Here is a 143,669-nt window from a genome sequence, read left to right as displayed (position 1 = left end):
TCTCTCTCTCTCTCTCCCTCTCCCTCCCTCTCTGTTTCTCCCCCTCCCTCTCTCTCTCCCTCTCTCTCTCTCTCTCTCTCTCCCTCTCCCTCTCCCTCTCCCTCTCTCTCTCTCTCTCTCTCTCTCTCTCTCTCCCTCTCTCTCTCTTTCCCCCTCTTTCTTTCTATCTCCCTGTCTCTCGCTCTCTGTTTCTCCCCTTTGCTTTATCTTTCTATCTAACTCTCGCTTTCTCACTCTCCTCTCTCTTTCTTTCTCTCCCTCTCCCTCTCTCTATTTCTCCCTAGTCTCCCCCTCACTCGTTCTTTCTATACCCTCGCTCTCTCTTTCTCCCCCTCACCGTTTCTTTCTATCTCCCTCTCTCTTTCTCCTAGTACCTCGCTCTCTGTTTCTCCCCCTCACTGTTTCTTTCTATCTCCCTCTCTCTTTCTCCGCTCTCTTACTCTCCGTTCTCTTTCATTCTCTCCCTCTCTCTCTATATATATCTATTTATCTCCCTCAGTTTATATTTCTTTTTCTCTCTATCCCTCTCTCGTTCTCTACCTCTTTCTTTTTCATCCTCTCCCTCTCTCTCTCTTCTTCTCTCGTTCTCTACCTCTTTCTCTTTCATCCTCTCCCTCTCTTTCTCACTCTCTCTTTCTATCCCTTCTCTTTCTTTCTGTTCATCCCTCCCTTTATTGGTTTTTCTCTTCTCTCTCTCTACCTCTCTCTCCGCGCTCTCTCTCTATCCCCCTCCATCCTTCTCTTCCTCTTTCTCTCTCTCTTTATCTTACTCCCTCCCGCTCTATCTTTCTCTCCCTCTTCTTCCTCCTCTCTTTATCTCTTCTCCCTCCCTCTCGTTCTCTATATATATCTCTCTCACTAACACACAGTCTTTTTCTTTCTTTCTCTACCCTTTCTGTATCTTTTTATCTCTCCCTCTCTCTCTCACTAACACACTCTCTTTCTTTCTTTCTTTCTCTACCCCTTCTGTCTCTTTTTAATCTCTCCCTCTCACTTACGCACTCTCTCTCTTTCTTTGTCTTTCTCTCTCCGTTGTTAGAATGCCCATATGATATAACGGTCGCATCCTTTCGCAGTGATCATCATTACGATCAGGGGCAGGAAACTGGAAAGCAACAGATGGCAATAACATTTATTGCTCAGATACTTTGATCAATGATGCCAAAACGCACTAGATTGGCTGTTTTTGCCACCATGTTCAGGCCTTCTTCCGTAACAAGTTATCTTCAACTCGATTTGATTACGCCTGTCTATCACATAAAATGACGTAAATGAATTCTTCTCTTTAAAACTCTCTCTCCCTCTCTCTTAATTTCTCGATCAAACTATTTATCTCCACCTTTATACCTACCTATATAAATCAATGAATCTATCCTACAGTGTCTCCATCTTTCAATCATTGCACTATCTATCTATCTGTCTGTCTGTCTATCTATCTATCTATCTGTCTACCTGTCTATCTGTCTGTCTATCTATCTATCTATCTATCTATCTATCTATCTATCTATCTATATATCTCTATATCTGCATATCATTGTATCATCTGTATAAATATTTATGCATCCAGCTATGTGTCTCCATATTTATCTTTGTAACTTTTGATCTGCTCTGCACATATGTATTTTTATCCTTTATTTATTCTTTCTAGTCTCAATTAGTTTTTTCTTACAGGATTGAGCTCAACTCCGTTCCTCACGTTTTTTATACATAGGTGCAGATCACGGAAAACAAGGGTATATTTATTGAGTAAATTATAAGAAAGATCCAGAAATAGACGCCCAACGTTGTGCAGAGGGAGAAAGACCTTTATTCTTTAGGGTCTTTGATCACAAGTGTATGATATAGACTAGTCCAATGTTCTTCATTGCTTGACTAATAATCCTTAGGACCTCATATATGGTACAATATTATCATTGATAGAAAATGGAATGTGAATGCCTTCTCTTTATGGAACATTTAATCTCTCATTATTCTTGAATTTGGGACACACTATTGAAACAAATCCATCTTCACTGGATTAGACTGAATAAGTCCTTTTCCTTAAAAGCTAAATATGAATCAAAATACAATGAAGTAAAAGTTATCCTTGATCCTGAAAGATACACATGTTCATATTTCGATGAAAGAACTGGAACATTTTCCATTTCAGAATAGAATAACAAAATATTAGTTTCAACATGACATATGCTTTTATTAGAATAGCATAATTTATCCCAATAAAGTTGTGAATAACATTAATGAAATATAGGTTTACTGAAGTTTACTTGTTATTCCTGTTTAACTCATGCACATATTGATAGGTAATGTTTAAAGGGTTGCCACCATTTTTACCCAAATTTAAAGATTCTTGACAATTGGATTTCTTCCTTAATATTTCATGGGAATAGCCCAAGAAATTTAATAATCAATGGGTCCATATCCCAAAAACAACGACAAATTCCTCAAAACATAATTTTGAGTTATTATAATGAATTTTTCTATTAACTTATTAGATTTATTCTGAAACATATAATTCAGCTATTAAAATATGAAGTTTTAAGTTATTATAGATTTGACATGAAATTTTCTCCAGCCCAAAGTCAAAGCAGAAAAATTTTAAACAGTCTAAGGTCTAACATATTCAACAGTTCCAAAGGCATGAGAATAATGAGTCAATCAGAAGGTTTGATGTCATAACGTATAAAATACAAGTGAAGATGAATTAGCTATTTTTGGATATAATTAGATGATGTAAATTATTAAGCTCTGAGTAATTAAAAAAGAATTACATATATTTAATGCCAAGGTATATAGTGAATCCAGGAGGGAAAGAATATGATGATTATGATAGATTTAACTTTCACATTTAAATCATAGAAATATTCCTGGTAATATTAAAGTGAGTGAAATTTAAATTAAAGAGCATACATGTGATTAAAAATGAGCTCAAATCCCTTTTTCCATTCAGTTATACAGTTATCCAACTGGTCATATAATTAAACAACTTTATCTAACGTACATATAAATATGAAATGATTCAACCCAATGGATAGGTTGAATCACCTGCACATGAGGTGCAAGCTACAGCATGAGCTGTTCATGGTACAAAGGTATTATCAACTCTTTCATGGAATCTTTCTATCATTAGATACGTCGCTCACATAATCCAAAAATGAATCAGGCTATGACCAACTATCAAACCCTAATGGCCATCCTAGTTAGACCAACGCATTCGAAAATCATTGTAAAATATTAATTCAATATTTCATGTACCTTGGCCAAGGTCTTGATCATGTTTTATCTCTTGAGTCGGTTTCTTCTTCTATCGAGGGTAGATGATCCCCCCTTAACCACTCAATTACCTTTGTGGACTTATTATTGCATTTGAGCATGTTTGAATCACATGATTAGAGACTCGTATTTCATATCCCATCCATAAGATCCCTTGATGCCTCAAGTATTATGAACACTTACGCAATTGTGACATAAATCACTTTGGTTGACATTTAGACATAAAACTATCAAGTAATTTATACATAACAATTTAGTTAATTCTTTCCCCAAACAACACCCACTATCTATTATTGACATCTCCACATTAGTGATACATGTTGGGTTCTAGAGGCCTTGACATGGATGAATAAATTAAAATATTCCACGGCGGAAGACTTGAACAGAATCCAACGACATCGATAAAATCATTGAATGAAGTACCTTTGCACGGATCGCATCCGTGGTTTCTTGGATCTCGAAGCGAGATGACTCAAGCTGCCCAAGTGTGCAGCCTCTAGACATATCCACGCGATCCTCGACACGTCGAATCTCCTCCTCGTTGACGAGCCCCATTCAATCTCTATCATCATTGTTACATCGTCTTGATCGCATCAAGGTTGGAGAGGGGTGTGGGGAGAAGGGAGAAATGCCCTTGAACAATTATGGTGATAAGCTAAACATAGGGGTAAATTTTATGCAAGTTTAAACCCTTGTCATTGTCAATTTTAGCTTATACAATAAAACTTATAAAAACTCTACTTAAGATGTGTAGTGATAAGTACGAGCGTCGTCCAAGGGAAGCTAGTAAGGAATACAATCGATGTTCTTATTGAATAATTTGAACCTAATTGGGGTTAATTTAATCTTCAAAAGAGATTAAATCACCCTAATTAGATGAGAAATTTGGAAAGGGGGGTAGAAGAGATGAGAAGAGTAGATGAAATAAAGGGGCTCTAAGTTGAATTAATTGATCCAATTGAAAGGATTAAAGAATTCAATTAGAGAGATTAAGGAGAAAACTTAAAAGTGTTTTCGTTGGTTCTTTAGGTTTGACAATTCTGTAATAACTACTCTATTGGATAATGAAATGGAAATTTTAATATCCTAGAATGTTAACCCTTTTTTATAAGTTTTTGATAGTTTTCTTTTATACACACTTGGAATAGCTAGGAAATCTCTCAATTTCTCTTCTAAATCCTAGTCAGGGCTTGTACATTCCACTGAAGCCAAGCGATTAGAAGTTCAGACAGGGATCAAGAAGAAAGATTAAGAAATTCAACTGACAACATCCAAAATATACCAAGAGTTCAAATACAAAGAAGGAAAAAGAACCAAATAGGTTGATCCAAGCTGGAGCTCCTCTATATCTTGCAGCTGTGATAGAGCACCATCAAGAATGACCCCCTCCTCTCGAAATTCGGCTTTTATACTTAGGTTAAATGGTAAAAATTACCATTTTAACCCTAATTAGTAATTAATTTTTATTTATCAATGTAGGCTTGGTCTCAATGATACAACCATATAGATAGAAATAGGGGATCAAGATGAGCAAATCTATAAAAAAATCATCTCAATCGGACTTCTGGATCAAAAGTTATGAATACATGAATTTAAACCAATATTAGCCATTGGATTTAAATCCATTTATTTATAATAATTTTTTTAACCCGCACTCTGAGGTGTCATCCTCTGATTGGCAGGTGACCTTTCAACTTCTCTTGGCGGGCGCGTTCTCGTTGCACCACGTACCCCCTTGGCGAAAATAAAAACAAAGAAAAATTTCAATCGTCGCGATTTGTATGCTTTTTGATACGCACGTACATGTGCGTTCCTTCTTCACTCTTTCCATTCTGAATTTGCCACGTCACAGCCCGTGCACGCGCGTTGTATGTGCCGTGCGGGCGATGAACTTACCTCCCGGCGCTGGTCCTCATCAAGCGCTGTCAGATTCTCATCCGATGGCCACGATGAGGCCACATCCGTCGGTTGAAAACTTCCCTGCGCTTTTGTAAAAAGATCCTTCTTAAAAACTGGAATTGCCGTATGACGCCGCCACAAGTAATTGTGTATATGCCATTTGCGCACTCTCTCTCCGCTGGTTTTTTTTCCTAAAAACATTGAAACAAATATTAAATCATTTTCAATAAAACCCTAGAAAAATTTAAATGACATATTTACGCCTGCAACCACGACCGAGAGCTGTTTTTGAGGGCATCATTGCAACGAAAATTTTTGAAAAGCCCTTCAAAGTTCAAAAATAATCTTAATACTCATTTTTTTCCTTATAAATATATCTTTTTTCTTGATAAAAATGTATTTCTTCCTCAAATAAATCTCAGAAAAATCTAATAAAATCCTAAATAAATTCTAAAAAATTCCATAAAATTCAGTATTTCATCCCCATAATAATTAAGCTTGAAATTAAATTTTAAACATGCCATTCATTTAAAAATAATTATTCCATAAATTCATAAAATTAACAGAAAATTAGGGAAAAATCAGAAATCACTTGGAAACATTAAATTTATGAAATAAAGACCAAAATTAGGGTGTTATCATATGGCATGGCTGGACTTTGTTCAGGGCCTTCCTTTATTTATACTGTGGATATTTTTTAATAAAAACCCCCAAAACTTAAGTATATCTTCCGACGTCCAAATGACCATTTGTGTGTGACCCTCTAGGCCCATGTATCAGTCGAATTAACGATTACAGTGGCCCAATAAACTTTATTGGCCTTCCAAATTAATTAACTATATCATCATATAGATTGATTAATGTCAGATCGATTTAACCTAATTGATAGGTTGAGTCTCCAACACGCAGGGTGCCAAGCTACACCTCGTGTTCTAGAAGATGTAAAGTAGTCTGTATCGACTCACTCATGGAACCTGTTTGTCATCGGTTACCGTGTACATATAATCCCTCATTCACTTGACGCTCCTTGGATGACGGAGGGTATGGTCAACTGTCAAACCCTAATCGGTCATCCGAGTTAGTACTGATGCATTTGAAAATCATCGGAGAACTCTTCTCCGATATTTCACTGCCTTGGCCAAGGACTTCATCGCATCATCTTCCTTGAGCTGTCATCTCTTATACCGAGGGTGGACGATTCCATCTTGACCACTCAATTATCTTCGTGAACTTCTTGATGTACCCAAACTGAGACCGTTTAGAATCCCATGATTAGAGACTCGTTGGCCATAGTCAAAGTACAATCGTCCATCCACAAGATGTCCTTGGTATCTCAGGTCTAAGGACCACTTACACAACATTGATGTGTGTCGACCTGATTGACAGTTTGGTATGATACCATTCAGGGATTTGTTCAGATCAATTCAGTGAACTCTTTCCCCTAAAGAGCACCCACTATCTATTATGTATCTCCACACTAATGGCTACGGGACCGGCCATACTCATCATATGTGTGAGGCTAGATAGTGCTATTCTATCCGAATACTTTGATATCCTCCTCGCGCATCCTTCGAACAAGAATGTTTAGAACACATGCTTAAAGACTAGTGATCTCCGTATTACAATCTCATCATAATTCACAAAGTTTGATCATGTATTCATGGACTTCATTATTAGTATCACACATGCACTGTAATGAATATGTTCTATTAATGAACATGGAGCGAGTTGCTGACTGTGTGATTGCCTTGTCAGCCACATATATTTTCAACAATACATTTATCAACCATAATCATCATATGAACATGAGTACATAGTTTTCCTCTACCGTGATATTTTTATGTCCTTTTCAAATATGCTATTAAGAGGAATATTTTGAATGCATATTTAAAAATAATGATCATTGCATTCTTATCTAATCATAACTTGCAAAAAAAATGTCTGTATTCTTAAACTCGACTATGAGAATTTCAGATGCATTCCAATTAGTATATTTTATATTCATTTATATTGAAAGGAATGTGGAATATTCAATTGGTTTGTATTCCATATACAAGGTTTGATTAGAAAACCTCTCTTATAGTTTTCTTTCCGTTTTATGCATCTCAAACTCCTCTATTTTGTGGCATAAATAGCTTACAAATATCATATTTATAACCCACAGTATTTTAATGATGATGCTGATCCTTGAGTCTTTGTTCTTATTTAATGATCCATTTCCCCTTGAAGATTGCACCTAGTTTAACAAAGGCACTCGAAAGAAAGATGATGAGATCATAGTGGTTTACTAGTAGACATTTTACTTGATGTAACACGACACGACGGGATTATCGGCTCGTGTTACACCGCAGGGAATGGCACAATGAGATGCAATGTATGATGATGCAATCGTTCAAAATCAACTAAAGAGCATGCGAGTTGCTTCCGACTAGGGCCGAGGGACCCGAAAGACAAACACGATGGGTCTAGGGACCGGACAGGCTCTCAATGACCTGATAGATCCACTCAAATACCGATGAAGTGGAAAGGCAATCACTGCCCAAACGTGTCCACAGATTTCATCGATGACATGCCCAATCCCACATCAAGAATGAGATTTCCCTACTCTCGCGATGGTGGCTAACTCGATGACACTAAGTACGCAGGGGAGCATTGAGGACAGCACTGAAGATGATAATTTAGCTAAAAGCAAAAAGGGAGAGGTGAGAAAGAGTGACCTGCAGGCAGGTTTCCGGTCAGCGACAGGGAAAAGGCGAGGTCTGGACATAGATAGATCCGTCGGTAGAATTTATCAATGAGCGGTCGATCTTCGGGGCTGGTGCAGTCAGCGAGGAATATGGATTGACCAACCGCTGGTGGCCACTACTGAGACTCGGAAGGGCACGACTACCCTCGAGAGCAGAGTCCACGTCTACAACAACCGACCTGAAGTCGATGACACCGGGAAGCAGAAGTCGAGCAGTAACGCGGGCTGAAGCCGTGGAAGATCAACAGCCGCAGGGTTGCGGCCAAGGCGCCAGAGTTGCGATAGAAAACTTGACGTGGGGTGGCCGAGATGACCGTATCTATAGTGATGGAGGAGGCAGTTGACCGTGGTAGGCCGAGGTCATGATCTGAATGGCGTCAGTGAGTAGCCATGGCACTGGCTTAGGGTTGGGGAGCGGAAATGCTAGGCACTGGTGAGGAGGCACTACAGGACCAGACGGGTTTAGCGTCGACAACGGGGACGATGGTTGTTCTTTCGACAACAGTGTTTGCTTCACGGCGGTGAACTGGCGGTGGTGGCAGTGGTCGATTGGTATTTGTCGTCCTTGTAACTACGTAAGGAAAGCAGTAAAAATAGTCCCACCAAGAGGGGGGGGGGATGGAACTCCAACGAGAAAAAAAATACTCAATTTTTCCTCAAGCAAAGTTCAAGTTGCCTTAGGGGTCTACCATCCCTTATATAGGTAAGGGTGGTTGCCCTAATGGGCTAAGATAGGGGAATTTTCTAAACAGAGACATTCCCCTAATGGTCCAGATAGAATAAACATAAACATAAAAGGACGAAGAGCCCAAAAACATGAGGTCCCATAAAATTTCATAAAGATATAATGCGAGAAACGAACTGTCGGGACCGGTCATCAAGCCCTCTACTTGAAGCTTGGGTCCTTCGTGTCAGTGCGGGCTCCATGACGCGGTTGTTGGCGAGCTCGGGCTTGGTCCTCTCGATGATCCTCCATCATTACTGAAATAAAAAAAACTAAAAAATAACAAATTAAACTAAAGACCAAGAAAAATGAAAAGTCCAACTCATTAGAAATATAAAACCCTATGCAATACCAGTCCTGAAGAATATAATGTGCATCAAAATATCCTTTCATGGGGGTGAGGATCTAAGTCCAGTTATAGCTTCATTCTTTGTTTCATTAGTTTAAATTGTCAACCTATCTTTGAATCTGAAATACAAATAAAAAATTAAACAATAATGAATGGATCATCCTACCTACTGAGTTTTCTGATGAACTCAAACTATGTATAATTATTATCACTTACGTGATAAACATTACAAACATTTATAAACCCTGACTCATAAAATTATTGGATGTTCTGGAGATGAGCAAGGTTATCTCCAAATGGAAATAAATAGAGATTTAATTTCTTCTTAAATTGTGTCTGGGGATGAGAGGGATATCTATAATTTATGAATATGATGGGATGAAGAGTTGATGGACATTATGTGGCCTTCAAGGCAATCAAACTTCCATGATTTATTTAAGTTTAAGAAAATAAATATTTATTCATTATTATTCTCATACAACGTTATAATGAAGTCCCTGAATGCATGAAATTACATAGTGAATTATGATGATATCATAATACAATGATCAGCAGTCATCAACCATGTATTCAAAATATTCCTAATCATTGGACACTCAATAGGGATATCAATTTATCTAGATAAAAAAACACTGTCTAGCCCTACTGATATGATAAGAATGGCTGATCTTGTGGCAATTAGTGTGGAGACACTAAAGACAGATGGTGGGTGTTCCTTAAAGAAAGACTTCACTGAAGGGATATGGTTGTGTCTATGAGGATGGTTCATTGTCATGCTTGTGTAATCATTTTTTGACCTGAGGCACCAAGCACATCTTGTGCATGGAAGAGCATGTTTTTACAAAGCTGTTTAGGTCCTTAACCATGGGATTCAAACATGTCTCAGCTCAGAGACGACAAGAAATACACAAAGCTAATTGACTAATCTAAAAAGATCTTCCACCCTTGGGATAAGAGGAGAATGACTTGAGAAAGAAGATGCAGAATATCCATGGCTAAGATTGTAGGTATTATAGAGAATTTCTTCTCCAATGATCCTTGATGCATCAATAATAGAAGAATCATGTATTAGGGTTTGATGAGTAACGACTATCTAATTCGTTCACGAGTCTCACACAGATTAAATATTATACATATATTGTACCCAATAATGGTAAAAATTCCATGAGATTTTTTTGTACATGACGTTGTATCTTCAAGAGCGTGAGGCGTAGCTTGGCATCCCAGAGGCTGGAAACTTAACCTATCAATTGGGTTAAATTGGTCCTTGATTATTTAATCTTTATATTGATAAGTTAATTACTAAGGTTGGTCAATAAATATTATCGGGCCTTTAAATTTATTAATTGGATTGATTTATGGGCCTAGAGAGTCACATGAATAAGATTAAAAGACGCTGGAAGATACACTTCATTAATAAGGACTTTTATGAAAAGTTCCATACAAGTATAATTAAGGAGGGCACACATTTTAGATACCCATGACAGCCAGATATGGGCTACCCTATTTTCTTCCCAATTTTCACTCTCCAATAATTCTATTAGAGAAATCTTCAATATGATTTATAGAAGAAGATGATATCCAGTAGTCCCTTGATTACATGGATGCATCTAGAGGCAGTGCACGTGAACAGATTGAAAGTAATCTTCCAAAGTACACAATATTTCCCATGTTTTGAAGATCCATTATGAATTTATTTTTCAGCATCTGCTGCATGTAAATTAGTTTTCCGAGCATCCATTCATTGTCCAGAACACAACTGGACTATGATAATTAAAGATAGTTAAAATAAATAAGTGGGTGCATCTAATGAGAATGTCAAGTAAAATGTAGATGAATGGTATGCATGAGACTGATGATATGGATGCAGATGAATCGACGTGAATGGATGTATGTGAATAAATAAATGATCTAAGAAGCAGAAAATTAAGTTGGCACAAGAATATTAACAACTCCTTACATTATCATCAGATTGAGGTAATTTGTGAAAGTGGGATAGCCCCGCCATTTATCTTTCAGTTTATAACTTTCATTGGAAAAGGCATCATGAATAATTAGTGTATCTCAAAATCATATTATTTCACTATTCTTACTAAACTGTGAGCAATAACATGGTTAGAGTGGTCTTTATAAATCAGATATAGAGGTATAGAAGAGAGAAAGAGAGACACATATATCCTCACAATTTTGGCCCCAAACTCTTTCTATATTGTTAGATGTAAGGATTTCAAGTTGACTCATTCTCAGCTAATGGAATTTACTTTGCTCATTTATCCATGTGTCATAGTATCTGTATGGAAAATAAATTAAAAACCTTAAAGTATATTTTCTTTCATAAATCTTAGAATTACATTTTTCTCAATTTAAAAATTAATATATATTTAAATATAATTTCATAACATTCAAAATTATATATATCTGACTTAGAAATTATTTCTTCATCAAATTAATGTCAAAATTTTTTTAAATCTACAAAACAATTTTCAGTACCAATATAATGTTGTAAAAATCTGCAGAGTGTCAAAATAAAAAATCAGAATATCATTATAACAATAGTTTTAAACATTTTTAAAATGATAAAACATTAATGTTATCATTTAGTACAAATAACCATTGAAATTTATAACAGTACCCAAATAATTAGTGTGCTGTCACTTTCCCTGAAATAGTTTGTTATTTATTTTTGAATCCCCACTTTCTGATTTTTCACAAAACCTCCTGTTCAAATTATTTTCCCTCAAAACTTTTCTTTTGGGCTTTTTCAAAATCAGAGATAGCATGCTAATTATAAGGAAAATTTCATGAAAATTATATCTTTTAATGCATCAAATAATTATACTTGTGTGTTATGAAGCTTAAAAGATTATAATTTATATACTGATATTTAAGATTTTATTTTTATTATTCAGAATATACTTTTTATGATTTGTTGACATTATTCTAAGGGAGACATTTTCTAAGTTGGAATGTTTATCTTCATATTTTTATTACTTCAACCTTAATTACAGAAATTTATTTAAAGTTTCACAGTGTTATTCCACTCCATCAGATATTGCCATTTGGCTTGATTGAATGATGATCAATCACAGTTTTCAAAACTATCATAGATTTATTTTCTAAGATCATAGGGGTGATATGGACGAATAGAAAAAAAAAACTAAGATTTTTACTGTCTTGGATTAAAAATCCCAATCATTAGCTGATCTAGATCATCACCTTTTCTGGTGTGGACTAAAATTGCAATAAATGTAATCATGGAGAATGAGAAAACATATTTTATGCTTTATTCAAAGGTTGAAAAGTAAAAAAATATGGCACACTTACATATGATGCACGATGTCGAACTTTTAATTATTTCCAACATTGTGTGCCTGTTTTTAACACTAAAAGTGACACATGTCCTGTAATATTGGGAAAATTTTCATGATGCATAGACATATCACTTATTGATGTGCCACTCTTTCACACACCCATTCATTGTATTTATTTATCCAATTTCATCTTATTTTGCACAATAAATTTTCATGATTGGATTTGTTTCCAATCATTGAAAGTAATATGTTTGGATTTTTAAGGTGTCAAAATTTTCAACATTCAATGGATAGGCAGCATCAAAGCAGAAACTAGAGAGAAAATATTTTATTAAATGTAAGAGCAAGTTTTCTGAAAATTTAAAGCTTGCAATGTCATGATCCAAAAGACTGATTGAGCTCAAAATTTGAGGGCAGCTTTGCATTTCTCCCTTCTTTTAATCCATGCTCTCGTCTCTATAAATGTCTTTTGATTTATGGTCATTTTGAATTAGTGTAATTTTTAGAGATCCATCAAGCAGGTTTTTGGTGTCTCGGGTGATTGAGGAGAACCAATAGAGAAGTTGAAAAGCTTACCTGTAGCCATAAGTCACCTTATTCCTGGTGGAGCCTAAGGACCTGTGGTGAAACATCTTTCCTTGCACTGTTCCATACTTGTCATCATTATTAGCTTATATCCATATCATCATCAGATCTTATCTTTTCTCCATATAACACTCCATTTTCATCATCACCTTGTGAACCCTTAGGATCATTTCATTTTGGCATCCCATTGTCTCAAATACCCTCCCACATTTATATCTACTTGCATCTCTCTACCCACGTTATCCCACCATCATCTTTTCACTTCTTAGGTCATCTTCCTATTCCATTTAGTCACTCAAACCACCATCTACTATTTTCTGAAATTTATATTAAATACATATTACTGGTTATATTCATTAATCTCCATTTCAATTGTCCCCCTATCTTGTATAATTTAAGTATCTTGTCTCATCTCATTAATCACCACTTAAAGAGTTAAAATTGACTCATCTCATTGCCTATAGACATGGTTGTTCTATTCTGTTCATTTAAAATGAACTAAAAATTTGCACAAAAGAACCGCACAAGGCCTTGTTCTTTGTTCTGCTCTTTTTTTTAAAAACGAACAAAATTTGCACATTCCCACAAAACTAGAACAAAATTTACACAAAGCGAACAAAAGAACTGCACATGGGTCTGTGCGATGTTCTGTCTGTTCAGAAAACCAACAGAACGAACAATTCGCACAAAAAGAACAGAACGACCACGTCTAATTGCCTGCAATGACAATACTGACTCATCATTATCTAGATACATTTCATAAACTAAATTTATTTCTTAATTTTATTAATTAAACTCAAAAGAAAAAAACAAAATATTAAAGGTTTGTCCCTCGATTCTTGCGACTCCTATGACTCGAGCATGTATTTTATACCTATATCATACAATGACCTGTTCAACTTTCTAATTACCAAATAAGATGAATTTTCAATATCTACAATAAGATGATATCCTTTCTGATAATCAGCTTATGAATGGATCCTTTACGATCAGTAATGTCGGCTCATAAAGCATTAAGAAATCTTTTGATCTAGTTTTATAATCATCTTTTTTGTTACTATGATATGGGGTTTTCATCTTATAGTGAACATCATAATTTTTAAGTAGAGACCTGAAATCTGAACTATTGGAATATGATTTACCATCCCTAATTATAGCTCAGTTCACATTATAACCTAAATGAAACAGGAATAATTAAATAAAAAACAAAAAAGGATAATCAGATAAAAGAACCATCCACTAAACAACTGTCTATGACTAGAATATACTTTTTCATCAAGCAGATTCAGCAAAACAGGGTAAAAGACAGTTAATTAGAAAACCAGAATAAAGATAATCCAAGGAAAAATTGAATCTAGATAACACCTGTCTATGGCTTGAATCTATTTTCTTAACAAGAGGATTGATCAAAACAGGGTTAAAGATAATTAAAAAACAAAAAATAATAATAAAAAGATACTCGGCAAAAAAACCTATCCACTAGAGCACCTGTGTATGAAATGAATCTATTTTCTCAACAAGCAGATTCAGCAAAACAGGGTGGAAAAAATATTAAAAATATATACAAAAAGGTAATGGGAGAAAAAACCCAATCACCACAGAACCTATGTATGGCTAACATCTGTTCTATCAACAAGCGGATTCGGCAAAACAGAGGAAAACCGCTGCTTGAGGTTCTTCCCCTGAGGTGACTTCAAGCTTTGGCATATCGACCCTTTTTTTAAGGCCACTCCTGGTTCTACTCAATTAAGGGCTGCAAGAATGTCTCCAGGCTCTCATCATAATTTCAGCACCCCAATGAGAAGCGAGAAGGGGAGATACCTTCCACTTTGTCAATGGAGCAAACCCTAGAAGCTTGGGGATTAATTCATTTATCAAACGGTGGAGTGATAACCTCAGCAAGTGCTTTTGCTGAATCCACTTGTTGAGAAAATAGATTCAATTCATACACAGGTAGACGTGGTCATTCTGTTCTTTTTGTGCGAATTTGAGTGAATTGTTCATTCTGTTCGGTTTTCTTAACAGAACAAAAACGAATTCGAATGGAACATCACACAGTCCCGTGTGCGGTTCTTTTGCACCAAAGATAAGAAATTTCAAAATCTATAGATTAATTTTGTTGCATATAATCTTTCTTCCTAAAATTTTCCATAAATTAGCACTTCAAGTTGTGTCTAAAATTAAACTAGGTTGATAAACTCTGCATTGAAGAACCTTGGAAGTAGTAATTTTTAAAGAAAAATGTCCACCACAAAGATGAATGGAAAATTTCAAAGATATTCCATTTTTATTTTTGGGTACAGATATCCCTAAAATAAAATGTTCTCCTAAGTGAAAAATTCAGGATCTTCCCAAAATTAAGATTAGACCTCTCTCATAAATTTCATTCAATCACGACTGTTACAACCATCTAGGGTTCATCCTACAACCAACTAATTCACTACATGTGCAATACGAGGATTCTCCCCCAGTGCTTAGTCTGACGACGTTATCAAACATCACATTTCTTGATAATTCTTAAACCAAAAAAATCTTATATTCATAAATAAAATTATTTCAACAATAATATCCATATAATTAGCCTATGCTTAGCTTATATATTTACTAATACTTAATATCAGTATGATTAGCTAAAATAGCTATTTTAATGCCAATCAAATATGATCTAGAATATAGAAAAGTAAATAATGTATCAATAACATGAACTTCGATGTTTATTTGCATTATAATCTGTATATGTGTGTTATCAAGCTTATAATGATCAAATATAATATTTAAATTATATTACCAGTTTTATTCTCCCCTCTATATATAAATGGAGCCATTGAAAACTTTAAAATCACATTTGAGCTTACTTCATGCATTTCTATGCTTAGTGAATGAGAGCGAGTGAGATCATTCAAGGCTTTCTTAATGTTCTTTGTTGATTACAGAGAAGAAACAAAGAAGAGAATGATATTCCTTGCATATTCAAGTCACTGTGGTCTTACTGGAACACAAGACCTAAGTTCTGGTGCCTTGCCTTACATCTTTCTCTTCTTTATATACCTTGAAATTTACTAACTCATGACCTGGCCTTTCTGGATTTGACCCTTACCATCAACGAAGGAAAACTTACAAATACTCTTGCATAAACCAGAGCCTTAAAATGACCTATTTAACATAAATTATGGTTTATCAACACCACAAGCACAAAAATTACCCAAAAAAAGAAATCTATTTTTAATAAATCCTACTTCAGAACATTCATATCTCTCTTTTCTAAAAACATCTTGCCTAATAGGATATGCTTTTTGTAATATTCTCTATTTGGCTTGGTATTTGCCTCAATAAAATTTTGACAAATACATATTGATACATGAATTAAGCTGATGTCATAAATTTAGCTATAAAAAGGATACTTGGATCTTTTGAGAATATAAAGTAATTTATCTTTATTTTATAAATATTAAGATTAATAAATCAAATGAAAATCATGAGCTCATCCTAAAATGTATATTTCAAGGTATAAGGTAGTAGTTAAAAATTTACCATAGTTTCAAAATATTGAACACGATTAAAAATATAGGCAAATCATTGGGAAAATCGTATTTAGAAGAGAATACTATGCAATGTTCAGAGTCAATATTTCCAAAATAATCAATTACACACACATCTTAAGATGTTTTTCTCTATGTCAAAACTTTAGTTATTCTAGCTCTTCCCTATCTGTGTTTGCCCTAGTTCTAACCAACAAGGATCTACCGACAATGATATAAGCATTCCTAAGATCCTTGGTCATCTTTCTGTAGGGTTAGATGAAATCAAATGTAAAATGGAAATAATATATTTCACCATGACATCTAACAACTATAGGAATCATACTCCCTATTTCACCCTTTATGAAATGACATCCAAGGCCCCTAAATTTTTCATGGTGAATTTTAAAAATTGAACTATTTTTAGGTAGTTTAATACAATTCTCTAAACATCAAAGAGTACAGAAAAATTTCAAAAATATTCATACGTAATTTTATGATGTATTTAACTATGAAAGCTATATTTTCATCTTGATAAAATGTTGCAAAAGTTTCCCAATATTTAAATTTTAACTCTGATGACATCGAATATGTAGTGATAAATATGTGGTTTTATGATTTATATTACTAATTATATCAGGAGTATGCAAACAAAATATCTCTCATTCATGTTGAAAATGAATTTAGCTCTTAGTTTTGTAATTGGTCCTCACTGATGGGGTTTAACAATTTATGAACTAACCCACTAGATTCATTTTTTCTCATGATTTCCTTGGAGCTTCATTTATAATCGGACTTAGGAAATTGTAATATTGATGGTGGAGTGGAGAAGAGAGGGACCTAAAGCACACTGTGGGACAGGCCCAAACCGGATTGCAAAAGGAGCTTAAACCCAGTCAAAGAAGAGGCTTATTTTTAAGGCAAAATTCAAGTGGGTGGTCACTGTTTCTTTCCTATAAAAGCGAGAACAAAATTGACTGGCCAAATTACTAAATCAAGGCCACATATTCCACGTTTATCACATTGAGAATCTAGGATCCTTATTTAGAGCCCTTTTCTCCCAGGTTTTTATGATCCCAAAATTTATGTCCCAAACTATATTTTGGTAGCCTTGAGTGCAGTAGTGTTTCTTAGATCACTTCGTTTGATTTCCAGGTTGAGTGAAGAAGGGGGTCAGATCATTATGTTTGGATGAAACTCAAGAATAATGCATCCTTGTCCTGAAAGGGTGTGACACCACAGGTTGGTGCATTCTCGAATGTTCTTGCCTTCCACACTCAATTTTTCTAGCTTGCTTATTACATGATGTGCTAGCCAAGAACAGGGATTTCTAATGCCACAAATGGTGCTAAACATTCAGTCCTACAGCTCTATTTATTGCAATTTTATTGAACCAAAAAACCGGAGATCTGCCACACCTTTTTTGGTGCTGCAATATCAAGTCCAGGGTCCTCCTATGGGAAACACTGGCGCCCTCTGTCAAAAATATAATGTAAGCTATTTTAAGTAGTTACTCTTTGATTTATTAACATTTAAATATTGAAATAAAGTCTATCTTTGGAGTTATCATCAATATAATTTAGGTTTTCTTTCATTGGATTTGCTTAAAAAACAAGAACACTATCGCTTCTCTTAGAGTTAGTTTTTATTTTTATCTAAAAAACTAAAAATATATAATGAACTGGAAAAATACTCTAATTCATTCTTGGTTCTCTTTGGTTTGACCATTACTCAAATTTATACTTAGTAAGGAAACATTATAAAATTTTTGTTTAATCTAGGAATTAACGAGAACATATACTCTTTTTCTGGCTTATCAAACTCATGTGTACGGCTACATGATTTTTTCTCACTTAGAACATGACTATCTAGAAAAAAGGAATATCTAGGGGGGGACAACCTGATTCTTGGAAGTTATATCTTATGATGTGATACTTTCTCATCTTCTTCATATCGTTCTAGATTTCTAGGGACATTACCACCATCCGACCTTGCATTTGTTCCATTGACATGTATTGCTTGTCCTAGATGTTCTACATCAACTCATCATAAGAAGGGTTATTATTTTACCGCAAATTAATTTTGATGTGGTGTGAGTGGTAACTACTATGCTTGTGTGGATATAAATTTCTCTCAATGTTAATTCTAGAAAATCCATCATCACTATAAGAATAATCATTTAAACTAGGGGTTCTACTCATGGTGTACCTGTATATTGCCATAACCTGTTCATGCGTAAGATAATATACCTTTGCATGGTCAGGAAGGACAGAATAACCTGTTGCTTCTACGAGTTTGATGAGCGACAATATAATGAATTATTTGTGCATAAAATTAAATTGGAACTATTTACTCTAGTTTTTCAATGTGTGGATCTGATCAAATTGCATTAAATCTATAGTTCTTATTCAACTCAGAGAAATAAAAGAAATATGACAAGATGTTTAAAAACCCAAAAGCATCAATTTATACCAAGATCTCCATGAGCCACATCTGTCGTCATCCTATTTTAATCTCTCAAGACTTTATAAAGAAATGAATAATATTACAGTCTGGTTGATTACCTCAAATTATACAAATAAAATTATAGTTTTATACTTATTTTTAAACACATATTTTTATATTTGCAGTAGAATTATTCACCATTTAAGGATAAAATGAGAAAATTATGATTTATTTTATTAAGCTTTGCTTTTTTATATTTTTTTTTTGAGACTAACCCTGTTTGACTCTTTAGAGTCAATTGGATTTCTCACATCTTCTTGGAGTTGTATTTGATAAATAAGTCTTAGGTAAAGACAATGGTGAATTTGAGATACAAAAGGATTCAACCCTGCTTGACTCTTGCATTACCTGCTCCTTGTGGATTCAACCCTTGCTTATCATATTCTAGAGATTTTTTTTTAATATTGTTGCATAAATCATAGCATTAAAATGACTTATTTAACCCAAATTCTGGTTTATCATTGGCACTGCATGATATGTACATTTCTTTACTAGCAATTTTCAATTTTTCCAAGCTTCATCAAAGAATAATAAGTAGCTTTAAAAATTCTGTACTTGGGCTTCTATAAGATTTTTTTTCCACCATAAAACTTTAAAGTAAAATTGTCATCCTTATAATTTCATGAATTAAAGCTATGAAATCAATATACGAACCAGTTTTGTGATTTAACCTGAAGCCTGAATGGAAGTATCCTCCTTTAAATAATTAAATAATATTATGGTAAAACGTGTGTCATAAATAAAAATCCAATTTTTCTAAATATTTAAAGCATTCTTCTTGAGATAGAGCATGAATATTAGGGAACATCTGAATCTTATAAGGTTCTATATTGAAAAATTATACATTTCCAATAGGGGCATCGACTATTACGAGATATTCAAATCCAAGTGGAGTAAAAGAAACATGAAATCTCCTTCTATTTTGTATTCCTCCTGTTTAACTTATAATATGCTTTCTAGCTTGATCATTCTAATTATCTAATATTTTAAGTTTATTCTATTTCTTCGTCAGTACCATATGCGTCCTATTTCTATGATCTTCCAATATTGATGATGAAATATTGTCACTAGAAAAATCAATAAATCTAAATATTGAAACTCTGATAAAAATTATGCCTTCCCCTGTAACATCCCATGATTTTCTCTCATTTCTCTCGCAGAAGAGATTAATGTAAGAAAGTAAAATCATCACATAAAAAAACCTAATTAGAGACCTTCCCTGGCAATGATACCATATTATAAAATCAATTTTAAGGGTGATTAATAATTCATAATCCAAACAGATCTTCATAAATTCATTAAAATATGAAAATGACTATAAAAATATGAGCATTTAGTATGAGGAAGAGTCTTCTCCACAGGGAACATATATTAATAAACTAATAGATTTTAGCAGTAATGAATAGATTTGATGATGTTTTTTATAGCAGAATAGAAGAAAAGATGTGAGAAGTGGGAAATTGTCAGATGAGAAGGTAATACTTAATATTTATAGAGATTAAAAATAATTACATGAAATGAAGAATCATGGGGGGTCATGATTATGGTGATACATTTTAAGTAAACAATGGAGAATGAAGTATACGAACGATGAAGAATGGAGTGTAGGAATTTATATGTTTATGTATGTACATATGTATGTTTGGATATCCTTAAAAAGTAACTTATCCACCTCTTTGTTGTCTTCTGCCTTATTTGAACTCAAGCATACCAAGAAAATTTACAGAATCTGAAAATCTATGATAGTTTTTACAGCAAAAAGGGCTATTTTTATTTATCTAATGCCATATATGGGTAGAGGAGAGAGGGAATAAGTATCCCTCAATTTTAACCCAAAACTCACCGAGTATCGCACATATCTTGTTTTGAGGTTGGATTATTTTGATAAGTTGGATGATTTGTTGATTTGTCTCCAATCCCATGATCCATTCATTGATTTGTCTAAGAATTTGAGCAAGGATTTCCGAACATACACTGGATTCTATACAAGGGATCTGATATGTGTCCAACAGTCCGACATGTTCCACATCTTATTTATTGTGATTTTAATCCTCAAATTTTATGATGTGACAAAGGATTATCTTCATAAAAAATTCATCGTGTGAGACTTGGGGGCACCTGACTGCTTCCTTAGGATGATATCACATACGTGCGGGGAAACGTAGTTTTAAATCGAAGGAAGTATGCTGTTGACATCTACAAGAGAGAGGAATTCTTGGAGTAAAATCAGAATCTTTTTTCGTGGAGGCTCAACACAACTTTTGGGATGACATGTTGCCTATACTACATTATGCTAACTAATAATATTTTCTAGCCAAACTGATCAATTTAACAATTACTCAGCTAGACATTATCTATATAGTTACATTTATCAGACAATTTATGTTGGAATCTAGTCAGGTCCATTGTTAGAGGGCCCAAAAAATATTCACATATATATAGCAAGCTCATGGTGATAAACACATCTTTACTCATTTTAGTGATCTTCATATAGAAGCACATTCAGGCTACATGTATGCAAGGGCAAAGGAGATAAGAAGTAAAAAACTGGCTACAAAGCTTATGTTGTTGAGAATCTGGTCACCCAGCACTTTAAAAATCAAAAGGTCAATTATTGATTCATTGCTAAAGCTAAATATAGAGCCATGTCTGAGACTGCATGTGAGATGGTTTGGTTGTGTTCCATACTAGAGAAGTTGGACTTTGGCTCACCGGTACCATTGACAACGAACTACAAAAAGTAGGTGACAATCTTTATTGGAGGCATTCCTACATTTCACGCATGTAAAAAATACATTGAGATAGTTTGTAATTTGGTATATGAAAAGACCTTAAAAGGTATCATATCAGGTATCATATCTGCCCCGCATGTCACAAGCTAGCATGTTCAATTTATAAGTATCAGCTTGAGAGAGAGTGTTAGACTCTCTCTCTCTCTCACTCTCTCTCTCTCTCTCTCTCTCTCTCTCTCTCTCTCTCTCTCTCTCTCTCTCTCTCTCTCTCTCTCTCTCTCTCTCTCTCTCTCTCTCTCTCTCTTCACCTCTCCATCGCTCTGTCTCTCTGTCTGTCTCTTCATCTCTCTGTCACTCTGTCTCTCTCTCTCTCTGTCTCTTCATCTCTCTGTCGCTCTCTCTCTCTCTCTTATAAAAGATCATGTGATTCCTCATTTGTGTACAATTAAGTATTTTATCTTTGGTTATTAGTCACCTGATTTCATCACCCTAATCTTTGATGGGAGTTCTCAAAATATTGTAAGGCACCAGTTAATAAAAGGCTCAAGTACCAAGTTCTATCAACTAGTGTCTTATAACATGCAAATTAATATACTTAATTACTGAATTATACATTCTATTTATGTGTTTTAATGGTCATATTTGCATGTTATCATGATAAAATACATTTAAATCAGTTAACATGTCGTTTTTCTATTATTTCATATTTTTTATCATTTTTTACATGGAATTTGACATTGTTTCAGTGAAGAAATATTTTTACATGATTTTATTTGCTTGGTTAGGTCAGTAAATCATCTCCTGATTTTTCTGAATTTTCCCCATATTTTTATGAATTTTTCTGAATTTTTCTGACCATTATTTAGGCAGGAAATGATTTTTATTTAATTAAATAATATATTGATTATTTATTTTGCATTTTAAATGCATTTAAAATGAATATCAACGTCATTTGCCCGAAATTCGGGTGAATGAAGGGATATATTAATTAAATAAGAAAGGAGAAAAGAGAGGAGAGAGATAGGAAAAGTCAAATAGAGTGATTAAAAGAGAGAGAGAGAAAAGCGGAAGAGAGAGGAGAGAGAGTAGAGCGGCTAGAGAGGAGAGAGAAGAAAAGATATTTAATAGGAGGAGACAGATTTGAAAAGTTAAAAAGCAGCGAAAAAGTGCGGCCGACGCGGACAACGAGGGTGCACGTGTCCCGAAACACGGAAAGCGAGAAAATCAAGCCCAGCCAATAGGAAATTCCGATTTTTTAGAGGAAATAAAAGAGATCCAACGGCCCACATTTGATCTCACTAAAACTGCGATATCTTGAGATCTACAACTCCGATTGGGCTGAAATTTTGAGGGCAGGTTCGTCTTTTCCTCCTCTACAATCTGGACGGTTGGATCTTTAAATAGAGGTCAGAAAAAAGGCGAAATTCACTTTTGGAGGCTCTCCCAAGCAATTGGCCAGGAAGGACACAGGAGGCATTCTGGAAGTCGTCAGATCTGGATCTCTTTATCAAATTTGTAAGTTTCTGAATTGTATTTGATCATCTTCTAGAACGATTCGAAAACGCCTTGGCATGGGCGAAATGTACATGCCCTAGATTCATGTTTTGAATGCATCAGCACTTCTTTTTGATTTGGATTCGAGATCTGACTTTTGATAATTAATTCTTAATCATTTTAGGACATTTCTGCTTCATTACATTTTTAATTTAGGGTCGAAATTGGGGCTTTCCCCAATTTCTTCACTTTCTCTCTCTAGGTTAATTTGATTTGTTTCTCTCTCTAGATTTCGGTTTTTATTGTTTAGGAAATTAATTTAATATATAAAAAACCCAAAAATAAAATTTGAACCGAAAATTCGTCCATTTTGAACTCCAATTCAAAAATCACTTTCTTGATTATTAATTTCCCAATTTTAATTCTGAAAATTATTATAAATTTTATTAAATTGGGAAATTAATAATTTATATTTTTATGAGCTTAAAATAATAATGATATTCTTATCTGGAATTATCTGACCGAAATCAAAATTAAGTTTTACTTAATTTTGATTATTTTAAGAATATTATTTAATATTAATTGAATTAAATATTGCAAAATTCAAAATTACTTGACTGGATTCATAAAAATTGTTTGAAAATTCTGAATTGTTGCCTCCTTGCGGATCGACCCCTTGCTTGCTCTATATTCTTATTTAGTAATTAAGGGAATTATAAATTTATTGCATAAGTCTAAAAAGCGCAACGACCACGTAATTTTACGCGATTTTTCGGCTTATCAGTGTCCAGATCCACTCTCCCATAAAAATACATTTTCGCCCATTCTCCCCATCAAATTTGAGCATTCTTGGAAATTCCCATTTCATTGAATCTCCCTATTTAAATATTCGTAATATTACATATTCTCCTTGATTTCCAATTTTAATCTGGGCATTCCTAAAATTATTTTCATGTACTATGAAAATGTCTCATGTGGCATGCCATATTGAACATCTATATTTCTTCTCTCCATTACACTTAATAATTATTTGCCTAATTTTCCATTTTTTTAATCCCAAGTCTTTTATATTCTCACTCCATTTCCCCCTCATAATCTTTTCTGGATTTCTACAATTGTTTTCATGTACCATTTATGTAACAACTATCGTAAAATGCTCCTAAGTCCTAAATATCTCCATTACATATGAACATTCTTGCACATTAATTTGATTAAATATCCATACGTCAAATAGTCCTGAATCTTATATATTCCCACCTAATTTCCAATTTTAATCTTTAGTGAACGTTTCTGCAAATATCTTCGTTTACCATTTAAGAAAAGGTTCTATTACATGCTATATTAATTCTGAAATTTTACATTTACCCAATTTCTCTCCATTACATATGAGAATTCTTCCAATTTCCATTTACTTAAATCTCCATCTATGTTAATTTTTTAAAAAATCTTAAATAATCCTTTTAGGGGCAGTTCTACAGCTGTTTCTACACAATGTTTTCCTATTTTACCTCCATTATATTTGAGCATTCTTCCCATTTAGAATTACTAAATATTGTATATAGTCATACCTCTGTTCATAATGCTAATTTCTTGAGGTGTGTTTCTACAGATATTTATATGTACTATTATGCAAAGCCTGAAATAAAATTTTATTATTTTTTGGATGATTCACCACCATTTTATATAAATATTATATTTTTCCATTTTCCTTGCATTCTATTTGTGAAATCTCCTGCTGCCAAGTATTTATAAACCTTTTATCCTCTCACCTCTTTTCATCATAATAACTTTTTGAGGGGTCTTGACGGAAATATTTTCATGCGCCATATAACAAAATGCTCTCATACCATTTTAGGTCCATTTGTAAATCTTATACTTAACCATTTTTCCCCCATCATATATCAGCACTCTCTCCTTGACAAATATTTTCAAATCGAGTATACCTCTTTTCATTACGTTAGTCCTTTTAGGTGTTTTCTACAAATAATTTCATGAACCAAAAAAAAGAAAGGATATCGTACCATATTATATGAATTCATGAATCATCTATTTACTTCTTCTACCCATCTTATATTTGAGCAATATCCCCATATCAAATATTTTCAATCTTTTATACCCTTTTCATTATACTAATTCTTTGAAGGGTATCTCTACAAAAAATTGATGCACCATGAGAATTCATGAATCTTCCATTTTCCCCTTCCCCCCTCCTCCCATAATATTTTATTTGTGTCCCCATATTATATATTTTCAAATCTTTTGTGCATGTTTCCATAATTATACTGCTTTGAGGGGTCTTTCTAGAAATGTCTTCATGCACCAGTAAGAAAAGGCTATTATACCATACATTACGATTTCATATATTTGGGAAATGTCCCCATGTCAAATATTTGTAAACCTTGTGTACCTTTTGCCATCATACTAATTCTTTGAGGGGATATTTCTACAAATATTTTCGTGCACTATCTAAAAAAGGCTATCAAACCATTTAATATGGATTCATGAATCTTCCATTACATTTAAGCAATGTCCCCATGCCAAATATTTTAAAATCTTTCACACCTCCTTTTATCATAAATTCATTTTGAGAAGGTCTTTCTACAAATATATGCATGCACTATGTAAAAAAGGCTATCATACCATTTAATATGAATTCATGAATCTTCCATTACATTTGAGCAATGTCCCCATGCCAAATATTTTAAAACCTTGCACACCTCTTTTCATCATAAAATCCTTTTGGAGGGTCTTTCTACAAATATGTTCATGCACTATGTAAAAAAAGGGCATTATACTATTTGTTTTGAATTCATGGTTGTTCTATTATATTTGGGCACTGTCCCCATGCCAATTTTTTATAATCTTGCATTCCTCATTTTATCATAAAATCTTTTTGACAGGGTCTTTCTATAAATATGTTCATGAACTATATATAAATAACCCTCAGTGGCAATCTTATATGAAATCTTGTAGGGCAGTGGGTTTACTTCTCAGAACAGGGCGAGAAAGAAGAGAAGGAAAGAAGAAGGAAAATGGAGGGTGGCGACGATGGAGTTATGGACAAGGCGGCGGACTCGAAGGATCTCCAGCAGCAGAGCAAAGCTCTCGATAAACTCACAGACAGAGTGGAGGATCGCCAATTGAACTCCACAAGAGTTCAGGAGGTCTTCTTCCGCCTTTTAATTCCTTGCGCAGAAGCTTATTGTAATCAAAATCTCATTTTTTTTGTTTTTTTCCTATTTTTTTCTTTAATCTTTGGTGTGATTATCGGAAAGAGAGATTGGGTTTTATTTTCTTGTGGAAACTTTAACTGGGCGAATTAAGGGGGCTGCTAATTATTTTTTTTTGTTTTTAGATTAGTAATGTGCGTAGAATTGTAGTTTTTCATCTCCGCCTCCCAATTCATTGCGTTGCCGCTTCCGGCCATAAAATTTATTTTATGTACTTTAATCTTTGTATTATTTTAACACTTGTTGTAATTATCAGAAAGCGAGATTTAGTTGGTTTGAAAGTTTCCTGGATTCTTTCTTTTCCGCTTTCATTCAACCATGAATGTTTTATTTCGCTCCTGGCGCTTCTGGCAGTCAAAGTTCTCTTATTTTTTGTTTATTTCCCTCGTGTTATATTTAATCATGCAACTATTTGTAAGCGAGATTTAGTTGGTCTGAGGATTTCCCATAACCATCGCTTTTTCCCTGAATCATGATCATTTTTATTTCTTTTTTGAAAAATTTCATGATGAGTGTTTTGATATGAATGATAGTTTTTCATTCCTTCACCTTGTTTATGCAGGCAATGGCTGCTCTCGTATCATCATCTGAAGCTGATATGAATGCGATAAGATTGAGGTTTAACTCCTCTCTGAATCATTTTCTTACGAACTTCCTGTAGCTAAACCCAATGCAGTACTCTTAAAATTCGGGTGGTTGATTAGTTCCAAATTATATCTATCGATTCGATTAAAAAATAGAACCTATTTATGGTTTCTTCAGCATCTTCCTGACATTATGCTACCACCATGAAAAAGTGCCAATTTCTCGACGCACTAAAACTTGATTTTTCACTGCTGTTTTTTATTTTTATCATTGAGAGCTTGCTATATGGCTTTTTTTTCGAGGGTTATTCTTGAAAGGAAAAAGTCTTATGGTCACAAAATGATTCATTAACAGTTACAAAAATATTTAGTGCATTGACTCTCAATTGGTTTTTCTTCCACTAACTCGGAAAGATTACATACATCGCATGCAAAAATACATGTTCAAGGGAAAAAAAGAGTTATAATAACTTCATAATGTCTCCGTGAATCATGATGTATTGTTAGATGGTCCAAAAAATTTTCTGTAATTTTTAGGATTCATGATGTATTGTTCACCATCTTGATTCACCTTAAAAGATGGTGAATAGATTCTTATGTCGTCGACCTTGTTAAAAATTCGGAAACTTTCAGACTCTCAATTGATTTTTCTCCCAATTTTTGTCCGAGAAGATACCATGTATAAATTCGCCTAGATGGTTTCTTAAAAAATAAATTAACTCACTTAGGAGGAAAATTCATTGAAGCATCGTCTCTTTTGACAGGTTTCATGTAATTCAATCGTTATTTTATTCAAGCATCTTATTAAAATGTTGGAGCCGATTCTGATTAATTTACTGACAAAGGTTCACACTTGATTAAAAATCTATGCCAAATTTTAAAGGAACCGCTCATTTTTAAAATTTTCTAATACTTATCCTCAAATCTGGCCAATTTTTTGATGAATGATTGAAGAAGTTAGCCCATTGTGATCGGTATCAAGAAACTTGCATAATTGAGATCATCTGATTATTTCTAATTTTGGTCTTGAAGGGTGTCAGACAATCTCAAATAATTAATGCCGAAAAAATCATCATTTTCTTAGTAAAAAATCTTTGTTGCTGACTTTCTTGCTCACTGCCAAATATGCTTCCAGGGAAAAAGAGCTGGCGGCAGTCAAAGTCAATCCTGCTGACGTTGACATCATTGCCAGCGAACTCGAGGTTTGTCACACGTGGAAAAAAAATGAAATAAAGCGCCAAATAATGTTATTTTTGTTTTAAAAAAATTTACTCCTGGTTTGAATATTTATCCAGCTGGACAAGAAGGTGGCCGAGACTACCCTGCGCGAGCACAAGGGCGATGCCATCGCTGCCATCCGCCATCTGCTCCGAACAGAGACATGAACAGAGGCAGGCTCCCTTTCTCTCTCTAGCTTTCGAGGGTTCCTCATATTTCTCTCTCCTCATCAACTAGAGTTTCCAAACTGGGTTTTTTCTCTCCCCTTGGTTTCTGCCCACCAATTTGGATATTGAAGTAATGAAGAAGAAACTCTGAAGAAAACTAGAATCTCACTCTGTGGAGAAGTTTAATGAAGAACATGCTACATTTGGATGAAGAAACTTATCTTTATTCCAAAGTTGGTTATATTTCTCTATTTCTCTCTCTGTCTGCTAGTACTCTTTTAAGTTATGAAATCAAATTTATGGACATAACCTGATAATCTATATCTCTTTCTTTTGGACATGGGTTTCCTTGTTTCTCTCTCCTCCTTCAGCTACTTGGCTTCTAGAAAAACTGCCATTTCTTTTTTTTTGCTACGTTGATTTGGATATTGTCCATGTTTAGGTCTAGAGAGAGATACTACAACTATAGTTGAAATCTTTAACTATGATGACAAAGAAAGCATAGAATGGTGTAATTTTGAATTATCTTTTTTTATGCTAGGAAGAAATTAGCTCATTACCCGGTCCATAGGAGCAAAAGGCAAAGAGCAGTGTGATATTTTCAAAATATACGTTTTTGTAGGGTAAAATGAATACTAATGAAAATCACAAACTAATGAATTTGATAGCACAAAGGGAAACTCGTAACAATAATATGTTTTATTTTGGGAACTTACAACTATGAAACATTTGAAATTTCAAAATACCACTTCTAACAATAGTTGAAAAAGATTTTGGGGATTAAATAGCTGAAAATAGCATATTTTTTAATAACATAATTTTCAGTTTCCAAGGAGAGTTTTAGACAAATTGGTAAGCGTGTCAGCTTCATCATGGAGGTTGGTGTGTCTTAAGAATACAGATGGAGAAATTCAGACGTGAAGTTGCTTTATCTTGTGGTTTAAGGGGAAATATTTACATTAAGGTTTCCAAGACTTAATTGGGCTATATTTTTTATAGATAATGATAAATACTATATACTGAAAAAGGCGTACAGCTGAATTCATACTAGGGAACCTCACTGGTTTTAAAAGTTTTATTACCCATGTTTGTTTATGCATGTGTTTGTGTATATACCCACAAACAAATTACATTTTATGAGGGTAAGAAAGATACTTAGTTTTGAGTTCACTCATTAACCTTACAGTTCAAACCTAGCATATTGATGTTAAGAAAGATCAAGATTCTTGGTTTCTAACTTCATGTCTTCCACTAGTGTTGGCCTTATTTGAGCAAAGGATAGTGACCCACGTTATTTCCAACATATTCCCTAGGTTGTTCACTTGGCCACAAAGAAAAACTTAAAAAACTCATACGAAGTACTAGTATAGATTAATATCATGTTATAAAATCTTCAATATGCGAAAATACTAACTCAAATAGAGCTCTAAGGAATGAAAACACTATTATATAATGAGTCAGATGAAAAAGATTTTTCTTTTTAGAAATTATTATTAATGTCAAATCAGTTTTTTTCAACTTACACGTCAAATTATACTCATTCATTTTTCTTCCACGACATGCAGACTCAAAAATCAAACAGTTAATAGAAAAATTGCACATTTCTGATCATCGATTACTAAGGCCATGAAGGAACAAAAAGAACCCTGGTGTTAAAAGTATGGCTATCTATTTTCCTGCATTGAATAGGTATTAACAAGTATTACGACATCTCATAACATGCAAACTGTCGTAGAAATATCATGCATAATCATAAATATCTACCTCTAAATGTCTGTATTTGCATGTTATCATGCTTTAAACTGATTAAAATTGCCTGTAGTATAAATTTATTGATTTTTCAAGATTTTATGAAATTTATACAGATTTATTTGACTTTATATTCATGAAGAAATTAATTTTAGAAGGCAAAGACAACTTATTTATAATTACTAATGATGTTTCCTAACTTTTATGGACTTTTTTCTACATTTTCTCACATTTTTCAATACCAGATCCGCAGAGAGATTCCTCCCTTCACGCGGAAGGCAAGATGAGCTGGCGACAGCTAGAGGAGAGAGAAAATGAAGAATTCTGATGGCCATGATTCAAGAAAATTAAAACCTTGATATCTTTAGATCTGGCCGTGAGATCAACCTAAAATTTTAATGGTAATTTTTGTGTTTTCCTGCTCTTTCAATTTACTGGAGGGATTTATAAAATAATGTCAGGAAAGGGGGAATTTTACTTCAAAATTTCCCCAACCCTAGTTGGCCAGGAAGGACACAACAAGCTTTTGGAGTCAATTTTTTCTGTAGGTCTTGAGTTAATCTGGAGAGTTTGTTCTTCCCCTCTTATCCCTCTTCTTTTTGTTGCCAAAACACCAATCATGGGAAAAATATTCTTGCTCTAGAAGGAGTTATTGAGGGAAGAGCATCACGTTAGTTCAAGAGTAAAATTTTCATCAAACAAGACTTAAAAAACATCACACACTAAATGTTGCCACAAACACAACAACACACTAATCACTCGCACACAACTAAATGGACCAAAGCACATATAACCCTATAAGCATTTCATAATATATGATTTTATAGGGTAAACATGTGAATGAGTATGACTACACAAAACAAGTGACGATCATAATCTAATGAATTTGACGACGAAAAGGTAGTAATATGTATCATTTTGATGATTTCTAACAGTGCAACATTTTTCAAAATTCATTTAAGGATCTTTGAAAAATAATTGAAAAAGATATTGGGGAAGTAATAACTGAGATGTTAAACCAACATTAATTCAAAGCAGTATTTTATATTTTTGGGTATCTAAGAAGAATCAAACAAAGGATTGTGTTTTTCAAGTTTGTAAATGTATTAAAGGCCTAGGTATCAGTTTCATCATTGATTCAGGAAATCCTGTGAAATCATGTTTCTTAGGAATAGAGATGGAGTGATGGAGCTTGCTGGCCCTGATGGCGGATGTCATCGGAAACGTCGTCCAATCGGGTATCAAGACGATGCTCTGATACCAAAATGATGTCGGGCATCGTCGGGGACGTCATGCGGTCGCGTATCGAGTGATGCTCAGATACCTAGATGTTGTCGGACATCGTCAGCGACGTCGTCCGATGGATAAATTCCCTAAGGAGGATATGTAACTACATGATGACGTGTGACCTAGGCGGATGTACGTGCAGGCCCCGACTCGTGGGGATTCGCCAAATTCCAAGCTCCAGGGTGGGTGACCAGTGAGGGTGACGATGACCTTCTGACCCTCATCGGAGTGATGACAACGACTACGACGCCAAACAGAATATTTTTGTCGGCGCTCGCACGTAATTGACAGGCTCAACCCATACGTAGGAAGACACTTGATTCTTAGTTTTCTCGAAGTAACCTCTCACCTAAACTAACCCGAGCGCGGTGGAGTGCAGTCAAAAGAGATATTGGAAGACATAAATTAACTGACGATCAAGGGAAATGATGTACCTCATCGATGGTGGCATTCATAGTCGAAGTCATCATCGATGCACGTGTCTGTGCAGGCAGGTTAGCAGAGGTGTGTTGTAGACAGGCGTGACTTTGCTCGACAAGCAGCGGATGCGCGGCGCTGGAGCGTAAGGTCGGATGTCAAAGGCAAGGACAACAAGAGTGTCGGACAAGAGAGGGATTGGGATGGAGAAATGCGGTGATGAGGTAAAATGAGCGACTGATCGAAGCTCAATGGACGCAGCAATATCGACGGATCGACGTGACCGGAGCATTTTGGACAACATCGATGTAGCAAGATAGATCGTTGCACTAGATTTGGTATGGGCAGCAACCGCAAAGAAAACAGCGGCAACAGCGGAGCAGGCGGCTCAAGTCTAGGTGTAAGTTGAGGCACACACACACGAGAGGTGCGGCTGCGACAGAGGGATTCTGCTGGCAGAGAGAGTGCAACTCAGTTGAGGGCAGCAGATCTGAACTCGTTCTGCGAGCACCAGAGGGTTGGCGCCGTCTGTTGAACCCGCAGGTCGGTGCAAGCGGGATCAAAATGCTGGCGCGAGCCGCGTTGACCAGGCGGAAGATATTGCAGTGTGATTATCATCCACGGTCGTGCGATAATGAATGCGAGCAGTACATGCGAATCACGGTCAACGCACGGCCTGCATAGGTCAGCAACAATGGGCGTCGTGGGGGTGCCGTCTTTGGTGTGGGCTTCGGCTGGACTTCGAGTGCACGCATTCACCGTGGCTGTCGTCACGTTGACCAACCGTGTTGGTTGCACTGTGTTGGGACCGCGGAGTTGCACCCAATTGGGCAAGGGGCGGGGCTCAATCGATGGGAGCGAGCAATGAGATGTCAACTTCCGTGGGTTGATATGCACACAAGACCACCCAGAGCGACGAGATGAAGAACCCGCGGTGCAGGAATGCGACTCTAGTAACTTGAATAGTGCGGTGTGTCATTGCGCGCGGGGGAGAACAGTGGGGAGTCGACTGCACCAAATGGGCAGGCGACGGTGATTTTTTTTTCTTTCTCTCTTGCTCCTTCTCCTTCTACTTCTCTCCTTCTCCCCTTCTCCTTTCTCTCTTCTTCGTGGTGAGACCTGGACGGTGGTAACTACCAAAACAAAAACTCTAGATCTAGATCTGTTCGGTGCTCATTATGGCCTTATATATGGCCATGATGGGCCCTTACAAAGGGTCCAACAAGGGGTCCAACAAGGGGACCTCTTTTACAACACAAAATAAATATAACTATGCAAATTAAACGACACAAAGATAAAACAAACGGTAAGAAATTTGACGATATGGACGTGATACGACAAACATGGTGAACGCGATGTGACAAATACAAATACATAAAAATAAACAAAATAAAACGGTCAAAGCAATGAACATGATAAGCACGGGCCGCTGAAAGACATAATGTTTGAGTCACGCGGACGTGCTTTACCCAGGATATTTGATCCCGGGAGTCTTTATTGTCGCCTTGGCGTGTCGGTCGGGCTGGACGCGGATCAGTGGGGCAGTTGATGATGACAAGGGTAGCGCCGAACATGTTTCTTGAAGGTCAGGCTGGCACGCTTCATCAAGCCTGTCTTCAGAGCCATCATCATCATCATCGACGGCCCCGTCGACTCATGTCCAGCCTGACTGGCACACCAAGGCAAAGGTGAAAACACCTGGGTTCAAGTACCTCGAGTAAATCATGTCCGCATATTCAACCGTTTTGATTTTCATCGATACATGTTTGTTACATTTGTTGTTTTACTGTTTTTGTGTATTCATGTTAGTACGCGTCCTGTGTCGTGTCTTCCTGTTGTCATGTTTCATGATGTCATGTTTTGTCGTCTCGTATTTTACTTTACATGTATTTTTTTTGTTTTTTTTGTAAGGGATACCGTACTCTTAGTAAGGGCTATCGTGCCTTTCCAAGAGCTATCCTACCCTTTGTAAGGGCCCTTCATGCCCCTATATGGGCATGATGTGTTCCCTATCAATTGGACCTGATTTTTGTTTTTGAAAATAATCATGCCAGTCTAGGTCTTTTGGTAAGAAAGGAGGGGGAAGAAGGGAGGAGGAGAAAGAAGGGAGTACCGTCGGTTGCCGCCAATCACCCCGTCTATAGCTCTGCCGAGCGCCGTTAATCGCCCCAATGGCACCGCCAATCGCCTCGTCGAGCATCGCTGGTTGCACCGCCAGCTGCCGCTAGTAACACCGCCCGTGGTTGAGTGTCGCCAGTTGCACTGCCGAGTGCGCGCGGACCCGCGTCGCCTGTTTGAGCCGACGCTGACGTGCTCGCGACCACCACCCGCCATTTCGAGTTATCCCATGGCGCGTCCCCTCGCGCGCCGACTGCACGATACAGCTCGATCGCCACCCAATGTCACTCATAGTGCACAGTGCGTCGTGTCGCATCGCGCGTCGATCGCGAGCTGCCGTGAGACTACCGCCCAACGTCGCCCGCAGTGTACTGCCGAGTCGCCGTGCGACCACACTATCATGCCGCAGCAGTCAACCACCGCTTGAAAATTGCGTCGCCCGACGCCAGTGCCGATCCGCCCCGTGCCCGTGATGCCCGCGCACTATCTGAGTGCGGCCACGCAACTGTCGCTCAGCGCCACCCATCGTGCTCTGCCAAGCCTCCGCACGATCTCAGAATCGTATTGCGATCGCTGAGCTGCCATCTTCGACATCACCACCCATCGTGCTGCATGCCACCCCTCGACCTCGCGCTCCGCCATCTTGTGGCCCACCGCTGCATGCAACGTTTGCAGTACCAGCAGTGACTCCTGCACCCCTTACTCCACCAGAGACACTGTCGAGTTGCTTGTGCCTTGTAGCACTACCCATCTCTAACAGCCCGCCTGCGCCGTACCATGCCACCTTCCTCCCCCGTGTCGTCCGCATGGACCTGATCCCTCATTCTTGCCTCTCCAGCGTCACATCTCCTGCGTCGCGACCCGCAGCCATTCGAGTGACGCGTTGCCGTCTCTGGCACGCCTCCGCCACACCTGCCCGCACTGGCCGTTGACGAGTACATTGACGATAGGCAACACTACCGACGAGGTATGTCGTTCCCCTTGCTTGTCAGTTACATTATCTTCTACAATATATTTTTCTGCTGCACTCCACTGCACTTTGGTTACAATAGGTGAGAGGAATTATATTCTGAAATTTTACGTCTTGAGTGAATTCTTAGGTATGGGTCAAGCCTGTCCATTACACATGAGCATTTATGGAATTATTACACTTGCACCGTAGTCGCCGTCATCGCTCTGACGAGGGTCACAAGGTCAATGTCACCGTCATCGGTCGTCCGCCCCGGAGCTTGGATCTCAGCGAAACCCCATAAGTCGGGGCCTTCACGTACTTCCATCTAGGACTCTGCATCACACAGTTTCATAACCGTACCCATCAGACGATGTCACCGACGACGTCCGACATCATGGAAAAAATCAGATATTTAAGGTTCCTTTGTCTAATGTGACCAGAGGGGATCCGTTTTGGCTTAAGTTCCTTAGACTTTATTGGCTAATTTTTTGCTAGATAAAGATTAAAGTCTATGATGAAAAGAGCTTACGTTGAAGTAATATTAGGCATAACCAAGTTTTAAAACCTTTATTCTCTCTTTCTCATTAAATCTTTGTTTCCATACCCACTAATTAATTTGCTTTTATTGATGGTAGGATGGATACAATATTTAGTTTATCCATTGACCTTACAATTGATAACGTTTGAATATCAAGATGCAAGGTTTCTAAGTTCATTACTTTCACTATGTTTGGGCTTCTTTCAACAACAGATTGATGGAGCACGCCAGCCCATCCATCAAAGACGTCTTCAGTACCACCATCATCATCATCGACGGCCCGCCGGTTCGCACTCCATCTGACCGGCACGCCATGGCGACGGTGAAGACACCCGGCTTTAACAACTTGGGTGAAAGCATGACCGTTTTGAACTTTTCACCGTCTCGTGCTCGTTTTATTCATCATTTCATTGTATTCGTGTTTTTGTTTTCGTCATGTCGGTATTTTTCGTGTCGCATGTTGTGTCCTCCCGTGTCGTCGACGGACACGTCAAAACATTTCTTTTAGTTTGTTAAACGCGGATCCTATGTATAAGACCCGCCGCCCCCACCCCCAGTAAGGGCACAACTACCCTTAGTAATGGCCATCGTGCCACTATAAAAGGGGGCACGATGGCGCCCTAGAATTTCAAACCAGGATTTGTATTGTTTTTCAGTTCTTGGTCTCACGCAAAGGAGAGAAAGGAGAAGGGAAGGGGGAGGGAAGAGGACAAGAAGAAGAGGGGTGTTGACATCTCCATTCGCTTCTAGGGGCCAGTCGCTGCTACTGGTCACCGTCGCTCGTCAGACGTTTGGTCAAACGGATCCCTCACATTGCACAAGCGCCGCAGTCCATGTTCCCGGGCCGCGCCATGCACCGTGTCGCGTGATGCATGTGCGCGCCATCGCAATGCCAATAGCGTCCACGCGATGCATTGACCGGGTCATGTACACCGCGGCGTCTTCATAGTCCCCCACACGGCGAAGACCCCGTGACTACCCTGAAGGCTATCCATGATTTAAGCAAGGGCCGAAGGCTCCCTGACGGTGCTGGCCGTCATGATCCTGCCCGTGACTACCAGAGCTCCCTTACGCGACCGCACCAATCGTCCAGAGAGCATGTATCTCTCGGCGTGCTCCGCATACGCTACACCGGCATCCGTTGAGTCTCCCATACTTCCCTTGAGGGGTCCATCAAGCCACTCTGCCACGAGTCTTGGTCGCCCAATGGGTCCGCTGGCGGCGCACCAGTGACGTCCAGAACTGTCGTCATCCATGCGTACAACGTGTGCATCACATTGCTCGACATCCGCAAACCCCGACTCGACGTGCAGCCACACATGCCGCTGCTTGAAGCTGACACTGCCGTATTGAACCCATGCTTGTGCCCCTTCGGCGCTTGTATCACCCGCCGCTCAACCGTCTATGCCATTGTGCTGTTTGTTCAATTCGCTCGTGCAACTTCCCTCCTCACCTTTGCCTTCCTCCGACTCCGCGCTCCAGCACCACATCTCCGGCACATCTCTTCCGCACTTACCCGCATCGGCTGCTGCACCGACGAAGACATTTGATGACGAGCTACACTACCGACGAGATGCGTTGTTCCCCTTGCCAATTATATTCGGCTGCACTCCACTGCACTTGAGTTAGTCTAGGTGAGAGACTTTATCTTGAAACTACAACACGAATGGATTCTTAGGTATGGGTCAAGCCCGTCCGTTATGTGCGAGCATCCACAAAAGTATTCCGTTCGACACCATAGTCGCCGTCGTCACTCTGACGAGGGCCAGAAGGTCACCTTCACCGTCACCATCACCGGTCGTCCGCCTCAGAGCTCGAAGCTCGGCAAACCCCACGAGTCGAGGCCTACGAGTATGTTTGCATGGGATTCATCGCATCACATAGTTTCATTTCCCGCTACGAAATTATCCTTCAGACAACGTCAGTGATGACATCCGACAACATCTAGGTATCCGAGCATCGTCTTGATCCCATTGGACGAAATCATTTACGATGTCCGACATCAAATTGGTATCAGATCATCTTCTTGGTGCTGTCGGACAACGTCCCCGACTACGTCCAGCATCAAATTGGTATAAGGGCATCGTCTAGGTACCGTCGGACGATGTCCTTGATGACACTCGGCATCAAATTGGTATCAGAGCATCGTCTCGATACCGTCGGAAGACGTCCCCGATGGCATCCGGTATCACAGATGATGCCCCACATTATTCCCTTCATATTCCCTAGGCTGATTACCTGTTGACGAAGGCTTGACCAGTCTCAAATACTTGGGCAACAAAGAGAAACTTGAGTATTCATAAAAATTACTATTCGATATAATATTATGTCATACGTTTCTTCAATATCGGAAAATATTTACTCACAGAGATTTCTTATGACTCCAACCCTATAACAAATAAATCTAATGAAAAATCATTATCCTTCTGACAGATTAAAAACATATCATTATTTGGGTGTTTTAGTGAGGCATCAAAATTTGATTACAGTTTTCTCATGCACGACAAAGAATCATATTGTAAGATAAGTACAAGCTGATACCTGATTTGATACATATTAACTTAATATAATCATATCTATAAGCATATGACGTTGAATAATTAGGCAGAATGAGGATATTCCCTAATTCTGTCTTGGAAATTCAAATTTATCTGGAGCCATAATATCCTTCAAATATTTGGGCTACCAAGGCCTTATCCCACTAAATAAAGGCAATATAGGACAAAGAAAAACCAAAGTGGTGCCCCTAAAATAGACGTCTTCCCTTGCAAAGGCTTACATGGATTTGGTTGATTTCTACTCTTCCTTCATCAGCATTTTCAAACATTACAATTACAAACTATTTTCCACTTTTAACCCTTATGAAGACTTTTTATGTAAATAATGACACTGATCAATATATTTCCTTCACTGTAGTTTTCTCCCAATTACAACTTGTTATTAAATATCCTCCTACTGTATGAAGACCATTTATTAATTTATACATATTTCAATGTCCTTAATTTTATTTTATCAAATATAAGAGTTCAGCATGCCTCACTGTATAGTTTAATTTTATCCAAAAAAATTGAAGAATAATTTAGATATATATAACATTTAGCCCATATCTCTTTGTCACAATCCAAAACAGTTTTTTTCTGTTCAACCAAACTTTATAAAATATGAACAACCTAATTATCTAAGTTTCAGAATCTTCATGACAATATCAATATCCTAAACCAATTCAAATGATTCATCCCATAATTCTATCTCAATATACTCTTCAAAAAACAAATATTGGAAAGTAGAATATTCTGTGAGTATCTCAATTATAACTATTTTAAAGTTAAAATTTCAGTTTAATTCCTAAATATTCTGAATTTATTTATTTATTTAAATTATCTAAATGTTTATTCAATCTTCAAAAAGAACATGGATAATGACATTGACCCTTTTTCTGCCTTAAATATCATTTGCTTTTCTATTTTTTTGTTTTTACCTAAAAAGCTGAAGCTCCATATGGTACTCCAGTGAACAAGGACTAGCTAAATTTTAATCACTTATGTTTTGATCCAATGGCAAGGACATCAACCAATGATCTCGACTGTTGGCAGTCCATCCTGGCATTGAGAATACTCTTGATTGTGTAATATAATTTCTCTTTTACATATTCAGCTTTTTACAGACATTATCCTACCACCATGAAAAGGGCCTCTTTCTTGATGCAGTAAAACTTGATTTTTTACTGATCTTTTTTTATTTTGTTCATTGAGAGCAAATTATTTAGCCTTTTATGGTTATGCATGTAAAGGAAAAGGTCCTTCATCACAAAATGATTCATAAACATTAATAAAAATGTTGAATGTATTGACTCTCAATTGTTCTTTATTCCAATGTTTTGGCAAAAAAGATATATCACATAATGTACTAATACCGCGTCGCATGTTAAAGTTCTGCAAAATAAAAATTGATCCCAGAAATATTTTTTTTAGAAAATTATGGATAAGGGTCAATGCAATAAATAACAGATTCATTAAACCTTGATAAAATTTCTTCTAAACCAAATTAAATTGCATAAATAATCGCAAGTTCTCCTTGAATGTGACTCCAAAAATGAAACTGATTTCCTTTGTGCTCGTCATGACAAAGAATCATTTCACTCAGTATTTTCTATCAAGAAAATATTTCAATAACTTCCACAATTTGTACCTTTCATACATATGAGCATTGACTTTGTCATTTCATGGGTCAAAACAGCTCTAGCCGATCTAAAATTGTGTCCAATGCTGGAGGACATTCTAAAAGTTGATATATAGGAAGCTTTAGATTCAAAATATATTGATTTGGTTGATCATAATGACAATACTCGTCTTCCTTGATAGGTAGAATGTGCTGAACTATGGATTCTCTGATCGGAATTTAGAGGCAGATCAACCATGGCCCTTGGGATCAAAGGAGGATAGAAGTCTGTTTTTCCTGATCCAGTAATTAGATTCTCTCTTAGTTGACAGTTACATTTTTATAAACCTTGCCAAAATTTCCAGGTCCTAATGGCCATGATAGTCCAAATACAATTTTCTTTGATACTTGGATTCAGGAAAATGTTAAACCTATCTCAGAAATGCAAAATTGAGACATTTACCGGTCCAAGCTTTACACCAATCCGAATTTCAGTCAGTTCTTTTACACCATCCAATCTATATAGACAGAAATTTCCTCTATTCCTTTCCCATCTCTCACTTTTTCCTTGTGATTTTCAAAACACTGTTCTTTGAGATGAACATCTGAAACCCAATTCTCATGTTTTCTTTTATTTCACCATCCAAGTGTTTCCATTGTGTCATCTCTTTTACTATACCCAATGGCTATCTTTACTGTACTTGATATCCAGCAAAGTGAAATACAAAAGACATATTTAGAAGTATTTGATTTTAAATGGCTTTCAAATCGCATAAACTTTTGCAATACTTTGCAGTAAGTCAAAACATCCCTGCCAATAATTCAGTTTATCAAAAAAAAACATCTTACTTTCACACCAACCCCAAGATGATTAATATTCATTGATACACTATCTTCCTCATGTGTTTTATATTTACAGCTTGTCAACAGTTCCAAAAATAGAAAATATGGAGTTCTGAAATAAATATCAGTCACATTTCTGCGCAAGAACAATCTCCCAAGTTGGATCAGACTCCTCTCCAGTTAAGATATTTGTATTTGCAAGAGCCACAAGGAATTTCTCGTTCTCAAGGGTGCAGAGATACATGCCTTGTTCGACCTGAAAGACATTCGTTAGGTTAAAATTCATGGATATCCTTCACAAACCGTCAAATGAAAAGGTCTGATTACTGAGAACAGGATAAAGATTAATGTGAATAAGAGAATAAAAACTAATAAAATAATTTGGCAAAACAAAAATAAAGATCTTCCTAACATGAAGATGCCATAAAAAAACATGGACGTCGTTTTAGGGTAAAAATACTAGAGCAACAACTTCACATGTTATTACAGATACAGTCTTATTCAACATTTATTTCAGTAATTAGTATATTAGTGTTCAGTCCTACTTAACAACAATACATGGCCATTTCAACCTGAAAGACAATCCTTTCGTCGAAAGTCTGATTTTAGACAAGGATAAAATAATTCTAGGGATATAAAACAGTAAACAGTAAGCAATTTAGCACAAGAAAAATTAAGAGTTCTTCCAAACATTAACGTATCCTGAGAAAAATTGGAAAGCTATTTTAAGCTAAAAATAAGTGAGCAACAGCATCTCTAATACTTATTACGGTTACGGTAGAAAAAAATACTTCTTTCATTCTTTTAAATACCATATAATTTTTTGGTTCCTGTTAATATGGAAATGGTTCATCAACCAAGGATGCGTGAAAACCTCTGGCAGTTCAAAAAAGTCATCCGGATAAATTTGCAGCAAATCTGAGGCTGCTTGACCAGAACACCATGCCGAAACAGTTGAACTATCATCTTTGAGAGGAACTTGCAAATGGAAACCACGAACTAGCTCACTATCACAACTAGTACAACATAGGCTACATCTGAGCCCTCCATCAGGAACAGCTTTTGCCAAATGCCCACAAGTAGCATGAAAAAATCTCGAAAAAAGCCTGTTATGATCCATTTCAGCTATTGAAACACAACAAACCTGTAAAAAAGAACCATTAAGACGAGACATTTTAAAATGAAAAAATTGGATTTATATCCTTGTTTTAAGGAAAACTGAACTTGCACGCCATTGCCCTCGCTGGATAGGTTTGAAAGAAGAGTCTGCTTGTGGAGACAAGATGAATTAAGAATCGCCGGCAGACAGCTCAAGTTGATCAGAGATGCATCGGATTCTTTCTCATGCCATGAAACTTCAATCCTGTAGAAGGTACGATGACGAGATCGAAAGAAGATAATGGGAATGAATACTCATGGAAAAACTTATATAAGATCAAGGAATTACTTTGGGCATACTGGCATCTTACAAATTATCGTTGTCCATTGTCACACAGCATAAAATCCCAGAAATGAAAATAGTGTGACCCGCATTCAGTTTTCCAAGAGACCTCAAGAAAAGAAAACAAATTAATTTGTTAGTGTTTTCATTCCCACTTTTCCCAAGAGAATATTTTTAACTGGAACAAAAAACCATGTAAAAAAAAGTGACAAACGCAACCTTAAAAGGAAACGATCATCAATTTTTTGAACACTCGAGAAAAATTTGAGGAATTAAAAAAAAATTATGGGCATGACACATAAGTGAAATTAGACTGAATGACCTTTAAAATGTTCAGGTTTTCTGAGAAAACCTCAAAATGAAAATATGAGACCACACTCCGATTTGAATAACATGTGCGGTCTGATTTTGAAGGTCAATTGGATATCGGATTACAAAAAAATTACACTTGGTTTCTGATACGTTCTTTACAAGAACGTATCATTGGCATTCAAAAGGAAGAAACCCAACAGAGTGCACGTGCAATTGTTTGCACGTGTGAATTAGTTTAAAAAGAGGAACAGCCATCCGCGGCCGGAGGGGAACCCGTCCATCAGGGCAGTCCATTTCTATCTTTCTTTTCATATCTCTCTCTCTCAAGACAGATTCATCAGAACAGTCTTGGACAATTCTTGATTTGTTGGCAATTGAGCTCAATCGTGTTATTCCTGGTTAATTCCTTTTTTGTGATACAAGCTGGATGTATCAGTTTCTTCACACATGGAGGGACCGGCCCAGGGATGGTTCATTTACATGGAAGAAATTTTTTGTTTCAACTGCAAGCTAGTTTTTTGACGGCACTTTGATTGCCGATATAGTGTCTCCACTAAATTCTTATGTCAATAACGGATGAATCTGTGACAAACTGGTTCAGTCTCTGATTATGGTTCACACTTTGAAGATTTGGCTGCTTTCTTATGTCACCTGCCCACAGATTTTCATGAGAGCTTTTATTTAGGCAGGCTAAAGCTGGAAATCCTTGCGGAATCGATCAAGTACAAGCTTTACAGAATCCAAGAGACCATCGACTTGCCTATAGAAGCAGAATCAAAATTTCAGAGTACGGATAATCGAAGGCAGGTAAATGATAAGACTCCAATGTACGAAGAAACAAGAGTCGTAAACTAAGGAGCATCCGAGATTTGACTAGTGGACGTTCACAACTTTAATGTATGAAACAATGTGTAATACTGAGATCTCTTCTTCAGGATTGCAAAAGTCAAAGAGATAGGACAGGTATAGAGAAGAACTGAAGAAAGATAAGAGGACTGGCCAGATCGGACGCAGTTCCTCCTCCTAGCTGGAGGACCTCCCACAACAACAACTCTGCAATATTCTTCTATGTCTAGACCAGTCATCTACTGCTTTATTTAAAGAAACCATACAGAGGCATTAGTTAGGTGTCGCACATAGTGGCTTCCACAGCACGTGTGGAGTCAAAAGTCAGCCAATTTCTCTTCATCCTATCATAGGTCCGAGTAGGGACCCTATCAGTTAAAACCATCATAAAATTACATGAAATGCCAATCCAATTAATTCTGATTTTTGGTAGCTTGTTCAGTAGTCATTTTGGAAAAGAGCTACATTACCATCAAGGAACTCAATAAAAGTTCATCTCATCATACAACCCAGCAACGGATTGTGAAACTGAAGCTACAAACAGTGTTTTTTGAACGTATAACAAACAGGGTGTTCGAATGGTGTATCCGGTGTTTCAAGTTGAAATTCCCAAGAAATGGAAAGATTGGTTACATTGGACTGAATATCATTTAAACACTTCCCGTCCATTGGCACCTTACCATTCAAAGCCGTTTATGAATGTTGTCGTCCATGAGCACAGGTTTCTCCAGCAGATTGATGGAAACCCTAGATGAGAATGTAGCTCCTGTTTGAACAATAGAAAACCCTACACGTTTCACTATTCAAGCCTGGTTTAAATACCAGGTTATAAGATACACGTATTGGGCCGATAGCTAGTCCCATTAGTCTAAAAACGGAAATAACAAATATAGAAAAACATGAGAAAAGGAAATAACAAAGAAGAGTAATAGTAAACAGGGGCAGTCCGGCTGACACCCACCCTCAAACTGGTAGGTAGATATTCTGCATGCCCAGCTTGGAGTATAGCCGCCAGAATATTCCTCCTGCAACTCCTTTCATAAGTAGATCTGCCACTTGATGAGCTGACTGGATGTATTTCATTTGAATCACTTTGGCATCAATCTTTTCCTGAATAAAATGTTGATCTATCTCTACATGCTTGGTTCTGTCATGTTGAATTGGGTTGTGGGCAATATCAATAGATGACTTACTGTCACACCACAAAACTGTGGGGCCTTCTTGTGATATGTTGAGATCATGTAGAATACCTCTGATCCATAGTACCTCACAAATTCCCTTTGCAACACCTCTGAATTCCGCTTCAGCGCTGGATCATGCAACCACTTTTTGTTTTTTGCTTCATCATGTAATCAAAGCAGTTAGTCATACCAATCCTTGACAAAATACAAAGCAGATGTCAAGGATTGGTATGACTAACAGCTTTGTATTTTGTGGTATATACCCACCTGCATCCCACAGCTTTCCATGAGGCAAAGTAGTAATATCCCAAGTGTATTTCTTGAGCAGCGCATTCATCTTCATATCCATAACTTCCTTCCAATGTGGATTCTTCAAGGCCTCTGTTTAGGACCCATTTTCCCGTGTACGTATGAGTGGAAACTTCAGGACGAAATCAACAAAAACAGTGCATTGCCAATCCATAAGGTTCAGCACACTGGGAAGAAATAGAGAGATTCAGCAAGGGGGGAGAGTGACAAGGAGGGGCGCCGAGCCTCAGGGAGAGTCCTTCCGTGCAGCAAGCCCTTCAGTTGTTCCTTCGTCTGGAGGAGGGAAGAGAGACAGGGAGGGGAGAAGAATGGGTTAGGCTTCAAAGGATCCGTCAAGAGAAGAAGGGAAGAGAAAATCGTACCATTCTTTGCCTGCCCTTCTTCTCCTTTGCTCCCCCCTTTTACCGCCGTGCTCATTGTTTCCCGTGACCTCTGCCCTACTGGGCTCGGTTATAGGTCGTGGGCCTAATGGTAGCCCACGGCGCTTCCTCTGGTAGACTCATAGTGGAGTCCTAACAGCCTCTTCCACTGTCTTTGGTGTAGGAATTGCATCAATTCAAGCAAGAAAGGCTTGATATTCTTGGGAAAGATGTGAGTACTGTACAAAGTGTGACATCGGATATAATGGGAATTGTGTACACTTTCTCTTTCCCTTTCTTAATGCAATCGACCAACCCTGATCAGATTCTGGAAGAACTTGACCAGTTTGCGCATTCTGCTCTTCTTCCATGTCTGTGTGTAACAAGGATCTGTCACTATCATTCTCTGTACTTCCTATCAAAGTATTGCCCGCATTTGGCTGCACATATATTGGACTTTCTTCCTCGATTGTCTGCACTTGAACCTCGAGTAGTTCGACGGTAACTTCTCCTTTATCATTAGTATCTGTAGCTGGTGACCACGCCATAGTTAGTAATTCAAGTCTCCTTTCAACTTGTGCTCTGGATCCAGTGATATCACTAGATTTGTCATAGTATTTTTCTAGCTCATTAAATGTAACATCAAACAATATAAACTTTTTCTTTGATGGTGGATGGTAACACTTATACCCTTTCTGTGTCGACGTATGCCCAATGAAGACACACTTAAGGGCCTTTGGACTCAACTTGTTGACAGGATTATGAAGGTGGACGAATACTGTGCACCCGAAGATTCTTGGCTTCAAACCTGTTCTCATCTTGACAGAAGGAAAATTGAGCCATGAGATCTACTGGAATTATATAGCCCAAAACTTCAGATGGTAGAGGATTGGTCAGATATACAGTTGTTTATACAGCTTCTCCCCAAAGAAATTTAGGCACACCTTAATGAATAAGTAAAGCTCTGGTTTTCTCAACGATATGTCCAATCTTCCTCTCCGCTACTCCATTCTACTGTGGAGTATATATGCAGGACAACTCATGAACAATTCCCTGCATCTTGAAAAATATCTACAGCGTTGCATTAAAGTAGTCTTTGGCATTATCAGATAGAAATTTCTTCATCAATACACCATACTGGGTCTTCACCAGAGTGACAAAGTGCTTAATAATTTCTGTTACCTCAGACTTGTTTCTGAGAAGATATACCCATGCGAGGCGCGTACAGTCATCGATAAGTACAAGCAAATATCGAGCATCATTCAGTGACGATATACTACACGGTCCCCATACGTCACTATGCACAGGATCAAACGGATTGATACTCCTCTCGCTCCTGTTTTTAAATGAAGATCTTTTTATGCTTAGTTAACTGACACGCATCACATATAAGTTTGGATAAGTCCACATTACGTGAAAAAGTGGAAACATTCTCCCCAAAAGTTCAAAAGATGGATGTCTGATACGAACCTGCTGGTTCGTATCGGTGAGAAGACAAGGAGGGAGAAGGTGCCGGGATGGTCGTCGGTGTGCCGGGATGGACTACGGCAGGTGGGGCAGGCGGAGTGGACGTCGCCAGAGGGAGCCAGACACATTCTTGTGATACTTCTTGGCTGCCTTCCTCAAGGGGGAGCTGCACAATTTAAAGGGATTACAAAAGTTCCAAATGACCTAAATGCCCCTATTGGGCTAAATGATGAAAAAGGCCTAGATATGTCGGGGTTTCGTATCAATGTCCCAAGCGAGAATGATATAGTTTAATTTGTTCTACTTCGGAAAGATTGTCTTCTTCAGAAGTCCTCCCTCCATTTGCCATCAGCACAGTACCGGCACCATTGTTCACGTTCAGCAATCCACCCTTCTCTTCAATTGGTCCAGTCTTTAGGTTCAGCTTCTTGTCATATACAAAACAACCACAAGAGTCAAAAGTTAGAGTGAGAGGAGCGTCTTTGACCCATTTTTGAAGATAAATTAATTCTGCCTTAAGCAGAGGTACATGCAAGACATTCTTCAGTAACCACAGATTTTTAATTTTGACAGTCTAAATACCAGCAACAGGCAGCTTTTCTCCTCCTGCATCAATACACGACGGTGGCCAAGACATGTAGAATAATCCACAAATTTAGAACAGAAAGGAGTCATGTGATTCGTTGCCTCGGGATCAATTATCCAATCTGAGGGTTGACATGAATCATGGGTAACAAGAAAGGAACACTCACCAGGTGCAGGCCATAGAAGTGCTTGGGGGACACACCATGTTCTTCAACTTTTGCAGCTCCTCCTTGAGTGCATAGAAATCAGTGAGAGTAAGAAGAGAAGCATCATCACCATCTGCAGATGGCTGTTCTCCTGCTGCTATATCATGTGCCTTTGAAACGTGTACTTGGGTCTGTTGAGGTGGACGACCATGCAGATCCCAACAAGCTTCTCTCTTGTGTCCTCACCTTTTGCAGTATGAACATACCACTGGTTCCCGGGTCTGCCAGGTAGACTTCCCTTTTTGCTGATTCTGATTATTCCCTTGACATGGATAAGACTTGGAAAATTGATTCTGATTATTCCTGAAAGTAGCCACAAGTCCAGTACCGATATCCCCCATTGAGACCGTAGACGACTTTATACGGCACTCTTCTTTGAGAACATGCTGTACAGCATGTCCCAAGCTTGGAACTATTTCTCTATTAAGTTGTTGGTGTCGCATAGAGTCATGTTCTGGATTTAATCCCATCAAAAACTTGTACAAACGATCTTTCATTGTATAATGCCGACAAGGACAATCTGCCTCAGCAATAGGCCTGTAAAGCTCCATCTCATCCCAGAGAGCTTGAAGCTCACATACATATTCCTAACTGTTCTGTTGCCTTGTTGAAGGAATGCTTTTGTAACTAGTTCATAGATATGCCAATCATTGTTTGTCTGTAGACAACTCTAATGAATTTTATCCCAGATCTGTTTTGCAGTTGGAATTAGAAGATATTTTGAAATAAGATCCCCATGCATGATGCTGAGAAGCCATGTTTTAACAGTGGCATCTTCTGCTTTCCACAATGCATAGCGAGAACTGGAAGGCGTCACTTCTTCGATCAAATGATGAGCTAGTCTTCTCCCTTCAAGCACCATTTCAACGAACTTGCTCCAATGCAGCAGATTTAATCCTGTATACTTCATGGACACTGGGTTCCATGGTTGAGATTTCTTCACTATCAAGAGGGTAAATTTTGTGGAAAGAAGAAAATCTATGTATATTATTTTTCACAACAACAATACTACACGATGTTCCCCCCTTTTTGGAGACTGCCAATCGACCTTTGGAGGTATATGACTGTTGGACTCAACGGTCATATTCCTCTCTGCTCGGGCCCATTTATAAGACATGGGCCCGGTAATACATGGGTTATTTGGGCCTTATGATCTAACACCCCCCCTCAAGTTGGGTATAGATGTTGATCATGCCCAACTTGGACAATAAGACTTGGAAATGCGGGCCAGGGATCCCCTTGGTGAAGATATCCGCAACCTGCTCCAGAGAAGGAATGTAATGGGGTATAATGAAGCTGGTGTAGCTGGTGGTCGACAATCCAACTTCCCGGTTTCCTTTAACAAATCAAGGATATACTTGTGCTGAGAAAGTACAATCCCTGCCCGAGAATAGGCCACTTCAATTCCCAGGAAATACGTCATTAAACCTAGTGCCTTTATGTCAAAGGAAAGTGAAAGGTGTTTCTCCAGATTCTGAATTTCAGTGTGGTCATCTCCAGTGATGATGATGTCATCCACATACACAATTAAAATTGCAATCTTCCCATCCTTGCCATGCTTTATAAACAATGTGTGATCTCCCTCACTTTGGAAGAACCCCACTGCTAACATTACTGTTGAAAACCTTCCAAACCACGCTCTTGGCGATTGTTTCAGGCCATATAAGGACTTCTTGAGGTGACATACGTCCCCTGAATTTTGACTCAAACAATATCCAGGGGGAGTTGCCATATACACTTCTTCTTTCAATTCTCCATGTAAGAAGGCATTTTTCACATCATATTGATAGAGCTTCCAATTAGATAGTGCGGCGAGCGCTATTAAAACCCGAACTGTGTTTAGCTTTGCAACTGGAGCAAATGTTTCGTTGTAGTCGATGCCGTAGGACTGTGTATATCCTCGTGCCACCAAGCGAGCTTTGTGCCTGGCCACTGACCCATCTGAGTGATATTTTACAGTGAATACCCATCGACTTCCCACTAGTTTCTTTCCGGGTAGGAGTGGGCCCATCTCCCAAGTACCGTTTCTCTTTAGTGCTGCCATTTCTTCTTCCATAGCTGTCTTCCATTCTGCGGATGACATTGCTTCTGTCACATTCTTCGGAATAGATACTGTCATTAGGGCTTGAACCACCTGATTATACTCTGGAGAGAGCCGGGAGTAAGATAGATAATTGTTAACTGGATAGCGTTTAGTCTTCGTGCAGTTACGAATTCCCTTGCTTATGGCAATGGACCAACCATCGTTTCCTGAGTCTTCTCCTCCTGCCGGCATGATTGTTGTACTTGAATTGTCGCATGGTCTATGACGCTCCTCCTCCTCCTCAGGAGGACTTGGAGGAGTACTTATAACCATGTCCTTATCATAGGTTTCTGATGCCGAGGAGAGGCTTTGCTGCATACTATCCTGTTCTTGCTCTGAAGATTCTAAATACTCTTCTGATCGTTCTACAGGAGCATGAAATATTCGGATTTCGTCGAACTTCACATCTGCAGTAATGAAGATCTTCCTGGAGCTTGGATGATAGCACTTATAACCTTTCTGTGTTGAAGAATATCCCAGAAACACACATCTTAGGGCTCGAGGGTCTAACTTTCCTGCATGATGAACTTGAACATATACAACACAGCCAAACACCTTGGCTGGGAGGTTAGTTCTTAAAGATAAACGTGGAAATTCAGCAGATAAAAGATCAATAGGAGCATGATAATTTAATGTTTTTGAGGCTGTCCTATTTATAAGATGAGTAGCTGTTGGCGACTGCTTCAGCCCAATAGTTCTTGGGACAATTCCCTTGAAATAAAAGAGCCCTGGCTGAAGACATTATATGGCCAATTTTTCTTTCAGCAAGTCCGTTTTGCTGAGGGGTATTCACACATGAGGATTGGTGAACTATCCCCTCTTCTTCCATGTAATCAGTTACTTTTCCACAAAAGAATTCTGTTGCATTATCTGATCTAAATATTCGTACTTTCTTTCCAAATTGTGTATTAATCATCTCACAAAATTTGATGATAACAGATGGAACTTCAGTCTTAGATTTCAGTAGATACACCCATGTATACCTAGAGAAATCATCTACAAATAAGATAAACCATTTGTGATGGGATAGTCCCAATGTGGAGCAAGGTCCCCACACATCACTATGGATACAATCAAATGCCGATTGAGTTCTGTGATCTGAAACTGGAAAAGAAGATCGTTTGTGTTTCAAATTGACAACTTTCACAATGCAAATTATCAAAAATAATCCCTTTAAACAAATTGGGATGGGAATGTTTCAAAATGTGGAATGAGGGTGTCCTAGTCTCCTATGCAGAAGATTGATCCGTTCTTCACTCTGGGCAGTATAAGTGGCTTTCTGCTTTTCTTCCTCCTCCAATCCATCTAGCAGGAGAAGACCTCCCCTCCTCTTAACAGATGAAATCTTCCGTCCGGTTTCCTTAAGACATAGGAAACAAGAATCTGAGTCTAAGATAAATCGCCATCCAGTATCATTTACTAACTGAATTAAGGACAATAAATTTGCTTTCAATTCAGGTACATGCAAAACATCTTTTAGTAATTTCCCTTTGATTTCAATTGATCCTCTTCCTGCCACTTCTAATATTCCACCATTAGCAGTAAAAACTCTGAGATGATTAGTTTCTAGTTCATAATTTTTAAATAGCATTTTGTGGGGTGACATATGGTCTGTCGCCCCAGAATCCAATATCCAAGAGACAGTAGTAGGTGTATTATTAGTAACTGTAGTGAAACTAAATTTCTTACCTGACTGTAAGTGAAGTAGAGCCAAACTTCTGAAGAATCTTGTTCACTTCTGACTGAATAAGTTTCTGAATTTCACCTCCGTCTTCCCCTTTCTTTGCAGCAGATAATTCCTCTCCTTCACTTGCTACATAGGCTTTCTTATGCTGCCCTGGATTCCACGTCCCTTTCCTGATCTGCTCTTCCTTCCAGGCTAACTTTCTGCAGTCCCTTTTTAGGTGGCCTGGTTTCCTGCAATAGCCACAAGTAAGTTCTGAGGAATTACCTTCCTGCGGAGTGGACTTCTGGTGCTGAGTAGAAGATGTGGCTGCATTATTTATATTGTGCCTTGGTTCCCCTTTCTTGGCCAAGTGGGCCACTGAGACAGGAGTAGACACCTCTCCATCCTTAGAGTTAAGCTTCTTCCGCCGCTCTGCCCCTTGCAATTCAGAGATAGCCTCTGCTAAGGTGGGGAACCTCTCTCTGCGTAGCAACTGACTTCTAAGATTCTCATATTCCGAATTCAATCCCATCAAAAAGGTGAGGGTTCTGAACTTGGTTTCTCTGAGATAAGATGGTGAGTTTTTGTCGCCGGTAGGCCAGAGAAGGTCCAGCTCCCTCCATATGGCCTTTAATTTTGCAGAGTAGGAAGAAATTGATAGATTTCCCTGTTTCAATGCTTTCTCTTGTTCTCGAAGGTCATAGACAAGGTAATCGCTGTGGGTTTCCGCACATGATTTCTGAATTTCTTGCCATAAGTCTCGTACACAATCAATAAGTAGATAGTCGTCTGCCTGATCTGGTTCCATATTTTTTATCATCCAATTGGTGATAAAAGCTTCTTCAGATTCCCAAATTACTTTTTCAAGTTTGGGAGTGTCTTCCGAAGGAGCATCTTCTGTTAGGTGATTCCCCAGATAGATAGCCTTAAGGGATCTCTGGACCAATGTTATCCACTTCTGCCCATTGATTCCATTATATTTGATATCCAGGTCTGGTAGAAATAACCTTGGCTGAGCAGGTGTTTCAGCCGTTTTGACAATAGCTGAGGGGGTGATCTCGGAATCCCTCTCAGCCATCCTGGACTTTCCCATCTGAAGATAAGTAGACGGGGCACCAAGAGACAGAATACTCCTTAACCAGGAGCTGATAATTTGACGGAGCAAGTCTTCACTGGAGAAGAGCTTCCCCGGAGAGTGAACACTGTTAGACAGTGAGGCCCACTTAGGGCCCATTAAGCCCAGTCAAGATTGCATTGCTTCATGTTGTAAGGGTTGGGCCCATGTGTTATAAATGGGCCCAACCCACTTTCCTTATTTCTCAGTCTATGCCCTAATATGACCGTTGAATCCAACGGTCATATTCTCTTCCTCCGAGCCCTATAAACCCAGAACTGTACATGCTGATTTTTAAGATTTTGATGTTTCTTTGAGTAAAGAGGGATACTTTTGTTCTCATCTTTCTCCACGATAGTCTTTCGATCTATCATGGTATCAGAGCGCGATTGAAGGGTCCGTTCCTTTTTTTTCCCGTTCGAAGTTGAAGATTTCCGGAATCCTTTCCGGAAGGGCAGTTCGCCGATCGACGGCAGTGCAGTTCGTTTTTGTTTCCGTTCGAAGTTGAAGATCTCCGGAATCCGTTCCGGAAGTGCAGTTCGTCGATCATCTCCAAGAAGTTCGCCGGAAATCTTACCGGAAACCGGCAAGTTCCTCTCCGGTCTCCGGAATCTGGTTCTGTGGAAGATTGGGTGTCACTTTCTTCTTCGCGGGGCATCCTTCAAGATTGACTTCAGTTCGATTCTGCTGTCGGCGGGGCTGATCGAAGACCTGTTCGGCGGTTGAGTCTCAAGCACTTCAGAAGGTATTGACTCGCTCAAGGAGTCCCAAGTACTTCAGAAGTACACCGGGTCACTTGTGCCTGGTCTTTACGCATCTACATAGATTGTTTTTTTTGTTGTGGCTTTTGAGGTGTTGAGTCCACATGGGGGGCAAATCTAGATCCAAACAGGTGGAACAGGATCTAAAAAAGGAAGCTGAGCTATCATCCATACTTCAACCCATTGATACTTCGCTCCAAATCAGGCCAGTTTTACCTGATTTGGATATGAAGTACAACGGGATTAACGGACAGAAGTGGATAACTGTGGCTCAGCGAACACTTGTAGCAGCACGATTGGGCAGACATCTGACAGATGATCCTCCCCATGAGGATGAGTTTAAAATGTCTCTATGGATCCCTGAAGAAGCACTAATCGTAAATTGGATGATTAAGAATATGGAAGAAGAGCAGAGAGATGATTACATTCTCATAAGTTGCGTTCGAGATCTATGGGAAGAGATACAGAAGTCATGTGCCGAAACCCATAGTGATTATCGAGTGATGGATTTGCGACCAGGAGCGCACACTGAAGCAGGGCAGTTTAACAATTTCGTCATTTGCAGCTAAGCTCAAGGCCATTTGGCGAGAGCTTGACCTCCTTTGGCCGACAGGAGACAAGACGTCTCCCTCGTACCTACGGGAAGTAAAATTTCGTACTCTGACCTTCTTGATTGGTGTGAATCCTGAATATGAAGGCCTGCGAAGCCAATTGGTACATCGGGAACGATTCCCGACTCTCTCCGAAGCAATTTCAGAACTACAAGGTGCAGAACGTCGGAGGAAGCTGAATGCAAAAGGAGAAGAGCCCACTGCCCCAGTCACAGTCGCACATTTGGTGAAGAAAGGAGAACCTCGGAGCACCCAGAGCCCGGCTGTCACCGCTTCATCACAAAACACCAAGTCTTCCACGGTTCCCAAGGAAGGTAACCCCTCAGAGCCTATGATTTGTGGGTACTGCAGGAAGGAAGGACATATCAAAAGGGATTGTAGAAAGTTAGCCTGGAAGGAGGAGCAAATTCGGAAGGGAACCTGGAATCCGGGGCAGCAGAAGAAAGCCTACATGACTACCGAAGGAGGAGAAGCCACTCCTGCCCCGAAGGAGAATGAGGGCAGTGAACTTCAAAAGTTGATTCACATGCAGTCCGAAATGAACAAACTGATCCAGAAATTCAGCTCTACGGCCCTGGCCAAATCAGGTGAACACTATGCTTTCACAACTTTCTCTAATAATACCTCAATATCAGATCCATGGATCCTAGACTCTGGGGCGACAGACCATATGTCTCCCAAGAGAACCATTTTTAAAACTTATGAATCAAATCTGTACAATCACAAAGTCTTCACTGCTAATGGAGGGATCCTAAAAGTAGCAGGGAAGGGATCAATCAAGTAAAAGGTCAAATTCCAGAAAATGTATTGCATGTCCCTGATCCGAAAGCCAATCTGTTATCTTTGACAAAGCTAGTTAATGATACAGGTTGGCGCTTTATTCTTGACACAGATCTATGTTTTTTGTGTGAAAAGGACACCGGGAGGAGGATTTTATCTGTTAGAAGGGAAGGAGGACTTCTTCTACTAGACAGAAGTGGAGGAAGGGGCCCAGATCATCACTTTCCACACACAGAGTGCAGACAGGGCTGTCCTCCTCCACGAAGACTAGGACATCCATCCTTTCATCTCTTGAAACAAACTCACCCTACGTTGTTTAAGGATTAATGTTGAAACTTTGATTTGTGAATCATGCCAATTTGCTAAGCATAAACGAACTACCTACGCTAGAAATGACCATAGGACTTCCGCTGCGTTCGATTGCATACACAGTGATGTATGGGGGCCATGCTCTACCATGGGACTCCAACATCATAAGTGGTTCATCATCTTTATTGATGATTTCACTAGATATACTTGGGTATATCTATTGAAGTCTAAATCTGAAGTACCGTCAGTAATTTTAGCCTTTTGCGAAATGATTCAGAATCAGTTCAGTAAAGGGATTAAGATTTTAAGGACAGACAATGCAAAAGAATATTTCAGTGGAGAAGTAAATAATTTTCTAGAAAGAAAGGGAATTATACATCAATCCTCCTGTGTACACACCCCTCAGCAAAATGGTCTTGCTGAGAGGAAACTCGGACATATTATGGCTGCTGCCCGAGCTCTGTTATTTCAAGGGAATTGTCCCAAGTTTTATTGGAGTGAAGCAGTAACTACTGCTACACATCTGATAAATCGTACAGCATCTAGGACTCTGAATTATAGTGCACCTATAGATCTCTTGTCTAGGGAATTTCCTAATATCAACTTGAAAACTAACCTGACAGCCAAGGTCTTTGGCTGCCTAGTATATGTTCATGTTTTTAATGCAGGAAAAGTGGAGCCTCGAGCCATCAAATGCATCTTTATTGGGTATTCCTCTACACAGAAGGGGTACCGCTGCTACCATCCCAGCTCAAGGAAGGTGTTCGTCACCGCCGACGCAGTCTTTGATGAAACCAAGACCTTTTACGGTGAAGCCGACAGAATTGAAGGGAATCTGGAAACCATAGCGGAAGCAGGCCAGCTCAGCCAGGAGCCAGGAAACCAGAATATTGGTCTCCTCCCCAGCCTCCACGAACCGCAAGGAAGCGTCCACAATGGACCCGACCTTCAAGAAGATGAAGATCCGTTGGCAACTGCTGAAGAGGAAGACCAACCAAATAGTACAAGTCCTCAGGAAGAAGAAGATGTTTCGGGAACAGCACAGCCGGTGGATAATGATCCACAGAATGCCGTAGCACCAACCAACAATGGTTGGTCCATTGCAGCCAGCAAAGGAACGAGAGAATGCACCAGCAAGAAGCGATATCCAGTAAGCCATTACGTCTCCTATTCTCGGCTCTCCGTCGAATACAGTAAGATTATCTCTGCCTTAATGGCAGTCACTACTCCGAAGAATGTCAAGGAAGCATTGGCATCCCCAGACTGGAAGACAGCCATGGATGAGGAAATGCAGGCCTTAAAAAGAAATAATACCTGGGAAATGGTACATCTACCATCAGGGAAGAAGTTAGTAGGCAGCAGATGGGTTTTCACACCAAAGTACCATTCCGATGGTACGATTGCCAGGCTGAAGGCCAGATTGGTGGCACGAGGGTACACTCAATCCTACGGGATTGACTACACCGAAACATTTGCCCCAGTTGCAAAGTTAAACACCATCAGAGTCTTGATTGCCCTAGCAGCAATACTCGATTGGAAGCTCTACCAGTATGACGTGAAGAATGCTTTTCTACACGGAGAACTGGAGGAGGAAGTCTACATGGCGCCGCCCCCTGGATACTTGGATGACAAGGATGTTAGTCGGGTTTGTCGTCTGAGAAAGTCGATATATGGACTCAAGCAGTCCCCTCGAGCTTGGTTCAGTAAGTTTTCTAACACTATGACTGCAGTAGGGTATAGTCAGAGTGAGGGGGATCATACATTGTTCATTAAGCACAACCCGGATGGAAAAGTCAGCATTCTTCTCGTCTATGTCGATGATATTATCATCACTGGAAATGACACCATGGAAATTCAGAAACTTGAAGTCTATCTGGCCAAGTCCTTTGACATCAAAGCACTCGGACCCCTCACTTATTTCTTGGGCATTGAAGTGGCCTACTCAAAGTCAGGTATAATACTGTCTCAACACAAATACATCCTTGATTTGCTAAGGGACACCGGAAAATCAGATTGTCGTCCAGTTGCCACTCCCGTTGACGTGAATATAAAGCTTCGAGCAGAACAACATGCGCAGGACGCACCCGTGGACAAGCACTCATTTCAACGTCTCATAGGGAGACTTCTCTACTTGAATCATACTCGTCCCGACATTGCCTTTGCAGTCAATTCCTTAAGTCAGTTCATGACTGACCCTCGGGAATCTCATCAGAGGGCAGCTGATCGCGTGTTAGCATATCTTAAGGGTTCTATTGGTCAAGGTCTACTCTTCAAGAAAGGAGGCACTCCCACCGTTGTACTGTATACCGATTCAGACTATGCAGGTTCATTTGAGGACAGTCGGTCAACCTCCGGATATTGCAGTTTTCTTGGGGGAAACCTTGTAACATGGCGCAGTAAGAAGCAAAAGGAAGTCTCGCTATCAAGTGCAGAAGCCGAACTTCGGGCACTAAAAAAGGGCGTATGTGAAGGTATGTGGCTTAAGGGCATTCTCCAAGACTTGCATTTGTTCCCTGGAGAGGGGATGATCTTATACTCAGATAGTAAATCGGCCATTGCGATGGCTAAAAATCCGGTCCAACATGAACGTACTAAGCATGCTCGGGTAGCCAGACACTATATCAAACAAAGCATCGATGAGGGGTACATTGTTCCCCACTATCTTCCGACAACAGAGCAGGTTGCCGATCTCTTCACCAAAGGCATTTCAGGACCACAGTTTCAAGCACTTGTGTCCAAGTTGGGAATGTTTAACATCTACTCCCAACTTGCGGGGGGATGTTAGACAGTGAGGCCCACTTAGGGCCCATTAAGCCCAGTCAAGATTGCATTGCTTCATGTTGTAAGGGTTGGGCCCATGTGTTATAAATGGGCCCAACCCACTTTCCTTATTTCTCAGTCTATGCCCTAATATGACCGTTGAATCCAACGGTCATATTCTCTTCCTCCGAGCCCTATAAACCCAGAACTGTACATGCTGATTTTTAAGATTTTGATGTTTCTTTGAGTAAAGAGGGATACTTTTGTTCTCATCTTTCTCCACGATAGTCTTTCGATCTATCAAACACACCTTTTGATCAGATACTGTCGCCGTGTGCAGATTCAAAGAGGAAAGAACCCAAACAAAGGCCAACTCCTCTCTTCTTCTGCACCAGTCGTAGCTTGCCCCAAGCGTAGAGTTTTTTCTGAGACGCGTGGATCGCGAATCAATAAAAAAACTCCGGAAGTAAATTGTGACAGCTCGCGAAATCAAGATATCGCGAAATCCCAATGTCTGGAATCACCGATATCGTCAAAAATCGCCAATTTCTGGTCGAATGTCGAGAAACGTCGCCAAAGCAGAAATCGTCGCCGAATACTGCAAGATGACGTCCCCGAATCTGCAAGCAGATGCCGCTGAGATCGTCGCCGAAGGGCGCCGAAATCGTCGCCGAAAAATGCCGAAATCGTCGCCGAAGCAAGAGTCGTCGCAGAAATCGTCGCTGGAAGACTCCGCCGAATTTGTAAACAGATGCCGCCAAGATCGTCGCCGAAGGGCGCCGAAATCGTCGCCGAATCAGGAGTCGTTGCAGGACGATGCCACCAACAAATGCTAGAGGAGCTCGTCGCCGAATCGAGAAGAAAAATAGAAACTATTTCGAAGAAGAAACTTGTCGTCTTTGGTGTACCTTTGATAGCTGCTCTGATACCATGAGATTTCTTCACTATCAAGAGGGTAAATTTTGTGGAAAGAAGAAAATCTATGTATATTATTTTTCACAACAACAATACTACACGATGTTCCCCCCTTTTTGGAGACTGCCAATCGACCGTTGGAGGTATATGACCGTTGGACTCAACGGTCATATTCCTCTCTGCTCGGGCCCATTTATAAGACATGGGCCCGGTAATACATGGGTTATTTGGGCCTTATGATCTAACAATGGTTAATCACAGTGGATAAGTCAGATCCCTGTTGATTAGACAGCATATCGTGCAACTCAGACTTCTCTATAGTAATGAGTTCTAGCCTCGCTGACCTAGTGGTAATATGAGACAAAATAGATTGACGACAGTCACACGTGTATCACGTTCACAGCATGTGACCTCCATGACTAGGCCTCCACGACCTTCACAACGTTTGACAACAACCATCCTGGTGTTGTCATCCCACAATAGAAGCGACAGAAGAAAGATTGCTAACCTCGTTTCCAACCGTCAGTACAACGTGGATGGCAAGAAGAGGCTTAGACGCCACAGGACGATCTTCACCAGGACACACACACCTCAGTACGACGATTTCAACTCTGATACCATGTCGTCCATGAGCACAGGTGTCTCCAGCAGATTGATGGAAACCCTAGACAAGAACGTAGCTTCTGTTTGAACAAAAGAAAGCCCTACACTTTTTACTATTCAAGCCTGGTTTAAATTCCAGGTTATAAGATACATGTATTGGGCCCATAGGTAGGAACATTAGTCTAAAAAAAGAAATAACAAATATAAAAAAACATGGGAAAAGGAAATAACAAAGAAGAGTAATAGTAAACAGGGGCAGTCGGCTGGCACCCCCGATCCACCTTCCTTGCTGATATATGGATCACCAAAATCTCATTCTGAGTCCATTGACAAATTCTTAGTTGGAAGGGAAAACATGCTCACAATGTTAGGAACCCGCTAAGCAAAGCACCAGTCCAGAATAAAAGCCCAAACAGACAAGTATCCATGAGATGAAAATTTTCAGGAGGGAAATATGGTTTACTTTTTTTGTAAGAAACGGCTTTAAAATAAAAAAACATACAGAATAAGATCTCAGGCCTGATGTTCTATTGAAAAATTAGAGCACGAATTTCTTGTCCCCTATAGAATTCATAAAAAATTAACAAAGAGGCGTATCGTCTAGAGATTCCTCGTCATATTTCCATCCATCCAGTTTTTCATGCTTCATTACCCAAAAAAGCTTTGGCCAATAACAATTCAGCTAAGCCCATTCCTTCATTTTTGACAGCTGATTGGAAATGGCTGGTGTATCAAGAAGATGTTCTCCAAACAAGGCTAACATCGCAGGGACCTGAAGGACAAGTCAAGTGGACAATCTTACAACTGATGAAGCCACATGGGAACGAGCTGATAGATTACAAATAAGTTTCCCCCCTTCCGACTTGAGAACGAGCAGAATCTGCAAGAGGGGAGTATTGACACATTCTTTATGAGAATGCATCGGGGGAGACTCAAGAGAACGAAGGAACACCTGGAGTCATGTACGAGGAGGGCCGTACGTGCGACCCCTCTTTAAATGGCCACCTACACAGGTAGACATGACCAGACTTTTTTTTTCAGGATTTGGAAGCAGAGAAAATTCAGGAGACAAAGAAGTCAATATGATCCTTGATGTAGGCTCATATCGGGGAAGGGGCCAAGACAACAAGTGTAGATTTTCCTGGGGTTGGGGAGTAGAACAAGAATGATGAGAGGAGAGGTCACCCAATGGCAGGGATCAACCAGAGACAAGCCGCCTGAAGATGTGATAGCGAGGAGAAGATCACAACGGTGAGGATTGTAGAGGGGACAGACAGTACTGAGATGCTGAGGGAGAAAAGATAAGGAACTTGAACTTAGTAATAACTTCCTAGCTGCCCTCCTAGAGGGAGGGCCACCACATTTAAATGGAACACATAGAAGAGAAAAAACGAGGCTGCCCATAGATGGGGATGGGGATCCTGTCAGGAACCAGAGCAGCGGGAGCCACTGCGGCCAGACGAGGAGTCTCTGAAGGAAAGGCAGGAGAGATGAAGCTATTAAAAAAGATAATCTTTTAGGAAAGGATAAAAAAATAATTTGAATGCTTTAGGACAATTTGAAAGGAAAATGAAAACTCATGGGCATGACACATAAGTGGACTGAAAATGAAAACCTTTGGTAAAGTTTGAATCTTTCAGACAATGAATGAAATAATGAAAAAACTTGACGATATGTAAATTAATGAAGAAGTATTATGATAGGACTTTGATTTAGGTACCTGTCTAGGAACGGATAGAAGAGAGATCAATTGGAGACAAGTTGGTTAAAAATCTGGAGTTTGCTGGAGGCAGGGATCACTGGATAGTCAAGGTCTCGTGAACCACGAGAGAAAGTGATACCATGGAGAGGTTGAACCAAAAGGCAACTTCAGCACTTCAATTTTGTCTGCTCTCCCACCAGGAGAGCTACAATAACTAATAGGAAATTTCCCTAAGATAACCAAAATGTCCTGAATACATTAAAGGCCAGAAGATACCCCTGTGATATAGGATCATATCATATAGGAAGGAGGGTGTGACCAACACAAGGCATCTCGAATAGCAATCAACTAAAAATGTATAGAAATCCACATTATCTGAACCACATATCTGTCAAGAAGAGAAGTTGAAAGTACCAGCACGTAGAAAAATGTAGCTTTATTACAACAACTCCAGTAGGATCCTCAAGCATTAAGGAATAGGTGAAATCTGGTGACCCAGTGTCTCGGCGAAGGTCCCTCACAAGCCCATAAAGGCATACCCGGGTCATCTTCCCACGAAGGTCGACAACATACACCTGCACAGACAGCAGAGAAACAAGGGCCTAAATGTCTAGCATGCAAGGAGAACTAATTCTTTGAAAAGAACACTGACTTAGAAAAAAGGGTTTGGCACCCGTCGATACTCCATCAATGGTCAAGGTCATCCACCCTGACAATAGTTGAATTAAAGTGATGTGGATTATTAGCCAGCAAACATCTTATCAACATCCTGTCAACGTTAACCAGCGTAATGGTTATTGAGGGAATGTTTTAGAACTTATTCACTGTTGACTTTGGTGCTGATGCCCATCAACACTGATGGAGTTTACGTGCAATCATCAACTGTTCATCAACATCAATGTCAACATCAATGGTTATTGAGGGAATGTTTTAGAACTGTCCATGACAATGGGATGTGCAGAAACCTATTCAGAAATGCAGGCTTGCCCCTTGTAACTTTTTATGGATTCACCAGTTCAATTCAAGAAAACTCAAAAGAATAAGGCTACTGTATGCTTACTCGATCCTGATAGTTTCTGAAGTCCACAGAACCTTCTGAATCACAGAGTAATGTTACTTGAGAATCTTTAAGATCCTTACTCCAGGCAGCAGCAAAAGGCATACTAGATCTTTGCGACCTAGACTGGGTGGAGGCAATGAAAACCTGGATAGAAGAATCCAACATCATGAGGAATTGAAGAAAATAACTTGATTTTGCGTAGGCCATTGGAAATATTTGTTTTAGATATAACAGCTAAGACACTAGTGGCCTTCTCATGACTATACAAAGTTACCTGCTCTTCAGGTTGAACGAAAGGCACTAGATATAACTGTGTGGCACTTCCAAACTCGACTGTAATGCCCTCATTTTCCCCAAAGCCGCAGTTAATTGGCGTCCCAAGAAAGGGTTTCTCCAAGGCAAGCATACTCCCTACACTGAGTACAAGACAAGAATCAGCAAACCACCAATGGCATTAGGTGATGATAAGAATAGAGAACCCATGAACCTGAGGAGATTTCCGAGAAGAGTTTGGTCGCCCCAGAGTACAAATTCTTGACTGATACCATCACAGTCAACAAGGGTAATACGCCGCCTTTGAACGTAGCCTGGCTTTGCCTGAATTTCACCCTGTTCAATAAACTTAACCCTGAAGAAAAAAGGCTAAAGAAAACATTAGTAACCGAACAACGAAAGGAAATTGTAAATGGTGCACACTTTTCAAACATTAATTATTCACATGAAGCAGAAGAGACAAAGATATCTTTACATAGTTACATTAAGCATAACCATCATTGTGACCACTAAAAATAGCTAAAATAGTTTCAGCTTCACAATGGGCTGGACATTATAATGGCAACGGTCATCTGCTGAAGCGATCATGCATAAAAATATTGGGTGTTTGTAATCCTATAGTGAGTCAAAATTATTACAGTGACACATTTATTGCAAAAATCAACATGAAAAATTGACTGCATAACAGAAGTGGATGATTCACACCCCAGGTTAGAACGGAAACAAAGATGAAGGAACAGTAAGAGAAAAGTAAGAGAACAGGATATCAGTCTGTCTAATAAGACCCCAAACCCCCATTGGCGTATTTCTGTAACTTAACTCAGGATTTTCTTTCTTTCAAAGCATGTCTTCCCCACCCTGCCAACCCATAATGAAGTAGGAAAGAATATGTATTTTGTATTACGAACTAGCGAGCTAATAAAGGAAAAGCAAAGGAAGCGCAAGATGCTGTGGAAAGACTGATCAATACAGTATCCCCTTGAAGAGGGCATATCAGTGCATGAGATGCTTTCTAAACGATACAGGTGCTGATCAAGGACAGCAGCCGCCACTGCTTATCTCATTAACTTTCTATTTTCCTAATCTTTTGTCTAAATTTTTAATTTACTTTTACAATCCAGTTCTCAATAAAGGACCAACTTCAACATTTCTATCAATTACACAATCAGAGATTGGAGGTATCAGTTTTTTGCACTCATCAGTTTTTTCAGCATCGTTTTTCGGTGGTCTTCTTTTTTCTCTTCAAAAAAAAATCAGTGTCTGGATAAAGAAATGCTTAGGAAATACTGAATCAAAAAAATTAATTATGAGAAAAAATTTTATCGACAAGGAAACATCTTACAACTGTAATTATTTAATCACGTCTGAGCTATTGCTTAAAATTGAAACATGCTCACTGACAAATCAACATACATCCCGACTCAAATCCACAATACATTGAACTACCAAGAATGTCAACACTCTGAATCTACTGAACCAGAAACTAGGATCTTTGAATCCACAAGAGTTGCACCTGAATCCACAATCTCTTGGATACAACTCTTCAGACTATAAGCACCACTGAGGAACTCTCACAGCACAAAGAGTACTCAGAGTTGGAGAACAACTCTGAAATTAAGGGGAAAATAGATTGAGAGGGAAAGTGAGCACATTGGGGGCCTTCTATTGGCCTCAAAAAAGAGTGTGACGCACAAAATGTAGAGAGTAAAGAGACAATATATGTGCCAGCTTCTTGTCAGGTATGATAGACAGGTGGTGAAACCAATTTGCCTTCAAAATGACAATAAAACGATTTCTGAGTTGTAGCAAACCTGACGCTAGATTCTGTTACGACTCCCTTGAATATACCACTGTCATAACTAAACGAGAATGTATCAATTGATTGGAGAGTGATGGTGAGTAAGAATCAGAAGGAATCAAGACTGTATAACACCAGATTGTTTGTAAGAATCAAGATTGGAAACAGTGAATTTGAGCAGTGAAGTCTGAAGACACAGAGAGATAAGATGGTGACAATGAGCTGCTCTCTCCCTCGGGGGGTGTTGCAGGGATTGAGCTGAAGAAATTCCACCTGGCTTGGAGAGTCTGGATCAATACTCCCCTCTCTAACAAATCTGAGGATCAGTCAGATTGACTTCTCCACGAGGACAGGAGGATCTCCAGCCCTTTCAAATGACTTCAAGAAATTGATATCCCCTTCCTCCTTCACAATCTGCTTCATTTTTAGTAAACCTCTTCTTTCCTTATTGCATTTGAAATGGCACGGGTGTGTCTTGCACGTAACTAAGCATTACGACTATGTCTCTAACTTTGGGAAGTCCTCGTAAGGACCTTACCAGATTGTGGTAGATATCAGGAGATTCAGTCAAATAGATTGCTGTCTGTTATGCCTCCCCGTTCTTGATAAGAAGATTGCAGCGTGGAGTTGCTGAGAACCAACAATGCTTCCAAGGATTCAATATCAAATGTGCGATAGAGTTGAGAAAGTACAAAAAAGAGACTCAAAAGTAGAACAAGAAGATGGAAGGGAAACTCGAACTAGTGTATCAGATCGATAATCCTCCCTCTGGATCGGGAACCTCCCATTCTCCAGCCCGCTGCTGCTGCAACTAACTTCAAGATCTCCTCCTTTCTAATCTCCTTCCTGCCTTTTATTTATAGGCTCTTATTCCATTGACCGTTCTACCTACATTATCCAGCGACATTTAGATCTCTGATACGTACATGGTAGACTCTTATCACCACTCCCTCCCTCCAAGTCCAAATTGTCCTCAATTTAGGAAGGCAGGGAACTGTTAAGAAATGACACTGACGTCTTCCCATGTCGCTTCAAAATTGGGTAAATTCTTCCGCTTGATGAGATGCTGCACCCCTTTTGTGGAGAAACTTCTTTTAATCACTGCTTCAGGATAGACATGTCATTCCCATTCATTAGAAATGTTAGCAGGGACAGGTAAAATGTTAATATTATCTCCCACAACTTTGCGTAAATTTGATATATGGAAAACTGGGTGAATATTTGCTGTCTCGGGGAGGTCCAGTTTATATGCTACAGGTGCAGTTTTTATTACAATGGTGTAAGGGCCAAATACTTTGGCGCTAATTTTTCCAACATTTGTTCGGCAAAAGATTTCATCATATATGGTCAGATTTTCAAGTATCACCAACCTGAAACTCAATATCATGACGATGTTGATCTGATTTCCTTTTCATAATTGCTTGGGCTTTGGTCTGGTGGCATTGTAATTTGGATAAGATATTGTCTTTTTCTGTAAGGAGTCCAACAAATCTAGAGGACAAGGTAGAGAAACATAGTGGATGATGGGAGGAGGATCTCAACCATAACAGCTTTGAACTGTAATAACTATATTTGTAGTTATAACTTTATGTGTCAACTTTTTAGACGTGTGAAAAGAAGTTTTATAACTATATTCTGTCCATACTAACCATTGTGGCCAATTCTTTGGATATTCAGAAACAAAACAGCGTAGGTAGCATTCCAAGCTTCTATTCATGACCTCTGTTTGTCCGTCACTTTCAGGGTGATAGGATGAAGTGAGTTTGAGCATTGTTCCCTGAATTTTGTGAAGTTCTCTCCAAAAATAGCTAGTAAATGCCTCTGTCTGAAACAACAGAATGGGGAATTCTGTGTAGTCTGACAATTTCCTTAATAAAAATGTTAGCAATATAGGGGGCCATGAACGGGTATTTAACACCCACATAATGGCAATATTTGCTGGACCTGCAAACTACTAGCATTATAGAGTTATATCCCTCAGATTTTGGTAATCCTCCAATGAAATCAATGGACACGTCTTCCCATATATGTTAAGGGATAGGGAGTGGCTGTAGTAACCCTGCGGGAGAGAGTTTTGTTGATTTGCAACACTGACAAATTTGGCAAACGGCGACGTATTCTTTGATTCTCTTTTTCATACCCTTCCAATATAACTGTTGTGCAATAAGTTTATGAGTTTAAAGTACTCCATGTCCACCAATTTTGGCATCGTGAAACTCTTTTAGGACCAGGGGAATAAGATATGAATTTATGGTAGTACCATTTTACCTTTGTAGAAAAGAACATTGTTTTGCAGAGAATAGTTTGGTGTAGTGGGTAAATGAGAAAGAAATGTTTGTTTGACATCGGAGAGTTTGGGATCTTGGTCAATCTCCTTATCCAGAACTGGCCTATCTAACCAATGTGTCACCGAGATGCTGTGGCAATGTGGTTGATTATCTGCCATAGATTGGGATAAAGTGTCTGCCACTATAGTGTGCGTTCCTGCCTTGAACCCGATTTCAAAGTTGAAACCCAACAGTTTGGATACCCACTCGTGATAATGTAGCGGTACTCCTATTCTGGGGTCGAAGGGATCATAGAAAACTTTAAAATGGCATTTGAGATATAAAACTGCATAGAGGTACTCTACATGATCCTGCCCAATATGACCATTCGGATTACATTGACGTGGATCACTTCACATTAGAGAATACAGAACATAATACACAAGCACCGTGGAGATCCAATCACGAGAGGCATACAGATCTGTCAGCCAACACTGCTCTAAAGAGCCAGTTCGAGTATCTCAACCGGATGGAATAAAAGAAAATATTTACGCACCTCATATGTTAAAGAAACCAACATACAATTGAAACTCGGCATCCCATGTATATTTACTTCCTACAGGTGTACTTTCAACTGCTTCATTTATGTAGTATGGACAGCTTATCAGATAAATGTATATATACAACCCGATTATGTAAGGCTCTCAGCCAGTTATCTTTGACGAATAGAAAATAAGAGCTCAGCCATTGATGCGTCACAAAATTGTTGAAGTAAAACATCCTGCTTAAAGATGAAAAGTAGCACTCTTGCTATCAGCAATAGCTCTCCAGTTGTTAGACGCTTGAATCCAACATGGAATCAGAACCAGGTCGCACATTCAAATCACAGAAGCAACATGCTACATGTTTGGGCCAGAAGTAGGCCAGCAGTAGGTGTTGTGGGGAATTGCTGAAGAACAAAATCCTGCTAGAAGATGAAAAGTAGCGACCTTGGTATCAGCTATGGCTTTTAGCAGAGTTGGTAAGTGCCTGAATCTAACGAAAATGTTTAATTTTCATTCATAAAAAGGTGCAAAAAGTATTGAACATTAAATAAATAAAAAAGTAAAAGGAACTTGGAATATATCGTACTATGAACCTAATCATCGCCTGTATTTGGTGAGCATACCAAAGAATATGTTTGCAGAAATAATCAAAAGATAAAATATTCACATAAAATGGGCGAGCAAAGGGTAGCCATGTAAAAATTTCAAATTCAATGATTGAGGGTTTTACATAAAAGGTTATCCCAAAGCTCAACATAAAACATGAGTCATTATTGCAAACACCAAGATATTCTTACCTTGTGTAGAAAGAGTAGGAAGTGCCCTGCTTAAAATCGTTTGCAGAAATTGAAGAAAATGTATCTGAACAGAATTGCGCACCCAGAAGCATCGCATCTTCATCGTTGTCCTGTGAGAAAAAAACATTTACAAAGCTGAGCAATGTCAGAAGTCTCTATCAGGACAGAGAAAATAGGATTTGAAAGATCAATAGGAGAGGAAGAGGAATATCCAAGATCCGCCAGATGCAATAAATTGGGGGTCTAAGACGGATACAGCTTGAGATCCAAAAGCATTTCAGAATTCACCCACTGTCAGCCTAGAATGCATGCTGATTAGAATGGCCTAACGAGCTCCCCAATCACCACTGTTAGCCTGTTTTCCAAGACCTTTGCTATGATAAGGTATTAAGAGTTAGACAGAGAATTAAGAATAATTCACCAACACTCGCATCCCTTTGACACTTTGGCAGCATACCAGATAGGTGTCGTTAATCCTCACCGGAACTCCTTGACGGTGGCTACTATCTATGCCTTAAACAACTCCCAAAATGCCCTAAAAAAGCACATTGGGAAACCACCAGCCCTTTGATGACTTAAAAAGAACACTGGAGTCCATTCCCTGTTCAGATCCTTGCTGGCAACCCAAATCTCTTCCTTTGAGAAAGGTCGCACCAATGGCCCTGATTGCAATTTGCCATGAGACGGAAGAACCTTGTGTTAGCATCCCCCTCCTTCAGCCACGGCTGCCTTGACCTTTGTCTCCAATTCATCTGCACCATATCTTTCTCTGCTATCATCAACATGCACCCGCGCTGCTCATTTTCCTCCTCTTCTGATAGGGTTCTAGAATACTCAAGACCATCCAAATCCTTAATTCCGACTGAGGCATTGATATGCTCCCAGGATGATATTGATGTAGCAATTGACAAAAAGAAACACTACTTTGAAATTCAGAGATTACAAGGAATTTCTAAATTTAGAAATGCTATCCAACAACAGTCACTGATGAGGACAGAACACAAGCAATGTGTGGGAAGAATGCAGTTGGAGAAAAAGAGGTGGAGTGAGGAGAAAAGATCGAGACGACGCAGATGGCTCTTATCTTCCTCTGAGGAGTATCTCCCACTTAGCCCATTGTCGTGACCGCCAATATCCAAGAAGGTGTTCAAATGGTCTCTCTTCCTTATTTACAGGTGGGGTCCTTGCCTATTCATTTCCTCTTTCGTCATTTGACGTGACAATGGTGAGACGACTCCTCTTTGTCATTCTCTCTAAGTATGTCGGAGTGAGATCCGTATCAGGCATCAGATGGCCGTCTATTTCCCACCCCTTATTTTTTTCCAAAACTCCTTTTTTATAGCGTAGGCCTCCAATTTTGTTAGCCAACCTCATCCTTGCTGAACCCTCTCTTGGACCAGATGACCCCTAGCTGATAACCTCCTTGAAATCCGCCTCCTAGGGTCAGGGAGGAGAACAGAAATGATTAGGGAATGACAAAGTATCGCCAAAGCAAGGGTCACTGTTCTACTGAGGAAACCTTCCTCTGCAGCGCGTGGGAGAGAGAAAGGAGTCACAACCAGTGAGAGAGAGAGAGAGTGTGCCAGGCCTCATGACTGGACCCTTGTACTCTGGGATTTCTTCTGCACATAGATCCAACTTCAGAACACATCGTGACCAACCCCTTGTTTGACTTTTCTCATTAAATATAAAAACCCTCATAATCGAAGGCTAAAATAAACAGCATATTTATCAAAAATCCCTGCACGGAAAAAGCACAGGCCTCGCTGCTATCACTCTTGGATTTCTGCCACCGTCTAGCATACTTGCCAGCATAGAGGTTGCTTGTTGATAGGTGTAGTGTCTGGGATGTAACTGCCCTTTGATATCAAGTTTGTCCTGAATCCTTCCACAATTCCTAGTGAAGGTCTAACTGGTTCTGCATAGGGAGTGTGTTCTGAAAGATTACGGTGCTTGTAGAAGTTGTAGAATTTAATCAGCCTCAGCAGATACATTCCTCACGACTCGAAGGCCAACTGTCGTTCTCATTTCCACCACTGCACCAATTCCATCTTTTATGCATGCTCCAGAAAATTCATGAAAGGCGTCAGGGTTATGCACACCAATTCTTTCAAACTCATGCCTGTCATCTAGAGTCATAATCCCATCCATTGGAAAGCACATCTAGAGATTATGGTCTCAATATAATTTCCCTCTGTGGGAAAGTTCAGCCGCTGGAGAGAGTGAGGAAGAAAAGACAAAATAAATGTCTCCATTTTAATATGTAATAATTTAAACATGACTTAAAATTACAAGATGAATCTCACTATACTAATTCCCATTCATAATGCAAGACAGCAAAAACAAGAGACGAAAATACATAAAATAATTAACAGTCCTGGATGTGGGCTACCTCATCCAGCAATATTAGGAGGTACTCTGTGGGCAAAAGCCGCAAATAACCAGATCCTGTTGCACCGGTCCGGAGGCAACATCCAGTAAGAAAGACTTCTCGCCCCTCCTTGAAAATCCCATGCTCGGGATGCACCAAGTTGTAGTATCTGGCATCAAAAATCATTTTCAGACAAGTCGCACCAAATAAAGGATGCCTAATCAAAGCTGATGAACATTTTCATGAGCTGCAGCTTTTGTCATTAGTAAAAAGGATATCTATCAAAGAAAAAGGATGTTCAAGGCATTTCTATAACTCTTCATAGGGTGAATGACCTTCAAACACCATACCTCCGGTGGAGATATAAATCAATCGTACAAGAACTCCAAAAATCTCCTAACTTCAGCATGTAAATGTCCGTTCCTGCCAAACAGGACTAAATAGAATTAAAATGACTATCTGAAAGTAAAAATGATAGAGGTCGTTTTCTCTACTTCTGACATCTTTCTTTCACTGTTCATATTATCATTTCTCGTTTACAATCTTGGTTCGAGGTTAGTGTAGATCTGCACCCAAGATTTTAAGCGAAAGATGTATTTACAAATTTATATAGTCAAGTTATTTGATCAAAGATACAATGCAACAAAGGCAAACGATTCTTATTTCACTAATACAAATGTAAAAGATTTTGTGTGGGGTTCGCCATCCTTAATGATGATGACAACAAGATGATGGTGAGTCTTCATCGTCTCAGTCGCTCATCTCTGACTGGGATAATGATGATAAAATCATCATTGCCAGCTTATCGGAGAAAGATGAGTCATCACTGTCCTTGTCCTTTGTCCATGACAGGATGATGATAACCGAGATGTCATCCTCATCTTAGAGGAGCATGATGACGAGGACAATGATGATGATCCAGATGATGGAAGAGAAACCCACTTGACTTGTCACCGCCGCTTCAGCCTGCTGCTGCCATCGGCCTTCTGGCAGATCGTGCGGTTGATATGCCAGCCATATGACCAGCCTTCTATTGTCTCTCCATTCTGAGCTTCTTGTCATTAGTGAGGACGACGAGACAATGATGATGAGTCGTCATCGCCCTTGTCGTTCGTCTGTGTCAAGATGATGCTGAGGATGATGAAATCGTCATCACCAATAAGGCTTTTGACAATCATGATCATATTTTTGGTTGATGATGATGAGTTCATCCTGGACGGTGAACCCTCCTCTCCATTTTGGGTGTTTATCGTAATGCACTAAAAAATTGAAATAATTAAATTTCATTACCCACTAAAAAACAATGGAATCACTTGGGTCTCAAGGTGATAGGATCCTCAACCTATCTGGGGGTAGTTTCTTCATGTTAGCCCATAGGGGCATTTCAGTCATTTGGCTATTATGTATTTCCTTTAAATAGGGATGCCCTCCGTTTAGGAGGGCAGCCAAGAAGTAGAAGAATGAAGTAGTGTTCTTGTCTTCCCTCTCCTCGTCTACATCTGGTCTCCCTCTCTCCCTCAATGATCCCCGGCCTTCGTGATCGTCTCTACCTCACCGCGTCTTCACACGGCCCGTCCCCGGTCGATCCCTGCCCCATCCGTTCGACCCTTCTTCAGATCATTCCCGTTTCTCCTCTCTACCCCGGGAACTTCTACCCCGCCTCGTCCTCTACCCTCCTTCTGATACGAGCCTAGATCAAGGTTCGTATCACATGGCAGCAGATTTGGATGATGAAAATACCTGGCAGGACATAAACCTTGAGCACGACTGCTTCCAGAATGCTGTTTATTGACAAGAACTCCTTTTCATAAATTGCATCAATGGTAACCGTGTTTGGCAATCTTGTCCGTCTTCGTCGCTTATCCAAGGGAATCATGTGTGCAAGACTCCTTCTAGAAGAATGATACCTCTTTTGCTCATTCCACGCCTACAAGACATTAAACATACAAGTTGTGCCCCAAATAAGAGCAATGGTATGGCAATTATGTCAGGAAGCAGATGAGCTTAACCTCAGAGAAAAAGAATCACGTAGACTTTTCAATAAGATTATGTAAAATGATGTGAAACTTGTTCAAGAGAGAAGAAGGCCTAACAAAATCATGGGGACTTAAATGGATCTCATATCTTTGTTTTTTAACCCCATATTGTATGGTGGATCTTGAAAGATGTGAAAGATCTTCCTCCAAGACGTAGATATAACTCTAATTGAAGACGGCTTTCCACAGCATTCCATATGTTATTCCTAAAGTCGAGTATGGAATTATGTCACTCACTTAAATTGAATATTTGTTTCGCTCATTTTCCTGTTAGGATTGGAAATCCTGTTCTTTGCATATAAAAATCATCAGATCATTGGTTTTGGAAATGGTGTAATGTAAAGTTTTCTTCGAATCATTTCTACTTGAATTTAACCTTTCAGCAAAAGACCGTAGATATTTCAAATCATTTGCTGACATGGAAAAAGTAAGGCAAAACCTTAAAAATGATTTAGATATTGGACGCATAATGGTAAAAAAGTGCATCTCATTAGGACGAAGATCGCAGCCTTCTCTAGTCCCCTCACAATATTTTTCCCTATTGGTTTAGCCTGCTCTAGCCCGTTCATTCGTAGAGCTACTCACTGAAAAAAACCGTGAATTTTGAAAGAACTTCTCGTCAGCCTTTCCCAGATATGAATATATCTGATGCAGAACGGGAAAACTCGCATCAGCATCTCCATTTTAATTAAAACCAAGTTCTGAGAAATAGAAAACCCGGTCAGCCAGAAGTGAAGAACTCGCATCAGCATCTCAATTCCAATAAAAACACGGGTAAAACTAAAATCCAAGTTCTGAGAAATGGAAAACCCGGTCAGCCAGAAGTGAAGAACTCGCATCGGCATCTCAATTCCAATAAAAACACAGGTATAACTAAAATCCAGGTTCTTAGAAATCGAAAACCCGGTCAGCCAGAAGTTAAGAACTCGCATCAGCATCTCAATTCCAATAAAAACACGGGTATAATTAAAATCCAAGTTCTCAAAAATAGAAAACCCGGTCAGCCAGAAGTGAAGAACTCGCATCAATATTGCATTTTCAATCAAAAAAAGGGTCTGATTCACATGCCAAGCTCTGAGAACTAGAAAGCCCGAGTGAGTAACCTGGAAGAGCTCGGAGAGAATGATGGCCGGCGTGACTCCGCTAGAGTAAGCGAGGCAGGTTTTGAGCATGCGAGAGACCACCCAACTCCAAGACGGACTACTCCCCTCATCAATGACTACGCTATCAATCTCGCCAACAACAGATTTCCCTTCCTCCTTCAATGGCGATAGCTCTGAGATCGCGTAATCCACGAATTTGAGAAAAGCGTCGTGACCCATTTGGATTTCGGCCAAGATTTCATCTGGGTCGCTTCTTCCTGGATCTCTGGAGGAGCCCTTCTCCATGATTTCAAGCAATGGCGGGAAGATTCGGACTTTGTTCTTCTTCCTTAGAAAAATAGCAGTTGGCCCAGCATTTATTTAAACTCATAATAGGAAATTATGTTAATTAATTTCATCTCTAATTCTATACTTAATGAAGGCAGAGGATTAGGGAAGGTTATTATGATTCTGTACATAGCACAAATTTGCTCAAAGGAATAACTTTATTATGATTTTGAAATTTTATGTTGCTGATAGAAGAACATTAAAGTGCAAAATATTCAAATAAGCATAATCAAATATCCTGCAGATAAATAACGTTTTTTTAAATATTTACTGGTGTGAAATTATTTTCATATCAATTGGATTCTACCACTACTTAGATAATAATTATAATGTAACTCAAATTTAGGGGCATTATGTTTATATTTTAATAACATTACGTTTAATGTGTGCATGAATGATTTTATAAAATATTTATTAGACACAAATTAAATTTACAATTATTGAATTCCTCCACAACCTACGCAATTATCATAATGTTAGACAAACTTAGGTGCATTGTGTTTTATTTTGTAAGAACTTTAAGTTTATTGTGGGCATGAATTATTTTATAAAATATTTATGAGACAAAACTTAAAATTTCAATGATTGGATTCCACCAATACATACATGATAATTATAATGTTAGTCAAACTTAGGACCATTATGTTTTCTATTTTAAGAACATTGAGTTTAATGAGGGCATGAAGTATTTTATAAAATATTTACGAGTGACAAATTAAATTTAAAAATATTGGATTCCACCACTACCTACATAATAATTATAGTGTTAGTCAAACTTAGGGCATTATGCTAAATATTTAAAGAATAGTAGGTTCAATGTGGGCATGAAGTTTTTATATAGTATTTATGAGAAAAAAATGGAGACAATAGAAATGAATGACAAAATATACCTTTACGAAAATAAAGGTGAAATGCATTCGCACGTCATGATCAATACAAGAAATATTGGTGTTAAAACGTTCAACATGCTGAAGCAAAGAAAAGAGGGTCAGCTAAATGAACCTTCAGGTCCCCGTCATTACCTTTATATTCATTTTCGGTATCATTATTGATGTTGTCATCCCCTCCCCACCAACACTTCAGTGGCATAGGTAGTTCAATGCTCTCTATTGTCAACCTGGATCGATTGTAGTTGATGACGGTAAGATCGATGGAGAAAAATCTCTTTCACGGCACACTTGTCGCCAAGACTGACACAAACTCCTTCGCAACCACAGATAATCATGGGTACAAGTGCTCACATGTAACCTTCCACAAGTGAAATGGTTCTGTCCCCTTAATAAGAGGAGAGCTAATAAAGACATCTAGCTCATGCACGGAATCAGCAAGGGATGCATCTGGCTACCACTCGTCGAGTGGTTCACTTAAAAAAGATGTAGTTATCTAAGCTTGACACAAACATCTAGAAGAAATTAAACTAACCATGCTATGATTAATAGTGACACCATACAAAGTTAAGAAGATATGACTTCATCCTCATAGCCATGGTCAACTAACTATAGCATCATGGATGGATCAATGAGTCCAGCAACACTGAAGGCCTGGTTACAATTGAGGATTGTTGCATATAGTCATATTGGTCTTCATTGCCAAATGAGTGTTGTAGACAGTCATTTGTTATCGTGATGATAAGACACTATCTACTTGAAACATAGTCGTATCTCTGATACCATGCCGAACATTGTCGAGACGTCTCATTATATCTACGATGGTAACAATAGCTTCATTTGTTGTTGGCGACTTTGATAACCATTACAAGGGGCTGCAATATACATGAGAAATCATTGATCATCTTCCAATCCTTGTCAACCAACGCAGGTTTCTTCAACATATTCAATGACATGATTTCAAGAACATCCCTCTTCTCAACATTGGCAACACACATCTCATACATTGAATTCCACCTTATCAGGTAGTCTAAGGGAACCGTTCTCTAGTTTGGTAGCCCACGATGCTTCAGCTTAAACTCTACCAAACCTTGGAGGATGCTTGAACTCATATTTCCCCTAGTGTGGGGGCCTTTCAAATAGCATATGCTAGACACAGGCTCACCTCATTTCTCTGAAGTTTGTGCATCGAATGTCAGTGATGCACATGCAATGTCGGTGAGTTTTCTTTATATGCTCTTCTTCATATACTTGTAAAATGTATGTGAATTTTGTTTGATAGCCCACAATGATAGGATATATTTGTCTACTTGTGCAATATAATGGACAATTCTGATGAAGTATTTATTCCTAATAATTGCCCGCAACAAATTGGAAAGACATGTGAAATGCACCAGTTCTTTTTATCTATACTCTACTGTACGGCAAGTATGATACTGCTTCTAACCACCTGTTGTGTCAAAGTAGTCAGCTATTGACCTATTGCTGGCACTCCTCCCCCCTTGGCCTTCAAGGCAGCATACACTTTATGATGAAACCTCTCTAGATGTCTCAAGAAATGAGTATTGCGTAGATGTTTTCTATGGTCTTCAATGACATCACATAAGTTTCTCTTGAACTGAAGCATGACATCGTGCGAGTGATCCGATTTGCCATCAGCCCATTTGATTTATTGATCTAATATGCAATGCAATCTGTTGACCCAATCCTATAAACTGAATTGATATGGCAAAGTCAATTGATTGATTTACCTAATCAGATCATGATGAAGGTAAACTGTGTGTCAGCTTTTCATGTCATTGCAATTTTAACTTGCCTACAATCAAATAAATTTGATAAAAGTATAAAGCTCACTCAAACGTATAGTTGGAGTAAGGTCGTCTCCACAAGGACTGGCCTTCATAGATTTATTTAATAATTGAGTTATTTGTTAATAAGCAATAATAATACTAAAGGTAATAAGCATGAGAAGAAATAAGTAGTTAATAAGTAGGGGAAATCTTCGGTTAATAAGAGAACTAGATAGTAGACAGGGATAATAATAATGATTATTAAGATTTAAGTGGTTAGAGAAGAGTAATTGTGTTCTTAGTAAGATGTAAGGAGATACTTAATAAGAATAATTATTTTAATAGAATAAAGAAGAAGAATAGAGTAGAAACTTGACATCTAGAGAAGTACTTAGATATACTAAGAATTTAAGAATTAGATGGCTACAGAGAGTAAATGATTATCTAGTTATAATATAATAAAGTAAGTCGCTAGATAGATATAGAGATATTAAGAGCATATATTTTATAGAATGTTATAGAAGTTTAATTTCTTAATTAAAATATGTTCATAAGGTTACTTAGATATAATAACTAGGTATAATAACCAGCTCGGCATCAGGTTACTTAGATATAATAACTAATTAGTTATTATATAATTAATACATTTATTTTATAAGTTATTTATTTATTTATTATATTAGAAAATGGTAGCTAACGGGTAGTTTTGTCGAACGCATCTCATGTGTTCAACAGAATGCACGAGAGAGATTGGGGTGTATATTCATTATATGTTTTAGATTTTTATAACGTTGATAAAAGCAAACTTATATGAATCGATAAAAAAACTCAAATCCACACAAAGTGTTTGTTAAAATGCCTCACAGAGAGTGCGGTGAAGAAAACATGAAGAACATTGATCAATCTCTAACTGTGAATGAAATCAAGCATTAGGATAAGTGAAAACATAGAAATCAACTGAAGAAACCCATAAAAGATCGTGAATATCCCTGATTCGATGAGAAAGGGCGGCGGTGTCGATCACTGCGCCTAGCTTCGGTGTGCAGTCTCATTTGCTCATCTCCTTCGTCCTGGCGCTAATCCAGGCTGCTCCAAACCTTCTCTGATACTTTCTTGAGCTGGTTGAGCCTCTTCGGCGCTATCACCTTCTCCGACTTGGCCAGACGAGCCCGACAAGGGTCTTCTACTGTCTACAATGATTGTGTCAAAAGATGCAAAATTAGGGCCATTAAACCCCCTTGAACAGCTAGGGACAGACTTCCCAGGCCGTCCGATGGAGGGGGACGACCCTAGGGGTCCTCAGGGGCGTTGGATGGCCTGAAGGTCCCCCCCCCCCCACCAGCCAAAAATTGATGTCCGGCAGGCGGGGTCAACGGCTAGGGGTGAGGATGGATGGAGATGCACATGGTCGTCTGATTCCTCTCATCTGGATCTGATAGCTACGATTAAATCACAACTGTGGACCTAGATTAAGTTGGTGTACCTCGTTGGGCCACGTCAGCCACCCTGTCAGCTGCCTCATCATCGTTCCTCCCTCTGATTCATCAGCCAAAGGGTCCCGCGTCCGCGTCATCCGCAACAACCAGTAGGAGCCTTAGAAAAGAAAATAAAAATTGATTAAATAAAACAAGCAGATCTCGTCGTCTGATCTTCTTTAAGAAGATTGGATGGCTGAGATCATATCCGACTATTAAGAAAAAGCCCGACATGACACGCGCTCTAGGTCAGGTTGGCTTGAAGCCCGGTCATGGTTTCTTTTAACATTTCATAAAATCGCGACCCAACGGACTGCAATTGATCTTGCTGTTTTTTGGCCCAGCTCGGCATAAGGTTAAAAAGAACATGGGTATATAATCCCATATTGGATGATTTTGAAAATGAGACGATGTAAAACTTGAGATATATATCCAATATTGAATTAGAACGACTCCATCTCTAAGGGAATATGGTGGTCCTCCATGGGAGCCTCTATGGCACCAGGCTGGGTGTGTGCGGCCAGTTGCCGCCATGCTGGCTATAGGCGGGCTTGAGTGCCTTGCGCTCGACTGCGTGTGGCCGGCTAGGGGCCTGCTTAACCTGGTCAGCCCCTAGCTGGTTGCATTAAATAAACCCCTTATTTATTTATTTATTATACATGTAAATTTTCTTCTTTTTGCTCCTTCTCCCATTTTTTTTTTTTTTTCAACCTTAATTTCACACCTGCAACAACATGAATGACATACTAAAAAGAGCATTAATCATATTAAAAATGATTTAAACATATTTTTTGTTATGAAATTATTGTAAATTTGAAGATAATACATATAAAGTGACCCAAAATGACTTTAAAATATGTATGATTGCACACCACATTTTGGGTCTATCAGATCACACTCAAAGTCATTTAAAAAAATTATTCTTTTGATCTGATTTCGAACAAACAGATCCTATCTGCCCATCAGTAAAACATGGACGAATCGAGAAGAAACTACTGAATTACATCCTTGAAGCATGCCAATTTGATTTTGGGAAAATGAGTAAAAACAAAATAAAAGAAGCAGAGTTTTAAAAAATCAGTTTAGCCTGCAACATTGCTTGTGGTTAAAGGGTCTTATTGAGGAAAGTAAAATGAAAAATGCAAAGAAGTACCTGATCTCTTTCACAATGATATATAGTTTTCAGAACTAGATTAAAGGTATCATTACAAGAAGTTTAGGCCTAGAAAAGACAAAAAAACAGCAAGTTAAAATGGCCCAATCCAATACCACCTTAGCCACAAAACTGAAGAAGGAAATTATTATGCATTCAAAAATAATTCCAAGACCATGTGGTATCTTGACAACATGAACTTCTGATACGAGGTAGCTCACCTCAGAATCAAAAAATGAATAATCTGAACCAATGACATTATCGAATTCAAACCAAATTTCATCAACTTTTGATGTTTGAGCTAATAAATAAAAGGCAATCAAATTATTAGCTAAAACATCAAAAGTCATGTTCACTTCTGAAAGAGTTTGATCAAACTCTGATGAAGTGAACATGACTCTAGTCTGATTATGTTATTTTAGATTTTAATAACGAGTCAAAAGCAAGACAATCAGAAAAAGATTGACTTCTTTCATATAAATGACCTTTATATTTTCAAATCTTGACTCAAGTTTAATTCATATCTAAATCTGATCACATTCTGATTTTATTCAAATGAAGGGCCTAAAACAAGAACATCAAAATTATTAAGTTGACTCTAACTTGAGTATTGAAGGGGCAGTGGAAGTGCTCCAACTCTAGATCAGTCAATCTTCCAGAGAAATCGAATATTGAAGGGGCAGTGGAAGTGCTCAAGAGAAGTGCTTGTGAAAACATAAGTGCTCAAGAGAAGACCCATCAGATTTTGATGTTCAAACACCCAACCAGTTTTTTTCTTCATTTTAATTAAATATTTGGTCAAATTCTCACATTCGCACCAGACAAGGCTTTGTGTGATGTGTGGTGTTATTTACCAGTGGGGTGTTTGATGTGAGGTCCAAAATTTGAACCGCACCATATATCACACTTTTTGCACCGGACGCATAAATGGACTTACCCTGTTGGGGACGGATGACTGTTTTTTATTATTTTTGTCCCTTATTGTCATCAGTCATTTGTCCTAACCTCCGAATGAAAAAAGAACAAAAGCTTGTGTGCCATCTATCCCACTATGTCATTGGGTATTGGATATTAACTCTTGGTTTAGAACCATATGTTACGTCCAACCATATGTCATCCTTTTACTGATGGAACGCTCCCAAACGACATCGACAAAACGTCATCAGAGCCGTCCTCACCATCATCAGCATCATCGCCAGTTCGTGTCCAGCTCGACTGGCACGCCAAAGCATCCATGAAGATGCTCGGGTTTAAATACCCCTGGTAGAGCACGTCCACACACGTGTTTGCTTTTTAATTATCTGTTTTTTTTCATCCAATTTAATGTTTCGTGTTCATCATGACGAGTTCACCGTACTCGTCGTAACACATCCGTATCGTCACGTTTTATCCATCATTTTATTTCAAACTGTTTTAAGTTTTTCCCCTATGTTTTCATTTTTAAGTGTTGTAAAAGGGGTCCCTTATTGGGCCCCTTATGTAAACTTTGTAATGGGCCCATCATGGCCCTATATAAGGCCATGATGGGCACGTTCAGAGACAGATCTGATTATTTTCTAGTGGCAGTTACTTGTGTTGTTCAAAACCAGGTCTCGTTTGAGGAAGAACGGAGAGGAGAAGAGGAAGGAAAGGGGAAAAGAGAGAGTAAGGGAGGAAGAGGTTGTGGGGAAGAGGCATGTCATTACAGTCTACACATACCCGTATCTTGTCGCTGCCGATAGATCACCGATCAGATACCTGCCAACTGCGAACCACCGACCGCTAATCCTTTCCCGCTCGTGGTTGCACCAACGCGTCCATTGCACTCGTCGACACCTGCCTTTTCAAAGATGATTCATCCTTGTGAGGTCTTGCTTGTCATCAAAGTGTCCACGGGAACATCTGCGTTGCACGCCATAGATCGGGGTCTTTCTCCGCACCAGTCAACACCATTGATTTACGCGGTCAGAAGACTGCACCGCGCGCGCACGACATGCCGCTATCCTGCAGTGAAATCTCCACCGACTGCCAGTTCTAGCGCCATGAAATCCGTCGCGCTTCTACAAACGATTTTGCGGATGAGTCTCGCATGCATTCGCGACACCAGAGCAGAAGATTTTGGTCTTGATTGTGCCCGCGACACCAACTGAGTCTCGGTCGTGACTGCAACATTCAGTTGGGTTTCAGTAATGGCCGGTGGAGTCTCGGCCGTGTGGCTGAGTCGCTCATGATTCCTCGAATGGGTACCGATTTGACCCTACTGTGATCCACCCAGCGACCATGCGCGTGCCTGAGTGCGCAGTTGCGGATCAGCTTCATTGCATGCAGAATCCCCTTCGCTTCAACCCCGTTGCTCTGATCAACAAGGGAATGGACAACGTCACCCTTGCTTGTTAAATTGCTGTGGGATCAGTTGTGCGGCCCGTATCCATGGATCAGAGCTTTTGGAACACGCAGAAACCTACGCGCTTCTCCTGCAGCTATGCAGAGTGCACCAGCCCTCCCTTTCCTGCGGCTGACACTACCGTCGTGTGTTCATTGATGTTGTTTGCTGCCAACATCTCGTGCTCCCAATTGCTGTCGTGCCTAAGTTGTACTGCATCCTTGTGTCCTGCACCATCACTACTCGCATTTATTGCCCATCTCCACTTGTGTTCATTCCCCCTTTGGTGAACCTGTCGAGTTCTATCTCTCGCTTGAGCTGAATTGTAGCCATCGTTGTCTCTTCTCATCTTCGACCTCCAAGAACTCACTCCAGCACCGCGTTGTCATCTGCTGTCAAACTCTAAAGTGCCATTACCGGCACACACTCTCTCCGCCACTGCCCACACCAACGATCACAATGACGCAGGTATTGACTACGAGCGTCACCACTGCCAAGTTACACCATTTCCCCTCGTTCACTCGTTACATTACTTTCTTCAGTATAATTTTGACTGCACTCCACCACGCTCGGGTCAGATTAGGTGAGAGAATTTACATCAAGAAAACCAAAAACTGAGTGTTTCCCTATGCACGAGCTGAGCCCGTCTGTTACGTGTGAGCCACTAAGAAATTATTCCGCTCGGTCTCGTAGTCACCGTTGTCGCTCTGACAAGGGTTAGAAGGTCACCTTCATCGTCATCAGTCACCCACTCCGGAGCTCGGAACTCGGTGAATCCCCACAAATTGGACCTGCACATACACTCCATCTAGGTCATTTGCACTCACCTAGTTACATACACCGTTGGGAATTACCTGTCGGACGATGCCTTTGACAACATCTAACATCACTTACTGAAATAAATCATCAGTCTTGACCATGGAGTGAAACATTTGGGCCATCTGTCCCATCCATCATATGGTGCTACGGATTTACTCTTGGTTTTCAACCAAATGTAACATCTAGACCATCAAATAAAAATGAAATGAAAGTGAATACGATATGAGGGATGACTGATTTCGTCATTCTGTTAGGTCCATCCCCAAGCCTTATTTTTACAAGGTTAATAATTATTTTTTAGGGAGTTTCTTGGCCAACTCCATGAAAGCAATTCACCCCCTTATACCTTTTGGAGCCCTTCAAGGATCTTGGTGTCTTAATTATCAATAACTCTAACTCCTGCGATATAGATATGTTTGATGATGAGGTGAAGGTGAGTCATCAGTAGGACAGAGAGATTTCAAATAAAATAAATAAATTTATGAGAATATAAAAAACCTAGACATGAATGGATCATGACCAGTGTGTGAAACAAGGAATTCATGGATGCTTTGTCACACTACCCCCTTAAGCTGGGATATGGATATCAAACATGCCCATCTTGGTGCACTATAAGTTGTATGAGGACTCCCTCGAGCTATTTTTGAAGATGTCGGGGTCATCTTGTTGTACACCTTTGATGAGTGATATGTGACCAATGATAATGTATTTAAAGAAGTTGTCACATACATAATGGCAATCAAGATCAATATGATTTGTGTGCTCAAGGAAGGTAGGACTTCTTGCAATAAAAATAGTCACCATGTTGTCGCAATAAATCTGCACAGTAGTCAAGACAATCATATCATATGCTCTATTAAAACATCATATCTATATCATCTTGCATTTAGTGGTAGCCATAGCTCGACATTTAGCAGCAACACCCAACCACGATGTCAAATATTATTTTGTGTTGCACCAGGTGATGAGGGTTCTCTTCCCCCTAGCAAGCGCAATAATTAGAGGTAGAACTTTGAGCATATCAATCATTATTGTAACCACAATCAGAATAAGTTCTTATCATCAAATTCTCATTATGCCTCTAAAAAAGTTCACATTCTGGAGAATGTTTAAAACATGCCAGAAGCCATAATGCAATAAGCTAGTGTACTTGTTATGGATCATGCATAAATTGACTAAGTAGTGCCAGGGTATTAACAATATCAGGGCGAGGAACAATTAGATAAATTAGCTTCCTGATAAGTCATTAATATTGATGTATATCCTCATAGAGAGGGGTAGTAACCAAACATTATGGTCCAGAGTCAATCATAGGAGTTTTTAGTTTGCACCTTACGATACTAGTCTCTTCTAAAAGATATTGTACATTCTTCTGTTGATTTAACACCATTCACCCATGCTGATATGAATTTTTTACTTCCATCAAGTATTTTGGGTTTCCACAAATCTCAATGGAACTGTAGACACTGCAGATATGTCTTGGCCGAGAGCACTATCACCCCTCCCTATTTCTAGGGATGATCATATCATTCCATATATGAGAATAATAATAATCTTCTCTTTTTTTTTTCAGAGCATTACACCCCCCCCCAATTATAGGGATGATCATATCATTCCATAAATGAGAATAATAATAATCTTCTCTTTTGTATTTTCAAAAAATAATGGGGCACATGTTATATCCCATAAAGCCATGTGTTGTCTTTATGTGGCTGAATTTATTGAACCATAATCTAGGACTTTTGTTTCAAAACATTAATATAACAATTTAGGTGACAGACCTCAGAAGTCTCCTGCAAAGCAACATTCCCCAAAAGATGTTCCTAATGCTTTGTCAGGGATCAAATGGAAATACATTAGACATGTCCAGATGATGAAGTTGCCAATCATAATTGATGGCCAAGGTTACTAGCAAATATTTTTATGACTCAAAATATTTTCAAGATTGTACTTTTGAGTAAAGACACATTTACAAGTAACAACATTGGCCCAAAATTAATGAGAGAGTAACAAAGTCCAACTTATGGAAATCAAAAAGGGTGTTGTATTCCAAATCCATCGCAACCTACCATAAAGATTTATGCATAGCTTCATGATAACATGCACATAAGCATGATAATTCATGTTTATTTCATGCATTTCACAGTGTAAATAAGCTAATTTTATGCATATTATCATGAATTTTATGTAATTTTCACCAAAAATACATATGTCCATTAAATAATTATTCTTGCGTTAAAGCCAGTATATTTTGATGTTTATAATGATTTAAATGGATAGTATATTAAAAAGGAAATAATTTGATGAAAACTTCATCCAAAAAGTAGTTACAGATAAAGAGATATTTAATTTTGAATTTTAGAGAAATTTCTGGATTATATTTGATATTTTCCAAGTATTTTTTTTAGGTTATAAAATGGGAAAATCAAGGCCCACTAAGGGGGGATGATGTGGAACAACTAGTGGCTCTCTTTTCTTGTGGAACAAGTCAATTTCGTGCCGTACAAGAGGGATGATGCGGAACAATTAGTGGCTCTCTTTTGTTGTGGAACAAGTCAAATTCATGCCCTACAAGGATGGATGATGCAGCATGCTATGGTAGCTCCCTATTTTGGTGGAACTACTCAAAAAAGAAAATGAATGTCTAGAAATAATCAAAATTCATATGGCCATAACTGCTGATCCCATGGGTAGTTTTGGCTGAGATTTTGGGGGAGATCCACCTCTTATTTCTCTTTCCATAACCTACGTCTGAGCCTACAAATCGATCCTGAAATTAGTTTCTTCTTGTACTCTTTTTGTCTTCCTCCATTTAGGAGATTTTGTGAAACAAAGGTTTTGGCATACCAATTTATGGTTTTTCTTCTTTCTAAAGTGAGTTTCTTCCCTCTCTTGATCTATCTTCATGTTTATTGCAACACGCCAAGGCACCGGGCGGAATATATGGGTCCATGAAGGGAGATTAATGCTTGGGAGCATCACCAAAGGAAGAGCTAAGTCCTAAACACTTAATTAAGATTTTTATTCCATTTCCCCATCTTTCTATCCGTTCCACATTCTCATATCACTTCTATCTATATTATAAGTTATTAAGCCCTATGAGTAGGGATTAGTAGCTTATACCCTAATTAGTGGTTTTCATAGGAAACCCCTAATTAGGGCTTTTTTCATCACATTCATTCATTCTTATCATCGTATCCTCATTCCACAATTTTAATACCATCCTAATCTCTGTTATAAGTTCATAATTCTTAAGAGTAAGAATTATGAATTTGTACGTATAAAATTATTATTTAAATTAAACGATCATATAACATTAATTATCGCTTCTTTCACACTCTTTACACCTAATCTACTTTCTCAACTATTAATTTTATTTAAAATCAATCTTAATCACCCAGTCTTCTCTGTGGCTTGACCCCTTACTCATCCATTTACATTAGTAATAATTGAATTAAGGTTAAGTATAAATTTTATTGCATAAGCCTTGAAATTACATATTGACTAGGTTAACCACCTAAATTTCAACTTATAATTGCCAATATGCCTTGGAAATTAATTTATAGGCTCAGAGTAAGATAAAATCAAATAAAAAGGCTAAATATAATCGTAAAATAAACTAATAAAAGATGAGACAAGAATGTGCAAGTGCATTTACCTTTACGATGGTCAGCGAGAAGATGATAGTTGCTTCCAGGTGTCATGTTGGTGAGGACGGAGTAGAAGATGAAGTAGATTAATTTGTCTAGTGATCTCACATTTTTGACAACACTCTTTAATTGAATAACTCACAACTTTTATCATTCGTCTCTTTTTCATCTGCGTTTACCTCTTATAATCCCTTTTCCAACTACACAATCATCACAATTCCCCTCTCTTTTTGCTCATGTGCTGAAAAAACCATGGCTATTTGTCTCCATTTTCCAGTAAAACTTTATGATGATTTTGTCAAATTGTCTGCATGTGTCATTCAAGAAAGGAAACACATCTAAAGACAAGAGGAGAAAGTAAAAGGTCTCATAACCTAGATGGAGATGATGAAGGGAACTTCACAACTTGAAAGAGAGTAAGAAATGAAATAAAAAAGTTAGGCATATTTAATAAGAGTGTGACTCCACAGGTGATGAGGAATGCCCATTTCAAAGATAGGATTCTAGAAATGTCGATCAATTGATGATGGTTGTGTTTTATCACATCATTTTACTTAGACGTGTGAGGATGATTCAATTGATGGATAATGCCATGGGAATAACACTGGTCTGATAACATTTATTGAACATAATCTCTTCACATAGAAGAGATAACCCTCCAAGAAGTAATAGTCTCGGTCCTCGGACCTTGGTTCGTCATGGATAGCTTTGATTATCTTCCCAAAATTAGGACAATCATCATATTCCTCTCTGAGTTTCTCGAATCCCAGAACTTGCGTCCTCATCATGTAGAGGATGAGCGACCCTTGACTCAGTGCGTAAGCGACGACGTTATCTTTTCCCTTCTTGTGTCAGATAACAAATGTGAAATCTTGTCGATAAGCAATCCAACGAGCATGTCAGTCGCTGACTGTAAGTGCCTGAGTGCACTATGATCTGAATAGATAGATAATTATCAATATAAAACTGGAAAAGGTAAATTCAAGAAAGTTCTGGATGATGAGTGGAGATACCATGATCTCCAAGCCAACAATGACAAAGGAAAGATGATTTTTCATACTAACCAATGAGATAATACTGGTGGGTAGACAATACTAAATAAGTTAAAATTTGCGCAATCATTTTCACGTCCCAAAACAATTTTCTTCGATATCTTCATGTCCTCAAAGGCATAATGAAAATGGTAAAATTTAAGAAAATAAGGTATGTGCTATGTCACTTATGGAAATAAGATTCAATAGGCAATATGTGTTGGATCTTTATCAGCTAAGTTTAATTTTAATGATTTATCAACATTTCTAATTTAATGAGTAATTAATCCTTCTTGATGCAGGTTATTAGAGTAAATAAAAGAATAATAATATTTGATTTTATAAATAATAAAATTTTATCAATGAAAATTGGCTTAAAAATATTAAATATATATGTAGATTTTATAAATAATAAAATTTTATCAAGACCTCTCAAGAGTTTGTATTAAAAAGGAGGGCCTTTAACCATTCCTCCTACTTTGTCTTTTTGATATAAAAGAAACAATTATATATATAATACCTTTTTCAGCCCATTAGGGTAAAAGGACTATAAAAGCACCTTTTTTGGAAAACGTGCTCACTTTTTGGGTGCCCACTCTCTCTCCAAAAGTTTGTGCTCACCTTGAGATCTGAGATCTGAGATCTGTTCTTGCTGGAGGGCTTCAAGCTTCAAGAAATTGGGGCTTTATTGGTGGTTTGATGCAACATTCATTCTTGGGAATCTGCATTCATAAAGACTGGTGAGATCTTTTCATACTAAGTGCTCTTGATTTTTTTTATTCAATCCTGATAATCTTCTTGAGAATATAATAATACTTCCAACTTGTGATCTATATCTTGGATCAAAATTCTGATATTAGTAATTCAGATTAGTCATCACTCATTTATAATTCTTGATTCTTCAATCTTTAGTTCAAAATTGAATATTCAAATAGATTTTCCTATTCCGAAATCTGAAATTAGGCAATTCTAATTTGACTCTTGATTCTTTAATCTGCAATTCAGAAGTGGGTATTTGAATTTTTGGTGGATCACTAATCTAAAATTTGAAATTGATATTTTCTATTTTTAACCCAGAAACCTTATAATTGAAAGTAGAAATTGATTTCCTAATTCGATTCAACAATTCTTAATTCAATATTTTGACGACTGAGTTGATTATACATATTTAATGATCGGTTATCTTTGCTGAAATACATCCTTGTTAAATCAACTTTGTAATAATCGATTGGTTATTAATCATTCATCTTATCCATATCGAATTTGCATGCCTGCATCAAGTTAGTGCATTCATATAATTTGATCATAACACATAATTTGATTTGGTATTACCTATTAGTTGAATTTAATCATTTCATATCAATTCGATTAATCTGGTTGTGACTGTACTCTTCAACTGATTTTATTTGTACTTGTTAATCCAGTTTAATCATAAATTTGATTAAAAAATTGATCATATTTGTTTGGTCATTGATTTGATAATACTTCATCTCATCTGGTGTACCTAATTTTGATTTGATCACATCTGATTAATTGATTAATACATAAATCATAACCTTGATTGGCATCAACCAACATTATTTTTTTCTCATAAAGTAAATTGAAATCGATTACATCTATTACTCTAAATTGATCTCATTTAATTCTAAAGATTGATTTCAATTGATAATAGTGGATGTTAAGCTTTGATTTAATCATAGCTGATCATATCCAATATATCTAGTTGGTTTGATCACTTTGTGATCAAAATTTGATCAATCAGTAAAATCGACTTGACTTTGACTTTCTCAATTACTTTTGATTATTCATAACTGATCGAATACGATTAACACAACTGAAGTAAATTGAGATTGTTATTTGATTTTGTTTGATCACACTGAGCTTAGAAGCTTTGACTTGTATTTTGTTTTTGTTTGATCACATTGAATTGAATTTGAATTTCAATCAGATTTCATTCTACTATTCCGATTTGATTGAAATTGATTATTCAGATTCAATATTTGATCCATATTACATTAGATAATATCAAATTGAACTTGATTTTAAGTGACTTATCATTCTGCTACTCTCAAGTTGATAGTATAGTGTCTTTTGATAAATCTAGTTAGGAAATATATTTGGACTGAAATTGGTGAACATTGGAAGTTAGTGTGTTGACCAAGGGTCAACTAGGGAAGCTAGGTCTTTGTTCTATTGCAGGTAGGTGGTCACCGAGGCTGAGAAGTTTAGCTTGGGTCAGGACAAGGAGGGTTGACGTTAGGAGCTCCGTGGTGGTGTGGAGTAGACGTCTCTAGTTTTTCTTATTCTTAACTTAAGTGTAATTGTAAGGCGAGAGTGACGCTCACCCCGCATATAGTGAATTGCGGTTTTTTATAGGACTTTCACTGGGCCTTTGAGCCTGTGACTGTCCTGAGATCTAGACGATCTCCCGCGGCTGCATTATGGGCACTTATGCCCCCAAGCAGGGTAAAATATTGTGTTAAGGTGAGAAGAGTGGTTGAGAGACAATATTAAACAAGGAATCTTAAAAAGAAAATTAGATAACATAAATACAAAAGTAGACTAATTCACCCCCCTCTTAGTCTTCAATATGAACATAAATATACCATCAAGGAGTGGTAGAGAGGAAGTGGGAGTTGCCATACAAGTTATTCTGATTGGACAAGAGTAACCATTCATAACATTCACGATGATTTTTAGGTAAATGAAAAAGTGGGTAAGATGGTCGAACATATTCTACACGAGTATGTCTCATCTCCAAGTCAACAATCCAAGTAGGAACAAATGATATCAATACAACAGCTCCTAAGGAGCAAGTGGAGGAAAAGCCACCGAGGTGGTGAATGATGTATCTATCTAAAACTGTAGCTAGGAATCATGGTCCTCGGTTGATGGGGGACCATCTAGCTTCGAAGACCCGGTATCAACCACTTCGTCGAGTGAGGGTTGACGCACGAAATCCAGCCTTCAAAGTACTTGGCCTTGTTTACGGGCCCCAAAGGTTTGACGTTATCTTTCACTTATTTTTCCTTGCTTAGTAGGCCTTGTATGTTGGCTGCTAATGTGTTTGCATTTGTTTGTTTGGACTTATTTGGTCCGCTTTATGAACCTACATGTTTGTGCATGTGTGAGCCCATGTGTGGGTGTGTTAGTGGGTCTTTCTTCTATTAGGGGGCCTCTAGGACCCTTTAATTGGGCCTTCTCCCCTTTATTTCTAATGGGGAAGGACATATTTAACCCCTATAAGAACGGGGGGCACTAATAAGAAGAGGGAGAAGAAGAATTTTGAAAAAAATGTAACTTTTTTGGGTTCTTTCCTTTGAGTTTTAGGTTATTTAGTTTTTTAGTTTTTCCACTTATTTACAGAAATGCCACTGCAAGTATGAGTTTGAAAATAATCTTTGAACCCTAAGTTTCACCGTCGTCGCCGCCGGAGCTCTGACCTCTGACGCGGCCGGCCCTCCCGCCCACGATCGCCGCTCCCGACACCGTCTGCACCGCCGCAGCTGACCGAGCCACCGTCGCGGCCTCTTGGCCGCCAACCACGGCTGCAGCTACACCCGCTAGCCACGACCGCAACTACACCCACTAGCCACGACTGCATCTGCCACCCGTGACCGCAACTGCCAGACTTGGCCATAGCCGCACCCGTGGCCGCACTCGCAACCGCAACCGCCGGACCGCCAGCCATGGCCAACCTTGCTGCCACGCCCTACGGCCGCAGCGCCCACCATTGTGCCCTACTGCCACCGTATCTGTCGCAGTGCCCATTGACATGCCTCACCACGGATCCCGCCGTCATGCCCGTCGTCGCACCAACTCACGCCACCACACTATCGCAGCACTGCGACTATCCGTGCCACCGTCACGCCTACTTGTTGCTCGCCTCCCACTATATTCAAGTCATGCATTGTCATGCGCTGCCATAGTTGCACCCGCTGGTGCGCTTGCCACTGCTCCTACGGCCATGCCTGTTGCCACGCCTCACTGCGGTGCCGCCGCGTCCGCTACCACTCAGGCCGTCGTATCACCACTGCCGTGCCCACAGACGCCGGTTGTCCTCACCCTGCCACTCACCCAGTCACCCGCCAGCCTTAGAATTGCTAATACAGATGTCAGAGCTGTAATGACTCGAGTACACCCACACTTCTTACCCTTCAACGCGCTTAGTACCTCCCGAGTGTGTCTCCACCGGCGAGGTTAGGTTAGAGATAGATAGGATCCACATTCCAGGGATTAGGATTTCAATCAGTATGTCCTTGGTTGTGACCGTCGAGGGCGTGCACACTAGCTGCAGTAGTCGTGCTCACACTGTCGGCCTTCAACCCAACGTCTGGATCATCAGAAGCCTAGTGGCATTCCCAGGTCCTACTTACCGTGACTCAGTGTTCCTTGGTGTTTGTCGACGCCAGGTTTCATACTTCTCATCGATTTTATCGTCGAGTTATCATGTGCATTACACCTGCATTATTCATCACTACTGCATAACGTGATGTTCACACCCTCCCTGTGGTGTAACATGAACCATCCGATCCCGACATCATTCATGTTACATCATCTATGATATCACGGATGTGGGAAAATTGACTAGAGATACTAGTAGGTGATGGAACATGATTATTGGTAATATTGAAGGGTTTGCATGTGGGGCACTAATATGTGGTGTATGAAAATTATACGTGTATTTGTTATTTCTTTGTGACTTAATTTTCCTAAATCACATAAAATCTCTAATTATGTAAGCTCGCTCAAATATGTGTATAGTGGGTCTGAGGTAGTCTCCACAAGAACTGGCCTTTAGAGGCGAATCTAATCATTGAGTTAGGGTTAAGGATAATAAGATGATGAAATGAATATTTAGATTAATTAAGTATATGATAAGATAATATAAGAGATGAGTTTAAAATAATAATATAATGAGAGTAAGAGGATAGAAGATAAGGGATTAGTTAGTCGGATGAAGTAATTAAAAGAAGAGAGAATTTAAGAAAAATTTAATAATAAGTAATAGTAGATTGTGGTAGGGGGAAGGAAAATGATAATATCAGATATTTTTCCTATTACTATTTCAGCTAATATTTTTGATAAATATTAGAGATAGTAAGGGAGTAGGATGTTGAAATGAATTTATGGTATTATATTTAAGGATGGCATCATGAAGAGAGATAAAAATGTCTAATATTGAAGAAGAGTCATCATGAAGGGAGTTAGTCAATAGAAGTATTTATTATAGTGAAATGTAAGATGAAGAAGAAAGGGTATGAAAATATAAGTGATAATAATAAGGATACTATTTAATTATGTATATATTAATTGGATGAGGTGATTACAGATATAGAGAGAAGTGTAAGAGATAAGGATATAATATTAAAATAGTTTTGTTTAATTTAAGACGGCTTAAAATTTTGGTTCGAAAAAGAGAGAACAAGAGAAGATAAAAGGGACTGATAGGATTACTTAAGAAGTATGTATTTTTGTTATTTTATGGTAATAAGTAGTTAATAGTGTAAAATATGAATTATATAGGCATTTATATCTAATAAGTATCTTTTAAAATAATTTTCTTAGATAAAGTTGAAGAAAAAATAGATAAATTTGGGAAATTATTGAATGTATGGTACATGTTTGATAGAATGCCTCAAAAGAGGTCGGTCAATGAAATCTCTATGAATTCCAACTCGATACATGATTCAATCTAAACTTGAGTAATCTAATATGTTCCTCATACGCGTTATCATTCTGATCGAGTCAAGGGGTACCAGATCTGCCCTGATTCAAGCAAGAAGGGGTAGGGGTTTTGATTGTTGCTCCCTAACTTTGGTATGAGTCCCTGCTCATCTTCCTCAGTGCTGGTGTAGATCTTGGTCTTCCTCTACTCTCTTTGGTACTGTCCTGAGCGTTTGGAGCCGTTGGAGAAGCGTCATGGGCCTCGTTTTGCGCCCTCAGCCACCAAAAGGGAGGGTCTCCCATCACCATTGTGTGTCTAGCTCAAAAGATCCCAAATTAGAGTAAAAAACTTCTCTTTAAGCTAACAGTGGCCTCCTCGTCAGTTGTAGATAAAGTGTGCCAGCTGTAAGGGTTCTTTAGAGGCTGTTGGATCACCTTTAGCGGTCCCCTATGTGTGGAAACTGTCGTCTGACCAACAGATTGGATGGTCAGGGACGGAGATGGACAGCTTTGCACTTGGCTGTTTTGATCTCCTTCATAGGGAGTCCAACATCTCCAATTAAGTCATAGGCATGGACCCTGTTAGTTCTGGTGCACCCGTGAGCCATGTCAGTCGCCACACTATCAGCCTCGTCAACCGTTTTCTCCTTTCTAATTTGTTTATTGAAGGGCTCCACTGTCATCGTCAGCCTTCATCACTAATTAGAGGCCTAAGAAAATAGATAAGATAAAATAGGAGTCAAATATAATATAGAACATATGATCCTCCAAATGAAGATCAGACGGATGCAATGAAAACTCCACTTATGATTCATCATGTTATGACCTAGGCTTCAGGTTGGGTTAGCTTGAAGCCCGGTAGTGAGATAATTCTTGTTTTCTTCAGATCGTTGCTGGTTGAGCCACGATCCTACTCCTCCACTATCGACCCAACCCCATGCAAAGCTAAAATAGACTAATGGTGGCAATCCCATATGGAAAAAAATAGAAATCTTGGTTTCTGAATAAATCCCATCCAAACATGGTAATTGAATTAAAGTACTGTGTCCCATGCATGCATGTGCAGGCTATCGCTATGTGAGGCCTTGTATACGGGCTCTCTGGTGGGCTTGCTCAAGACTGACCTTGTGTGTGTGCCCTTAATGGGCGCTGATACTTGCTCCTTAGCTACTTGCTGCTTGCGAGTGGGCTTGGTTGCCTTGTGTTCGCCTGCCCACGTCTGGCTTGAGCGCTGATGCGCCTAGCTCAACCACCTAGTGCTTTATAAAACCATGTTTTTCTTTTTCCTCTCCATTTTATTATTTCTTTCTTAAATTCTGACTTCATCTCCGAAAAACATAAACTAACATACTTGAGAGAAGAATTAAACTTGTTAACTTTAATAATATTTTAAGCATAGTTTTAATTAAAATTTGTGGGCCTGTTAATTATGTAGAGATTACATTAAAAAGTGTTGTTTTAACACAATGGCCCACTTAATGGATGAAATAAATATCCATATAAAAATGAAGATTATATCAGTAAAAGAGACTTGAGCAAAGGGGGATAAAGAGACAGCGAGAAATTGAAAGAAACTGGGAGGGGTAGAGAGAGAAATTGAGAGAGGGAAAGGGATAGAGAGATATAAAAAATAGGGTGGAGAGATATTAAGAGAGACTGAGAGGAGGGGATAGAGAAAGATTGAGAGAGGGAGAGGGATAGAGAAGAGATTATGAGGAGGATGGAGAGATACTGAGAGTAACTGAGAGGAGGTAGATATAAAGAGAGACAGAGAGAGTGAGAGGGATAGAGAGATTGAGAGGAGGATAGAGAGAGATTAAGAGGATGATGAGATATTGAGAGGAGGGAATATATATATATATACATATATATATACATATATATATACATATATATATATATATACATATATATATACATATATATATATATATATATATATATAGAGAGAGAGAGAGAGAGAGAGAGAGAGAGAGAGAGAGACTGAGAGAGTATGAGAGGAGGGGAGTAAGGATATATTGAGAGAGGGAGAGGAATAGAGAGATTGAAATGAGGATGGAGAGATATTGAGAGAGATTGAAGTGAGGATGGAGAAATTTTAAGAGACTGAGAGGAGGGGAATATATATATAGAGAGAGAAAGAGAGAAAGGGAGAGAGAAACATAGGGGAGAGGGATAGAGAAAGAGAAAAAGAGAAAGTGAGAAAGAGAGGGAGAGAGAGAGAGAGGGAGAGAGAGAGAGAGGGGGAGAGAGAGGGAGAGAGGGAGAGAGGGAAAGAGAGAGTGACAGAGAGGGAGAGAGAAAGAGAGGGAGAGAGAGATAGGGAGAGAGAGAGGGAGAGAGAGAAATAGAGAGGAAGAGAGAAATAGAGTGTCAGATAAGAAAAAATAGAGAGAGAGAGAGAGAGAAATAGAGAGGAAGAGAGAAATAGAGTGTTAGATAAGGAAAAATAGAGAGAGAGAGAGAGAGAAAGAGAGAGTGTGAGGGAGAGAGAGAGAGAAAAATAGAGTGTGAGGTAGCCAGATAGGGAGAAAGAGAGAGAGAAAGAGAAAGTGCGAGGGAGAGGGAGAGAGGGAGAGAAATAGAGAGGAAGAGAGTGTGAGATAAGGAAAAATAGAGAGAGAAAGAGAGAGTGCGAGGGAGAGGGAGAGAGAGAGTGTGTGTGAAGGAGAGAGAGAAAGAGAAAGTGCGAGGGAGAGGGAGAGAGGGAGAGAAATAGAGAGGAAGAGAGTGTGAGATAAGGAAAAATAGAGAGAGAAAGAGAGAGAGCGAGGGAGAGGGAGAGAGAGAGTGTGTGTGAAGGAGAGAGAGAAAGAGAGAGTGAGAGGGAGAGAGAGAGAAAAATAGAGTGTGAGATAACCAGATAGGGAGAAATAGAGAGAGAAAGAGAAAGTGCGAGGGAGAGGGAGAGAGAGAAAGAGAGTGTGTGAGGGAGAGAGAGAAAGAGAGAGGGAGAGAGAGAGAAAAATAGAGTGTGAGATAGCCAGATAGGGAGAAATAGAGAGAGAAAGAGAAAGTGCGAGGGAGAGGGAGAGAGAGAAATAGAGCGGAAGAGAGTGTGAGATAAGGAAAAATAGAGAGAGAAAGAGAGAGTGCGAGGGAGAGGGAGAGAGAGAGAAATAGAGAGGAAGAGAGTGTGAGATAAGGAAAAATAGAGAGAGAAAGAAAGAGAGAGTGCGAGGGAGAGGGAGAGAGAGAGAGTGTGTGTGTGAGATTGTGAGGAAGTGAGAAGAGGAGAGAGCGAAAGTGCGAGGAATAGAGAGAGAAGGTGAGAGGGAGAAAGAGAGAGAGAGAGAGCAAGAAAGAGAGAGAGATTTATGGAGATGGAGATAGAGAGAGAAAGAGAGCTTTAAACTTAATAAAGACACTCTACCTTAGACCAATTTTTCAAAAAAAAACAAGCAAATTTATTGCTGACGGCAGTGATTGACTTATTCGGGCCCAGATTCAAACTATTTTGTTTTCTTTAAATATCTGGGTATTACGGATTTGGCAGCAAAAGAAGGATTTTTTTCGCTTTCTGCAGCGTTGAAAGGGCGAAGAGGGCGTTCAGAGCGATCCAATTTTCTCAGAGGATGACCACCAAATTGGGAGGCGTTGGACCCGCCTTGTCGGGGGCTGAAAACTCGCTTGAGATCGACCAACTGGGTCGCTTCGCCGTCGAGGAATTCAACAAACATGAAGTGGGTTCATCTCTTTTCCCCCAATTTTCCATTTTTTTACGGTGGAATTTTGTTCGATGTTTGTTAGGGAGGCATCTCTGGGTCTTTTTTTCATTCTTAGATGATCGCGATATGGTGTTTCTGATGATGTGTTTGACGCTGATCTCCTGATATGCTTCGTCTGCCAGTCAACCAATTCTAGAATTTTGTATCAAACTACCCATTTTTCCGTTTTTGTTGTAGTTCTCAACGTCTATCTGTTTCAAATTGAAGAAAATTACGCCAGGATTTTGGTCGATAATTTTTACGTCAAATTATGTGTTTGACGAGGCTCTACTAAATTGCTTCATCCGCCATCATATAACCGTGGAATTTATTATTCATGTTTTTGTTAGCTGCATATTTGATATCTGATCTTTAATTTGCAGTCCTGTCCTCCAAAGTAAATAGAAATTTCAATTTCTTTCACGATTACTTATAGTTGCAACTAGATTCTGGATAATTTTCTTATTGAGGAACAGCGGCGTAAAAATTATCGCTGTCGCACTTTTATAATTCGTCTTCCTGATTGATTATCGGTGTTTGTGAAGGAAAGGGTTCGATTTCCTTTATCTATGAATAAACTTTTCCATTTTCTGTTTCCACTTTCCGCAGTTTTCTGTTCATAATTGATCTATGGGGCTACTGATGATGTGTTTGAAGCCGTTCTTCGGATTTTTGTGTATGCCATTTATCTAACCCCGGAATTAGTTCCTCACGTTCTTATCATCTGTAAAATCAACGACTGATCTGTAATTTCCAGTCCTATGCATGAACGTATCTAGAAAATCCGATTTCTAGCACGATTACTTCAATTAATATTCAATTTCTCCGTTGAGATCCATGTGCCGGATCAATTTGCTGTCAAGTAGAACTAACATGAGGTCGGCCATCTGTTTTCCTCAGTTTTCTTTTTATACGGTAGGATTATGGTCGATGTATTTCGGAGCGATTTCGGGGTTTCTTCAGTGCAGATGGGATTTGCTTCATACGCATTTATATATCCTTGGAATTTTTGATTCATTTTCATGTCAAATGTCCATTCGATCGCTGGTCCGCAATTTCCAATCCAGAATACAAACAAGTTCAAAAACATATTTTGACAGAACAAAACACGTCCAATTATTCAATTTCTAGCACAATTTCTTCTTCCTGCTTCTATTTTTGTCAAATTATCTAACTTAAACAATATACTTCTTGATTGATTATGGATGTCTGCAAAAGAGAGGAGTTCAATTTCCCTAAGTTGGGGGTCTTCTTTTGCACAGAACGGCCTTCTTGAGTTCTCTCGAGTGGTGACAGCGAGGAAGCAGGTGGTTTCTGGAATCATGCACCATCTCTCCATTGAGGTGAAAGAAGGCTCAGAGAAGAAGCTGTATGATGCGAAGATCCTGGTTCAGGAATGGCTCAACTTGAAGAAGCTCCACGAGTTCAAGCCATCTGGTAGTTGTTTTTCTATTTCAGAGCACATGTTTATCTTTTCATCCTTCAAAGCTAACGATTTTCAATCTAAAAAATGCTCCTCAGATCTTGTTTCCATACCTTGTAGATTAGTGAATTTTTATCTTAAAAATTCTCCTGAGAACTTCAAAGTTAAATCCTGTGTTTATTATAAAACATGTCTCTTGTTTCATCCCTTTAAAATTAATGATTTTTTGTCTCAAAAATTATCCTGAAAACTTAAGAGTTAAACTCCTGTGTTTATAGAACTTGTCTCTTGTTTTCATGCCTTTCAAATTAATGGTTTTTTACTTGAAAATTTCTACTGGGAACTTGAGAGTCGACTCATGTGTTATTGTAGAGTATGTCTCTGGTTTACATCCCTTTAAAATTAATGGTTTTATAACTCAAGATTTTCTCCTGAGAACTTGAGAGTCAACTCGTGTGTTTATTATAGAACATGTCCCTTGTTAACATTTCCCTTTAAAATTAATGATTTTTTCATCTCAAAATTTCTTGGGGAGCTTCTGATTCAGCACATGCATTCATAGAGTGCGTCTCTTTTTCATTGTCCCTTCGAAGCTAATGTTTTTTTTATTCCAAAAATGCTTTTGAGACCTCAGAATTAGCTCATGAATTCATAAAACATGAATCTTGTTTCTTATTCTTTCAAAGTTTTTGTTTATTTTTAATCCCAAAAATGTTTCAAAGAACTTCAGAATCAGCAATGTGTCTCTCATTTCATCCCTTCAAGGCTAATGTTAACTTTTAAGCCCAAAATTAAACGGAGAACCTCAGAATCAGTTCATGTGCTCATAGGATTTTTATGTTGATTCATCCCTTCAAATCTTATGATCATTTTGTATGCCAAATTATTTTCTGAGAACCTCAGAGTCAAGTCATGATTTTGGAAAACATTTATTTCGCCGAAACTTCATCGTAGTATCCAACATTCTCATGACTGGGGACATTCTTTTTCATTAGGATTTGTTTGATGAATTTGTGTTTTGAAATTTCAATCATGCCTAAAATCCCATGGCACATCATTTAATATTGATGCTCTTGGGGTTTGAAAAAAAGTGCATTTTCCCTATTAAATGTGAATAGACCCTGAGATTAACTTGATATTTTTTTCATTCTTTTAGCAGCTGCATGAATGCTGGTGAGCAGAAATTGGCATATTCTCTCTCATCATGATAGTGGGAGAAGAATAAACCATACTGTGAGTATATACCACATGAATGTCAGACTTCATATTGCAGGATACTATGTAAAATAAGTTGGAATCGTCAACAAACAACTGTAAGTCAGTAATTCAGCATCACCAACAGGTCAGTCACAGAATCCATTGGCGTTGCATCTTTTTCAACATAATTCAGAATCTGTCTTGCTTCTCCTGGTGTGTTGGGGATAATGATTAATAAATACCTTATTCACCTTGCTCTTCAGTCATAACATAGGAAAAAAACCAACAATGATATGGAAATGTAGCATCCTAAAGAAATGAATTTGAGACTTGCAAAAAGTCTACCAGGAAGTGGTTTTTGAAGAGTCATGATGGATTAAGGTTGTGTATACATAATTGTAGATAGGTTTTAACCCATCAGTAATCTTTTCAAACTCACATTTAAATCAGGAAAAGATATTTTTTTCCTAATGGTGAGTCTGATATCAAACACAGGGTGATTGGCAAAATTTGATTCATTTTATAAAGGTAAGTGTTCTAAGAGGTTTCGAGGGTGGTATCAAACCATAAAAGAAAATTCCTATGATCTAAATTTTTGGTCGCTTGCAAGGTGGGATGCGACAATCACAACATATGGAAATATTTTCAATTAATTCAATATAATTATCAGTTTTTTAAAAAAAATCGTAATTTCAAATTTATTGTACATGAGTAAGAGAGAATAATTAAAATGGTTAGTACAAAAAATCATGATAATATTGTCACTGAAACAAGGTAGTCTTCAACAATGATAATATTGTCTATCATTTGCGTACTTGATTAGACCATCTTATAGTTATTTGCACTGAATTACTTGATTCATTCAACACAGATTTTTAATATCACCGAGAAAAATAGATGGATACTAAATCATGTATTTTTGTGCTGGGAAGTGGAGTTTTATGAAAAAAACAATCTTGAAAAAATAGTATTTTCAAGACAACATATTCATGCACTTGAGTATAATCTTTCTTTCTAATGTGAATTGACTTTATGAAATTATCTTTCTTTCCCATGTGAAGTGAGTTTCAGGAAAGTATTTAAAAGTCTAATGTAGGTGAGAGAAGTCTGCAGGTGATCCAAAGATATAAAAAAACAGAACCATTAAAAAGGAGAAGGTATTGGGGCGGTACTTCAAAATTTAGGACTTCCATATGCCATAAATGTCTTACTTAAGTCATATAATTATTAATCAATCACGAATTATTTCCAATTTTTTAAAAAAAATTATTGAAAAATATTAACTGTCTTTTTTAAAATCAATTGAAAATATGTGTAAATTAAATTGTCATTTTTATTGTGCAAGCTGAAATCAATCTGTTTGACACGTCTTACAATATTCTACAAGCATTTGGGGTTGTCTGGAAGGATTATTTAGGGGAGTAACCTGAGGAGTCTTTTATGGGTTTTTATGAAGAAATCCCATTTAATGTAATATGTGAAGGCCCTGCACGACATTCGCTTGAGCCAGAATTTTTTTGGGCCCTCCCCTTCTTCTCCCTTCTCCCCTTTGGCTCCTCTCCACACCAATGCGATTGGGACGAGATAATGCGGACGGTGGAGTGTGAAGGGGGCTCGGTAAGGTGAATGAGGACATTCGACATGACAATGATAGTATTGGTCCATCTGGAGGATGAACACTTGAGCGGCTCAACACATCTCCTTTGAAGAATCAAGAAATCATTGATTTAATTCATGCAGATGTTATTTGATCAATAGTTTTTTATAGTGCTTCAATTCTGTTATCAGTCTTCTGCTGCAGTAATCACATTAGTTAAACCCAGATGTTATTTGCATTGCAGTAATCAGTCTTCTGCTGCTAATTTTATTTGATTACTTTTATTTTTAGTTATATTTATAAATCCTGAAAAATATATGAATAAACTAAAATTTTATTTATTCCAAAACTTTCTCCCTATGGATCAAAACCTGAATCAATATTTTATTTAATGGAAAATTAAAAATATTTCAGCATGAATCAAATATTTTGATGATGTATGCACCTTGTATAAATTTTTTATCATCCACTTGTACTGATTTGTTGTATGCACCTTGTACATATCCTTTCATTAGCTAGGTAGCCCATGGTGATGGTGACATATGAAAGTCTATCTCTAGAATTTCATGTGTGTTAACGTGTATGTGACGACAAAGAACCGTAAGGATGATCTATATTGTTTGCCTTTTAATTAAGATTACATTCCATTTATTAATTCGACAACTATATTTTCCTGTTTATTTTTTCAAATTACTTTCATAAATTATAGAATAAATAAGACCCCAAAATTTAATTAAATTACATGTGTCATAATGTTTGACCTTTCTAGGACAAAAAATTTTGTCTGATTATTTTTGGAAGGTTATTTTGGTTTTGCTTAATTATTTTGAAGAAATTAAATAAGGGACTCACTCTCTTGGCCCATGAAAATATTTTAACGGATTTATGGGTTCCCCCAAAAAGAGAGATCTAGTAACTTTAGGCCTGTGAAAATCCTACCTTACAGAGTGCTCAAGGGCCGCTACATAAAGGACACCGTCCTTACCTAAATTAGGGCCCACCCATAAGAAGTGATAATATTAAGGATGGACCTGTTTGATTGTGTGTGCGCACGGAGAACTAGACTTAACTTTTTTCAAATAAAATTTGATGTAGCACAATGGGGACAAACTACAGTAGAAGAAAGTAGGAGCATGACCTAAGCAACCGCAAATTAGATGGAAATAAAGAGAAAATAAATGGTGGGGGTTTGAGCTTGATAGAAATATATGTGACCAGAAAACCAATCTCACATTACATATCTTGTTCAATGTTCATTAATATAATCTATTTATTATAGGGCAGGTGTTATGCGTATAAAGAATTCCATGAATACATGATCAGACTTAGTGAATTATGATGAGATTGTAATATAGAGATCACTAGTCTTTAAGCATGTGTTCTAAAATTCATATTCAAAGGATACTTGAGAAGGACATCAAAGTATCCAGATAGAATAATACTATATAGCCTTACTCATATGATGAGTATGACCAGTCATGTAGCCACTAGTGTGGAGACATTAACGATAAATACTGGGTGAACTTTAGTGGAAGAGTTCACTAAATTGATCTGCACGAATCCCTGAATGGTATTATACCAAATTGTCAATCAGGTTGATTCACATCATGGTTGTGTAAGTGGTCCTTAGACATGAGACACCAAAGATGTCTTGTGGACGGACATTGACTAGAATGATATGTGGCCTTAGAGGGTTGCACACAAATGGTCTTTGGACGTTAGAAGATATGCTTAAGTTTTTGGGGTTTTATTAAAAATACCCACTTAGTATAAATAAGGGAAGGCCCTGAAAGAAATTGACACAGGCCAGAATTGTACAAGGGCCTTCCCCTTCTTCTCCCTTCTCCCATGACTCGTCTCCATTCCTGATACTATCAGGACAGTGTAATGATGGCGGCAAAGATTGAACGGGGATCATCAATGAGGAGGAGATTCAACATGCTGAGGATTGCGTGGATATGTCTAGAGAAATCACAGATGCGATCCGTGCATAGGAGCTTCATTTCATGTTTTTGTTGATTCCATTATGATTCTGTTTAAGCCTTCCGCAGCATGGAATCCTTATGTTCATCCAGATCCAGGCCTCTAGAACCCAACAAAGTCAAACCATCCTAAGGCTTACGTCTAGGGAGCTACTTTAAGAATGATATTTTTATCTCAAACATCTATTCTTCTTAAGGGAGATTGGACAGGGAGATCAAAAGCTCCAATTTTAGCTGATTTTCTCTTTTTTAGGTTGACATGGATGATAAAAATTAAGAATCAAAATGTAAAAAGTGGCAGTAGTGGATGATGATGATTGAGGGCCACACATTTAAATAGAGTGCAGATCTATGACCACGAACCTTATTAATAGAAATTAAATTCCCTTTTTATGCCCATCCATTTCTTTGTATGTTCATTTCCCCTTTCATGTCAAATGATGCATTAGGAAATGAAGAGGAGTGGTCCATTCTGCCATAAAAGGTTGAGGATTATCTCCCTTCCATTCTTCTTTAATCTTTTACATTTGAAGGGGTGACAGCCCATTGGACCATGAAGAGGAAAGACTTTGAGTGAGAAGGACAGAAGAGAATCATAGAAGGAACTAAAGGAGGATGTTGTCCAAAGAATGAGATCTGAAGCTGGTGATGACCCCCACACAAAGGAGAAATAATGTCACAATGGAATCAGTTTTGCAAGTTACAAAATAATTGTTTTGAACTATCACTGGAAATTTTTTAATTTTCCCCTTATTTTTCTCAAAATTTACAACAACTAATTAATTGTGAAATTAACCTTTTAGGTTTAAATAATATTACTTAATTTATTTTAAAATTTAATACATTTTCATAGTCTACCTGTCATTCCACCACGATTTAATAAATGATTTAATTTTTACTGTAATCAATGAATGGGATAACTAATCAATGCACACCATGTCATTTTGACCTTGCAATGTGTGAAGTCAAAACTACCAATTAAAATCTAATCATCAGTTCTCTTTAAATTTGTTAGGGATACGTGGTGGAGAGAGACTTAAATGCACCTCTCTGTACTAAATGCACTCAATTGGGTGGAAGATGGGACACGTGGTGTACTTTCAGTAGCTGAAATGAGATATTATTTAATGGTCTGGAATTTCTTTTAAAACTTTTAGAAGACACATATACAGATGAATTCATGTATTAGACCAAGGAATACACAATTGTTTCACACCAATCATGGTGAAAACATTTGCGCGAATGGCATGCATGGAAACCAGGATGTGCAAGCAAGAGAAATCAGACGTCAGGGATGATCCTTCATTGAGTCCTAAGCATTAATGTTTTCCAGAAGGTCTAGGTCGGCTTGAATATCCTCTACCATCTCACACCCTATTTTATCTCTCGAGGTTCATTCACTCTTGTGGATCATCTCTTGGTACAAAATTTATATTTACCAAAATCATAAATTACATTTCATATTTTACTTGTGGATAAATTCCTGTGGATAAACAAAAGTTTGATAATATTAATTTTGAGTTAAAGTTTTTAATTTATTATCAAGTGGATTGATAAAGATGTAGGCTTCGTTTCTTATTTGTCTCAAACCAACTCAAGTCTATCTTAACTCGTCTTTGGTCCCGTTAATATTTAGATTAATTAATATTTCTCCAATCTGACAAGAGTGAATTTAATGAGGAGATAAATCGATATATGGCAATGAAATATATTTAAAAAAACTTATATTTTGAATGTGTAAATAACTCAATCGCCAAAAGGCATCATACAGCCAAATTTTACTTTTGTATCATCGCGATAACTTCATTTATATTAATGTTATATCATTTAAGATAACTAGAAACTAATATCAGTTTATAATTTTAGATTCTATGGGTAAACCCCTTTTTCTATTTACTATATTAGAAACTAATGTATGGTATTTCAAGATTTATATCTGAATCAAAATTTTCATTTAAACAAAAATTAAGGCACTTATCCAGACAAGATTCAGTTATCTATTGCAGATATTTTAAAACCAAGTATAAGAAAATATGATATATAATTAGATACTGAAAGTAATTAAAGGATCACTCTTATTTTTATTTTGTGCAACATTTCTAACTAAAATGTCTATGTGCAATCAGCGAGTAGAAGGTGCTTCCCCTATAAAATTTTATCAATCACTATGATCATCATGAGAATACCAGAACTTTCCGGGAACAGTATGGTAAAATTCAAGAAAAAATGTATAATAATTTTTTTAGAGAATATCAAAAGGGTACACTACTATACCTTACATAAGTACCATATTAGTTTTTAAAAATTATGCATTATAATTAAGCAGAAGTTTAGTAGCTACAATTAGATCACTATTTACTGAATGGTGAGATTAATTAATAAAATAGAAAACCTATATAAAAGCTAAAAATATCATCGCAAAGTTTCACATTGACAGATATTAAGATTTTAATAATATTTTAGTTACTGCCCTGAGTGCTTGTTTAAATATGCTTAAATTATTATCGCTGACTTGAATGAAATTCCATGTAACATGTGTAAGATATATTGAGATATGGTAATCAAATTAATTAAAATTAATTTAAAATTTTAAATAAAAAATAAATAAATAAAATTCTCTAATCATGGTATAAATTATTAGAGAGATACCACATATAATACTGCTATGCCAAAGATTAGTAGAGGGCGAATGTATGGTCAGACTTCTTTAAAAATATAAAAGTGTCCTTATGGACCTACCTGAAGGTGAAAAGTTAATGCCGATATTTGACATTATTTCTCAAATATTTAACTGTACATGAATATTTGAATCAAATTCTATATTTTTATTTTTACATGTATTTAAATACAAAGACAAATTTTCAGATGAATTTTATTTAGCTTTACTCAAGTGTGATCTAAAAACCTTTAACCTTTATTTTCTATATTACAGTAATTTTAATATTCTCTTTTTGACTTTTTCCACTACTTTAGGAGGGCTTGTGCATGTCTCTAAGGGATATCCATAAATATGGTACATTATGTGGGGTATCCTCACCCTAAATACAATATATTTAATCTAAGAAAGAGCTTAAATGTTTATAAAATTTACCCTTCGCATTTCTATGCTCTTAAGTTCAATAATAGTTCATCCAATTCTTGGTTTTCTCAACATATGTCCAAGAGTTTTTGTTGTGTCATAAATCAGAGGATTATTTCTGCAAAGTAGATTCTTCGATATTTCAATTTTATTATGAATAAATTGTTGATTTGTCCATCTTTTGGGTGGGGGGGGGCTACGTGTATTTATATTGGATTCACACACATATTAAATATGAAAATGGCCCTAAAAGAGGCTAAGGATCACATCACCCATATCAATCATACATTTATGGTATGCACCATATTAATCATACCTACTAATCAGGTACTCTTTGAGGCACTTGGGTGAATAGTACTATATATACAGCACTGATATTTTCACACCTTTGAGCATTGAGACACCGAGGCGGATCATGTTGTTTTTTTTTTTCACAGTTTAACATTATTGAGTATTATTGTATAGACTTGGTGTGGTGTACATCCATCTTTGTTACAAGGAAGAGGGATCAGACCCAATGAACTTAAATTACTTCATTTTAGCCTATTTTTACTAAAATTAAGATATTTTTACAGTTTAAAAGTCAATTGATTCATACCAATCTTATATCCTCATTCTACCTGACAAGAGTCCACCCAATTTCAATGTTCTGATAATTTTAGTAGATAAAAACAGAGTAAATATGCATCAAGGCATTTTGAGAATTTTTTGCTGATGTTTCAAGGTATTTATTTTTCAGCTCCTAATCCAATGTGGAATGAAAAACACAGCTTAATTATTTAAACATCTGGAATTAATAATTTTTGGTATTTGTGGACATTTTAATATTTTATTCTGGACCTTTTAGGTGTCAGAAGATAAGGGCCTTTCGATTAATCTTCTTATTAATATGCTAAACATGCGTCATGCTTCAGATCAAGCCAATCATTACTGAGACACAATTTTTTCATAAAATTCATCATTTAATCTTTGTTACGAGTGATTCCCAATCCGAAAATAACACCAACCAAATACTTTTTATCGCATGCAGCAGTTTAATCGTATCCACAAATCAGGAACTCTATGTGTCAGTTCCTGGATGCATAGTCTCTAAGACCATCTTTGGTGCTCTTAATCTAAGCATTATTGAAGTGCATTTTATATCATATCACTTTTCGGTGTAAGTTACTCTAACATAAGTTTAGTCTAGATGTATGATGTCCCTAGTTTTCCAATGCCAAGTATTTTCATAATTTTCCCCAAATTTAATGATGTTATTTGCCATTGCTTTAATCCTGTATAATTGAATTGGATTCTTACACTGTTTTCAGGAGAAGCAATAAGAAAATTTCTGAATAAATTCTACTTAAAAAATCATAATGAAGCTATTCAATTGTACTGGATCAAAGCAAGGGCAAGTAGCATCAGAAAACACAGGGAAAATCATGAAAATACTTGGCATTTGATAACTAAGAACATCAGACATCTAGACCAAGCTTATGTTAGAGTAGGCCTCAGTTAATATCCAAGAACTATTTTATTCATATTATCTGATTTGGTATAGAATAAGGTCATTAATAATATAATTAATTTAAACCATCAGAAATTATAACTCCCCCATTTTGAGATGATAGCATGATAATAATGATGAAGTTAATGCATAAATAAAATATTAATTTAGGATTTTACAAGTTCTTTCCTCCAAAATATGCCCCACTTAATAGTCATGCACTTTCCATGTGTAAAGTCAGCAATCTAAGATGGCAGCAACAAATTGACTAGAGTGGTGAAGCCCATGTAATCAAACTATGACATCTAGAAGATTGTCTCAGGGTATGTGGCAAAATATTCACTTTTATTCTGGCAAATATCTCTTGAAGCCCAAGTTTCCAAAATAATGGCAAAATTTCATGGGAACGTTATTCATATTCCAAAAATAAGTTCCATCTAAAACCTCAACAAAAATTGTGGATCCAACTAATATTACATCAAATGACATCAACAAAATTGAAGGGTTAGACATGCCAAGCTGGTGACAAAGCTTCTATAATACAGGCACTTAATTTTCATTTGAAATTAGATTTCCGAGGGTGAAAGAAAATTGTGTCTGGAGAAATGTGTTGGATATAAAAACACGAAAAGTGGGAGGAGAATTTATCCAATGAGTTATGCAAGAAACAAATGAGACATTCATCATGATGTGTTGAATCATCTCCTATTATAATGCAACAGAGAAACGAGAATGATAAGAACCCAAAGTTCTTATCGGAGATGATAGGGTAGAACACCTGAAAGAGCATCAACAGAGGGAGGTCAGCAGTGGGAAGAACATCACCGGAGAAGGATATATGTGAACCAACAACTTCTATTTACTCCTTGGATGCCCCCCCTTAAGGGAGGGCTGCTCTATTTAAAGAGGAATACGTGCAGAGTGGAAATGACAAAAAATAGCCCTAGCTGATGATACGAACCTTGATCTTGGCTCGTATCGGAACGAGGGTAGGACGAGGCGAGGTAGAAGTTCCCGGGGTAGAGAGGAGAACAGGAATGGTCGGGGGAAGGCCGAGCTGAGGGGGTAGGGATCGGCCGGAGATGAGCCGCCTGAAGACCCCGTGAAGTAGAGACGATCACGAAGAACGGGGATCGTAAAGGGAGAGAGAGAGACCAGACCTAGACGAGGAGAGGGGAGACAAGAAGACCTTACTTCAATCTACTTCTTCTTGGCTGCCCTCCTAAAGGTAAGGCACGAATGAAATGATAGCTGAATGACTGAAATGCCCCTGTGAACTAACATGATGAAACTACCCCTAGATAGGTTGAGGATCCTATCAAGGATCCTATCAGCTGATAAAACGGGGATTGTATCATTTCAACAGGTGTTTTCCGCATATAGCTAACATCAGCAAACACCACCAGAAGATAGTCTATACATCAAAACGAAAATGATTAGAAAGGTAATTGTAAATTGTCACACTTGGAAGAGTGAGATGATATCAATGGAACAAGCCAGAGATATTTATGAAGACGGATACCTCAATAACAATCACACGGTTTCTTCATTTTGGTATCATTGGAAAGATCATGTGCATGGGTTACTGCAGGTTTAGTTACACATTTGTATCACACATCTTAATTTTGAAGAAAGCATTTAAGAATAGACAGGAGCTCCTGAACGTGATCTCCTTCTCTCGAAGAAAATTATTTTTTTGAAGAAATCAAAGAATTTTTTTTAAAAAAAATAGGGAAGATCGCCTGAGAATGGGGATCAATCTGCTAAGAAAACTAGTATTAATGAAACCAAATAATCTGTACCAAAAATGGCTGTAGAACAGTAAAAAATCAGAGAAATCAACAAAAATTCGAATTAAGGATCTTTGGGGTTTATGGTACAGATTATTCCAAAACCTGGTTCCAGTGATGGCGGAAGAAGAAAAGAAATGGTAAATTTGGGGTCCTCTTATTTGATTCTGTAGACGCCATCAGGCCTACAAGGCTGATTTCAAAGAAAATAATAAACCAGAACCCTAAGAAATGGATGAACAAGATACCCCCTGCTCAGAGATGATCGCATACAGCCTTGGTAAAGTCACTGGTGGAGGCAGTTCCACCAAGGTCGCCAGTTCTGTACTTGCCCTCCGAAATGGTCTCCATTACAGCGCTCTGAATCCTTTCAGCTTTATCGTTCAAGTTCAGATGCCGCAGCATCATGACAGAGCTCAGCAATAAAGCAGTTGGGTTGGCCAGGTTCTGTATCAAAACACAACAAAGATGGCAACTCAGATAATGGCCCGTGACTTATTAATTCGACATTAATTAGAAGCCCGAATTTATGAACAACTCCAGGTTAACAATGATGATACATCAGGAAGGCCATCCAAGGCATTCAAATATGTGGGCCGGTGGTTTTTACTGGGTTGGAATAGCTAAATTGATTTGGACAGCCAATTATAGATGCATCATCAATAAAACTTCTATGCAATGTTACGAACGGATTTTTCAAAATTAGAGCTATTAAAATATATAAAAATAAACATTTCCATATGACTCACTTTCCCAGAAATATCCGGGGCTGAACCATGAACAGCCTCCGCTAGAGCAATGCCTCCCTCTCCAATGTTGCAACTGAGCCATGCAAGGTTCAAGCTCCATGAATAAGTTATCATCAACCAAAATGGCACAGTAGTAAAGGAAACAATTTTTTTTTTGAAGAAAAAAAAGGAAACATAATTGCATAAAACGTTAATTGATGCAACGACCATAATTGCATATGAAATATAGATATTAGTACCTCGGAGTGAGGCCTAATCCTCCAATTAATCCCGCACAGAGGTCACTGATGATGTCCCCGTACAAGTTTGGCATCACAAGCACATCAAAGACACTCGGGTCCTTAACTAGCTGAATCAAAATGCACAGTTATTAGTCAAGAAGGAAATCAAATTGAAGAATTAAATAAAGTTGTAAAATGTTGTTAGGATCCTTGCTGGATCCTATTGTCTTTTGCATTCACACCTGGTGTCTAGTGTTCTTGAAAAAACCACAAACATTAACTTGTGGGACCCTTATAAATACAGTTTACTTCGCTTATGGGCCAGGCCCATTAACTAACAGGCCTTACAAATACAAGAGAACGGAAATATATAAAGAGAAAATAGAAAGGAAATAGAAAGTAAATGTAAGGAAAGAGAAAGAAAATAGAAAGTAAATATAAGGAAATAGAGAGAAATATGAGGACGAGGCACTGGCTAACAAACGTTATTAAAGTTTAAAACTTAATATGCAAGAAGATGAATCCACATCATTGTATCATACCATCATGCAGCAGTTGTCAATGATGACCTCTTCGTACTTGATCTCTGGGTACTTCTCTGCAACTTCCCGGCAACACTGAATGGAAGAATTAAGAAACCCATAGGATAATCAGACAAATAGAATCATCAGAGAAGTTCACAGGCGGATTAATAGAGGGTAAAAAACCTTCAGAAAGAGACCGTCCGTTTTCCTCATGATGTTGGCTTTGTGTATGGCAGAAACCTTTTGCCTGCAGTGTGCCTTGGCATAATGGAAAGCATACTCTGCTACCCTCAGACTTGCCTGACGGGTAATAACTTTCAGGCTCTCAACAACACCCCGCACCACCTAAACCAGCCATGGCAAACGTGAATACAAAAATAAAATTAAGAGCTCAGAATATAAGATTGAAAAATAAGTACTTATTGATAGCATTAAGATAGAGAAATTGGGTGGACCTCGATCAAGAGAAAACAGAGGGAAGGAGAGAACGGTAAAAGAAAACATAGAAATATAGATATGGTTACACGCCATTCAACTGAGTTATTGGGGGAGGGATAAGAATATTTAAAGGGAACTAAAATAAAGCCATCGTGATAGAGACCTTAGGTATGTCTCCATGGGAGAAATGTTCACCAAAGGGGTAGTAGAGAGATAGCAATAGAGAGAAAGAAGTAACTTTTTCAAAAGAAAAAGAGAAAGAAGTAACAATGATTACAGGTCTGGATTGGAGCCAGGACCCCCTCGAGATGGTATCCCAGCTGATACAATTAAAACTTCTAGACGTGCTTCTTAGGAAGAGAGCTAGGAACATATAAAGAGAACTGCAATAGAGACAAAAGACAAATACCCCTAGAAGGGTTTGGGAATTGCATCACATTCACAAGCACATCAGCAGAATAAAGGATAACAACAAACAATACATAAGTAAAAGAAGATTCACCAACATAGGGAGGGCAAACGTATGTTAAGGGAAATACACTATAGCCAAATGACAAAAATACCCCATGACTTTGGTTTGTATTGTAGGAGTTGGGGATTGTATCACACAAAAAAATAGGAATGGCAGTAGATACACGGTGACAATGCTACAAACCTTGACCTAGGTTTGTGTTGTGGAAGGGGGAAGAAGAGAAGGGTAAATGTTCACGGGGTTGGAGAGTAGAACAGGAATGATCCAAGGAGAAGACGAACAGAGGAGGTGTGGATTGGCCAGAGACGAGCCTCCTGAAGATGCGGTGAAGTAGAGACAATCATGAGATATGAGGATCGTAGAGGGAGAGACTTAGACGTTGATGGCTAAGAGCCAAGGGACTTCGACTTCGCGATACTTCTTGGCTGCCCTCCTAAAGGAGAGATGCTCAATCTGGGGGTAAATACATGTAAAGGGAAAATTACAGGAATGCCCCTTGTTGGCCGAACACTACAATGTCTCAAAGTGGGGAAGATTTCCACAGATACTCTTTGGGTGTAGGATCTTTTCAGATAACAACAAGCAGCACAATAATAAAAGACGGTTCACCAACTTAGGGAAGGGCAAACATAATTAAAAGGGAACTACAGTAAAGACATAAAGACTAAAATACGCTCAGCAAGGGCTGGCATAGAGTCACACTGAGACAGGCACATCAGTCGATACACAGGAGAAAAACAAGCATAAAAGTATTTACAAAAAGATGAAAATATCTCTAGTAGGGATGAGGTTTGTATCACAATGACAAGCATATCAGCAGATACACAGGATACCAATAAGTAATCAAGATAATCGCCATACCTGGTGTTCGAGGCCACTGTACTCGCCTTCAGTGTTTTCACGGATCGTTATGAGATCTACATTGTCGTATCGGGTTTTGTAGCCTGGAAGGCTGTAGCAGGGCCTGACATTGGCATACAGACCAAGTTCTTTCCGTAGGGTTAGATTTAGGGACCTGTGACCCTTTCCAATTGGAGTAGCCATGGGACCCTTTAAGCCCACGAGATTTTGGCGCACTGACTCCAAACTTTCCCATGTGAGGAAGCTTTCAGTTCTAGGATCGACCTTCTCACCAACAAAATGTTCCTCCCACTCGATAGGGACCTCAGCAGCATTAAAGATCTGAGTGGCATTAAATAAAGTTTTTAGGCAACGTTACTCATCGTTTCAGGAAAATGGTTAACTAGTTAATTTGATCTGTAAATCGCCAATTATAAAATATGGGAACATCTGAAAATCGAAACATGTAATCCATGAGTGTCTAAGATTATTGAATGTTCATCCTAATACTCTTGTTGAATATTTATAACTGAAAATGTTACAAATCACCATTGAAGTTAGATTGCAAGTTACAGAAGTGAGAGATGAAGCTATATTTCAAGGTACCAGATCCATAATTAGGATTCATTCAACATCTACGAAAATAATACTAACAGTGGGACAAAGTTTGATAATTTTTTTATCCACTATTGGTAGAAAAACTGTTATGCGTTGCTGCAATGGAAAAAACCTTGAAACCTGTCTATCATGGTAATCAACGTAATGGAAAAGATTCTCTACCTATAAATTCATTCATAACAAAGGCATTGGATATCTATGATCCTAATGGAACAATTTTAATAGATCAGGCTTTCTGCACATTACAGAAGCCAAGATACGAGAATCCTCTTTCTATTTGGAGAAATATTCCAAAAGCTTATCAAAATTAATGTGCTTTTGTTTGCTTCCCAAGGTCCACCGTCCCAGAATAAATCGGAAGTATCTTAAAATATAGCGTCAAGACAACTCGGTTCCTATAAAAATATGAATAGGCACAATAAAATGAAAAAACTTTTTAAATTTTCCTAAAACAATATGGAGAAAAAATCCTTCTCAAAATCAGGTTGGTTTGCCAAGAAAAAAAGGGAGCAGCTCGGGTTACACAGGAAAAATGAACATAGAAGTTTAAAAGAACAGATTTTGCGCAACCCAAAATAGAAAACGGCTTATTTCAACATCAAATTGAGTGAAAATTCATCAAAATTTCCCCACATGATCGTCAGGACCAGATATTTATCTACGAATGATCCTATAGATCAAAATGCTACGAGTGAACGAGCTTATTTGATCTGCATTACATAAGAATTGAAAGAAGATAGATTCAAAGGTTATAATGTAGCAATATTTTCGAACAAGTCCGCAGTTTTAACAGCCGAACGAAATCAAATTTTCAAACCCTCGTTTACACACTAGACATTATTCCAAATAACAAACGCAACTAAGAACATGAAAGTGACAAGGTCAACGGGAACGTAAAAAAAGCATCAAATGCTTCAAGAACAACAACCTGCTTCACAGATTCGGCGATTTCCGGGCCTATGCCATCTCCAGGGAAAAGGGTCGCCCTAATCGGGGTTGTAGACGTCGACGACAGAAATCTGGACGAAACAGGGCCGAGAAAACCGCCAGAAGCGCCGATCGCCGGCTTCGGATTCCCTCCAAGAGAAGATGAATAGGAGATCGTTCCAGCCCGCTCTCCGCTGCAAAGAAGACGCCGAACGACGCGCGAAGCCATCGCTGGCGGGGAATCGAAGACCGACGGAGGATCTCAGCAGAGTTTCAGAGAGGAAAAGAACGAACTTTCTTTTTTTTTCTTCTATTTGACAACTCTCTTTCTTAAACCAAAGTCAATTTATAGGGTATAAATGGGCTGTAAAACCTTGGCAAAAGAGCCCAAATTAGCCCACTATTAGATAATTTTCCACTAACTACAAAGTATATATCTCGACCCATGTCTTGCCATCTTCTTAGTGAAGGGATTTTTTTTTTGGGTTAATAGCACGGTACATCCCAAACTTTTTCAAAAATCTGAGATATAACCCAAACTTTTTTTTTGGCACGGTACATCCCAAACTCCCTAAGCGGACGCGGGCATATCCTCGTTATGACGTGGAATCCACCGTGGCTGCCAGGTGGATTTCTGGCGGAATCCACCTGGCAGCCACGGTGGATTCCACGTCATAACCTGGATTAACCCTTTTCTCTCTCTATCCTCGATCAAAATTAGTTGAGAGAGAGAGAGAGCGAGAGAGAGAGGCATTCTAGAGAGAGAGAGAGATGTTCTAGAGAGAGAGAGAGGCGTTCATTGTCGATATGTGTTTTCCGATAAGAGAGAGAGGCGTTCTAGAGAGAGAGCGAGAGAGAGAGGCGTTCATTGTCGATATTTGTTTTCCGATAAGAGAGAGAGGCGTTCTAGAGAGAGAGAGAATGTCTCTCTCTAAAACGTCTCTCTCTCTCAAGAACACCTCTCTCTCTCGCTCTCTCTCTTGAACGCCTCTCTCTCTTATCGGAAAACATATATCGACAATGAATGCCTCTCTCTCTAGAATGTCTCTCTCTCTATAGAATGCCTCTCTCTCTAGAACGTCTCTCTCTCTCTCTCTAGAATGCCTCTCTCTTTCGCTCTCTCTCTCAACTAATTTTGATCGAGGATAGAGAGAGAAAAGGGTTAATCCCGGTTATGACGTGGAATCCACCGTGGCTGCCAGGTGGATTCCGCCTAGGTGGATTCTGCTAGAAATCCACCTAGCAGCCACGGTGGATTCCACGTCATAACCAGGATATGCCGGCGTCCGCTTAGGGAGTTTGCGATGTACCGTGCCAAAAAAAAAGTTTGGGTTATATCTCAGATTTTTGAAAAAGTTTAGGACGTACCGTGCTATTAACCCTTTTTTTAAAAAAACAATTCTTAGTGAAGGGATTATATGGCCGAGAGGGCGAACTGAGAGGGCAAGCCGAGAGGGCGAGACGAGAGGGCGAGCCGAGAGGGCGAGCCGAGAGGGCGAGCCGAGAGGGCGAGCCGAGAGGGCGAGCCGAGAGGGCGAGCCGAGAGGGCAAGCCGAGAGGGCGAGCCGAGAGGGGAGCCGAGAGGGCGAGCCGAGAGGGAAAGCCGAGCAGGAGCTGAGCAGATTTTCTCTCAGATGTTTAACTTCGGATTAATTAGGGTGACATACTTTCACCATCCGGAACGTCGGACGAGGTGAGGATGTCTGAGCCGGGATGGTCTCTGGAGGGAACGTTCCCTGCTTGAAAAGATTCGAGATGGGACATTTCCAGCTTGAAAAGATGGGAGATGGGATGGTTCAGACGAGCCTCAAACAAATGTGATGCAGGATGAGACGATAATCGGCTTGAACCATCTTGCATCACCATCTGTCCCCTTCCCTGACAACGGTGCACTTTTTTCTGTTCTTAACCCAAAGTCAATTTATAGAGTATAAATGGGCTATAAAACCTTGGCAAAAGAGCCCAAAATAGCCCACAATCAGATAATTTTCCTCTAACAACAAAGTATATATCTTGACCCATGTCTTGCACTCTTATTAGTGATGGGATTATTTGGCCGAGAAGGTGAGCCGAGAGGGCGAGACGAGAGGGCGAGCCGCGGATTTTTTTTTTTTTGAAAACAATTCTTAGTGAAGGGATTAAATGGCCTAGAGGGCGAGCCAGGAGGGAAAGCCGCGGGGGAGACAAGGAGGAGCCAGGAGTTTTCACTCAGAAGTCTGACTTCAGATTAATAAGGGTGACATACGTTTGCTGTTCAGAACATCAGATGGGACGAGGATGTGTCAGTCAGGATGGTTCATGGGCAGGACATTTCTTTGACGAGGGGACGGGATGGATTAGGGGCACGACAAAAAGTTATCCAGGAACCTCCAAAAAAATGGGATGTGGAGGGGGCAAAATCATTTTCAACCATCATGGGTCCCCATCTTCTACAGTGGTACACCCTGTCTCTTCTTAAACCTAAGTCAATTTATAGGATTTAAATGGGCCAAATTCTCAGCAAAAGAGTCCAGATATTCCACCATAAATAATTTCCCCCAACAAAGCATTTAGCTTGACTCATGTCTTGCACTCTTCTTAATGATGGAATTTTATAGCCTACAAGATAATTACAAATTTATGTCTAGTTCACAGTCATTATGACAAGTCGTAAATGCTTTCTGTATCAAAGTTTCTATCTTGACCTTTGTCTTGCGCTCTTGGTTATGGAATTATATGGCCTACAAGCTAATCACACATTCGTGTTTAATTTGCATTCATTAATGCAAATTATCAAAAAAATTTGCTTCAAAGCATCTATATTGACCCATGTATTGTTCTTTTTGGTGATGGAATTGTACAGCCTACATCCTAGCCGCACATTTGTGTCTCTTTTACATTCATTAATACAAATCATATTCATCATGTGCATGTATGATGTTAATAATGAAGTCTAAATAAATGTTCATTATTGTTTATGTGTGATGTTTATTTTGAAGTCCAATGATATTTTCAACGAGAAGTGAATTATGATGCGTACATATTCCGGGTGATCACAAATATTTAAACATGTACTGTAAAACATTTATATTTATAGGATATTTAAGAAGGTAATAAAAATATGTGGATATAACAGCATTATTTGCACAGGTACACATGACAAGGATGGATGATCCCCAAAAAATCTATTGGAGTCATTAAGGAGAAATAGTGGGTCCTCTTTAGGAGAATCGTTCATTAAATCAAGTCATATGAATTCTTCAGTAGTTTTATACCTAACTGTCAATGAGATCAAGTAATGTCACCATTATGTAAGTCATCCTTACACAGAAAACACCAAGGATGTCACGAGGACAGACAGTGGGGGTTTGACTATGACCTAAGAGTCCATAATCGCAGGACTCCAATTAGTCTTACCGATTATGGAATAACAATTTTACAAAGGTGTGTATGGCCAAGGTGGAATTTCTGGCTTTAATGTAAGAGGAGGAAAATAAAGAAAGATGATGCAGTGAGGTCCTTGGTAAAGATATATTAAAAATGAGTTTTTTTATGACTTCCTAATACATGAATTTTAACTAGGGTGACTGGTTATACCATTAGTCATTCAAGAAGTATCTTTCAAATAAGTGAGTGTACCTTCCTCATAAATGATGACAAACATATATCGTGAAATGATCAATTAAACCTTGTGTGCCTTTTAAAACATGTAGTCTAGCTAAGCACCTCATATGTTCACTACTTGACCTATCAATAAGATCATATCATAATTTAATATATATGTTAGATATAGTTAACTAATTGCCAGGTCCTTGTCTTGGTGGTAACTTTTGCATTCATAAGGACTTTTTTGTACATCCAATAACTATCCAAGAAAGTTTTTTAGAAAAATGAATGGATAAATATTCCTAATTTTTGCATCCAAAGGGTAAAAAAACACCTTAAATTTTTGCTTCCTTTCCTTTATAATTTCACAAGGCACTTGCTCCATTTTTAGCCTTATCAAAACTCTATTCTAAAATCTCCCTTCCTTGGCGCCTCACTTACTATTTGGCCTACGAATATTTATGGACATTTAGGTCATATATATGATGAAACGGACACTAATAAATCAATAATTTAAGCATAAATATTACACATATAGTGGATATTCAATATGTTCTCTTCAGCCACTTAGGCGCACATAACTTGGTGATTATCACCATTTCTTATCATTCCAGAGATTTTTGTCTTGGATAAACCATTTTTGAATATTTTTTTAATGTTCTTCTCATGGAAATCCAGTCATTATCTCCCGCTTCTCACTTTTAACAATATAAGTTAACACAAGTTATTGGATATGTTATCCAATTCTAATCAGGACAAACTAATTAATGATTTCACTCAGGATAAATAATAATTCCAATAAAGGAATATGTCCTTAGTGTTCCAAGTTCTCGTAGTTTACTTAAACACATATTGATTGCGTCTTAAACAGTATTTAAGATAGCCTGATTCACTTTAATATTCTACCAGCACTTTAAAATATTCAACATATTTCTTTATCCATTTATCTCCAATTCTACAGCTCAAAATTTTCATCAAGAACTTTATTCCCATATGAATGAGTTCAACTGAGTTTATTTGTACAGATAAACCTCTGGTTCAGTAATAATTTCTCATCTTTTTTAACTTCAAATACAATAACAATATTTTGATATCAATTTAAACCCTTCGTGGAATATCCTTAAATATTCCATTCACTTAGCTGAAACTATCAGCGTAAACCTATAACTTTCTCAACTATTAGTCACCTATGTTTGCAACTCCTCTTCAGTTCTTTCAACTAAGATCTAACTAGCATGCAGATTAAGCTACCATTCAAAAATATCTTCCAAGGAATAGATTTCCTGAAAGTCTTCTAAAATTCAAAGTATTTATCCATTAAATTCAAAGTATGAAAACATTACACCTTAATTGACGTTGAATCCTAAAATCAAAGTGTTTTTTCTTTAAATATTCTTAACGTCTATGGGGTTGATAAAGTTCACCGCAATCAAATTAACACTCATAAGTTAATCCATTAAAAGCATAACAATTATATGTATAATTTGTATTTTTACAGAATTCTTTTGTTGTATTGAAAAAATTGTATTGCTGTTAACGTGACATTTTCTTTCGTATATTTCTTGATCTGGTTTGTACGATTTTTGTGTCACAACGTTTTTTCAGTTTGTGTCCCTCTGAAGTTCCAGGATAAGAACAGTTTCACAAATACTTTTCTATTTTCAGTAAAGCTTTCTCAATTAACTTTCAGAGAATGCTAAACAAAAGTATATATTATAATAGATGTCAACTATTCACTAGTTGCATATTTTATTCAAATCCAAACATAAATAACTTGATCAGAAATAAGACCAACAACTTGGGCCCTGTCAGAAACATTCATAATTAGCAATGTAATTCAAATCTTTACCAATGTTTATCAGTGTAGCATGACCAATATTCACTACGTTAACAGCATAAAAAATATACCCATTCATAAAAAATATAACTTAGCTGTTGGTCAAATCTACTGCACTCTCCCTCTATATAGTCAATTTAAAATATATTTCCAACCATAAATATGTTTTCATAACCTAAGAAAGAAAAATTCTGAGTTAAATCATCAAAAATCTGAGCACGAATTTACTTAGAGCATAATTACGACCTAAATTATGTACTTCTCTCCGTAAATAAAACATTAAAGGGAGCAATTAAGAGTTAAATAATGAAGGATCTACCTCTCTCTATCAATGAAGTCTCAAAACTAAAAAAGAGAACAACAAAGTGTCAAATTATAAAGAATTTCCTCAAAAGGACCTCCAGTTCTCCATCAATAAAACATAAAAAGATAACAATTATAAGTTAAACTACAAAGAACTGCCTTCAGAAGGAAGGAATTAATCATAAATAATAAAGAGCTACCTCAAAAAGTATCTACCTCTCCGTCAATTAAATCTCTAAGCCAAAGAAAAGACCAAATGATGGGTTAAATTATTAAGGGATACCTCAAAAAGGATTTACATTTCTCCGTTGATAAAACTCAAAAAGAGATTAATTATAAGTTAAATTACAAAGAACTACCTCAAGAAGAACAGAAAGAAGCTATAGCCTGCAACTCTTCCTGCAAGATCAGAGCATTGATGAACTCTGTTAGGCCCTCCCCTTGCAGTACCTCTTGAATAGAGTGGAGAGTGATGCCCACCCGGTGGTCAGTCACCCTCCCTTGAGGAAAGTTAAAAGTCCTGATTCTCTCAGACCTATCTCCACTTCCAATCTACAAACAAAACCCCACCACAAATCAACCCAGGATCTAACAGTGAAACAAAAAAGAATAAACAAATAAAAAAAGGGAAAAAAACACGGAATAGGATGAAAGTAGAGCAGGATCACAAAGTATATATGAACTGGAGTGGCATTGCATAACCCAGCCTAGGATCAAATAGAAATGTTAAAGAAATGAGAATAGGACAGTAAGTTGTTAGGGAAGGTGATCATGAAGTATATAAAAAGATCTAAAGAGAAATTGCATAACTGGCCAAGATCAAACAAGAAAAAATATGATAACAAAAAAAGAGAATTGGACAAGAGATTGTGAGAGAGGAGATCGTGAAATACGTATGAAGATCTAGAGAGAAATTTCATGACATAGCCCAGGATCAAACCAAAAAAAGGATAAATATATTGAACAGAAGATGTATGTTCTGCAGGAAAGAGAATAGGACAAAAAAAGAGATTGAAAAAAGATAAAAAAAGAGAAATTACATACTTTATGAAATTCTAAGTTTTTATTGCATAACACAGCCCAGGATAAAAAAAGGAATATATATACATATATATTGAAAAAAATAAGAGGACTAGTAATTATTCGATAAAGGAAGCATAAAGTATTCTAGGACGATTAAAAGTGAAATTGCATAACGCATCACAGGATAAAAAAGAAGAATATACTGAAGAAAAATATAATTGCACCAAAAAATATTAAAAAGAGGGAAGGTAGAGTATATATGAAGCTCTAAAGTGAAATTGCATATAAAGCACATGATAATATATATGTATATATTAAAAATGCGACCCAAAATGAAATTTTACAAGACCCAGGGCCCCGATGAAGAGTTACCTGCTGGGCACGAAGCTTGGACCGGAAACTGTGCTGTTTAGATCTCTCCAGTTCATATAATCTGGCGTACAAAACCTTCAATGCCTTGGCTTTGTTCTGAAAATAATTCAAAAAGGCCAAATCCAATTGGCTACTTTATGAAAGTCTAGGTTGTTGTAATCGTATTGATAAATTTATTTTAGGCTTTTCAAAGATGAAACAGAATCTGAGATGATTTATGGATAAAATGTTTACCATGTGCTGAGACCTTTCATTCTGTATAGACACAGTCAGGCCTGTCGCCAAATGCGTAATTCTAACAGCACTATTGGTTGTATTAGCATGTTGGCCTCCAGATCCGCCTGATCGGTACGTGTCAATCCTTAAATCTTCATTTCTCACTTGAATATCGACCTGAAAATAGCAGAAATCAGTTAAACAATAAATAACAATCTGGAAGGAGAATTTTTATTCTTTTGAAAGAATGGTTGGAGAATTTATCCATAAAACATTGCAGTTAGAAAAGAACTACATCTTGCTTCAAGCAAAGAAGTTTAAACCTTTTGATTGTCACCATCACTGATATTTTGACTTCTTAACGTGTCTCGACAACAATATAGTTGATGTCCCCACGCACAGATCTTTCTATAACAAGTAAAGTAGTGTTTTTCTAAAACCTTGCAAAAATTACGTATATAAATTCAATAATGCAGTTAAATTAGGAAAACGTTTCTCACATTTCCTAGACAAAAATAAAAATATTTATTTTACTTTTTTTTTGAAGAAAAAATTTTGTAAACATTTCATCATACAATAATTATTCTATGATTACCAAAAAAACTCGACAACCGTGAATTCAAACAATAACAGTTACCTCACTTGCTTGTGGGAGTATAGCAACTGAAACGGCACTGGTATGAACACGCCCAGATTTCTCAGTCAACGGAATACGCTGAAACAATAGTTTTCCAGGCCCCAATTAATCCATAAAAAAATATTTTTAAAAATATATAATTAAAAGGAAAATCATGAGGAATTCAAAATCCTCTCTCATACCTGAACTCTGTGAACACCACTCTCAAATTTTAGTAGACCAAACGCGCCTGGCCCAGAAATTGTTGCACTGGCCTCCTACAACCCGTAGTTTTTCGTTTCAAGGAAAAATATTATGAAAATAAATGCAAAAGAAAAGCATCAATAATTATCTGGTATTTTAACTAAAAGCTCTTAGTGTTTCAGTGATGGGATAAGTTGAAGGGTGCGAAAAGATTCATACCTTGTAACCTTTCATGTCAGACACCATGATGTCAATGACATCAAATTGCCATCCTTTCTTCTGAGCAAATCGTTCATACCTGGTATGTGATATCGCATCCCATTATAGTGAGAGACTGACTCAATGATAATGGAGTGATCCTAAAATTTGTTTCATCAAAAGAATTAAGATAAAACTGTCAATGAGGACTAAGGCTTGCGGATTATGTTATCATCATGTGATGAAATTTTAGACCCAATTTTGCCCCAGGAGTACATGATGAGACAATTATTCCGTCTTGGTATGAACCATCATCCTTTCCCACTGTTCCAGACGCAGGACTGGACGAAGTGGACCCCACCCAGTTCATCCCGAGATGCAAGACTGCTTGGGACGACCCCAAACGGCATGGCTCTAGGACGGGATGAAAATCCTGAGAGGCGAGTATTATGGTAGTCCCATCTCATCCCGTTGCCTACCCCAGGATGTCGAGAATATTAGCAAGGAAGAAACAATAAAATATTAAAAAGAATACATTTTAAAAATATCCAAGGCGAACAGAGATGCCTCCTCCCCACCAGTTCCTGTCAAATGTTCTCAATATGTCATAACAAAGAATAATGCGACTTTTTTTGAAAATACATAGAATCATGAGATTTATATGAAGAAACCTGCTCTCACTTCCAGAATACAGTCCTTTTCATCCGCATCGTCCCTCGGCAACAGCGACTTGAGCAGAAGTAGCTGTAGCCTTTTCTCTTCCTCTGCGGCCTTACATACCTCTTCACCAGCCATATGTTGCATCTCTTTATCTTGAGGACATTCAACTATCAATGAATTCAAGCTCTCGATTTCCTATGTCAAGGTATTGGCGTCAAAATCTATCCCATGGAGATGAGCAGGTAAAATGAATTAGTAGATTTTAACAAATAAAAATTTGTGGGATAAGTTTAAGTAAAACAAGAAAGGTAGATTCCTGGGTTGGATAAGGAAATACGGACTGTTTGACAGCATGGTATGTTTTGCGCTCGATTTCCTATGTCAAGGTATTGGCGTCAAAAGCTATCCCATGGAGATGAGCAGGTAAAATGAATTAGTAGCTCTTAACAAATAAAAATTTGTGGGATAAGTTTAAGAAACAGATCAAAATTAAAACAAGAAAGGTAGATTCCTGGGTTGGATAAGGAAATACGGACTGTTTGACAGCATGGCATGTTTTTCATATTTTTTTACTTCTAAAGATAAAACTCTGTTTCACAATATAGTATTTCTTGAAACACCTGTCTTTCTATATTTGAAAATGTCTTAACGGGAGGGATCCACCAATAGGAGCCACCTAAAACAACTCTTATATACAGGGTGTTGTCGAGATAGTAAACAACTCTTTTTCTGGCATAATCCTAGATCACTTGTGCGAAAGCCACGGAGAGGCGGACAGTACGCAGCTACAGGCAAGAATTCTGAGAAAGATAAAAGAAAAACACTGGGCTGTGCAACAGCTAACTATATAGTAGATACTGTTGACATTATTGTCTCCTTTCCTTTTTCTTTTCTTCTTTCTATTATTAGCTCCTTTCTATTATTAGCCCATTAAGGGCCCTTTCTATTATTAGCCCATTAAGGGCCCTTTCTATTATTAGCCCATTAAGGGCCCTTTCTATTATTAGCCCATTAGGGCTCCCTATAAAACCCCTTGTAATCTCTTTGTTTGGGTATCAAGAATTGTTCTTTCTTCTTGTCTTCATGGTATCAGAGCCCTAACCCTAACCCTAATCCGGGTTCCTGGGCTCGACCGTAGCTCCGATCTCTGGCGTTTCTACATTCGCCATGATCTTGAGCTCCTTCTCCTTCCGGTTGGCTACCTGCTCCTGGCGGCGCAGCTTCTTTCCGGCCACATTTCCGGCTTCCCACACCGCGCTCCCTCCTCGGCTGTGCTTCTCTCTCGGCAGCGTACGCTTCCCTCTCGACCGCGCGCTCTCCTCGGTCGCGGCGCGCTCCTCGACTCTTCAGCCGCGCATGCAGCCAATAGCCGCGGGCGTTCCTGCAGCCGTGTGCTCCTCGTGCGACACTTCATTCTGTGATCAAGATGAAGGAGCCTGTATCGGTTTCCGGTGTGACGCCAGCATCGATGCCAGCATCGACGCCACCCAGTGTGGGTCAAACGTCAAATGCTTCGGAGGCACCTCTTGAGTCGGGGAATTGGTCGGCTTCACCTGGACCGTTTTCTCTGCCTCGGATGCCTCCAGATGGGATGTTCACCGGCTTTAACCTTCTTCAGTCGCAGCAATATGTCCAGATTACTCTCAAGGGACGACTGATGCGTCATTTACTTGAAGAAGGGCCTTCCAAGACGGACTCCAAGTACTATGACTGGCCAGACGTTGAAGGGGTGGTCCATCGATGGCTTTTGGATAGTATTTCACAGAGTATCAAGGGTGAATTTCTGTCTCTTGAGTCTGCCCGGGCCGTGTGGGAAGCGGCCCTTGACAGCCACTCCAAGAAAAATAATATTGCCACACTGTATGAGCTAGTGCATCGGGCCGCCAATCTGCGTCAAAGAGACAGGACGATCATGGAGTACAGCACAGAACTCATTTCTCTGTGGAATGAGATTGATCACTACATGCCTCCGGACCCTCACTCGGTGGATTGCAAGTACACTCTTCAACTTCGGGTTTTTCAGTTCCTTATAGGACTTAACCCGGAATATGAAGCGGTACGGGCTCAACTTATACACCGGGAGAAAGAGCTTTCCTTCAAGGATGCACTTCGCAGCGCGAGAATTGAAGAATCTCGCTTTCAGCAGTCCCAGACCCCGGCTTCTGCACTTGTAGCACATTCGTCTTCCTCCACGCGCTCCTCGGTGACGACCACATCGACTGGAGCAGGAGCTTCGTCTCGTGGTCCATCTACTCGGACTGAGGAATCCTCCAAAGGTGATCCTTCCCTTTTCTGCAATTACTGCAAAAAGCGGGGTCACTCCAAGGAGACGTGCTTTAAGCTTCAACGGAAGCGAACACAACAGAGCAATCTCGCTACGGTTGCACCTTCTGTCAACAAGTACCGATGCCTGGTCAAGTGCCTCTGTCCTATGGTCTTCTTCCAAGTGGAGCGTCTTCGGCGAGTGCTTCTCTTCCGGGCTTTACACCTGAAGAAGTGGAACGTCTTCGGCGATTACTTGACCCTCCAGTCGTGGGCTCATGCTCTCTAGCTAACGCGGGTATGTCCACCATTCCTTCTCCCCCGCCTTCACCATCTCCATCGTCATCATCATCCACTTGGCTTCTTGACTCTAGTGCCACTGCCCACATGACACCCAATCCTAGAGCTTTTGTGACCTATGAACCCGTTTCCGGCTCCTCCAAAGTTAAAACAGCTTCCGGTGATCTTCTCACTGTGGCTGGGATTGGTCGTGTGTCTCTCTCTCCTTCGATGAACCTCACTAAAGTCCTTCATGTTCCACGGCTTGCTCATCATCTTCTTTCTTTATCCCGCCTTGTTCGTGATCTGAACCAAGATCTTACATTCACTCCTAATACCTGTTTTTATCGTGATAAGGTGTCGGGGAGGACGATTTCCATTGCTGAGGAGCATGAGGGTCTCTATCTTGTTCGATCTCCCTTGTCTCCCCTCGCTGTTGCTGCCGCTGCAGTTCCCCTTTCGACGTCTCATGAGCGTTTGTGGCTTCTCCATCGACGCCTCGGCCATCCATCCTTTGCTACTCTTTATCGTTTATTTCCAAAACTTTTCTAAGGCCACTCTGTGGACCGCTTTGTTTGTGATGCTTGTCGAATTGCTAAACATCATCGTACTACGTATCCTATTTCTTCTTCCCATTTGACGACTCCTTTTGCTCTCGTTCACACCGACGTGTGGGGACCCTCCCCTGTTCATAGCACGTCCGGTGCTCGGTGGTTATGTATATTCATTGATGACGCTACTCGTTTCACGTGGGCCTATCTCTTGAAAAATAAATCAGAGATCTCCCTTGTTATTCCTCAGTTCTACTCTCTCATTCAAACTCAATTCTGCACTTCTATTCGTTGCTTCCGCTCCGACAATGCCCGAGACTATGTCAATTCCACGTTAAGTACTTTCTTCCAAGAAAAAGGCATCATCCATGAAACCACATGTCCTTACACCCCCCCGCAAAATGGAGTTGCAGAACGAAAATTTCGTCACATTTTTGAAATGGCTCGGAGCCTCTTATTTCACATGCATGTGCCAAAGTATTTTTGGGCTGAAGCTGTCCAAACTGCCATTCATCTTCTCAACCGTCTTCCGTCTCGCGTACTTAACTACTCTACTCCCATTGATTGTCTCCAGCATTCCTTCCCCAACATTTCTCTCCGAACCAATCTTACCCCTCGTGTCTTTGGATACGTTTGCTTTGCTCCTAACCACCATCTTGGTCGTGACAAGCTTGATCCTCGGGCCATCTAATGTGTCTTCGTCGGCTATGCTTCTACTCAAAAGGGTTATCGATGTTATCATCCACCCTCTCGTCGATTTATTGTCACCAAGGATGCTACCTTTAACGAATTTACTCCGTATTACCCCTCGTCTTCTCCACCTTCTCCTTCTTTACCACCTCAATCAGATCCCCTTGAATTTCTTATTCTTCCTAACTCATCTCCCTCGTCACCTGTCCCAAGTCCTTCCTTGCTTGTTCCTCTCGAAGAGCCTCCATCTGATATTCCCATGAACACCTTGTCCTCTGATCCTCTGCCTGCACCAATCCCAAATCCACCTGTCCTTACTAAAGATCCATCCTCTGCTTCATCGAACCCTCCTGCAGAGTCCCCATCGGATCCCTCTATCCCACTATGTTGTGCCCCTTTACCTATACGCCGTTGCCCGCCAGAAAAACGCTATGGTATCACTCTTGCTCGTCACAAGCCTCGTGTTCCTCCTACCCCTGAAGTTCCCTCATCCTCCTCATCCACTCCTCTTGAAAATCCTTCATTAGCACTTGTGTCTTGCCCTCATCCTTCTCCATTGTATCCATTAGCCGCATCCATCTCATCTCATCGTCTTTCCCCATCCTACCACGCTCTTCTCACCTCCCTTGACACTATCTCCCTTCCAAAGACGGTGGACGTAGCCCTCTCTCTTCCTCATTGGCGTCGGGCAATGGAGGAGGAGCTACAAGCACTTGCCCTAAATGACACATGGGATCTGGTTCCACTACCGCCGGGCAAGCACTTGGTTGGCAGTCGTTGGGTTTATGCTGTAAAGCACAATTCCGACGGCTCTATTGAAAGGCACAAGGCACGTGTTGTGGCGCAAGGGTTCACCCAACAGTATGGCATTGATTATCAGGAAACGTTTGCCCATGTGGCCAAGATGAACACTGTTCGGATTCTCTTGGCTCTTGCCGCCGATCTGGGCTGGATATTGCAGCAATATGATGTCAAGAATGCTTTTCTTCATGGTGATTTGACTGAGGAGATCTATATGGCCTTACCTCTTGGATATACCTCCTTAGTGCCGTCTACTCCGAGTTCAGTTGTTTGTCGCCTGAAGAAAGCGCTGTACGGTTTGAAGCAATCTCCTCGTGCTTGGTTTGGCCGTTTCACCATGGCCATGAAGAACCGGGGATACCGGCAGTGTAATGGAGATCCCGCGCTTTTCTACCGTCATTCCACATCCGGGGGAGTGGCTATTCTTCTCGTGTACGTGGATGACATTATCATCACGGGTGATGATACGGAGTCCATTACTCAGCTGGCTATGTATCTGTCGTCGGACTTTGCCATACGTCATCTTGGCCCATTACGATATTTTCTTGGTATTGAGGTGGCTTATTCTTCGAGTGGGATTTTCATCTGCCAGCGGAAATATACAGTGGATCTTCTTTGCGAGCTGGGAAAGGAAGACTCCAAGCCTATTTCGACACCGATTGATGTGAGTCATCGACTTGGTGCGGATGAGAATGAAGATCCGGCTGAGCCCGGACAATATCGAAGACTTGTGGGCAAACTGCTCTATCTCACCCACACCCGTCCCGACATTGCATATACAGTGGGTGTTCTAAGTCAGTTTATGCAAAACCCTCGAATGAGTCATCTTCATGCTGCCCATCGCCTCCTCCGTTTCTTGAAGGGCACCATTGGCCGTAGATTAATGTTTCGTCGTCACAGTGGTCTGCGTCTAGAAGTCTACACTGATGCCGATTATGCAGGATCTGTGGTTGATCGTCGGTCGACCTCTGGGTACTGCACCTTCTTGGGAGGCAATCTTATTACTTGGAGGAGTAAGAAACAGAAAGTGGTCTCTCGATCAAGTGCTGAAGCGGAGTTCCGTGCCCTTGCGCATAGTCTTTGTGAAGCACTTTGGATTACCCAACTGCTTCGTGAACTAAGGTGTCCGGTTTCTTCCCCTGTTCAGCTGTTCTGTGACAACAAATCGGCTATCAGCATTGCTCATGATCCCGTCCAGCATGATCGTACAAAACACATTGAGATCGATCGAAATTTCATTAAAGAGAAGCTTGAGTCGGGAAATTTCTGCACGCCATATGTTCCGTTAGCTGAACAGCTTGCAGACATCTTCACCAAAGGGCTTCATGCCCCTCGGTTTGAGGAGCTCTGTTCCAAGCTGGGTGTGGAAAACATCCACGCTCCAGCTTGAGGGGGAGTGTTGACATTATTGTCTCCTTTCCTTTTTCTTTTCTTCTTTCTATTATTAGCTCCTTTCTATTATTAGCCCATTAAGGGCCCTTTCTATTATTAGCCCATTAGGGCTCCCTATAAAACCCCTTGTAATCTCTTTGTTTGGGTATCAAGAATTGTTCTTTCTTCTTGTCTTCAGATGCTAAAGTCAGAAATAGTTGCACATCGATAAAAATGAACAGCTAAACTTTCTGATGAAGATTAGAATTTTTTTTAAAAAAAATTCAAACAAACATGCCAGAACAAAGCTAGTCCATGTCAATGTGCATTTTCATCAAAGAGAAACTGGGCTTTCTTCATGTCCTGGGTTTGATCATATGATAAATATGCTGATATCTCCTAAAAAAGCTTAGTTGGAATGAAGCGTACTTCTCAGCTTGAACGGAGAAGTAACAAGATAAACAGTGTCAAAATTACATGAACCTTGCTCTCATTGGATCCAGGATATCGGGTCTTCCAGTTAACCTACCCCCCAGAACAAGTAAACATAAGTTGAAACTACCCAGAAATGGTAATAAACACTTTTGTTTCTTTTCTAATATGCAAGTTGTTCGACGACACGGTGAGAATCCCCGATAACCTTTTTGCAGGTTCTTATGGAATTTTGTTGTCACCAATATGTCTATTTAAGGTAGATAGAGTGGAATGAAATACAAAGCATTTTAACCCAAACTCATGTTCTAGGGTGGCTAACTTTTCTCACAACTCCATTCAATCTCTCGAAAGCTGGCACAAGTCTCTCTCTCTCTCTCTCAATCCTGCCCATTGCAGAAGCACATCCAAAAAAAGCAATCTGTCACACTCGGCCTACTTATAAATTTTTGATATAACGCACATATAGGCCCAAAGAGTCCTAGAAAATATAATGCCACATAGCTGAACCAAACAAGAATTGAAAACAACACTTTTACCCTCCATACAAGTTTAAATAGAACACATATATTCTTCAAAAGATAAACAGAACACGTGTAAGCCTAGAAGGAGACGTTACACCAGATGTTCAATGATGGTACATCGGTTGCTTTCAAACTAAAATGAATCCCTTGCCTCACCTTTTGTTTGGCCCTCAGATCGTTGATTAGTTCCATTGAACACTTGAGCTGCTGAAGCTCTCGATTTGCCGTTGAATACTCAGCAGTCGAGATTTCTGGCTGGCTTCAGACAACCCAGAAAGAAAATAAATTCAACTTTGAACAGATTAAGACAGATTCATAGAGCTTCGATGGAAATTATGGTTAAATTGGAACATTTAAATTACCGGACGATAAATAACAACATACTTCAATAAAGCAAGTAAAGCAACGCATAATGCAGACTTAGAGATCAAGACATGGACATTTGGTCATTCAAAAAAGCACATCATTAACATTGGTGGTTGGCATCCAGGAGTATGATAACGAGTGGATTATGATGAGTCGTCGTCATCCTCGCCATGGGAGAACAGCAAGGAAGATGATATGATGATGGGCGACGATTATAATGTATATAAATAAAATTTCCCCCTAAAGATGACTCTCTCTATGCTGCACACGCCGTCATCATCCTTCTCTTTGGTCTGCGGTGAGAATGACAATGATGTTGACGAAATAATAGCATAGTAAATCGTCTGCATCATCGTCATCGTCACCGCAGACGTATGATAAGGACGATGACGGCCCGTGAATCATAGAGAGAGCCACCGTTAGGAGGAAAGTTTATTTATATAAATTATAATCATCGTCCATTACCATATGATCTTTCTTGACGACCATAACGATTTTACTTTTCTTAAAGTAGTAAATCGTCATCATCATGTCCATGCTACCAATGGATGATGACAATGACGATCTGTGTGGAAGCCGAATTTTTCGTCGTCCTCCAACCCAATTTAATGAATCCATTCGAGAGAAGACACACCAAACTTTTGGAGAAGGAGAAGCTTCCAGAACTCAATCTATTCGAGCAGTCAAAAGATTGCTTCTCTTTAAATCAAGTGCAGGGGAATCCTTAGCATGGAAGTTCCAACCGATGAGAATAATTGAAAACCAATTAGCTATCTAGGAGTATACACTAGAATCCAATATCAGAATCTTAAAGAAACAATACTTTTTAATTTCTTCCAACTTTAAGTCTTTATTGATTCATTTCACGTATGAACGCCTTTGTTTTGAGATTTTACATAATCTCAAACGTGTATCAATGAATTAAGAAAAGCGGCTAAATCACCTGAGAGACCCGCCCATGAAGATAGGCATGGCGCCGCTCCATCGCCACCATTCTCTGCTCCATTATCTCGAGAAGTTTAGGCGACAGTTGAGATTGAACGTCTAGAATTCAAAGAAAAGTTAGCCGTGGTCCAAATTACACTCCATAAAATAACATTTGAAGTTGAATCCCAGAGAAATGAACAAGTTGCAGTACAATCAAAGTTTCCGATCGGGTATACACAGATTTCTTCAGCTTCGAGTGCCCCATCGTTGAAATCGACGAAAAAAGATTACTTCCCATGATTTAAAGCGAACTGAAACCGTAAAAAAAAAAAACACTTTTTTTTACCAAAAGAGGAGTACAGGCGCAGCCCAAAGATCGAGTTGGGCTCTTTTGATTCCAAGAGTCTAGAGAATCGCCGACCGCACGCATGAACAAACCCTAGAAATCTCATTTCTTCGAAGATTGCGATATTGTTCTTCCTGGGAGAAATGAAATTTGTAGAAAGTTTGAGAAGCAGAGTTCGGTATTCGTCGGCGTCAACGAATTTCGTCAACGATTGACGTTGACGATGACGTTCACGATTGACGTTGACAGTTTTAAGGTTACTTAATGATGACGTTGACGATTGACGTTGACCGTTTCAATGGTGTGTTACGATGACGTTGACTGTTTCAAGGGTGGCTGATGATGACGTTGATGATTGACGTTGACTGTTTAAATGTTGTTCTACGATGACGTTGACTGTTTCAAGGGTGGCTGATGATGACTTTGATGATTGACTTTGACCATTTGAAGGGTATTTTACGATGACTTTGACCCTTTCAAGGATGGTTGATGATGACGTCGTCGATTGGAATTGACAGTTTCAAGGGTATTTTACAATGATGCTGACGACGACTTACGTTGACAGTTTCAAGGGTGTTTTATGACGACATTGACGACTGACGTTGACCGTTTCAAGGGTATTTCACGATGATGTTGATGACTAATGTTGACAGTTTCAAGAGTGGTTGATGCTCACGTTGACGATCGCGTTGACAGTTTCAAGTTGTTCTACGATGACATTGACAACTGACGTTGACTGTTTCAAGAGTGGTTGACAATGATATCGATGATCGATTGACAGTTTCAAGAGTGGATGACTAATGGTTGACGACATCCTCAATGATGATGGGGGACCATCTATACCCATAGACATAGTTTATTTATTTTGTTCACACTTGTTAGGAACCTGGTACGGTCCTACAATTTTGTGCGTGTGGGAGCCTGTGTATGGGTATGTTTGTGGAGCTTTCTCTTATTAGGGCCCTCTATGAAACTTTTTTTTGGGCCTTCTTCCCTTCATTCCTAATTTGGAAGGCCCATATTTCCCCTATAAGAGAGGGGAGGAGGGGGGGGGGGGGTTGCCCATCGTAAGATAGGAAGAAGCAAAAAGAGAAGAAAAAAAGAGTCAAAATGTAATCCTTTGCATTTTTCAGTAATTTTAGTTGTTTTTTTAGTTCAGTTTTAGAGTTCGAGAGACTTACAAAAATGCCCCTTGAGAAGAGAAATCAGGGCATTTCCATCGTATCTTTGCTGGACTGCCGCCGCTGCCATTGGTCGTGCCGCCATCGCCGGCACCACCGTCTCTGCCGCCGTCATCACCGGCACTACGCCGGGTTTGGTCATCCTCGGGTTTGCCACGCCGCTGCCAGACGCGCCCAAGCAGCTAGTCACAGGCACAGCCACCGTCGCCGGACCAGGCTGTAGTCGCGAGCAATGTAGCGACCATGCCCGTCCGCAGTGCCCATGTCCGGCTATAGCGGTTGCAGCCAGCCTCAACAGCCGCAGCGGCCGCAGCCTTCCAGCGCCGCCGCAACCGCCAGCGCTACCGCAGCTGCTGGCGTGGCTCCCAGCGCCAGCAGCAACAGCAGCCTCAATTGCCGCAGCCATGCATCCACTGCCATTGCGCAGCCGCAGCCACGCAGCCGCCGCTACAGCCGCAGTCATCAGCCGCCTGCCTTGGCTGCAACTGCCACCACGTAATGTCGTCGTGCCCGCCGTCACGCTCGCCCCCACGCCTACCAGCACCACCGCGCCAACCTGCGCTCATTGTCGTCCTCGCCACCGCGCTTGCCTACGAGCCCGGCGCTGCGCCTACTTGCGCCACCGTCGACCTCGCCATCGTGCTCGCCTCCGAGCCCATAGCTGCGCCTACCTGCACCGCCGCCATCCTCTTGATCGCGCTCGCCTCCAAGCCCGTTGCCGCGCCTACCTCCGCCGTCGTGTTCGTCACTGTGCTCGCCTCTAAGCCCGTAGCCGCACCTACTTGCGTCGTCATCATCCTCTTGACCGCGCTCACCTCCGAGCCTGTCGCCGCATCCACTTGCGCCGCCATTCTCATCACCGCCGCGAAGTACATGCCACCGCAGGATGAACAGCCGTCAACATCGTCGCCGACATCTCCCTCCGTCCACGAGTAGCTAGCTTTACACCCATCATCATCATCGTAGCGACGCCAGACATCACGTCACTGAAGTCCGATAGTACCTTGTTGCAGTCGCCCTATGCCACCGCGCCTTTGTGTCGTCCCATGCCCGCCACTATGGTCTCCTAGAGTAGCTTCAAGGGAGACGTCAGTCGGACGACATGCCGCCGCTAGTTCACCACTGCAAAGTACATGCCGCCATAGGTAGAACAGCCGCCGCTTTGCCCCCCAATGCCTATCTTTGTTGCCTATAGTGAGCCATAGCCGAGGCTCACCCAGTCACCATTACTGATGCGGCCGCCCGGCGCTGTCGCTTACGGATTAGTTGTCCTTCTCTTGTGGTGTAACACGAGCCGTTCGATCCCGATGCATCGTGTTACATCAATGTAACCTCTAAGGGATAGTCCAATTAGACAAAGGTGGGCTTCGAGTAGTATTGTAACCTTGATTATGACATTTACTATTAGATTGGCCTCTTAGACGCTCTCTCTCTCTCTAGATTTTTTAGGACCTCATCCAAGCTGCACTCAAGCTCAATGTCTGCTATTACGTGCAAAACAAGAGTTTTAGCAAAACAATAAACTTTATTAATAATCCTTAAGGGTACATGGGGGCCTTGTATAGGCCACAACAAGTGCAGGGACGTCCATAATGACTGTACCCATGAAAGTACAACAAAAAACATTGAAAAAAATTACTATGACAAGATAAAGCAGAGGAGAAGCACCCTAACAGGCCTGAGTAGAGATATTTAACAGATTTTGGGGCCAATAGAAGCTGTTAGGAGATATTTGTGTGGCTTAAGAAGATCCTGATGGGACAAAATAGAAGATATGTAGATTTGACAAGTTAGAACATAGATATTTCGCAAATCCTAGCAGAAAAAGAATATGTCAGAGAATTTTGTCACATATGAAACTACCAAAGGATTGTGTCAAAGAAAATCCTGTTAGAGGATCCTGTTAGGGAAAATCCTGTAAGAGAATCTTGTCAAAGAAATATTTTCTACATATCATGTTAGTTCACGACGAATCTCCTTTATGGGCCACAAGTTGCTAATGGGCCTCAGAAAATGGGCTTCAGGGTTACACCACAATGGGGTGGGATACTTCATCTGCTGCTCTAATCCTAAATAATTTAGTTTCCTTAACCTCGCCCCGAACCCTTCTCTGGTCACTGCTCCTTTGCTTGAGGCCACTAATACTTGTCTTCCCATTTGCCTGCATGTGATCTTCTACATACATCTACCAAACCAGCACCCAGCTACATTTACAAACACACTTGAATTGATGAAGCACAAGGATAAATCCAACATCTATCATCATCCTACAATCACAACGTGCACCACTCACTCATCTACACTGACTACCCTCTAATATGGCTGGCCTGCAAATTCACAAGACTTAATTATGAACCATGGGCCTCTTTGATAACATGCATTTTAAGTACCTTATATGATCATATTTACTTATTTATCTGCATTTAATTACTTATATTTGCATGTTATCAATCTTAAAATGATTAAATCTGTTCTTAGAATGATTTGTTGATTTTACTGCATTTTTATGGATTTTCTAACAATATATTCTAAAAGAATATTATTTTTGAGATAGAAAATGATTTTTCTGGAATTCTTTGACATTTTATTTGGAAAGATATGATTTTTCTGAGTCAAATATATATATATATATATATATATATATATATATATATATATATGTATTTTTTGGGCTTTTATTTTATTTAATATGAATTTTTAAATGTTTTTGGTTTTTTTTTTGGCGCCGGGTGACGTGGCACACTCACAGCCACTGCTTAAAGAAAGAAAAAGAAGAAAGAAGAAGGTGACGTGGCGCGCTGTCGCGCCGCCACGTCTCCCTCCGAAAACAAAACGTGTTTTGCTTCTTTTTTCTTCTTCTTTGCTTTGTTTTCTTTGACTTTTCTTCAGGTACACGTGGACTTCGAAAAGCGCACGCGCGGAAGACGAAAAGCACAGAATGCGGAGCGCTTTGACTTCTCAATGGGCACGGAAAACCATGCCGATGACGAGGAGAGAGAAAATATCAATGGCTAGGATTTCTTCAAATTGAAACGGCCATAACTTTTGATCTACAATTTCGATTTAGCTGAAATTTTCAGCGTTGCTTCGTCTCCCCCTCCTCTTTCTATCCATAACCTCAGATCTATAAATAGAGGCCTGGATCATTGTAAAATTCATCTTGAACTTGCTTCCTACTTGTGTAGGCTGATTGAAAGATAGTGAGTTTTGAGATCCATCAAGAGTGTTCTTGGTGTCCTGAGTGTGTGGGAAGAAGCATTGGAGAAGAGGAGGGGCTTACCGGCACTCGTAAATCGCCGTGATCCTGGCGGAACATAAGGATCTAAGGTAAGTGTCCTTGCCTTACGTTGTCTCTTTCCCTTCACTATATTTAACATAATTAGAATTTATCATCATACTTGAACTCTCATTTCACTCGTGTTTCTCGTCTCTCCATCCGTGCCATCATACCCAACCATTATCCTCATTTATACTTTCGTTCATCTTCGTGTCCGTCACAATCATTTACTCTTTATTTTAGTTGAAATAACATATACATTTAGTACTTCTTAATCAATATCACTAGCTCATATCCTTGAATCGTGCTTTTGTCGATCTTCTCATAAGAACATCACGAGTTAAGAAAGTAATTCCTTAATCTTCGTTCCCTGTGGAGACAATCCGTACTCATCCCTAACTAAATATTTTTAAGTACGGTTAAATATATTTATTGAATAATCTCAATCACCAACGACAAATTTTAACCCTAAAAGTGAGATTATCACTCTTTAGCTTTCAGAGTTTCTCCAATGCCCATGATCATTTCCAAAATTTGATTATGCTTTCCATTACTTATCATTTGCAATATTTGATGATGACTGAGACTTGGTGGACTTGGCCATTATGGCTAGATGCTTGAAAGCATTAGTACAAATATTGTCCACCCCCTTAAGCTTTTTTCCCCTACAAAATAACTTAAATCACTATGGAGATGTTCTATGACAACAAGACAAATATCCACCCTATTGCCATAGTATTTGAATTTTATGCATCCAAATAAGGAGATCTCTATCTTCAATCCCACTTCAACCAGCTTTAGACAATCGGTCCAGAGCATTTTTCCATCAACATTCCACCGCTTGTACCCTTGGGTGATATGACCAAATGCTATGTGCGGGAGTATGTTTAGTGTCCTCAACCCACATATTTCTTCTCAAGTACGGGTTTTAAGTCCCCACACACTCTATGATCTTATTTCTTTCTTCCAGTTTTCTTCCATATCATCGCCTACCCTGGCTCATGTCCCTGACCCCTCAACGTTATCAGAATCTGCACATGTTGTTGTGGTGTTGGACCTGTTTGGAGTATGGGCAGGTCATGGTTGTATTTTACTCGAGAACAAATTCTCTCCATGTGATTAATATGGTAATACCAATCTCCCATCATCCATGTAGGGTTTGATTGGATTGATTGGAGATTCAAAAACAGTTTGTGTAGCAGAAATCAAAATCAAATTAGATTAAACTATAAAACTTTAGATGGTCTTATCACCTTGTGTGGAACTGATTTCACTCTCATTTTGCTCCCTAGAAGAGCGCCCACAAGCCACACATGTGGTGACTCCGGACATATCCGCACAATCAATGCCATGATGGATCTCCTCATGAACTTCGCCAAATCTCGTTGAACATCTTGTTGACATTCTCTCCAATCAGTTTCAATAGAGCGAGGATAAATCTGATAAGGGTGTAAGACAAGTGGAGGCTCCTAGATTTGGCTAGAATGGGCTCCAAAATGGGTGCCACCCTCTATTTATACTTTATTTGAAACTTTTCACAAAGCCCTTTTAATTTAAGTACATCCACCTATATTAGATATTTTGTGTGTGACCCTCAAAGCCCATGTATCAGTCTAGTTAATAAATTTAACGGACCAATACTATTTATTGGTCAACCTTTTTAATTCATTATATATGTAGGTATAGTAATTAATCATGGTCGATTTAACCCAATCTATAGGTTAAGATTTGATTATGTGGTTTGTCACGCTATACCTCAGTCACTAAAAGATATAGAGTAGTGATTCAGCTCTCTCATATGACATTTACTGTTATTGGTTACTATATATGTATAATATTTAATCCTTGCAATAGTCCCAAATGGATTTGGTTAGGTTAACTTTAAAGACCTAATATATCAGTCTAGTTAGTGATGATGTGCAACAAAGATCATTGGAGAACATTGTATCAAATAGTTTATTCCTCTAGTCAATAAAAAATGTATTTTATTCCTCAAGTCAATGTCCCATCTTGAACACCGAATCACCTTTATCTACTTATTAATATATTTGAGATAAGACTCATTTGAATCCTTCAACTAGGGACCTATAAGTTGTAGTCTAACCATAGTTGTTCATCCACAAAATTTATTTGGTGTCTCACATTGAAGGACAACTTACAACCACAAGGTGACTGAAACTGATTTATTGTTAATTATAATACTGGTTCATGGATGCACACAGATCAGCTCAGAAAATTCATTCTCTAAAGAGAACCAACCATCTACTCTTAGTGCCTCTACATTGATGGCCTTTAGAAAATCCATACTTCATAAAAGTAGAATTAGATAGTGGTATTCTTACTCGATATTTTTATGTACATCTTGAGTACTCTTTGATTATAAATATTTTGAATCCACGTTTAAAGACTAGTGACCATTGAAGTTTGATTTCATCATACTTCACTTAGTCATTAGATATTTCCAAGGGCTTCATTATAATCAACATATAATTATAATGATGAATAACTTTTTTTTCAATGAATTTAAACATTACGTAGAGGTGTGACTAGTTTGATGGGTATGTAGTAAATATTAATTTAATGAGTACATAAGAAGATGTCCTCATAATGGGACAAAAAAATTTCTAATTTAATTGTTTTTATTTTTGAAATATTGATTCACTTTGACAGGAAAATGTTATAAGTACTTTTGTGATTTGGGTTCAATGACAACGTTATATCCTTATTTTTCCCTCATTCAGTAATGTTGAAGCATAACTTGCTTGTAAATTCTACTTGCTGAATTTATGTTTGGATTTACGTATTTGAAGTTGATTAAAATATGAAGATCAATTTTTTACATAAAAGAGATTATTTCATGGTTGGAGGGTGTGAACTCTAAATGCAGTCATATAGTAGCTTCAGATTGTCTTCATGCTTGTTGTAATAATTTTAATTGGAAAAACCTTCCCACATCCCTTCAACTTTCAATGTGTGCATCATTTACATGTTAACACATATTAAATGCTAGATTACTTTATTAGCCTTTTATTATCATTTTTTTTCTAAAATTCCTATCTATGTACTTGTTGAGAGTCCTTCATCTCTATCTTTCTCCAATTTGTATATATCAATTATGACAATGTTTAGTGCTTCCATTTAACACTGATCCAAAATTGAAATCTAAGTCTTTCTTATTTTCAATATTATAATAATTTTGAGATAATTATTATATTTGGATTTGAATTAGAATCATTTTACCTGTGATGTTGACAATAGAGAGATAATATGAATGAAGACTCATCGAGGACTTGCTGATGAGGTTGATGATCACCCATGCTTAATTATTAGTGTGAGCTTGTCTTGCAAAAAATGGGATGAAAATCTTAGAGGTGAAGTAATCAACAGACAATAGTACTAGAGTCTTATGGGCATTGTCTCAAATATGTTCATTTGAAAGATAACAATGAGATAAAGAGCACTAGTAGAAAACATATCAGAATTGGTGAACAGGTACAAGATTACGTGATGTCTTCTATATTTGGAATGATAAACTCAAAATTAGGGTTTTATTTTGGCATTGATTCTTTATAGTGTGATGGCGAGGACGCCAATGCATCAGCCTGGGACACGTCACCGCAGGCAGTCGGGGTCAACACAGACGTTACGGATCCAAAGATGAAGTCAACAGAAGTCAACCCACCTCGGTCAACAGGAGTCAACGAAGAAGTCAACACGCCACAACCGTCGTCCGCCACGTCACCACCCGCGCACGTCTCCACGCGCGTCATGACACGACGCCAAAGGCAGATCCACAACTGCCCTTTGGCGTGACGTGATGCACGTTTTCCCTTGCGTCTTATTTTCTAGTTATTTTCTCTTTCCTCCAAGGCCTATATAAGGTCATTTGTTTCAAGAACTCATTAGGCAATCATAATTCAAGAATTGAGTTTTCTTTCTAACTCTTCTTGGAGGATTGCCCTACCCCTCATCTTGCCCTAACCTTCCCCGTCGTCGCCGTCGTCGTCGTCATCACCGTCGCCGCCGCCTCCACCACCGCCGCCGCTGCCGCCGCCGTCGTCATCACCTCCGCGCGCAGCCGCGCGGTCACACGCCACGACCGCACGCCACCGCGTGCCATCCCGCTGCGCGCGCGTGCGCCTCCGCGCCGCGGCGCTGCGCGCCGTCGGCGGCGCCTCAAGCCGCGCGCGCTCGCGCGCTCGGGTGCGCTCCGCGGCACTCCGCGCACTCCGCGCGCGCGCAGGCGCTCCGCGCGCTCCGCACTCCGGCGCTGCGCGCCTCCGCGCTCCGCGCGCTCCGCGCCCGCGCGCGCTGCTCCGTGCTGCTCCGTGCGCTCCGCGCACCCTTCGCGCGCTTCGCGCGCGCGGGAGTTCGTCGCGCCCGACCCGGCGCCCCGCTTCATAACGTCCACCAGGGCCGGACAACGCCCGGAGCGCCCGTTCCAGTATCACGCCGCCTTCGTCGCCACGAGCAGAATTACCTGCAGCCTCTACACGCACCACGGTGCTGAGGTATACCTGAACCCTGTGGTGTCGACGTGTTCTCCGCTCAGTATTTTCTCGGGAAGTTTCCACCGCCGTCAGAATTAGACTTGGATTTCCTCTTCTTCTCTCCTTTTCTCGAGTGTTTCTTCGCGACGTGAATTCGAGGTATTGATTTCGGTGCTTAGGCATCGTCGCGGTGGGGGAAGACAGTACTCCCGCCCTCGATAAGGGTCGGAGCTGCACCACCAGATTTCATCGGTTTTAAGTCCGAGAATCGACCGTGATTTCTGTGGATTGTTTTATCCCTTAACCCATTCCTACCCATAGCCTCGTCATCCGCCCTAAATCGTCCATCCCATAGTCGTCCTACGTCAAATTGGTATCAGAGCCTAACCTGTCGCCCAGCCATTTCCGCCAACGTAGACGTCTTCATTCATCATTTGTCAGTCCCCTTGCATGCATTTGCGTTCAGGCAAACGAGTTCCCGCTCCGATGACAGACCAACCCCAAGACGGTCGTGAGGTGTCAGCCCCTATCCATGAGTTGGCGTCACCCACTCCACCGTCCTCTTCTCGCCTGGACGTTGATCGTATACTAGACGCTTTCCATGATGGTTTTCGTGATATGAATACACGAATGACCAACATGGACAACCGTCTAAGTAGTTCGATCGACGCGGTGAGCGACCGAACTCAACAACTCGAAAATAGAGGCCCGGATCGTTTTCGCCGTGATCGTGAGAACCACTACCCACCAGATCCTAGAGCTCGAGATCGTGATAGGAATCATCGTTACGTTGATGATCCTATACGTCCCGATGATAGATCCGGAAGTCGAAACCAGAACCGTTTCGAACATGACGATATGATTCCTCCGGATACCCGTACTCCAGTTCGTGATAGGAATCGTCGCGACGATTACTATCCACCGGAGCCTAGGACCCCAAGCCAGGAGAAGAATCATCCTTTGCGGAACGATCCCTACCCTCCCTTGGAGAGAGCCCCGGTGCACGATGGAAATCGTCCACTACGAGACGATTACCATCCACCGGAGGGGAGGATCCCAGAGCGAGATAGGAATCATCCTCCTCGGAATGATCCTTATCCGCCTGATGATAGACATCGCGGGTGGAACGGGAGTCGTCCGGACAGGAACGATCCTTTTCCACCCGAAGTGGTGGTTCCTCCTCGCGATCACCGTCGTGCGGATCACGACCACCACTGGCAGCAGATTCAACGTAGCGTCAAAGTCGATGTCCCATACTACGAGGGATCTAGAGACCCTAAAGACTATCTCGATTGGGAGTCAAAATTGAATAGCTATTTCAAGTGGTACAATATGTTAGAGTGGCAGAAAGTCCAGTACGCCGAGATGAGATTAGGAGGACAAGCCAAAATCTTTTGGGAAAACCTTGAATTTTCGATTTATAACCGCCGTGAGCCGCCCATCGATACTTGGCCTCAAATGAAGGACAAACTCAGAGAAAAATATGTACCACTAGCTCACTTAGACAACCTCTTAGACCAATGGCATAAACTACAACAGGGTAGACGTCCGGTTTCCGAGTACATCACCCAATTTGAGGAGTTTTACATGAGGTGTCGTGTCGAGGAGAACCCCCGCGTTGTTATTTCTCGCTTTCGGACAGGTCTCAACCCGTACCTTGAGACGGAACTTCTAGTCCGTAAAGCCACTACGTTAGAGCAGGCCTACCAGATCGTAGAAGACCTAGAGCTGTGTCAGAACTTACATCATTCTCCTGTGTATCATCGCCCTGCTCTCACCGATCGGCCCCCTTTATCTACTCCTTATGCCAACCGTGCAATCCAGCGTCAACCTCCTTAGCTCTTCCAGCACCACCACTACCACCTCTCTCAGCTCCGCCACTTCCAGCTCCCCGGGCTCCTACCCCTACCCGCACTCCATCCGAACACCGTCCCGCCGCTCCGACTCAATCATTTCCTACCCCGACAACTCGTAGCTCACCGTCCCTCGAGTCCACCGCAAGGGCCCTCCTCAATCCAACTCTTCACAACTCGGTCCTTCTGGCTTGACTTGTTTTAAATGCCAAGGTCGAGGTCATAGAGCTTCCCAATGCCCCTCTCGAGCCTTGCACATTGGACAGGAACCCTTCGAAAGCGAGCCTACCTTAGATGAGCCATCCCTAGAGGAAGAGGAATATAGAGTAGAGAGCCATGTTGTTGATGATTTTGTGCTTGATGATGGATTAGTGAGCTTTATTGGCATCACAGATTGCCCCCCATCTCTTCCTCGTCATGACCCATCTACATCAGTTAGAGGAATTGTCCGTTGCAATCTTACTCAACCTACTACTGACAACCCTGCATTGAGGACGTCCATATTTTACACGTATTTCAAAATTGGTGATAAGATGTGTAAGACGATTGTAGATAGTGGTAGCTGTATTAACGTCGTCTCCGACGTTATGACTTCGCGTTTGGGACTACCGTTGATTGATCACCCTCACCCCTACTATGTTTCGTGGATTGATGCTACCTCTATCCCTGTGAAAAACCAATGCCGTCTCCCCTTGAAGGTCCAATCCTATGAAGATGAGATTTTATGCGATGTTCTACCCATGAAGGTGGGCAGCATTATCCTCGGCCGCCCTTGGCTGTATGATAACGATGTACACCTCTATGGTCGGAGTAATACTTGTTCTTTCATCCATCAGGGCAAGAAATTCACATGGCATCCCTACACTCATAACCCGCAAAGGGCCGTCTCGAAATCTACTTCCATAGGCTTGTGTGTTATTAGTGGATCCCAATTTCAAAAAGAGCTTGATAGTGAAATGACTATGTGTTTAGCCATGATTCCTGATCACTCCCCCGAGGACTCCTCTACTCCACCCCATGAGGTCTCTCAGCTTCTTGAGGAGTTCGCTAGTGTTTTCCCCAATGATTTACCCAATGACTTACCTCCAATGCGCGATATTCAGCACGCTATTGACTTTGTTCCGGGGTCATCGTTACCCAACCTTCCCCACTACCGTATGGATCCCACGCAGTACAAGGAACTCCAACGTCAAGTCCAAGACCTCTTGGACAAGGGATTCATTCAAGAGAGCCTCAGTCCTTGTGCCGTCCCTGCACTACTAGCTCCCAAAAAGGACGGGAGTTGGCGCATGTGCATCGATAGTAGAGCCATCAACAAGATTACTGTCAAGTATAGATTTCCCATTCCTCATCGACGATATGTTTGATATGATGGCAGGTTCGACAGTTTTTCTCAAAATTGATCTTAAGAGCGGTTATCACCAAGTTCGTATCCGACCGGGAGACGAATGGAAAACAGCCTTTAAGATCAAAGATGGACTTTATGAGTGGAAGGTTATGCCCTTTGGGTTGTCCAATGCACCTAGCACTTTTCAGCGATTGATGAACCACATACTCAGACCGTTCATAGGAAATTTTGTGGTTGTTTATTTTGATGATATCCTTATCTATAGCAGATCCACACCAGATCATCTCCAACACATTCGTTTAGTTTGTGAAGTCTTAAAACCGAGCAGTTGTACGCTCACCCAAAAAAATGTTCTTTCCTTGTTAGTCATGTTTCTTTCTTAGGTTTCATCCTCTCTGGTCAAGGTGTATCCGTCGATCCGGCCAAAATTGATGCCATCACCCAGTGGCCAACACCTAGAAGTGTGCATGATGTTCGTAGTTTTCATGGTCTAGCAACGTTCTATCGTCGCTTCATATCCAACTTTAGCACCATCATGGCACCCCTGACTGAATGTCTTAAGGGAACTCATTTTCAATGGACTATAGAAGCTCAAAGATCCTTTGAGGAGATCAAACGTAGAATGACTCAAGCCCCAATTCTTCGACTACCTGATTTTGATAAAGTATTTGAGGTTGCTTGTGACGCATCGGGATTAGGAATTGGTGGGGTCCTGAGTCAGGAGAATCATCCCATCGCCTTCTTTAGTGAAAAGTTAAATGATGCTAAGCTCAAATATTCTACCTATGACAAAGAATTTTATGCGATCGTCCAATCTTTACGTCATTGGCGTCATTACCTACTCTCCAAAGAATTTGTTCTCTACTCTGATCACGAAGCCCTTAAGTATCTCCATTCCCAGCAGAAGTTAAATTCGCGGCACATTAAATGGGTTGAGTTTATTCAATCATATACCTTTGTCCTCAAACACAAGAGGGGTGTAGAGAACCGAGTCGCGGATGCTTTGAGTCGAAGGGTCCATTTGCTGAATGTTATGAAGGTTGAGGTTATTGGATTTGATCACATGAAAGACCTGTACCCTGATTGCCC

The 143,669-nt window shown here is 39.2% G+C and overlaps 5 protein-coding genes across 12 annotated transcripts; 2 read left to right on the top strand and 3 right to left on the bottom strand.

Annotated features, from left to right (window-relative positions):
* The first annotated feature begins 26,086 nt into the window (after nucleotides 1-26,086).
* LOC144714539 (DNA-binding enhancer protein-like protein) lies at nucleotides 26,087-28,583 on the top strand. The gene is made up of 4 exons (XM_078589290.1): nucleotides 26,087-26,297; nucleotides 26,926-26,981; nucleotides 28,083-28,149; nucleotides 28,243-28,583. Exons 1-4 carry the CDS (start codon nucleotides 26,166-26,168, stop codon nucleotides 28,330-28,332), a joined length of 345 nt encoding a protein of 114 aa, XP_078445416.1. The 5' UTR covers nucleotides 26,087-26,165; the 3' UTR covers nucleotides 28,333-28,583.
* An 11,713-nt stretch (nucleotides 28,584-40,296) lies between these two features.
* LOC144714301 (Nucleic acid-binding proteins superfamily) lies at nucleotides 40,297-72,969 on the bottom strand. Of its 2 annotated transcripts, none has more exons than XM_078589022.1 (13): nucleotides 72,655-72,969; nucleotides 71,256-71,442; nucleotides 69,866-69,938; nucleotides 69,537-69,684; nucleotides 67,145-67,254; nucleotides 61,952-62,106; nucleotides 61,739-61,875; nucleotides 61,465-61,608; nucleotides 60,819-60,979; nucleotides 41,864-41,944; nucleotides 41,619-41,757; nucleotides 41,269-41,538; nucleotides 40,297-40,650 (listed from the first exon to the last, which is right to left on the bottom strand). In XM_078589022.1, the coding sequence occupies exons 1-13, from the start codon at nucleotides 72,937-72,939 to the stop codon at nucleotides 40,519-40,521; spliced, it is 2,022 nt and encodes a 673-aa protein (XP_078445148.1). In that variant the 5' UTR covers nucleotides 72,940-72,969; the 3' UTR covers nucleotides 40,297-40,518. The 2 variants fall into 2 exon arrangements, with proteins under 2 accessions (XP_078445148.1, XP_078445149.1); XM_078589023.1 differs by having other exon boundaries at nucleotides 61,739-61,880; nucleotides 61,952-62,092.
* A 22,331-nt stretch (nucleotides 72,970-95,300) lies between these two features.
* LOC144714447 (cysteine proteinase inhibitor-like) lies at nucleotides 95,301-98,350 on the top strand. Its single transcript, XM_078589194.1, has 3 exons — nucleotides 95,301-95,498; nucleotides 96,785-96,959; nucleotides 98,105-98,350. Exons 1-3 carry the CDS (start codon nucleotides 95,391-95,393, stop codon nucleotides 98,110-98,112), a joined length of 291 nt encoding a protein of 96 aa, XP_078445320.1. The 5' UTR covers nucleotides 95,301-95,390; the 3' UTR covers nucleotides 98,113-98,350.
* A 9,768-nt stretch (nucleotides 98,351-108,118) lies between these two features.
* On the bottom strand, nucleotides 108,119-113,181 carry IDH-V (isocitrate dehydrogenase V). The gene is made up of 7 exons (XM_078589055.1): nucleotides 112,870-113,181; nucleotides 111,345-111,665; nucleotides 109,757-109,918; nucleotides 109,592-109,666; nucleotides 109,068-109,177; nucleotides 108,829-108,901; nucleotides 108,119-108,526 (listed from the first exon to the last, which is right to left on the bottom strand). The coding sequence occupies exons 1-7, from the start codon at nucleotides 113,095-113,097 to the stop codon at nucleotides 108,335-108,337; spliced, it is 1,161 nt and encodes a 386-aa protein (XP_078445181.1). The 5' UTR covers nucleotides 113,098-113,181; the 3' UTR covers nucleotides 108,119-108,334.
* A 5,659-nt stretch (nucleotides 113,182-118,840) lies between these two features.
* LOC144714379 (Peptide chain release factor 1) lies at nucleotides 118,841-130,562 on the bottom strand. 7 transcript variants are annotated; one of them, XM_078589107.1, is made up of 11 exons: nucleotides 130,432-130,562; nucleotides 130,102-130,202; nucleotides 128,949-129,051; nucleotides 121,894-122,077; nucleotides 121,758-121,806; nucleotides 121,244-121,322; nucleotides 121,024-121,098; nucleotides 120,842-120,919; nucleotides 120,223-120,381; nucleotides 119,989-120,084; nucleotides 118,841-119,145 (listed from the first exon to the last, which is right to left on the bottom strand). In XM_078589107.1, exons 2-11 carry the CDS (start codon nucleotides 130,128-130,130, stop codon nucleotides 118,954-118,956), a joined length of 1,044 nt encoding a protein of 347 aa, XP_078445233.1. In that variant the 5' UTR covers nucleotides 130,131-130,202; nucleotides 130,432-130,562; the 3' UTR covers nucleotides 118,841-118,953. The 7 variants fall into 7 exon arrangements, with proteins under 7 accessions (XP_078445233.1, XP_078445229.1, XP_078445230.1 ...); XM_078589103.1 differs by having other exon boundaries at nucleotides 128,949-129,047; nucleotides 130,432-130,556; XM_078589104.1 differs by having other exon boundaries at nucleotides 128,949-129,047; nucleotides 130,102-130,155; nucleotides 130,432-130,556.
* Between the last annotated feature and the right edge of the window lie 13,107 nt (nucleotides 130,563-143,669).

The sequence above is a fragment of the Wolffia australiana genome, chromosome 17, assembly GCF_029677425.1.
Source record: "Wolffia australiana isolate 7733 chromosome 17, ASM2967742v1".
In the NCBI taxonomy this organism is placed as follows: domain Eukaryota; kingdom Viridiplantae; phylum Streptophyta; class Magnoliopsida; order Alismatales; family Araceae; genus Wolffia; species Wolffia australiana.
The sequence above is the reverse complement of the archived record's forward strand: the minus strand, read 5'-3'. Positions and strand labels throughout refer to the sequence as shown.

Excerpts from the sequence above, each read along its gene's own strand:
- LOC144714447 (XM_078589194.1), top strand. The coding sequence starts at position 95,391 with ATGACCACCAAATTGGGAGGCGTTGGACCCGCCTTGTCGGGGGCTGAA. Across the intron at positions 95,499-96,784 it reads AGGAATTCAACAAACATGAA|AACGGCCTTCTTGAGTTCTC; the intron begins GTGGGTTCATCT and ends TCTTTTGCACAG.
- LOC144714539 (XM_078589290.1), top strand. The coding sequence starts at position 26,166 with ATGGAGGGTGGCGACGATGGAGTTATGGACAAGGCGGCGGACTCGAAG. Across the intron at positions 26,298-26,925 it reads ACTCCACAAGAGTTCAGGAG|GCAATGGCTGCTCTCGTATC; the intron begins GTCTTCTTCCGC and ends TTGTTTATGCAG. Across the intron at positions 26,982-28,082 it reads ATGAATGCGATAAGATTGAG|GGAAAAAGAGCTGGCGGCAG; the intron begins GTTTAACTCCTC and ends ATATGCTTCCAG.
- LOC144714379 (XM_078589103.1), bottom strand. The coding sequence starts at position 130,537 with ATGAGATTTCTAGGGTTTGTTCATGCGTGCGGTCGGCGATTCTCTAGA. Across the intron at positions 120,920-121,023 it reads GTGGTGTTCACAGAGTTCAG|CGTATTCCGTTGACTGAGAA; the intron begins GTATGAGAGAGG and ends CTATTGTTTCAG. Across the intron at positions 120,382-120,841 it reads TACTCCCACAAGCAAGTGAG|GTCGATATTCAAGTGAGAAA; the intron begins GTAACTGTTATT and ends TGCTATTTTCAG.
- IDH-V (XM_078589055.1), bottom strand. The coding sequence starts at position 113,097 with ATGGCTTCGCGCGTCGTTCGGCGTCTTCTTTGCAGCGGAGAGCGGGCT. Across the intron at positions 109,919-111,344 it reads ACAGTGGCCTCGAACACCAG|GTGGTGCGGGGTGTTGTTGA; the intron begins GTATGGCGATTA and ends TGGCTGGTTTAG. Across the intron at positions 109,667-109,756 it reads CGGACGGTCTCTTTCTGAAG|TGTTGCCGGGAAGTTGCAGA; the intron begins GTTTTTTACCCT and ends TCTTCCATTCAG.
- LOC144714301 (XM_078589022.1), bottom strand. The coding sequence starts at position 72,939 with ATGGAGAAGGGCTCCTCCAGAGATCCAGGAAGAAGCGACCCAGATGAA. Across the intron at positions 67,255-69,536 it reads TCCTAATATTGCTGGATGAG|GACAACGATGAAGATGCGAT; the intron begins GTAGCCCACATC and ends TTTTTCTCACAG. Across the intron at positions 61,609-61,738 it reads TCGTTCAACCTGAAGAGCAG|GTTTTCATTGCCTCCACCCA; the intron begins GTAACTTTGTAT and ends TCTTCTATCCAG.